This window comes from Astyanax mexicanus, chromosome 1 (assembly GCF_023375975.1).
Source record: "Astyanax mexicanus isolate ESR-SI-001 chromosome 1, AstMex3_surface, whole genome shotgun sequence".
Lineage (NCBI taxonomy): Eukaryota > Metazoa > Chordata > Actinopteri > Characiformes > Acestrorhamphidae > Astyanax > Astyanax mexicanus.
In genome coordinates this window covers 106,604,437-106,742,500 of record NC_064408.1, presented here as the reverse complement: position 1 = coordinate 106,742,500, position 138,064 = coordinate 106,604,437, and the positions used below count along the sequence as shown (strand labels likewise).

At 36.5% G+C, this 138,064-nt stretch overlaps 3 protein-coding genes across 3 annotated transcripts; 1 reads left to right on the top strand and 2 right to left on the bottom strand.

The window, feature by feature from the left end:
• The first annotated feature begins 20,238 nt into the window (after positions 1–20,238).
• On the top strand, positions 20,239–100,113 carry gnal (guanine nucleotide binding protein (G protein), alpha activating activity polypeptide, olfactory type). Its single transcript, XM_049463621.1, has 12 exons — positions 20,239–20,626; positions 20,877–20,949; positions 26,356–26,410; positions 26,599–26,718; positions 56,195–56,292; positions 87,905–87,959; positions 90,322–90,395; positions 90,834–90,892; positions 92,114–92,234; positions 92,516–92,646; positions 93,142–93,209; positions 95,125–100,113. The coding sequence occupies exons 1-12, from the start codon at positions 20,488–20,490 to the stop codon at positions 95,269–95,271; spliced, it is 1,140 nt and encodes a 379-aa protein (XP_049319578.1). The 5' UTR covers positions 20,239–20,487; the 3' UTR covers positions 95,272–100,113.
• A 70-nt stretch (positions 100,114–100,183) lies between these two features.
• On the bottom strand, positions 100,184–123,588 carry mppe1 (metallophosphoesterase 1). Its single transcript, XM_022680257.2, has 9 exons — positions 122,699–123,588; positions 117,295–117,403; positions 115,255–115,358; positions 114,283–114,363; positions 113,273–113,381; positions 109,957–110,034; positions 104,783–104,905; positions 103,341–103,481; positions 100,184–102,223 (listed from the first exon to the last, which is right to left on the bottom strand). The coding sequence occupies exons 1-9, from the start codon at positions 122,953–122,955 to the stop codon at positions 102,041–102,043; spliced, it is 1,185 nt and encodes a 394-aa protein (XP_022535978.1). The 5' UTR covers positions 122,956–123,588; the 3' UTR covers positions 100,184–102,040.
• A 1,636-nt stretch (positions 123,589–125,224) lies between these two features.
• Positions 125,225–135,750, bottom strand: LOC103028097 (TNFAIP3-interacting protein 1). Its single transcript, XM_007260076.4, has 9 exons — positions 135,554–135,750; positions 134,014–134,103; positions 132,901–132,985; positions 132,609–132,641; positions 130,460–130,573; positions 128,581–128,703; positions 126,727–126,795; positions 125,640–125,765; positions 125,225–125,486 (listed from the first exon to the last, which is right to left on the bottom strand). Exons 2-9 carry the CDS (start codon positions 134,034–134,036, stop codon positions 125,436–125,438), a joined length of 624 nt encoding a protein of 207 aa, XP_007260138.1. The 5' UTR covers positions 134,037–134,103; positions 135,554–135,750; the 3' UTR covers positions 125,225–125,435.
• Between the last annotated feature and the right edge of the window lie 2,314 nt (positions 135,751–138,064).

Genomic DNA, 138,064 nt, shown 5'->3' with positions numbered 1-138,064 from the left:
AAGAGACTGTCTCCTGTTAGAAGCAGTGCAACCAGGTCACTGTCCTAGACAAGCTCACATGGCATTTACATACAGTACCAGTCAAACGTTTGTACACACCATATATTCAGTGTTTTAAAATGTATTTTAATTTTGCATTGCATAGCATTGCAGATTAACTTTGCTTAAGTCATCCAAGCTATGAAGAAAAAAAATAATTATATATATATAATTATTTAGTTAAAATAAAACTAGGCACCTCTTGCTTAGATGACAGCTTTGGACACCCTGCCATTTTTTCAGTCAGCTTTATGGAATTGCTTTCAGTTAACAGCTGTGCTGAACTTGTCAAGAGTCTTAATGTGTTTGAGAGCATCAGTTTTGTTGTGAAGAGGTAGAGTTGATGCTCAACTAAGTAAAGAAAGAAAACTATAAAATATCCTCAAGTGCATCCCTAAAGACCATCAAAAACATTACAATGAAACTGGCTCTCATCAGGACCACCAAAACAAAAGACCAATAGTTACCTCTGTTGCACAGGATAAGTTCATCAGAGTTACCAGCCTCAGAAACCACACGTTATAGTTAACAGCACCCCAGATAAATACCCGCCTAAATGTCACATTTTGGTATTTTGGTTTGTTTAACACTTTTAAGTTACTGCATGATTCATTATGTATTACTTTGAAATCTGGATGACTTCAGTATTCATTTACAATGTAAAAAATAATCTATAAAATATTAAATGAGAAGGTGTGTCTAAACTTTTGACTGGTATTGTATTTTAACTGAATGGTAAATTATTAAATATCAAATTGTTAAATATCAGTGTGGATTAAGGGTCAGAGATGCACCAGTACTCACGTGGAGCGAGGATAGGTAAATGCCTGTGTGACTTCTGAAATTGAATGTGCATTAATTAATTATACAAATGTGGGCATTACCAAGACGAACTCTGAGTTAACAGTTCATGATAATTATACAAACATGCTATCCCATGAATATTTGCAAGTTCACTGTACATAAGTGAAATGTGACCACTTCCATATAGGCCAAACTTAGAAGAAACTTTTCCAGAAAAGGTACCTAAGCTGGAACTGCAAACAAGCCATTGCACATGTGCTTAGTGGAATATGAGCAATATGTTATTTAAGTGTGTAAGTACTGCAAAAGGTGCAAATACACAATGAGAAGAAGCTTTTCTTAACTGATTTGAGTTTTCCTGGCTGTACATATGCATGCCTGTGTATCCTGAACTCATACAGGTCTTGGATGGATTGCAGTCTATACCTGATGACCTTGGACGGGCTGAGAATAATTGTGTGCTGCCTACAAATCATAACCATAATCAAACCATTCAAAGTTCAGTTAATGCAACCATACGAAGTTCAACTGCTTATCAGTCATCTGGGTCATATTTTTGGCATCAGCAAGAATCAAAAAATAATATGCAGCCATTTTCCTTACCAGTGAGTCATGCAAAAACCCTGTATGTCCATTTAGCTGATCAAGCAGTTGTCATTTACACTGCACAAAAAGAACCAGTATGGCAATGGAAATGCATTTCTATGCAAATCTATTTTCATTGAAAATTGTAACTCCAGAAGTTTGGACGTTTTGTAGATTTGAGGTTTTGCATGACACTTTTTAAAATGAAAAAAGAATACTGACGTGATTGATTGTTGAAGAAGTCAAATGAGAAACACTTGAACAAGGATGGTCACAAAACCCTGAACACTTTTTAGAGAATCTCACTGTAGTTTTAACAATAATTGCTTCAGTAAATGCTGGATTTGCATAGGCAAACCTGCAGTGCCTAAAGTGGCTTCTAGTTTGTGCTTTTTGCATGGAGGCAAAAGACCATAGCCCTAGCTATTTAGTTCTAGCCTTAAAAGAAGACTTTGTCTCGACTTTGCATGAGGTCACACAAGTCAAGACTATTTTAACTTTGGGACATATTGTCCAAGGATCCTTAAAAAAGTATTGAAAGATCTTAAATTCGTTTAGCTAAAAAAACACTTAAATTTATCTCCCAAAGGTCTTAAAAACGCCAGTGGCTTTTTTCTCAAATTACATTTTGCAATTTTCATTTGTCATTGGTTCATTCAACTCAAACAAATACTTAATTGCATTAATGTAATTAATATGTACAGATATTAGCTAGCTAACATTTCTTGATAAACAAGCTAATTGTTGAGGTAGCCTAATAGTTAGCAACTTGTTTAGCAAGAAAAGTTAGCTTGACACTACAGCTTTGCTGTAGAAGACCTGTAAAGACACAGACACTGAATCACACTTCAAAGTTGGAAATATGTAATATATCTATGACTTCTTTTAAGTATAATAAAAAAGACTGATAACGTGACTGTTAGACGCATGTTTTTCAGCTAAAAACAAGACCTACAAACTATACACTAATAGCTAGTTCTGCTGGAGGTTTTCCAAGAAAAGTTAAAAACTGTTGTATGCAGTATATTGTATGTAAAATATAATTTTAACATTTTAATTCCAGCATATATTTATATACAGTCATATGAAAAAGTTTGGGCACCCCATTTTTAGTTCTAAATATTTGGGTGTTTGCAACAGCCATTTCAGTTTGATATATCTAATAACTGATGGACACAGTAATAATTCAGGATTGAAATGAGGTTTATTGTACTAACAAAAAATGTGCAATATGCATTAAACCAAAATTTGACCGGTGCAAATGTATGGGCACCCTTATCATTTTATTGATTTGAATACTCCTAACTACTTTTTACTGACTTACTGAAGCACAAAATTGGTTTAGTAACCTCATTGAGCTTTGAACTTCATAGCCAGGTGTATCCAATCATGAGAAAAGGTATTTAAGGTGGCCAATTGCAAGTTGTTCTCCTATTTGAATCTCCTCTGAAGAGTGGCATGACTGTGGATTGTCCTTGACTGTTCTCACCATTCTTCTTCTCTGCCTTTCTGATATTTTTCTTGGCCTGCCACTTCTGGGCTTAACAAGAACTGTCCCTGTGGTCTTCCATTTCCTTACTATGTTCCTCACAGTGGAAACTGACAGGTTAAATCTCTGAGACAACTTTTTGTATCCTTCCCCTGAACAACTATGTTGAACAATCTTTGTTTTGAGTTGTTCTGATGAGCCCATGATGCCACTCTTCAGAGGAGATTCAAATAGGAGAACAACTTGCAATTGACCACCTTTAATTCCTTTTCTCATGATTGGATACACCTGGCTATGAAGTTCGAAGCTGTCTTTTAATATTGTGTAATGGGCACAAAGGCACGTAATCTATGAAATTAACAATTTCCTTTTCAATTCAATTTAAATGTATTATTTATATAGCACTTTTTACACCAATTGTTGTCACAAAGAAGCTTTACAGAGAAACGGGTCCAAGCCTTTTATGAGCAAGCACCACAGTGATGCCAGTAATTGTGTTGACAACAGTGGCAAAGAGTATCATGTATAGGTGTATGATGATATTTTCAGTATATAAAACAACAAAGAACAATTCTATTGGATGTTATTTTGTATGTTTTATTTTAAATAACTTTTTATATAATGTCTGAGCACAAGAGGGTCCCCACCATTTATTCTATACTTTTTACTCAGTTGTTTCTAGACTAGAATGCCAGCTTTGTACAGAGCAGAGTGTGGAAATTGGGAACTATTTTAGTTGCTTTTAGTTCAGGAATGCACTTTTCTGGTTTTGATCTACTATTTCAAGCAAACATCCTCTGTGTTTTGTCATCCAATCGTGCACATTACTCATCCCACTTGAGTTTTCAGTTTCATTGATATTCTATTTTAACCATTTGTTTTAGCTATCTCTCAATACCTGCATCATAAGGTAAGACATATTCTCATAGGCTCTAGTGTTTATAGACAATATAATTCTATAAATATTCCTCTCACCAGTTGTTTAACCACACATCAGACAGCAGTGTGGCAGTTATCATTTTTATATGGAAAATTCCAACATATTTTATACACAAGCAAACTATTTACATTCTTGAGAAAAGTCAAAAAATCACTGCTTTTGGAGGAAGTGACTCCTTTAGCCCCATGGCTAGCCTCCAGCAGTCACTCGGTACTGCAGACTTCAGTTACAGCCTGGGAACTGTCGGGCTGCAGAGTTACACAGGCCATGGAAAAAGTGCTGTCCCTGCTGTTCTATCCAGAAGCTGATTTTGGGTAGTGTACCTCCTGGTGAGAGCCTGATCACTACTAGACATGCCTCTATGATGCACTCAAAAACACTATGCTCTTTTGACAAACTTTCAGAAGGTGCGCATCATCTGGCATCAGAAGTCTTTAACAATGACAAATGAATCCTGATACTGTTTAGGATCTGATGCCGGTAAGGTTTGAGTATGGGGCCCTCAAGATGAGTTCTTTAATCCTGCCTTTTCTGTAAAGCCACACACTGCCCCAACTGCTGGTGTGATAATATGGGGAGCCATTAGCCCATAGCAACCCTTAGTAATAAGAGGATACTTTCCTTTGATGGCAAAGCTTCCAATGGGACATTGGAATGTTTTAATAAAATTAATTCCACACTGTTCCTGTTTTGTTCTCCATTTCTTTAGGATTATGATAGGTCCTTGTATTCCACTAGAAGAAGGCAGATACAGCAAAACTATTATTCCTTTTGGTGTCCAGGTAAGTACACATATAATTCAAATATACACATACATAATGGTTCAAATGCAGTACTCAAACTGAAACCTATATACGATTAAGTCAAGTTCAGGATGCTAAATGAGTGTGTGCTGGGGGCAGGATTGGGATGGGGGGTAGAGCAGAAAGAGAGTTCAGCATCCTCACAGCTTGGTGAATGGAGCTGTCCCTCAGTCTGCTGGTCCTAGCACTGAGACTCTGCAGTCTCCTCCCTGATGCCTTGTAAGGTGTGCTGTAACAATGGGACCTAAATTACAACACATTTACAAACCCACTCAGAGACCATGCCCACCTGGAACCCACCTAGTCCAAGTTCCACTATAATAGTCAGGATTATACTAGGAATTTAAATCAGTCTGTATGCCTGTCTGCTTCAGACTTGAGTAAATGCCAGTACATTTACTCAACATTTGTACATTTGGATGAGAATGTCTCCCTCTAGTGTTTTTGTAGTGTGATAGCAAACCTAAGCAAAAACTATGGTGTAAAGAATATTGGTGCTAAACCTTTTTTTGACCTTTTGCATATTTTGAGGGACTTGGTATTATTATTACTTTTTTTGTTAACATCTTTTTTTTCACTTAGAAATCTCTGCATTATAATATGATATTACAATTGAAACACAGGATAATCACACATAAAAGAGAAAACAGAGAGCATACAAAAATTATAAACAAACATATACATCAGCAATACAAAGTCTTAACATAATTTATGACATCAGTCTAAAAATAAATAGCTGTCGTCTTAGCGCCATGAAATCTAGGTGTTGCCCGCTTCAAAATGAGACACCACAGGTGTAATAAAGATAGATTGGGTTTAACCCATCCTTTCAAGATTGATATCTCGGCTGCTGGTGTTGCGGCTATCATAACTTTTCTTTGTTGTTCACTCAGCATTAAGTAAGAATCATCAAGTAAAAAGAAAAGGAATTAATTTTTTAAATATATATAAAGTTTCACGGAAAGTTAAAAAAGGTTGTGTTATTTTTTTCTTAATAGATCTTGAGATCTACTTACACTTCATAACTTTCCAAATAGGTTTTTCTAGCCTCAATATTGCTCAATATTTTTTACTTGAAGTAAAGCGCATTAAAGTGAATATGCCTGTATATTGACTTTATTTACAAACAGTCTTTTTTATTTTTATCAATTTTATTTATTCTGGATATTTAAGCATTTTAATATATTTAAATATTCTTAATAAACAAAAGTCAGTTGCTCATTACTAGGGTGTAATTGAATTATAATGTTATATTATATTACATTGTAATGTTACATTATACTATCATTATAAGTGGCATAAAATTCTAGTAAATAACAATAATATAATTTATAGCAAATGTTTCTGGAACAATATAAAATATGTTTTTGTTACAGGCCTAGTCTATTAGAAAGTCCACAAGATGGTGACAAAAGCAGTCTATTAATAACACAGTGCTTTCAGGGATAGGGTGAACTTTGAAATCATCATAGCTGTGCTTTATTAAGATTGTAGCATAGACTTTACACCTCTGACCATTTATCTTTCCTGCAGTCCAATTCTAAGTTGCATAATTTCCGTTAAGACTCAGAAGCCACAGCAGCCTGCTGTCTTATCTACACATGATTTGAGTAAAGTTCACCCACGTTTCATCTTAATATATATCAATGTAGTTACCCTGGATTATTACCCCTGGGTGTGCTACTTTCCCATACATGCTATCAAGGACAAAATCAAAATTATATTGATGTACAAGTTCCTTGATAAAACAATGTGCTAAGCTGGCAGTTTATATTACTTAAACCAAAACAACTAGACACAATTACACCTTACTCGAATTGACATTCTGAGAAGAAAAAAACAAAGTAAAAACTGTCTGAAAGAATGTAGCCTACTAATACTGCCTAAGTTTGAACTTTGAGTATGAACTATACAGTCTAGATAGTATATAATAGATATTCAGAACTTTGAATGCGGTTACAATGAACACTATACATACAGCTCTGAAAAAAATAAGAGACCATTTAAAATGACAAGTTTTTTGGATTTTACCAAATTAAAAACATCTGGAATATAATCAAGAGGAAGATATATAATATAATATAATATTATAATATAATCACGTATTATAATATAATCAAGAGGAAGATGGATGATCACAATCCATCAAACCAAGCTGAACTGCTGGAATTCTTGCACCAGGAGTGGCATAAAGTTATCCAAAAGCAGTGTGTAAGACTGGTGGAGGAGAACATACCAAGATGCATGAAAACTGTGATTACAAAACCATGGTTATTCCACCAAATATTGAACTGAACTTTATAAATACTAACTTGTTTTTTGTTTTCTTTGCATTATTTGAGGTCTGAAAGCTCTGCATCTTTTTTTGTTATTTCAGCCATTTCTCATTTTTTGCAAATAAATGCTCTAAATGACCATATTTTTATTTGGAATTTAGGAGAAATGTAGTTTATAGAATAAAACAACAATGTTCATTTAAATATACACTTTAATATAGCAAAATTAGAGAAAACTGATTCAGAAACTGAAATGGTCTCTTAATTTGTTCCAGAGCTGTATATGTTATTTCAGCACTGCAGTGTCACTGCCATGGTGGTAGTGTGTTATTGCGTGTTGTGCTGGTGCGAGTGAATCAGACACAGCAGTGCTGCTGGAGTTTTTAAACACTGTGTCTATTCATTGTCCACTTTGTTAGACACTCCATACCTAACTGCTCCATCTTATAGATGTAATAAAGTCAGAGACAGAAGCTCTAAATCTGTTACTATACAGAATATGATGGTCATCCTGTAGTTCTTCATAAGTGTCACAAGACGCTGTTTAAAAACTCCAGCAGCACTGCTGTGTCTGATCCACTGGTACCAGAACACACCACCAGTGCGCAGTGTCACTGCAGTGCTGAGAATGAACCCCGCCCAAATAATACCTGCTCTGTGGTGGCACTGTGGGGTGAAAGGGTGAAAGGAGGATAATAAAGTAAAGCAGAAAAGCCTGTAATTGTGGAACTAATAAGTGCTCCTATAAATAGGTAAATAGAGCTTTTGCATGAGAATGTCTTACTAACTTTTGGCTAATAATAATTTCAATGTTTATTTATAACAGTTTGTAATATTTGTTGTGAATGAAGTTAAGTTTGACGAGCAGCCCTGATTCTTTATTCCAAAACATGATGAAGTCATGTTTAGTGTAAAATAAAAGTTTTGATTTTTTTTTTATTCACGGAAACATCTGGTGATAAGTGCAGGAGTAAATGTGTGTGTGTGTGTGTGAGCTTCTATAGTTGCATGCCAGCAGCAGGAGAGGAAGGATACAGAACACCCAGAAATGTTTTTGGAGTGAGTGCTTTGGAAAGAGAACTCTGAGTGTCTGTGTGTGTATATGTATGCATCTGTTCATCCGTGTGTGTGTGTGTGTTTGTGTGTGTGTGAGCGGGTGTGTTTGTGTGTGTGTATGGGGGTTTGGTCTTGGATTTAAAAGATGCATTTTTACATGGGCTATATATATATATATATATATATATATATATATATATATATATCTTTATGGGTAGTATTCCAGTCGCTTCCACTTTATTGTAATAACACTGACAGTTGACTGTGGAATATTTAGTCGTGAGGAAATTTCACGACTAGACTTGTTGCACAGGTGCTGAATTCTTTCATGGTACTACACTGGAATTCACTGAGCTACTGAGAGCAACCCATTCTTTTATTAGTGTTTGTGCTTGGTTTTATACACATGTGGATATGAAAGTAATTTGTACCTAAGTTCATTGATTTGGATGGATAAGCAAATTTGTTCGGCAATTTTATTACAAAAAATAAGAGACCACTTCAGTTTCTGAACCAGTTTATTTGATTTTACAATTTATAGGTATATGTTTGTGTAAAAGTGATATTTCTCCCAAATTCCCAATAAAAATATTGTCATTTAGAACTGAAATAATGCAAAGATGTAAAATAAAGCAAGTTCATATTCTTAAAGTTTTAAGAGTTCAGACATCAATATTTGGTGGAATAACCGTGGTTTTTATTCATAGTTTTCATGCATCTTGGCATGTTCTCCTCCACCAGTCTTACACACTGCTTTTGGATAACTTTATGCCTCTGGTGCAAATCAAGCAGTTCAGCTTGGTTTGATGGCTTGTGATCATCCATCTTCCTTTTGATTATATTCCAGAGGTTTTCAATTTAGTAAAATCAAAGAAACTCATCATTTTAAGTGGTCTCTTATTTTAGCTTTAGATTTAGCTTTGATTGCAGCACACATTTACTGTGGCATTGTTTCAATAAGCTTCTTCAATCAAGTGTTGCATTAATTAAAAGTTCTTGCAGCATTGATGATGGTAGAGTCTGACCACTGCACAAAGTCTTCTCCAGCACATCCCAAAGATTCTCAATGAGGTTAAGGTCTGGACTCTGTGGTGAACAATCCATGTCTGAAAATGATGAACTCATGCTCCCTAAATCACTCTTTCACAATTCAGGCCCCATAAATCCTGACATTATAATCTTCCCCATGCCATCAGGGGAAAAAATCCATTGATGGAATAACCTGGTCTATATTTAGTATATTCAGGTAGTCAGCTGATCTCATTCTTTCAGCACATACTGTTGCTGAACCTAGACCTGACCAACTGCAGAAACACCAGATCATTTACTTACTTAAAACCAGGTGGATACTTTGTTTTTGGCCAAGCCGTAAATCATTATTGTTATAGTCAATTCTAGTCTATTCTATTTGTTTCTATTTTGTCATATTATTCTCTACTCCACCTTCTAACACACCACAAAACATTGACCCATCATATAAACACAGAATATCTTTGGAGAAGTGGAACCCCAAATAACAGCTTGACTGAAATGGGTTTCCCATTGCTGGCATTATTCTTAGAAATGCTTTTAAACACAGCTGCTCCCACATCCTGCTGGAGGCTTAATTTAGCTTCCTTCACCATTCTTTCTCATTGTTTGTCAACACGCTTGTTTTGACTCTGAGAATGAGCTCTTCACAGCCGCTTTTGTTGGGACGTTCCTGCTCTCCCTGAGCTCTGAGCAGCTAATGTGCTTACAGAAGCTGCAGAGCTGGGGGAGCTGGCGGGATAGTGTGCAGCCTCATGCAGGATCAACTTTCCTGTCGGCAACAGTGAAATGGAAATCATTCCATCATAGGTTTTACAAGGAATTAAGCAAATTATTATTTACAATTATACTAATTAACAACTAGCAGTTCACACATATTTAGAGCCCCTTCAGAAAGTCCACCCTTTTGCTCAACACACTGGGATAGAGCAGATATGTGGAAAAACTTGAGGGTCATGTAGCTCGTTTTGAGAACTGATTTAAACAATTAATAAAAAAAATGGCAATACACAGTGAACAAACATTATGCACCATCAAAGGTACAGTATGTGATAGATATCTATCCATCTATGAATCAACCAACCAACCAACCAACTGACATTTTCTCTTTGTGAAGTAAAGTTTAAATTGTGATGATTTTTTTTTCTCTCCGAGATTTTATGCTTTTGTTTATGGAGGTTGTTGCTGATGCACTCACATTGTTTCGGTCATCAACTGCTGTGGTTTTGCTTGGTCTACCTGTTCATCAACTGTTATTTAGTACACCAGTGACGACTTTCCTCTTTAGGATAGACCAGGGGTGTCCAATCTACGGCCCGCGGGCCACTCCAAATGGAGGAATTTTAGAAATAGAATGAAAGTTGTCCCGCTGTTAAGCAGGTTTTTATAATGTGAGATTCAAAGTTTGAATGCTAGGTGTCAGAAATGGGCTAAAGAGTCTAAAAGCGGAGAGGGTGCGCATTTCTAGCGCAGAAAAACTGAGTAAAAGAGTCTAAAAGCGGAAAGGGTGCGCATTTCTAGCGCAGAAAAACGGGGTAAAAGAGTCTAAAAGCGGAGAGGGTGTGCATTTCTAGCGCAGAAAAACGGGGTAAAAGAGTCTAAAAGCGGAGAGGGTGCGCATTTCTAGCTCAGAAAAACGGGCCAAAGAGTCTAAAAGCGGAGAGGGTGCGCATTTCTAGCGCAGAAAAACTGGGTAAAAGAGTCTAAAAGCGGAGAGGGTGCACATTTCTAGCGCAGAAAAACGGGGTAAAAGAGTCTAAAAGCGGAGAGGGTGCACATTTCTAGCGCAGAAAAACGGGCCAAAGAGTCTAAAAGCAGAGAGAGTGCGCATTTCTATCACAGAAAAACGCGGCAAAAGGGTCTAAAAGCGGAGAGAGTGCGCATTTTTAGCACAGAAAAACAGGGCAAAAGAGTCTAAAAGCGGAGAGAGTGCGCATTTCTATCACAGAAAAATGGGGCAAAAGGGTCTAAAAGCGGAGAGAGTGCGCATTTCTAGCTCAGAAAAACGGGGTAAAAGAGTCTAAAAGCGGAGAGGGTGCGCATTTCTAGCGCAGAAAAACGGCGTAAAAGAGTCTAAAAGCGTAGAGGGTGCGCATTTCTAGCTCAGAAAAACGGGCCAAAGAGTCTAAAAGCAGAGAGAGTGTGCATTTCTATCACAGAAAAATGGGGCAAAAGGGTCTAAAAGCGGAGAGAGTGCACATTTTTAGCACAGAAAAACAGGGCAAAAGAGTCTAAAAGCGGAGAGAGTGCGCATTTCTATCACAGAAAAACGGGGCAAAAGGGTCTAAAAGCGGAGAGAGTGCGCATTTCTAGCTTAGAAAATCGGGCCAAAGAGTCTAAAAGCGGAGAGGGTGCGCATTTCTAGCGCAGAAAAACGGGGCAAAGAGTCTAAAAGCGGAGAGGGTGCGCATTTCTAGCGCAGAAAAACGGGGCAAAAGAGTCTAAAAGCGGAGAGAGTGCGCATTTCTAACGCAGAAAAACAGGGCAAAGAGTCTAAAAGTTGCCGTAATTAAGGAGTTTAATATTAAGAGACATCATGAAATTAAACATCAATTTGAAAAATCTTAGTTTACACAACACTGTCAAAGATAAAGATAGTAGGTCAAGTAAAATGGTGTGTAAATGAAATCAGGAAAAAAGTATTATTTAAAGTGGTATATTTCATTATTTGTTTTATTACAGAGTGTGGCCTGTGACTTCAAATATATTTCTCCTTCTGGCCCCCAACAAAAAAAGTTTGGACACCCCTGGGATAGACCAAACCATTGTATTTGTGGCTCTGATTAATTTTCCATCTTCTCTCAGCTTCACAGTTGCAACAGCAGAGGTTTGTCATTTTCACATTTTTTTTTTTGTTTAAAAATAATTTACGCATTATCTGTTGAGATGTTAGGACTGTATGCCAGCCAGTCCAGTATGCATGTGATATTTTGTTGCTGCAATGTGTTTTAACATCATGTGCAGCATATGGTTTTGCATTGCCTTGTTGAAAAATGCATCCCTGGAAAACAAAAAGTTGCATTGAAGGCAGCATACAGTATGTTGCTCTAAGATGTCAATTTTCTTTATAAATCCTGGCTTTTGGACTGGTACTGCTGAATGCCAATCACTAACACATTGATTACCACAGAGCCATTGCAGTATTTAGTCTATTTTCTTTTAGTCTAAATTAAAATTATAAATCAATAATATTAAAAATACACACAATCTTCTTTGTCAATAGTGTTTAAAGTTGACTCTCAGTTACTCTGTGTGACCTCTGTTTGACTTGATACATCTCGTATTACTCACGCGGTCTCATAGAACAACATCCAGCACTGAAAATCCCCGTACAGTCAACAGTCAAGGTCAGTTACATTCTGCCAAAATACAGCGGTCTTATCAGTGAACTGATTTTTATATGACTAGTACAGGTCTCGCTCAAAGAGGTGAGAGGTGAACGTCTGAGTTTCTTTTTTAGGAAACTGATGCAGAGCATATGCTGTACATTCAGATGTGATTCAAGCCTTCTACACACCTGTTTCCTGTTTTTGGTTCCCGGCTCTCACTCTTGTTTTCTAAATCGGTCTCTCGTCATCATCACCGTCCTGTAGATACTAGCCTCACATGTGTGGAGAGAAAAAAAATTCACCAGAACCAAAACAATCCTCCCCCGTACTCACACATACACACACACACACACACACACAAACGCATACACACCTTAGAAGCATATTTTTTTGTTTAAGTCATTCATTCAACAGTACCTGCAGGAGTTCACCCACTTTTTTTCTCACACTGAACAAAAATATAGAAAGAATATTGAATATTAAAAGTTTTAAAGTCAGATTAAGGCCTAGAAATTTGATATATAATACATACACATACATATACATACAGTACAGGCCAAAAGTTTGGACACACCTTCTCTTTTTCAATGCGTTTTCTTTATTTTCATGAAGGCATCAAAACTATGAATGAACACATGTGAAGTTATGTACTTAACAAAAAAATGTGAAATAACTAAAAAACATAACTATGAATATATATATATATATATATATATATATATATATATATATATATATATATATATATATATATATTCTAGTTTCTTCAAAATAGTCAACCTTTGCTCTGATTACTGCTTTTCACACTCTTGGCATCATTCTCTCAATGAGCTTCAAGAGGTGGTCGCCTGAAATGGTTTTCCAACAGTCTTGAAGGAGTTCCCAGATGTGTTTAGCACTTGTTGGCCCCTTTGCCTTCACTCTGCGGTCCAGCTCACCTCAAACCATCTGGATTGGGTTCAGGTCCGGTGACTGTGGAGGCCAGGTCATTTTTTGTACATAAAACTCCACATGTGTTCATTCATAGTTTTGATGCCTTCAGTGAGAATCTACAATGTAAATAAAGATAATGCATTGAATGAGAAGGTGTGTCCAAACTTTTGGCCTGTACTGTATACATACTAAATCAAAGATTTAAATTTGCTGTTAAAGCAGGTCCAGAATTACAAAAAAGCAGCAGGAAGTTTAAATATGCATCACATTTTTTCTACGACATTATTGGCTGGTTGCAAAGTAGACTCATGTAAACCTGGACTTTCCCCATTATCTGATTGCTCGTAAACACCTTGATCGGATTACTGACAAAATCCCATTTTCTGCCATTGTCACATTAAAGGCTTAATTTGACCATGTAAAACAAAACACAAGATTAATTAAAATAAATAAAATAAAATAAATTTTATGCATCTTGGATTATTAGATAGACAGGTACAACATGGTAGAATTTAATTAAATCCATTGTTCCCTATACTAGTAAAATATTCTGTATTACCCTACACCCTGTTACTCTAATAAAACAGTTGATGCAGAGTTCTTTTCATCTAATTCTCCTTTTTTTACTCCAAACATGCTGTTGCTCAATTTAGCAATTAAAAAAACAGAGAGCTCTAGATTTCAGATTTTAACATATGAATAAATGTAATTACTGTTCTATGACAAAATTATAATTCTCTTTTAAATTTGTTTAAATTTTTAATCTGGGTTTTTAAACTTATATATGGATATGTGTAAGATCATTTTTTTGCCTATGGGTGCCTAAAGGTTTGCATGAAACTGCAGATGTATTAATTATGAAATAAATATAGATAGATAGATGCTAGCCTACTAACTTCTGGAGATAGAAAAAATAATTACTGTATAATATATATGTTATGTATACACTTAATTAAACATCATTGTTGTCTAACTAGGTTGAGTGATGTACCAATTTTGTTCATTTCCTCTTTTGAACAGCTTTTATGATCATTAGTAACTAGCAACACATTTTCTAAAAATAATAAATAAATAAATAAATAAATAAAAATAGCATTAATTTAGTTAATGGTGCAGACCTGATTGCATGCACTGCCTGTGACCGTCCACAAGGGGGAACTCAAAGCTTCCTGTCCACAATGAGGGCAAGCCACTCATTCCCTTTATGTGAATCCTTTTTTTTTTTTTTTTTTTGGTCTTGTGTGTCTCCATGCTACAGTACAGTGTGGTGATTTGCATGATCTGGAGCCAGTCCATGGCCTTAAACTCCTTTAAGATCAACTTTGCATCTCATTTCCATTTTTCGCACTGGAAAATCTTTCCACTGTTCATGCGACACCGCTGTCCTTTTCTGTGTGCCCCTATCATGCTTAGATAAGACCCATCTAAAAGTCCAAACATCCACATCGTGTTTGTAGGAGCCCTGTTTGTGTTTGACAAGCTAATGGCACTTCCAGCCATGACGAATAACAGCTAACTCAGCTAGCTCGGCTAGACATGATGGCACAGAACTTCAGGCCTGAGTTGCTGAAGTCTTTCACAGTGTACAGGCCATCCCACATTCTTCAGTCTTCAGTTAGCTTGTTATGCTGCTTCCAAACAACCCCCCTGAGCCAAAACTAGTCATGGCACATCAAAGGCCATGTGAATGAACCTGCAGACTAAACATCACTTGAAGCTAACATTGAAATCAAGCCCATTAAGCTAACGTTCACTTCAATAAGTACTGATTCACAGTATTTAAATATATGAGTAAGGGAAATGCACTTTAAAAGCCACTTAAGAGGCTGTTTGGTTATCATTTGGTCAACCTGCCAGCTGTGTTGACCAGCTATTTTTAAAAATAGCTTAGCGAAAAACACTGAGACAATGCCTTGCGATTGTATATTACATGCTAATAAGGTGACACCCTTTACTTTGGAATACAGGGGTAGGGTGAAATGTTAGGGCTAAACTGTCACATTATAAACAGAGGGTTATAAGAAATCACTGGCAAGATGGCTGTACAAACTACAAATGTACTATTTTCTTGGTTAAAGATTACAATAACCATCACATTACATTACTTTAATGTAGTTTCTGTGTATTATGGCACTTCATGACTAGCCTAAAAATAGCCAATAGCTGACATCGAGGCATAATAAGTTTCCTATTATGATATGAGCATTTATTTGTAGAAAATGAAAAATGGCTGAAATATCAAAAAAGATACAGAGCTTTCAGACCTCAAATAATGCAAAGAAAACAAATTAATATTCATAGAGTTCAGAAATCATCAACATTTATTGGAACACCCCTGTTTTTTAATCACAGTTTTCATGCATCATAGCATGTTCTCCTCCACCAGTCTTACACACTGCTTTTGGATAACTTTATGCCTGCACTCCTGGAGCAAAAACTCAAGCAGTTCAGTTTGGTTTGATGGCTTGTGATCATCCATCTTCCTCTTGATTAAATTCCAGAAGTTTTCAATTTGATCAACTCAAAGAAACTCATCATTTTTAAATGGACTCTTATCCTCCCTTTCCATTTCACATTGCATTGTGGAATAATGGTTTGGTTATAACCACACCCAAAAACCGCCTGGTTCTGAATATTTATATTTATATTTGAGTATACTCAACTTTCACACTTTTACCTATATTTTATACGTCATAGGGTGCATAGGGTGCATCCCAATTGTGTATTTATTACTGATATTGACTATTTTTAAGGATGAAATATGTGATATATTATAAACACTAAAAGTTGAGTGCACTTAAATATCCACTATACATAATTAATACAAACCATTTTGTTTTTAAAAAGAGTGTTTACGATGGACACTATTATTCTAGAAATATGGCAGATAAAGATGCACATGCAACAGTGACAGTATCAGAAGGACCTGAAGAAAAGTATGTTAGCATAGTAATGCTTCATCAATTCCAGGTAGTACAATGCGGGTTAGTGTATACTTTACAAAGTGCACTATTAATAACAGTGTATACATAGTCTATTCCTCATAGTATTAGTGTGTAATACAGAACTGGAACGCAGCCATAGACCTCCATTACTTGTTAGCAACATGAGCTTCACATCTTAAGTGCAAAATTATACAAGCAAACTTTAGATTCCAAACATGCCTTGACTGGTTGACAAAGAAAAGATAAGGTAAAGAGTATGTAAATGTTATTTTCATGAGAAACACTGATTTTAAGGTTTGCATATCAGAGCGAATAAAATGCATTTCATGACAGTTTTAGATGTAAAAATGTATAAATTGAAAGTAAATGAATACCATTAATTAATATTAAAGTTGGATGTATTTATCTAAACTTCCATATACACTTTAGTGTGCTCAATGCAGCACTTTTGGGATGAGCTAGGAAGTTGGGATGAGGTGAGTGGTTATAATCCAACATTTCAACCTCATGCCTTGTAAAGAAATCTATATTTCATTAATTAACAATGTAACTTTCCTCAGCTAGTGTTATTTCAAGGCTAAAACATTCATTTTTGCTTTTTTTGCATTTGAACAACACGCACAAAACACATTTAAACCTCCCTTTAACAGGATCAGTTACACCTGATATGGTTTGCCTGCAAAGAAGGATGAAAGGATGACCCATGGCATAAAACAAGTAGAAACAGGCCTGGCCCAGGTAAATCTAACAGGTTTCATCCACTCCAACCTTGTGCACGGCTATGCAAACGTAGCTCCACATTTGCATAACATCTGCTGTATTTGCAACCAGTCCGTTTTTTATTAGAGGTAAAGTTGGGCAGACCTGCTGTCCGCGCCACAAACATCCTTCTGTTCTCTTTCAGCACGGTGCAAACGGGGTTAAGATTGCTTTCCAGTGCTATACTCTATATATATATATATTGTTTGTTTATTTGTTTGTTTATGGACTTTCATGGCATGAGAAAAGGCTTCATTAGAATACAATATAAAAGAAAGGTAACCTGTAGAACTGTATAGTGCTCCTGGCCTACTGAGGTGCATTTGCATTTAGCAGTGTTCACAACATATTGTATTGGTCAGCATGCAGTGCCTCGTATATTTACAGTGCGGAATTTTTCAGGTAAAAAAAGTAGGGCAATGTATCATTAAAATGGACGGATTTGTTTTCTTTAACCTGCATCCTTGTAATTTACAGCTACAGAACTTTAGGAAAATTAATAGATAATTAAGATTTTGCCTCAGTAACATGATCCTGATGATCCTGTAGGCCCAGCATTGCTTTAACTACTGATTTACACTCCCCTGTGTGTAGATATGGGACTGAGAACAATGTGGTGAGCTGATCTCCCAGACTGACCTGCTGACTGTTTATGCAGTTGAAATCACTGAACTCTGCATATTACATATAAATAATATTTTTAACATGTAATAATAACTAAATATAAAACAGCTTAGTAATACAATAATGATTTAATATTGGCTCAACCTTTTGCATTATTGATATGTAGTTACTGAATAATAATATTCATAATTTGATACTGGAACTACCCCAACCCATTCAATATTTTTCTTTTTTATCATGAAAGTGGCCACTTTGAAGAAAACCTATTCTGGTATAATACATATTCAAAGGTTTTATGTCTTTAATATAAATCTACAGTGTATAAAATAATCAAAATAGAGAAAAAACATTGAATGAAAAGAGTTGGTTCCAAACTTCTGACTGGTACTGTATATATTTAAGAAATTATTAATAAAACATAGCACAAAAAGTAAGGAAATGTGTGTTTGGTAGATATATACTCATCTCTGCTGCGCATTCCTTAAATGTATGTTCCTTACAATTGTAGGACCATTTGATAAAATAATAATAATAACAAAAAGGCACCAGCATATTTCAAGATAACAATGCCAGGATTCATCGGGCTGGAACTGTGAGAGTGGTTCAGGGAGCAACAAAGCTACAAATTATTAGTGTGTGACCTTTTTTTTGGCCAAGCAGTGTAATTTGTATTTTTTTTTATCCCATCTTCTCCCCAATTTACAAGGCAAATTTTCCAACCCACTCATTAGGACTCCCCCTTTCACTAGTGATGCCCCAACACACCAGGCGGGTCAAGACTAGCACATGCCTCCTCCGATACATGTGAAGTTAGCCACCACCTCTTTTTAAACTACTGCCGATGCAGCATTGCCGAGTAGCATCAAGGCGCACTAGGAGAAAAGCGCAGCGACTCGGTTCAGATACATCAGCTCACAGACGCAGCCTTGTGCTGATCAACATCACCCTAGTAGTGATGTGGGGAAAGAGTGCCATCTACCCACCTAGAGAGAGCAAGACCAATTGTGCTCTCTCAGGGCTTTGGTAACAGATTGCAAGCTACATGAACAGGATTCGAACTGACAATCTCCTGATCATAGTGCCAATGCTCAGCCCGCTGGACCACTCGGAGCCCGTAATTTGTACTTTTTCACTTAAACTTTAAACCACAAAATGATGACATGTTTTTATTATATTATACAATTAATATGCTATAACTGTATTTTGGGTCAAGTTTGTCTGTTGTATGTTGTACATGTTTGAGGAGCATCTTCATCAAGGTCATGAGAGTTAAAGAAGAAAGAAGAAACTATCATCCAAGCATCTCCACACACACACACACACACACACACTCGCACACGCTGAGGTAGCTAGCGGACCTGTCTCTGCGCTACTCGGGGCTGGGCTGGGCTGGGCGGACTGGATTGGACAGGGTGGCTGTACTGTATGGGCCAGTGCGGCTCCTGGTAGCTAACCTAACCTATCTAACTTAACTTCTTCCTCTAACCACTGCGAGCAGCACTGAGTTATTATCTATCCAGCGAGCCACCCATCATCCACCCACAGCACTGCACACACTCACACAGAGAAATACACATATACATGCACACAGAGACGGAGAGCGCCCGATCCGCTCACTGCACTGCCGGGGGTGTTCTGTCGAGTTATGCTACCCAGGGATATGTGCTTCTTTACGGCACTGCGCATGCGTCGACCAACATTTTTTATTTGTAGGGTTTTCTTGTTTTTCATAATTCCTTGAGTTTTCTTTGGGAACATTAAACAACCAGTTTGAATGTTAAAAATAACTGTAAATTGCAGTTAAAAAAGTTAAATAATAATAATAATAAAAAACTATATTACTATAAAAAATAATACTAATACTAATAAGTATATGTATATGACCATATCTTTTTAACTTTACCTGATACAGTGATTTAATCTATCCACATATACTATAGCTACTATTTTTTTAAATATGGTTTCTAATATGGTGATTTTTTTGGTATTTTTAGTTTAAAAAAATACTACCCAGCTGGCACACAACCAACCTTCAACGTTAAAATGTGGTTGAAATATGATTGAAGTAATATCTGTTGTTGTTACAACATTGAAACAACATTTAATGTCAAATGGTTGTGCTTACGTTAAAATAATAACGTTGAATCAACATAATGTCCTCAACCTTCTGCCTTGTGAATTAGCACTTGACATTTCATAACCATACAATTTCAAAAACTGGTTGAGTGGAGAGATGAAAATGCCAGCTGGGTAGGATTTTCTAGTTTTAGTGAGCTATGGATTTTTAAAGGTTTATTAACATACGTTGAAATAATGTTGCCATATCATCAAAAATATAATTCAAAATCAACACCAAATTCAACGTTAATTCAACCATAACATCAACGTTGATTCAACGTTGAAATGCCAGCTGGGATAGTAGGGTAGCACGGTTTGACAGGGTAGCACAATTCGACAGAACACTGGCCAGCCAGCCATCCAGTCCTGCCCGCCCTGCTGCTCCTTCCACACTTCCTAGCTTATAGCTACTATTGCTGCCTCTCTCTCTCTCTCTCTCTCTCTCTCTCTCTCTCTCTCTCTCTCTCTCTCTCTCTCTCTCTCTCACACTCTGTGTGTGTGTGTGTGTGTGTGATGATGCTGAACACACTCGCAGGGGTTCACTGACACACTCTCTCTCTCTCTCCTCTCCTCTCTCCCTTTTCCTCTCTCTCTCTCTCTATCTGCTCTGGCGACGGATAGACAGATAAGCGGCGCACGGATTGGTTTTTCTACGCCGCCGTTCCTGCGCTAGACTCCCCCGTGTTTCCAGGAGAATCCCCGCTGCCTCTGTTTTTTTTTATTTCTGGCTCCGCGTTTGCGAGAGAACAGGGCGGAAAATGGGCTGTTTGGGCAACAGCAAGACCGAGGACCAGCGCATCGACGAGAAGGCTCAGCGAGAGGCCAACAAAAAGATAGAGAAGCAGCTCCAGAAGGAGAGGCAGGCGTACAAAGCCACACACCGGCTGCTGCTGCTAGGTAAGGCCGCCGGAGGTGCGCGCCGAGGCGGATTGGAGCCTCGTCCAGGGCCGGGCGTGTGTTTTGACAGCTCGGGATATATATATGTGTGGCTATATGGCCGGTGGACGGATGGGACGGACGGGCGGTCGCCACGGCTTTTCTGCCTCGTTTTAAAAGTCCTGGGACTGCCCTGCCTTTTTCTAAACACCTGTTTTTTTTCTCCTCTTTCTGCTTCTTTCCCTCTTTCTGTGTTTGTTTTCGCGTCAAGGGGCTGGAGAATCCGGAAAGAGCACCATTGTCAAGCAGATGAGGATCTTGCACGTCAATGGCTTTAACGCAGAGTGAGTCCTCCTCGCTCGTTTTCACACCGTTTATACACGCGATTTTACTCTTTTACGCCTTCATTCTGCCTTATGTAAGCTAGCCCAGGTCCTGGCCCGGCTCGTATGGGAGTGTTAGCTGTCTGTGTCGCTTTATTTGTGCTATTTTAACCAGCTAGTGCTGCTAACTATGTTACTAACCTACAGGGCCCACGGTTACAGCAGCTAAGGCCAGCATGGCGACAAGCCTGCTGTCTCTCTCTCTCTCTGTCCAGCTGATTTCTAGCTAATAGCTGTCAGAAAGAGAAAGAGAGACAGAGAGAGCGATAACCCAGCAAGCTAAAGATCAAGCCGTCATGTTGGAACATATAGCTAGTAGTAGCTTGGTTAGCCGTGGATAGACAGACTCAGAGATGTGCTTCAGGCTGTGCTGGTTTTTAGCTAACCTAACCTACCTAGCTAATGAAGCTGTAGGAGCTGCTGTGTGGAGAAATGGCTGTGCTGTGCTGTGTGTGTGTACTGTGGATAGATACATAGTGGCATGTGAAACATAAGCAGAAGCCTTTACAGTTGTCGCAGCAGCAGCAGCAGCTCACTGTGTTCTCTCACTGCTGCTGTCCTGGCTGGGTTTGTGGGTTTGTGTACACAGCAGCCTTATGCGGTTGTTTCGACTAACTAACTGTGTTCAGCATAACAGAGAGAGGTAGCTAGTAAGGTTTGGGTGTTTGGCCTTGTAGGTGTGTTCAGTAGTTGTTTCAACTGTGTTGAGTCCCACCTAGCTCGGTTTGTGGTCATACAGCATGTTTTTGTAGTTATATCAGGTAGGTAGGTTTATGAGTAAACCCTAGTCTTAGCCCATTTTAGTTGTATAAAGTAACTGTGTTCATTATAACACAGCTACATTTGGATATATTGCATTGTCAGTTGTTTCAGCGGTGTTGAGTACCACCTAGTTCGGTTTGTGGACATACAGTATGTTTTTGTAGTTATATCAGTTGTAGATGTTTATCTAGTAGTATTCATTACTAGATAGGTAGGTTTATGAGTAAAGCCTAGTCTTAGCCAATTTTAGTTGTATAAGGTAACTGTGTTCATTGTAACTCAGCTACATTTGGATATATTGCATTGTCAGTTGTTTCAGCTGTGTTGAGTACCACCTAGTTCGGTTTGTGGACATACAGTATGTTTTTGTAGTTATACCAGTTGCAGTTGTTTTAGTTAGCAATATCAATTACTACATAGCTAGGTTTTTGAGTAAACCCTAGTCTTACCTCATTTTAGTTGTATAAAGTAACTGTGTTATTATAACATCACTACATTTGGATATATTGCATTGTCAGTTGTTTCAGCGGTGTTGAGCACCACCTAGTTCGGTTTGTGGACATACTATGAGTAAAGCCTAGTCTTAGTCAATTTTAGTTGTATAAGGTAACTGTGTTCATTGTAACACAGCTACATTTGGATATATTGCATTGTCAGTTGTTTCAGCTGTGTTGAGTACCACCTAGTTCGGTTTGTGGACATACAGTATGTTTTTGTAGTTGTACCAGTTACAGTTGTTTTAGCTAACAGTATCCATTACTACATAGCTAGGTTTATGAGTAAACCTTAGTCTTACCCCATTTTAGTTGTATAAAGTAACTGTGTTATTATAACACTACTACATTTGGATATATTGTATTGTCAGTTGTTTCAGCTGTGTTGAGCACCACCTAGCTCGGTTTGTAGTCATACAGTAAGTGTTTGTAGTTATATCAGTTGTAGATGTTTATCTAACAGTATTCATTACTAGATAGGTAGGTTTATGAGTAAATCCTAGTCTTAGCCAATTTCAGCTGTATAAAGTAACTGTGTTCATTATAACACAGCTACATTTGGATATATTGCATTGTCAGTTGTTTCAACTGTGTTGAGTACCACCTGATTCGGTTTGTGGACATACAGTATGTTTATGTAGTTATGTCAGGTAACTGTGTTTAATATAACACAGCTAAGTTTGGATATATGGACTTTTTCAGGTGTTTTAACTAACTGTTTATCATAACAAAAGAGCTGGTAAGGTTTGGGTGTTTGGCCTTTTTTATGACAGTTGATGCAGATGTACTGTATTCAGTACTAGCTGTGTTCAGTAGATGTTTTTAAACTGTGTTGAGTACCACCTAGTTCGGTTTGTGGTCATACAGTATGTTTTTGTAGTTAAATCAGTTGCAGTTGTTTTAGCTAGCAGTATTTAAGAGTAAACCCTAGTCTTAGCTAATTTTAGTTATATAAGGTAACTGTGCTCATAATAACACAGCTAAATTTGAATATATTGCATTGTCAATCGTTTCAGCTGTGTTGAGTACCACCTAGTTCAGTTTGTGGACGCACAGAGCTATAGTTTAATATAACACAGCTAGGTTTGCATATATGGACTTTTTCAGGTGTTTTAACTAACTTTGTTAAGAAAAAAAACAGCTAGGTTTGGATATATGGCCTTTTGCAGTTGAATAGCTAACAGTATTCATTACTGCATAGATAGTCTTAGGCCATTTTAGTTGTATATATGGTAACTGTATTCCTTATAACACAGCCATATGTGGATATATTCCATTGTCAGTTGTTTTAGCTGTGTTCTCTACCACCTAGCTCAGTTTGTGGACATATCTTTTTGTATTTTTACCAGGTAACCAATCAGGGTTAAATATATGGTATTTTACAGTTGTTTCAGCTAAGAGTATATAGTACAAGGTAGGTGTGTTATCTAGTATATCTAGATAACTATACAGCCTTTTGCAGTTGTTTTAGCTGTATTGAGTGCCATTGAGCTTAATTTGTGGACATTTGTAGCTAGGCCTTTTGTGTTCAGCATAACACCGCTACATTTGGATATGTTGCTTTTTGCAACTGTATTTATTACTATGTGTGTTCAGTATCTAGGTTTACGAATAACTGTACAGAATGTTTGCTGTTTGAACTGTGTTGAGTATTGCAGAGGTTAGTTTGCGAACATAGCCTTAGCCCTTTTTTAGTTGTGTAACACAACTTTGTTTATTATAACACAGGTAAATGTAGATATATTGCATTGTCAGTTGTTTCAACTGTGTTGAGTACCACAGAGCTTGGTTTGTGGACAGTTGTAGTTAGGCCTTTATTTAGATGTATCAGGTGTTTAGTATAGCACATCTAGGTTTCCAGTTGTGTCAGGTAACTGTGTTCAATTGTAGGTGTGTTTAGCAGCTAGGTTTATGAATAACTCTAAAGCCTAGCTTGGTTTGTGGACATATGCTTTTGTAGTTATATCAGGTAACTAACTAGGTAACTAACGTTCAGATAATTACAGAAAGGTTTGGATTTATGGACTACTCATTACTAGATATACAGATATACTATACAGCCTTTTTGCAGTTTGAACTGTGTTGAGTCCATTATAAATCTGTTTGTGGACATTTGTTAGTGATGTCAGGATGCCTTTATTAGATACATCAAGTGTTTAGTATAGTTATATCATGTAACTGTGTTTAATACAGCTAGATTTTGATATATGGTCTTTTGCAGTTGTTTTAACAAAATATGTTCATGCTTATGAATAACTGTACAGCTTTTTTACATTTGAATGCAATATATCCAAAATATAACAATGCAATATATGAACACAGCTAAGTTTGAATATATTACATTGTCAGTTGTTTCAGCTATGTTGAGTACCACAGAGCTTGATTTGTGGACATTTTAGTTAGGTCTTTTTTAAGATGTATCAGGTAACAATGTTCAGTATAGCACATCTAGGTTTGCACCTGTGTCAGGTAACTGTGTTTAATTCTAGGTGTGTTCAGTAGTTAGGTTTATGATAACCTCTGAATAACCAAAGAGCTCTGTTTGTAGACAGACTTTTTTATTTATATCAGGTAATTGTTACAGTGGAACACAGTTAGGTTTGACACAGCTTTATATATTCAAAGGTATTTGTAGCTAACTGCATTTGTAATACAGCTTGGTTTGTGTGTATGACCTTTAGCAGTTGTTTCAGATAACAGTAGTAAGTACTAGGCGTGTTCAGTATAAGTGGACTAGGTTTGGATGTTCTTTTGCTGTTGTATCGACAAATGAATTTAGTAGGTGTGTTCAGTAGCTAGGTTTATGAATGACTATACAGCCTGTGCTTTCAACTGTGCTGTGCTGTGGTTTCAACTCACACAGTTGATTGCCACAGAGCTTGGTTTGTCTATGTAGTGTTATGCAGTTGTATTGTACTGCACTCTGTTCATGCTTGTGTGTACAGCCTTTTGCAGTTATTTTCCTAACTGTATTCAGCACTACAGATCTAGGTTGGAATATATGGCCTTTTTGCAGTTGGTTTTCTAACTGTGTTCAGCACAACAGAGCTAGGTTGGAATATATGGCCTTTAGAAGTTGTTTTTGCTAACTGTGTTCAGCACTACAGATCTAGGTTGGCTTTTTTTGGAATATATGGTGACTATGACAACAGTTCCTTCAGTTGTTTTAACTGTGTTGAGTAGCACAGAGCTTGGTGCAGTTATGTAGATATTTCAGCTAACAATGTTCACAACTTTTGGAAATATAGCTTTTTTGGTTGTTTCAGTGAGCTGTGTTTGTAATTATCTATACAGTCTTCTGCAGTTGGTGGCTATCACAGAGCTTTAGCTGTACATTTAGTTAGCTGGGTTTTTAGTTAGCTGTGCTTTCAGTTAGCTGTGTCCAGTATTCAGTGTCACACAGTTAGTTTCTTTATCCACTGTATGTGTAAATAGTTTTGTTTGTATAACCAGCCATTTTTAGTTCATTCAAATTGCTATCTTCAGTATCTTACAGCTTATTTCTGCTAACTGTGTTAGCCTAGCCTATCACACAGATGGTTTCTCAATAGCTGTGTGTAGCTAAATGTGTCCAGTTCAACCCCATTAGATTTCTGTGCAAACCTTTACAGTTGTTCTGGTTGGCTGTGTTCGGTATCACCCAGCTGGGTTTGTCTGTGCAACTTTTTTGGACACAGAACTTTTGCAATTGCTACAGTAACCATGGTCAGCTTTGTGGGCAGATTCTTTTCAGTTTTTCTTTTGCTACACACTTACTTAAGTAAAATATCTATAATATAGGCTTATATTTATGTTATTATGCCACATTATCATAGTAAGGCTACAGACAGTAAGGCCTATGTAAGTTTGACACCTCTTGACTGAGAACAATTGTAATGTTACTAATGTTATGTTGGTTTATTGTCGGCAGCCTAGGAGAGAGATACAGACTGACCTCATTTAGATGCTTGGTAAAGAAGCGATGCAGTTTGATTAGATCTGATGTTCTCTTCACTTGGGCCTACTGTATCTTAAGTCTTAAGTAACTCTTTTACATGTGCTATATGTAATATGCTGTATTATTTTGTTTTGTAATTTGTTGATTAATTCACTGTTTTCCTGTCATACTCAGAGAAAAAAAGCAGAAAATCTTGGATATCCGAAAAAATGTGAAGGACGCCATCGTGGTAAGTTGTTCTCTGGAATTGAAACTTGCCAAATTAAAAACCTAATGTTTATATATTTGCACCCCACGATGCTGTTGTATCCAGCAATCCCATTTGGATGATTAGTGGGGCTTAGCCTGTGATTTATCCCACTTTTATCCTGCTTAGCGCTGTGTGTGTGTGTGTTTTTTGTCTCATCCGCTTTCTAGACGATAGTATCGGCCATGAGCACCTTAATACCCCCAGTGCCGCTCGGCAACCCGGCCAACCAGTTCCGAGTCGACTACATAAAGAGTATAGCCCCGCTCTCAGACTTCGACTACACAGAGGTAAGGCGTCTCTGATCTCTCAGGCTGATAGCAGTCAGCATTTCTTTGCCCGGCTTGTGGCCTGTGTGGTTGAAAACGGATGGAGTTCTTACTGTAATTTCTGACTGCAGGTGCTGTAGAGCAGAAAATTGCACACGGTGTCAGTTCACTTTCTGTTCAGACTGTAAAAATGGAACAAAAAAAATCATTTGGCAGTTGTGCTAGGAGTGCTTAATTTGGTTTCAGCTGGACTTTTTTGTATTGTTGGCCAAATCTGATACAGTTACATTAACAGTTATATATACAGTATATGGTGATTGGCAGCTTGGTTTGTCTTAATAGGCGATTCACAGGTTTTAATTGGTGGCTTACAAATTATTTCCGTTGTGACATCATCAAGTGAAACTTGGCAAGCTCACAAGAACTGACAAGGCTTCGCCCGTAGGCATAGTCAGATCATGAATAAATCTTAACGATTGTGATTTATGAGTGTTGTTGATAATTCGGTTCCATGTTTTTACCTCTCTATGCTCCTGCCTCTATGACTGTTCAGAGATGTTTAAATATCTAGTTGAGCAACGTTCAGACCTCTTGCTGCTGCTGCTGCAGTTCTTATCTTCTCCCAATCTCTCTATCTTCTACCAATCGTCAGGTCACACAGGGCCTCCTGTTCCTGTCGCGTTGAAGCATAAAAATACACGCATGTATTTTGCTTTAGCTGGTCAGGACCGGATGTTGTGGTGCTAAAGCTAGCTACCTCTTTGGCTTTGTGCTGCTAATTGAGGTGAGACCAGGGGAAATTTCAACTCTTGCTCTTCCACCAGCAGGCAGCCTTGGGTGATTTGTTTACAGTTACAGGGTGAGACAGTGCACACATACCCTGTATATCTAACTGTCTATCTGCATAATCAAATACATGACCTCACTTACTGAAGCTTCAGTACTCTTCAAAGTTTCCATATTAACACTAGCCCCACCAACTCTTTCACTTTTTAAGCTTAATCACCATTTATTTCAACTTTTCAATTTTGGGAGGTATAAAGAGTATACAATATAGATTATAAAATTGCTTTTTGCGTTCATTTAGGGCCTGACTGGGTGGTTGGCTTATATAGTGTGAGGCAAACCAACCTCTTATATCAAAATATTAAATAAAAAATAAAGGGGGGAAAAGAGAGAAAGAGGGATTCACCACTGTTCTGTCATCATCAAATCAAATCAAATCAAATCAAATTTATTTGTATAGCGCTTTTTACAACTGGTGTTGGACAAAGCAGCTTTACAGAAACATGATTACAGGCAATAGCAAAACAGTCATAGCAAAACAAAAACAAAAATATGGTCTACAAATACAAAATCTAACCTTTTACATGATAAAAACATGTTATAACACAATAAATTAAAAACCCTGATAAGACCTGAAAAAATACAATTATATGTAGCCTAAAGAAACATAACCAGTACTGTAAACAGTAATACAGTATTTTAAACAAATATACAGTACTCTGCAAACATTTTAGGCATATAAACAGATTTTTCAAACAATAATATCATTATTATCATTAATATCAAACTAACATACATTTCTCATTCTGAAAAAAGTAGTTGAGAGCTTATCTAGATTTTTTTGGGATTTCCCCAGTGTGGAGGGTACAAAATACCCTAAAAATGTTTTTTGTTTGCATATATCAGATAAACTGATTCAGAAACTGAAGTGGTTTCTTCATTTTTTCCAGAGCTGTATCTTACACTTCCTGGATTCAACAAAATCACCTATTGTCTTTAAATTAGAGTTTCAGAAAGACAACAGGAAAACAGTCATGACAATTCGTTGAAAAAATCAGTTGGAAAAGCACTGTTTAACTGAAACTATTGGAGTGTGACATCGTATCAGCCGATCATTGCTCCAGTTTTGATATTAGACACAAAATGTTCGTACCGAATGAGCACTACCAGATACAGCAACGATTTTGTTGCATCAAGTTTTACTGGCCACATCCCATCAGTGAAGCAGTAACCGAATCTGGACGAGACTGCCTCGCTGTCTTAATGTCTTAACTCGATGTCTCTGTATGTGACGTGCTGCAGCCGTGTGTTAGAGCTCTCGTCCAGTCGGGCCAGGACCAACTTATGCAACGTGTAGTAATTTGGTATTTGGATGTTTGAGTGAATGTTTGAGTCACCCGTTTAGCCGTTTGATGGTTGGATCCAGTTAAGGTTCGATAGGGCAGATACAGCAAGACAAGGCTGGAGCTGTTGCTTATGGGATGTTACGAAAGATTTCCAAACAGTTGCTCCTTTTGGAGCTAAAATAGTTTGTATTTGGTAACTGCTGCTTCAGGGTAGATGTTCTGGATGAAGGGGTAGAGTCTGTGTGTGTGTGTGTGTATGTGTGTGTGTATGTGTGTGTGTGTGTGTGTTGGTGGTGGGAAGGGGGGGTGTTGTTATCTAATTAAAAACCCTTTCAATTGAGTCTTAGAAAGAAGTGGGGATGTCATGGGTTTTAATATGGCTCATTCGAATGTCAAAGACTGTTATAAAAAGGTCTCTCCTTTTCTCTCATACACACTTGTAGGCCTAAACCTCCTACTGTCTTTTTTCTTTTTGGCCTTTTTTTTAGCTTTTGTGCTGGTTTTCATGGTTTCTATTGTCATTCTAGCTGTAAGTTTTTGTAAAGTTGGCCTAAAATGGAAGTTTAACAGAAAGCAGAAGGTTACTTAAAAAATGTTTTTTGGGAGACTGTCAGAAATTGTATGAGGTTAGTGCAATGATGACAACACTAAAAGAACCAACAGAAAACGTAAGGTGTCTTAGCAAATGTTAAATATAATGTGGATAGTGGTAAAATCGAGGTAAATTATTTTAAAATAAAGCAGTTTAGCAATTTTGGGTCACTTTGCGATCAAAGCAGATTCTTTAGGGAGGTTATGGGTTAGTATGATGGCAGCAAAAAACACAGTTTGATTTAGAAGCTGAGAAACTAGTTAATACTAGTATTTTTTATTATGGGTTTAAAATGAAATTTCACAGATTTTTAATGTTTATACAAATATATTTTTGAATCAAACATATTAAGGTCAATTAAAGTTTGGTGAAATGGGCAGTTATCCATAAATCACACGTAGATTCCAATACAGCAATGGTAATTAGTGAAGTCACTTTAAGAAAATAGTTTAGCAAAGTATTGAGAAATGTTGAGTATGCTTTTTTAATTTGTCAAATTATGTAATAGTTACTTAAAATATGGGATGATGTTGACCCAAATAAATTGAGTATTTTAATAAGTATTTATTTATTGAGAAGATTCTATTTTCTTTTTTGTTTTGATGCACCCTACACACATCTTTTCACCGTGAATCATTTAAAAAGGCTAAAATGTTCTCAACACTGTATCTCAGGCAATGTATATTCAGATTATATTCTGTTTATAAAGTTTCTGTGAGGCAGTTTTATGTGAGGAGGCATTAAACACTTCATACGATCTGGTTCCTATCACCACTGACTCTAGGATGTTACTCTAGGGTGGTGCATTCCACACTAACCTACTCTAAACCACCATATCTTTGTTTACACCTTACAGCTGAGGGTGAACTGATGTAGGAATTGTGCGTGAATCCCAGTTTTTTTAAATATATTTCCACAAAATATACAACAAGATTCCATTATAAATATAAAGTTAGATTATTTCATCTGAATTTGCATCTCAAAACAACATAACATTTATTTCCTCAGTTTAAGAAATACAATAACTCAAAAAGCACGACAACTCAAAATCAAATGGATTTGTGTAGCGCTTTTTACAACTTATTTTATCCCAAAGCAGCTTAACAGAAATCTGGATCAAATGACACACAAAACATTAAAGAACTAATAAAACAAAAGGTTTAATAGGTGTGCAAATAAGATATGACTATTTTTTTGTAATTTTATTCCTTACAACTGAGCATAGCCATATCAAAACCACATAAAGACACAATAGATTACACATGGGGATGCCACCGATGCTGGAAATATCCTAGCAGAAAGACCGTATTTAGTAAATGACTTTAAGCAAGTTGATCTGGCAGATTATGTTGGGATAAATGTCTACTTTTTTGAATATTGGATTTCATATTGGAATTCAAATAAATTTGTTTCACAGCCCAGATGTTTTCAGTTTTAAATGTTGATCAAATCTAAACAGTTTTCTGGTTTCTGTTGTTTTTATGAGCAGTTATCATTTGTTTCTGATATTATATTTCATCACTTAAATATCTTAAATATCGAATTATTCAGAAAGAAATTGTTTAATTTGTTTGAAAATATATATTTTTGTTATATTGGGTTGGAGGTGTGACCCTAAATTAATATCACAATGTTTCACAGAATTTTGCAGTAACAGTATCCTTGAATTAATTCAAATATATATATATATATATATATTTGTATAAATATAAATATGGCCTACATTCAGTAGAAACAAAAGTTTCAAAAACAATAACAAAACCCTTATTTTTAACAAATATAATGTAACAACACATTAAATATATATTTATCTACCACATAAATTAAGTGCAGCATATTTAGCGCATGTAAACTGCAAACAAACTATTACAAGTAAGTACAGTAAATAGTAAAACAAATACAAAATGGACTACTTTCAATAATTTCAAAATCAATGGAATTTTTAAATGGAGAATTCCGAATTTTTGGCGATATTATTGCGTATATGGCACAATGCTAATACAAATACAAATATAGGGATAAGGACATTATTATTTCTATGCTCATCTCATAGTATGCAGATTTATTTTGACATTCTTGATTTTTTAGGCAGAGAAAATATTAGAAAAAATATTTGAAAATGTTGTAGTTGTACAGACATGTTTTTTTCGTGCTTAAGTTAAGTTCAGCTTTAGATATGATGGCCGACATCCTATGGTCAGAAGAGTTTCTAGCAAATGCCATCTCTGTTGTGTGTGTGTGTGTGTGTGTGTGTGTGTGTTTACATGACTGCTGATACTGTACACCGTGTGGTAAAACATGGTCAGTGGAAGTGAGATGTTTTTAGCTGTGGCTCCATTAATTAGGTCTATTATGTAATGGCATATTGATCTTTGTTGGTCAACATGTTAGCTGAGGGCTGGGCCGTGGACAGAGAGAGCACCAGCAGCCGAGTCCTGCTCTGATGTGTCTGTTTAGAGCCTCACAGTGGACCCGACATGCTCTCAGTTCTGTATGAACAGGAACGTTCTCCATTCACTCGCAGTTTGAGTCATAATATTTCAAATATGTATTAGATTATTATATAAATGTGGTTATATTTTTTGCAGAGATTCTTACAGCTAAACTGAGACATGTGCTACAAAGTGTTTATTACATGCAATGAGTAAAATACTGACAACCCTGCTGCAGAGGTTTAAAAATATGTTTGTAATTATGTGTAATATGATTCAGTGTTGTCTCAATTCGAATTTTTTTCATGCAGTAAAAATAATGGCGTGCCTTAAAATTTACTTTAATATGTTCATGTTTCTCTTTCCAGTTTTTAGAGCATTCAGCATTATTGAAGTACTATATTTTACAATATAGACCTAGCCAAAAGCTAATATGTTAGCCCAAAGTTTATATACACTTGTGGATGGAAGTTCACATTAGGGCTAGAGGTTATGACTAAAAAAATGATATACAGCTCTGGAAAAAAATAAGAGATCACTTAAAAATGTTGAGTTTCTTTAATTTTACCAAATTAAAATGATGGATGGAAGATTGATGATCGCAAACAGTTTGAATTCTTGCATCAGGACTGGCATAAAGTTATCCAAAAGCAGTGTGTAAGACTGGTGAAGGAGAACATGCCAAAAAATTTTATTAAAAAAACACGGTTATTCCGTTTATTATTATAGATTTCTGAACTTGTTTTCTTTGTATTACTTGAGGTTATTTCAGCCTTTTCTCATTTTCTGCAATTAAATGCCATAAATGACAATATTTGTATTTGGAATTTGGGAGCAACGTTGTCTGTAGTTTATAGAATAAAACAACAATGTTCATTTTCCTCAAACATATACCTATAAATAGAAAAATCTGAGAAACTGATTCAGAAACTGAAGTGGTCTCTTATTTTTTTTTACAAAGCTGCATATGATAAAATATAAAGGAAATCTTTATATATTACAACTGTAGACTTTTTGGTATTTCACTCTCAAAAAACTGTACTGGACTTTTGCAGTTTGATATAGGGAAAAATTCTAATGTGTCCTCTACTTTGTACCAGGAGCATGATGCTACCACCCCCATGCTTAATCTTAATCTTTTAACCCCCCTAAAAAAATATCAGCTAACTGTAAAACTTTCAGTTGCAAACTTAAGTCTAGTTTCAAGGTATAAACTTTAGAGCAGGGTCTTCTTTTTTGTACTTTGCCTACACTTCACATTGTAATACATATGTGTGCTACAATATAATATAATGTACTGTAGTGTTAAACTCCTGGCCTTCATGCATTAGTCTTTGTGTCTCTACTGTTTGTCCATCTGTAATGTTAAACCACTAGATCTCCTTTCTTAAAGCATTGAGAACAGATCAAATGTAACTTGTAGCCAATTTGGGGACACAATAAACTGTTAAACTGTTGAGTCAAAGATAAGCCATGTGCCGTACAGCCTGCTGGTTGTGAAAGGCTCTTGGTTTGCATGAAGGAGACAAGCTTGCAGGTATTCCCTCACGGCAGAACTTTGGTCTGAGCGTGACTGGCTAAGTTTAGCAAGACTGGGATGTCCCGATCCAGGGTATTTTTTGGCCCCTGATCTGATAATTACTGAGTGTGCTACTGCTGATTATCGGCTGTTACTGATCTGATATATTAATGTTTTTCATGTTTTAGTAACACATCATATAAATTGACATTCTAGATTGATTAATTTTGTTTGGTAGTTTTTACTTTTAAAATAAACATTAAAAAAAAAATCATATTACTATTATTTGACTCCCAGTTTTGTTAAAACACAGCAGTGCAATTGCCTTATATTTTATATGTGTATGTATAGTGGATTTAAATTGATATATTAATTGTTTTGTTGACTATTGATGTTAAATAGCTCTTTTATAATATTATCCATATATTTGGGCTGTATATTGTTTGCGTTGTTTATTAAATTAAATATTAAATCAAAATTGTCATTGTTTTTATTGCATGAAAAAGAAAATTGCATACCCTTTTTACATATCTTCTCTAATATAGGCAGATATCTGCCCATTATAAATTATTTTACTCCAATACAACACAGTGTGTTAGAAGTTTTTCAACAAGTTACTGTTATTATCTGTAATAACAAAAGCAGGGTATAGTTTACTATTAATTAATACAATTAATAGTAATAATTAATATTTGAAAGTGTATTTTATTTGTTATATACGTTAGTAAACTGAAATTCATGAGTGTGCTGTGGTTATGTCGGCTTGTAGCTATTCTTGGTAAGCAGCCCATATCCAACAGGCCATATCTAAGTGTGTGTCTCTCTCTCTCCCCCATCTATTTTCTCTCTCTTTTTTCTTTCTCCCTCTCTCTCTCTCTCTCTCTCTCTCTCTCGTTCAGTCTCCTTCTTTGTCCTGCTCTTTCTCTCTCTTCAGTGTGTTGAAGGCAGTAAAACGCACACTGCTCTCATTCACACTGTATCACGAGCCTCACTGAGCCTGAGCCCTCAGGAGTTTCTTCCCATCTCTCTCCTCCTTTCTCTCTCTCTTTCTGTGCCTCTTGCTCCCTCTCTATCAGTCCCTATCTCTCCAGATCGCTCTTTCTTATGCGCAAGCACATGTACACCGATCAGCCATTACATTAAAACCACAGACAGGTGAAGTAGATAAGGCTGATTACGTTGTCATATTGACACCTGTCAGTTTCTGGGATGTGTGTTAAATGGCAGCTGAACTGTTGATTGCCAGAGTTGGCTGTTTGGATGATTGAAAAAAGGAAAAGTGGCGCAGAACTACTTTAACTTTAACAGGGGACACTGTTATGGCCAGATGACTGGGTACCTGGGTACTGGATCCAACCACAAATCGTTGACAGGCATATCGATATTACATTACATTACATTTGGCAGACGCTTTTGTCCAAAGCGACTTACAATAATGAAGTGCAAATAATAGAAGAGGTTAAGTACAAAAATAATAGAAGTTAAAAATAAAGCATCATAGACAGGGCCTTAAGGAGGTCAGAGGGAAATAATGGGATAGAGGAGTAGAGAAGAGGAAGAAGGAGATGAGGTTAGAATTAGTTAGTTTGTTAGAGGTGTTAGGAGAGTAAGTGCTCTTTGAAGAGCTCTGTCTTCAGGAGTTTCTTAAAGATAGCGAGAGATTCTCCTGATCTGGTAGTGGAAGGTAGTTTGTTCCACCATTGGGACATCACATACCTATCCCATTCTAGGCCAGGCTAACTGAAAAAAAGGGATCATGTGACGCAAGTTACATGCTAACCCCTGTCCACCGACAGAACTGCCTACAGCATGGATACAAGCATTTGGACTGGACTTTGGGACTATGGCTGTAAAAAAAGAGCTGCAGTAACATGATAAATAACAGCAAACTCAAAGAAGTGGATCATGCTGCAGACTGTGATCATGTGACATATCTAGGCTACAGATAGCTACTGAGGTAGAGCGAGGCACAGTGAGGTAGAGAGAGGTAGAGTAAGGTAAAATGAGATAGAGTGAGGTAGAGCGAGGCACAGTGAGGTAGAGAGAGGTAGAGTAAGGTTAAGCAAGATAGAGTGAGGTTGAGCATGGCACAGTGAGGTAGAGAGAGGTAGAGTGAGGTAAAACAAGATAGAGTGAGGTGGAGCGTGGCAGAGTGAGGTAGAGGAAAGTAAAGGAAGGTAGAGTAAGGTAAAACAAGATAAAGTGAGGTAGAACGTGGCAGAGTGAGGTAGAGGGAGGTAGAGGAAGGTAGAGGAAGGTTAAGCAAGATAGAGTAAGGTGGAGCGTGGCAGAATTAGATAGAGGGAAGTAAAGGAAGGTAGAATAAGGTTAAGCAAAAAAGAGTGAGGTGGAGCGTGGCAGAGTGAGGTAGAGTGAGGTAGAGGGAAGTAGAGGAAGGTAGAGTAAGGTTAAGCAAGATAGAGTGAGGTGGAGCATGGCAGAGTGAGGTAGAGGGAAGTAGAGGAAGGTAGAGTAAGGTTAAGCAAGATAGAGTGAGGTGGAGCATGGCAGAGTGAGGTAGAGGGAAGTAGAGGAAGGTAGAGTATGGTTAAGCAAGATGAGGTGGTGCGTGGCAGAGAAAGCTGAAGTGGCAGAGTGAGGTAGAGCTAGATAAAGTGAGGTGTGGCAAGGTACAGTGAGGTAGAGTGAGGTAAAACAAGATGAAGTGAGGTAGAGTGTGCAGAGCGAGGTAGAGCAAGGTAGAGTAAAGTAAAGTGATGTAGAGCATGATAAAGTAGAGCAACATAGAGTAAGATGGAGCAAGATGAAGTGAGATGAAGCAAGCTGGAGTGAGATGGAGCAAGATGGAGTGAGGTGGAGCAAGCTGGAGTGAGGTGAAGCATGGCAGAGTGAGGTAGAGTAAGTTAATTGCACCTAAGCCGAACACAGAAAAACCTTTGATCTTACACTTGTTTAGGATCTTAAATCAATATCAAAATATTTAAAACTATATTGAAGCAAGTGCAGGACTAACATCACATGCAGGCAGGTGGTCTTAAAGTTTTGGCTCATCTGTGTATGCACAGAAAGAAGAGAGAGTGAGAGACAGCAACAACAACAAAGGAAACACAGAGCACGAGCGCATCCTAATTATGTAAAGGGCCATGGATCACATCGCAGCAGTGTCATGTGGTCCGCCCTTGCCCTAACACCAGCATCACGAACGCCGCCAGCCCCCGTTATCAACCTGCTTAGGAGTGCTCTGAACCCACTCGCACTTTCGCAGAATCGGAATTCCTAGAACGGGCTTTTGTCAATGAGGAAGTGGTGTTTGGACTGGGGATTTCGTGGACAGGCTAGTCTTCTGATTAGCTAGGTTACGTATTTGATCACTCTGGGCAGCAGCACATAATGCCTAGAGTCGCTTTCTGGAACTGGTTTTGGTCAGCTGTGGTGCAGGCTGCACAGTATACACAGTTAAAAGCTTATTGTGAGGTTGTGTTAATGTTTAACCTTATTTTTAGATTCCAAAGCTACGACGTTAATAATATTGTAATTAATATATTTTTAGTACTATATAAATAAAAAAATGAATTAAATGAAGTTTTACTTTATATTTGACTTACCAAAGTTACTGTTTCATTACTTCATGTGGTGGCGCTAATCACATGAATAGGGTAAACCTGTGGTGAAGAACTTGCACCAATAAATCCATAATTCCTGGTATTTAGGCTTATTTAGGATTATTATATCCTCTTCAGAGAAGGCGTGAAGCATCATAGAAAATTCTCTTGTGAGATATTGCTTTATTGTGGGCAACGTATTATGATTATATTGATCGGGAGATGCCCTGTGATCCACACCACTTAATAAAATATCATCTGTATTTAAATGCAGTTTGATAATTAAGAGTTTGAAATATCTATTTTATTTACTTGATTTAATGAGCTAATAGTGAGAAACATACTGAACATGCCAGATATCATGGGACTGGAAATTATTGTAGTATCATGTGCTGTGACACTGCCATATCCCATGAAAGCTATAGAAGGCAGACCTGAACTTTAGGAGATGCCAGAATCACCTCAGGACAGTTCTGGACAGACACCACTCATCACAATCATTACCACCCACTGCACTGTCCACTGTGGTTGGTAATGTATTTTATGCACATACTACAAACTATACATTAGGGATTAGTCCATATAATTGACATTGTTGATTATAAAAAATCGTCGACTCCAACTGTTCATTGGCGTCTAATCGTTAATTTGTAGCACTACACAAAGTACTAGGGACAGAAACACGATGAAAGAAGAGTAATGTGATCAATTATTTCACACAGTTTACACTCAAATCAGCCTGCAACACCAAAAGTGCCCAAACACAACAGATTACATATTTCTTCAATGTGCTGGACATTTGAACAGCATTTAATTCACATGTTCAGCTGTTCCTTTTGTTTGAAAGCGATAGAGAAAGCTAGGATCAGGAGCCATACCCACAACAAACAGAGACGGAGAGCATAATGGCAGAAATAATCTTTTATTAAACTAATCAGAAAAATAATCATTCATGGTGCCTTGGCTTGTTCATCCTTCTTCACAAGATAACAGCTCACATCAAATGTATACATTCCCCTGATGTAACCCTTGTAAGTGATCAAGTTTCACGCTGCTATCCCATGATTTTTGGAATGTCAGAATAGTTCGCACAAAATTTGTACTTGTTTTTGTTGTTAACAAAATAACAAAAACTAACATAATGGGGATAAAAAAAACGTAACGACACATTTTGTATTTAATATTTCATTTTTATCCAGTTTGATAAAGTTAGCAAATAAATCGAAACTGTGCTCCAAAATATTTCTAATTTGATTGTCTTTCTTGTAGAGGATCTAATTTGAACGAACATTTGCATACCACAGTACAAATATAGCTTCATTTATGGTTCCTCTCATGTTACCAGTTGAAAACCCCTATTTGTTTAGAGTTAACCTTGCAGGTTAACCTTAACCAGCGCACAGCTGGATAAATGCGAGGTCCATTAACAATGCTGGCGTCCATCCCTGTGTTAGAAGCAATGAAGTTCTAAGTAATTCACAGGTCCTTCACTGCCGGTAAAGGAAACGGCTGCTCTCGGGACTCTGCTCACTTTCCCCCCTCGTACTTTCCTGCTGATCCTGTTTCCTGTGCTCTTTTGCTTTGGTCTGGATCTCCATTTCCTGATGCTTCCAATCCAGCAGTGCAGGCCCTAGCTCAGAGCTGGTTAATGCAGTGGATCAGACCCAAATCTGGGGGGATTCCTCATCCCAGATCAGGAAAGGGATGGCTAGAGAGGAAACACCATGGACAGTCTTGGATAGTATACAAATATACGCACTCTTCCTCTCATCCCAAAATGTAGCCAGTTGGCTAAGATATTGCTCAGTGTCTGAAGTTGTGCATGTCACTGGAGCTGTGAAGATATGTTTAGCTTAGTCAGCAAAAACAGACAGCATGAGGTCTAAATGAGCAGTTTTGTCCATACTTTTGACTCTTCTTATGAATACAAGTAGACATCCCATTCCACAGAACCTAGGCTGTTCAGGCTGAACACATTTTGATGGCACTTGTGTGATGATTTAGATTTAGATGATGTATGTAAATTGCAGTGTTGGTGGTATTGTGGCACAAAGTATTAGAATAATGTAAAGCATTAAAATTACTGAATAAATGCCTCAAAATATGTGTTTATTGCATATTTTAAATTGTTCATTATTGCATAAATAATACATATGTGACTTTGGTTGGGATACAACCTCAAACATACTGATGATGAGCTCTGATCTGATTGGCTGATTTACGTCACTATGATAGTTCACAGAAACCATGTATTACAGCATTGCTTAGCATAGCTTTGTTATTAATAAGTGTGTTTCATTGGATCGGGCAAAAAATGCTCAGCTTCAGTACAATCATGTTAATGTACCTTAAACACGCTGATGAGAATTCATTCAAAAGCAGCCCCCAATTACTTTCCCAGTTACTTCCAAACTGGCACGTTTGAGGTCCTCATTCTGATGTGTGTTTAGCATTAGTTTGGCAGGCAGCAAAAGTAGTCGTATGTAGTTGTTTTGAAGGGAGCAGATGTTGGAGAGAAAGGATGATGAAAGCTGATTGCCTAGCTTTAGCTTTTAGCCTAACCGGATACCTTTCTGCAACCCTGGCTTTCGCTTCCCTGGCTTTTCACACTGTCTTTAAGATTTTTTTTTTGCTTTTATAAGTAATAACTACATAGGTTAATTTTGTGAAATTTGTATTGGATCCCAAAGCTGGTGATTTACTTGATGCTAATGCTGTGTTCCATTTATCTAAGAAGTTGGATGTTGGTTTTGGAAATGGCATTAAACCAGAGTTAACAGTGTTGAAGTTAAGCATTCCAGTAATTTGTACAATAATTCAAAAGCATTAGTTTGCATTTGTCCTGGGTTAGTACTGTTAGCAGTAACACTTAATAACAATGCATTAGGCCTATTTGGTATTTTGCACATCTAAACATTATGAAAACATGTCCACAGATAGAAAATGCAAAATAAATTGGATATTAAATTGTAAAATATTACTGTTTACTAATGTTGAGGTGAAGTGCAGCCATATTTGCCATATTTTAAGCTTGTGGTTGGTGAAGGCTTTCCTATTAAATTCTTATGTCCATGTTATAATGCAATTCAGCAGGATACTGCTTTCATTACTGGCAGTTTTAAAACAAAAGGATGAGACCCAAACCAAAGCTAACCACTCGAAAACTCAAAGCCGACGGTGGAGATTCCTCAGCCCACATCAGTAAAGGAGCTGTCTTGATTGCAGATTGATAACTCAGTTTAGAGATGAGTTAGCATTCTGATTTAGCTGTCTGCTCAAACTCTTTCTCTCTGTCTCTTTCGCTACAACCCCTCCCTCTTTTTTGCTTCCTCCTGCACATAATATTTACATCCTTTTTTCAGCCCCATCAAACTACCAATTGCTATAAATAGGTCGTTCATTTAGTTGATGACTCACTGTGGCCTTATGTGTGGCAGGTGTAGCTAAACATGAAGAAGAAGGTAAACTTCCTGTCTGCTAAACTGCCGCCAACACATCACTATCAACTCAGAGGGGCCCTTCCACACCTGTCACACAAACACGAACAAACCCAAATGTTGAGCAGAACCGGTGTGTGTGTGTGTGTGTGTGTGTGTGTGTTTGTGACTGGTGGAACGTGAGAGTCGTTTGGTTGGTCAGTTCTCTTCTAAACAGTTAAAGAGTTACTGATGTTTTTCCCTTGATATAATTATCTAGCAAACAGAAAATTGTCTTGCTTGCGTTCCAGTGCTGATTTCCACCACATAAAAAGTCTCAGAGAGAGAGTCTCAAGAACATAATTTTGAATATTAAAGAATCAGTAAAAGAGACATGGCATATAATGAATGGTCTGAATTGCAGCCTATTTTATAACAGACATATAATGTTGGGCCGTCATAAGGATATGTGGAATAATGATAAAATAAGCTTGTACAGCCTATTGTATTGTTTATTTCATTTCAAATATTAATTAATATCGACATGCAGATGAATAAACAACTGAGAGAGACTGTTAAAATGAATTCACAGTGCTGCCCACTATAAAAAAAATCTCTTCTTCTGTATCTCCTTTTGAATATGAAACACATTTTAGCTGTAAACGAATAAATAATATTGGAGATGATAAATATTGGAGCGAACGCTTGTCTTCTTTTTTTCTGCACCAATTACAACACATAGGACAAGTTTAACAGGTTTTTACGGCCTATTTAGGTCAATTAACTCAGTTAAAGTGTTTTTTGTGTTCAATGTTATGAAATTATAAGCCAGATTTGCAACTTAGTTTGGATTCCCCTCTAATAATTGCCTACAAACATTTTTTTCTAAGATATCGTTATTGCTAGCTAAACATAGCACCCTCTAGCATAGCAAGTGTGCTAGTTAGCTCCACTATAACAAACATTCATCCATATGCATTTTTGTATTTGTTTCATAAATAAAGGCATAAAGGCATTTGTATGGAATTTTTTTTCTGAGGGTGTTATGAAAAATCGTTCCATGATGCTAACCTGTTCCTTTCTGTTCTATAAAAATAAAGTGAAAATTGAGAAATCAAGCAAACATTTTCCACCATGTTGTTGTATTTGCAACCAGATTCTGCTCAGTAGAGACCAGATGTAAAGCCTTTGGAGATTATTGTAAGTGTGGGACCTGTCTTACACACTGAGGCGCGTTGCTATGCACCTGCATTGTTCAAATAGCAAAGACCCTTACGGATATTTTCACGCTGATGCGTTCTGATTGTCTGGAAATGAGGTGTTTTAAGGTAAATTTCTGGTGAAAACACATTGTTTTCAGAATACAAAATACTAAATTAAATAAAGTAACATTGCTGTTTCCGTAAGCGAGAAGCTGAGAAGCGCAGAAGCACTGTATCGTTCAAATAGCAATCCACCAAAGTCAGAGAACACCTGGCTCTTAAAGGGAATGGCAAGTGACATGCTGATTGGTTCATTTTATGTTACGCCTCAAAATACATCAATGATTAATTAAGAGAATTAGTGCATGCCTTTCACGGTTTCGAGGCGTGCAAAGTGTACGTTTTACTTTTTTTCCACTGTTACAATAGCAAAGACACAGACTCACACTAAATTAAGCTCCACGGTTGACAGCTAGTCTATAGATTGCTACAATATGGCCCTGTGTCTTTTTTAACAGGTCTGTTACCAGAGTTGTTGGAGTTTATGCATATGCACATTGGGTGTGGTAGGAGGTTTTAGCATGTAGATTGGAGATTAGCTGACATAGAATTAAGAGCCACCATTTAAAGGCAGTTCTTATTTAAAGCATCTTCTTCTTTCAAACCAGTGACAGCTTTTCTAGTTCAGTTCATATATTTGTGCATAAAAGCTTTATGTATATTGTGATATTATGTAACATGCATGTTGAGCTTAGTATCTAGCAATCAGTAAGTGACTGTTCAAATGTACTATAGACTAATACTCTAAAATGTATTGAGCTGCGTTCACACAGCAGGAAAATGCATGGCCCAAATCTAATTTCCTACCAAATCTGAACACTTTTTAACATGGCCTATATCTAACACATGCACGGCTGATATTAGGGCTTATCTCTGAGCTTGCGGTGAAAAGGGCACGCTATTCGACCACGCCCACTTCTTTGGTTTTTACACTCTCTAGACTGTACCACAACCACCTGTTGAAGCTGTTTTATTGGTTCTGTGAGTTTACAAGCTTTACAAGCATGCAATAAGTTTACTTGACTGTGAAGCAGTTAATAGGTGATAGTATGTATTTTTATACTTATTTAAGGGAAACCTAAAGTGAAGCGTCAGTGTAATGTAATCCATTATTATGACATGATAAATGTAGGGTAATGTAATACAATGTAGTGTAACTTGGAATGTAATTTGAAATAGAAGAGTATAATATACATTATATCAATATCAATAAATTAATCAAATATTCTTTATTTTGATTCAATTTTACTGTAGCTGAGCATTTTCACTAAACAGGGATTGAAAGTAGTACTAGACGATAAGGTTCAAATATTGTATTGCAATTATAAATAATAAAATATAATAATATGTATTATTATATTAAGTATTTAAATGCATTTTTGGGAACACAATATTTAATGTCTTTTTGACACACAGACAAGAAGCATCAGCAGTGGCAGATTCTTAAAAAAAGGCTATTTTAATACTCTCTCGTGGAAAGTACAGTGATTTTATTCAGCCTTTGTTGCACATCATCCAATCAAACAGGACTAACTACTCTACTCTTTATTAAGAAAGTTACATTTGGATTGGTGATCTTTACGCACAGATGATATCGGTCATATGCTTTAAAAAGTATATTGTCGGTATGATGGAAAAGTGTATCACCATACGATAAAATATCGTCATATTGCCCTTTAAATTAGATTTATTTAAATCTTTTTTTTATCTCATTTTCTCCACAATTTACAAGGCCAATTACCCAACCCACTCATTACGTCTCCCCCTATCACTAGTGATGCCCCAACACCAGGAAGGTGAAGACTTGCACATGCCTCCTCTGATACATGTAAAGTCAGCCACCGCCTCTTTTTGAACATTGCTGAGTATCACAGCGCCTCGGAGTAAAGTGCAGCGACTCAGTTCCGATAAATCAGCTCACAGACGCCTTGTGCTGATTGACATCACCCTTTGGAGTGATGTGCGGAGAGAGCACCATCTACCCACCCAGAGAGAGCAAGGCCAATTGTGCTCTCTCAGGGCTCTGGCAGCTGATGGCAAGCTACATGACTGGGACTGGAACCAGCAATATCCTGATCATAGTGGCAGCGCTTAGCCCGCAGGAACGCTTGGAGCCCTTTTCTTCTCTTATTTACAGAGAAAAATTAAACAATGTTTAATCACCTTAGATAAGAATAAACAAAGGAAAATACGCAAACTAAAGGGAACTATAAGGAACTTTTTAAAAACTGGATCAAATTAAGAGGTTAAATAAAAATGAACATGAACAGGTTTTAAGAAAATTTTAACACCAGAAAACAGTGGGAAAAAAGAGAAATGTTAAAAGAAAAAATTTAAATAACAAAAAATAATAATAAAAATGATGTTTAAGCTAAATATTCTTTAGGCTATTAGTGGGATTCATAGCATAAACCCTGCCTCCAGCCCCTCATGGGCATTGTGTTTTTTTTTGTGAAGTTTGTTAATATTATGACTTGCAATAGAATATCAACTTGCTTCTATAAATAACTAAAAAGTTTTAGAGATGTATTATGTTTTTTTACAGAACCTTTACTTTATGCAGATGATCTTTCTGTTGAAAGCTCACTTTGTATAGCAGCTTTATTTGTAAGATTGTAAGTCATAAGGAGGTCATGTTTGGGGCGAGATGTTGAGGTCTTTGCCTCACGGGTGGTGAATTAGTCGCTGTCACTGACATGTGCTTGATTGAGCTGTGTGTTTTTCAGAGAGGGGTTAGTACAGGATGTGTGCGCCTGAAGACCGGATGTTGTTTCAGCATATGTTACCAACATCAAAGATGAAAGAAAACACAAGGATCATTTTGCTTTTCTTCGAACACACACAAACACACACACACACACACACACACACACACATTTACATAAGCCACTAGCAGCCACTCTGAAGGATGTGTGAGCATTTAAGCGGTTAATTGAGCTCATAAGGATTGGTGCGTTTCTCTTCTTTTCTTTTCCTTTTTTTCTCCCCTTTTTTTTTTAGAAAGATCCTCAACTCGATATGGAAACTGACAAGCATGTTACACAAAGGACCAGAGCAGAGGGTGTAGTTTTTAGCACGGATGATAGCAGTGATGGACGGGTGAACATGAAGTAGTGGGTGTGTGTGTGTTGAATATGTACAGTACTGTGCTCAGGCAAGACTTAGTCGATCACATTATTTTAATTATCAATATTACTTTTTCATCTGAACTGTAAATGTGTTTTGCATTAAAAGTACACAGAAAAAAATATGAGTTTAGTTAAAACACATATTACACTGTCTCAACACATGGATGGCATTACAATATTTTTTTTCTTTCTTTGAGATTATGTAGATATTTGAATGTGTGTTTTACCAAAAATATTTAAATTTAAGGAAATATAATATATTATATATCATACATTATTTGAGTAATATTGTATACATTAAATAATTGTAATTAGGTAATATTGTATGCTGAATTAAGTAAAGTTTACTAAAAGAAAGGATTAATTCAGCAAAAATAAATTAGGTAAAGTTACTAAAAGAAAAGTTTGACTGAAGTTCAGTTCACTTATTTACTCTTAACACACTTATGTAATATTTAAGTCTTGAAACCGAGATGAGGTTACTTAAATTTATTTGAAATTAAATTTACTCAAAAAAAGCTAATTCAAAAAGTTGAGAAACTTTTTTAAAGTAAATTTTACTCATTTAATTTTTTTTTTCAGTGTAGGACTATTCACATTGCAGCAGAGATACTAAGGTGTTTAAAAACTACAGCAGCATTGCTGTGTCTGATCCACTGTTACTAGCAAAAAACACACTGACACATAATCATCACCATGTCAGTGTCACTGCAGTGCTGAAAATGACCCACAACCTAATAAATACCTGCTCTGTGGTCATCATGTGGAGTATTAAACACTAAAGAACAGGGTGAAAAGAGAATATAGGAAAATAGAAGAACTATGGTTGGTAATTAAATAACTATAAATTGTTCCTAATATGCCAATGAAGCAAGAAAAAGTGGGTAATGGATGTAGAAACAAGGAGTGTGTGTGTGCTGTCATATCTCAAACGTCAGCACGTTGCAATGTTCTCTCTTGAACTGAAACCTGAGCCCATTCTCATCAAATGTCTGAGAATAGGGATGCTGGACTAGAGGCCGAGCTCATGCTTTTACACAGTGCTGACTCTAATAGCTCAGTGGTCAGTTCAGGAGCCTGCAGTTTGCTTCAAAATAAACGTTAAAAAAATTGACATTGTGGTGTAAGTTTGTATGATGTCCTGTGCACCGGCTGCTAAACAGAACTACGGTACAAATGATTGCTGTGTCATTTGTTTTGGGACCACCTGCTTATTGTGATTAGTCCTGCTGAACATGTCAATTGTTCTGTTAAACTGGACTAACATATATTTTGTGTTAGTGTCTGTTATTTTGACACAGTGTGTAAAATAGTCTAAATGTTTGTTTGTATGAGTGACTTTTATTTTGAAACGGTTAGGGCTATGTTTCAGGATTGAACTCAGGTTTTGGAATTGTAGATTTTCTATTGAAAGAGTTAATTAGTCTAGGAGTAGATTTAATCCCTGTCCAGCAAACCAACCTAACAACTACACTCCTCAACTTTCAGGGTTGAACACTTTCAGTTTTAGTTTTCTGTTTTAACCTTAAGATTCAGGATAAACTCTTCAAGATTCAGGATAAACTCTTCAAGATTCAGGATAAACTCCCCAAGATTCAGGATAAACTCTACAAGATTCTGCATTAATTTCAAGTTTCAGGATAAACTTCTCAAGTTTCAGATAAACTTCTCAAGTTTCAGGATAAACTCCTTAAAATTCTCAACTTTTAGAATAAACTCTTCAAGTGTCAGCATTGATCTTAAGTTTCAGAATAAACTCCTCAAGTTTTAGCATTGACCTCACGAACAGAATGAACTTCTCAAGTTTCAGCATTGGTCTCACATTTCAGGATTAAATCCATAATATTCAGCATTGACCTCAAGTTTCAGAGTTAAAACTCCTCAAGTTTCAGCATTGATCTCAAGTTTCAGAGTTTAAACTCCTCAAGTTTCAGCATTGATCTCAAGTTTCAGAGTTTAAACTCCTCAAGTTTCAGCATTGACCTCACGTTTCAGAGTTTAAACTCCTCAAGTTTCAGCATTGACCTCAAGTTTCAGTGTTTAAACTCCTCATGTATCAGCATCGATCTCAATTTTCAGGATAAACTCTTCAAGTTTCAGCATTGATCTCAAGTTTCAGTGTTTAAACTCCTCATGTATCAGCATCGATCTCAATTTTCAGGATAAACTCTTCAAGTTTCAGCATTGACCTCACGTTTCAGAGTTTAAACTCCTCAAGTTTCAGCATTGACCTCAAGTTTCAGTGTTTAAACTCCTCATGTATCAGCATCGATCTCAATTTTCAGGATAAACTCTTCAAGTTTCAGCATTGATCTCAAGTTTCAGTGTTTAAACTCCTCAATTTTCAGGGTCGAAATCCTCACGTTGAACTCCTAAGGCTTCAGGTTTGACCTCTAGTTTACAGGATTAAACTCACAATTGAAGTTTATGAATTGAACTGCTCATATTTCATTTTTGAACTTTTCAGTTATCAGGATTGAACTCTTCAAGTTTTAGCATTGATCTCAACTTTGATTCAAGATTTGCCTGAAGTAGTTTTGCTGAGTTTGACTTCACCTTTCAATTTAATATAAACCTCTAATCTACAGGTTTATACTCATTCAGTCATATTTCAGGACTGAACTCCTTAAGTTTCAGCATTGACCTCAGGTTTCAGCATTGACTGCAGGTTTTAGGGCTGAAGTCCTTGACTTTCAAGGTTGTTTCATTGCAGATTGATTAATTAATTGATTTTTATGGCACCAATTAAGTCTTTCTAAACTACTGATCACTTTTAAACTGAACTACAGTACATGCACTCTGGGCAGCAGTGATTGTTGGTGTACCTCAGCTGTAGTTACCTAACCTGCTGTAAGAATTAGACTGGGCTTACGTGAATGTTTGTAAGCAGATCTAATAGAGTTCACAGTAAACAAGTTAGACTAATGTGGTTAGCCATAGCTTTGCTTAGAATTAGCAATGCTAGCACAGAGTGGTTTCAGGCTTGTGTCTGAGGCTGGAGGCACTGAAGGCTTACTAGTTTCCTTAAGGGGAATGGGTTTTAGTTTTTTTATAATGTAGAGGGACTTTTTCTTTTACAGATTGGGCATGTGTATGAAGATGTGTTATTGTTATTGATATAGTTATTGTTTTGATGCAGATACAACTTTATGAATGCATTGTGGATATTGTCGCCCCTCCTTAAGCAGGGAATAACTATGTCTGATAAAAATTGCAACTAAAACTTTTCCACCTTTTTTTTTTGCACAATTGCAGCAATGTTATTTGGCACGTGTTTCATCTTTTTTTAACTTGTTTAAAAAGCGTATAAGCTGTTTCAATTATCTTAAAGTTTTATTTTTACTTTTGCCAACCATTATGCTGGTTTTAGATGATGACGATTTCAGGTAGTCAGAATGGCGGGTCTTTTTCTTGACTTGAAATTCTGATTCTGTTTAATATTAGCGTAAGTTTTTAGCCTTGGCTCATGCAAACTGTCATGTGGACAGTGGGAATAATCAATAACTAGGTGATCTCTCTCTAGCTATAAACAGAAAGTAGCTGTTCATGTTAATTTAGCCAGGGTCCTGCACACTATTGGAAATAACAGACAGTACATTATAGTTTTTTTCTGCAATATATGTTGTTTCAGTGATCCAGTGTCATGATAATGCATTATGAGCATCCAATGTTGGAGTTAAATAAATTATATTGTTCAGATGTAATATGCTGCTGGTAGAAATGACATTGACAATGCATGTCCAGTTATGTGACAGTTTTGCATATGCACGTTGAGATAATGATGCTGAATCTTTGTATTGTGCAGCACTAGGGCAATGCACAATCTATTGGCTATTGGATATATATATATATATATATATATATATATATATATATATATATATATATATATATATATATATATTTTTTTTTTTTTTTTTTTTTTTTTTTTTTTTTTTTTTTGCTTTTTCCTAACAAAACTTCTGAACACACAAATGGCAGCTTTGGCCAAAACTTGCTATTAGTGACACTGTAAGATTCTTAGTCTTTGTATTGACTGATTGTTTTTTTATTGACAGAAATGCTTTTAGTGAATGGTTGACATATATACAGTTTAGACATTTAAATGTGTGAACTCCTTCCTCCCTAATAACTTAATGGGCCAATAAGGTCTTAACGTCTTTATATTGCACCACATGTGTACATGTGTAAGTATCTCTGTATCTATATGTGTGTTTAGGTGTGTCACACTGTGTGTTGGACCCCAGGGTTCCAGTGGAGTTCATAGTGGAGACAGTACAGTGGGGCACCTGGGAGGCCCAAAGCAACACCGGCTGTCATTAGGCCCGTCTCTGGAGCGCCCTGGTGGCCCTACTTACCTCTCTCCTAATGACTCTTTTGCCTTCTCCACTTGCTAATGAAGGCCTCAGGTAGAGAGCGGCCCTGTCGAATGAAAGGCCACTAATCGTTAAGGTTTGTTTTCATGTTTTCCTTTCATTCGGCCTCCCCGGACACCTCGACTTGTCACGCTGAGTTTTCCGACGGGATTGCCTCATCTCTCGCTTGTACCAGAGAGTGTCGAGAGTGTGAGAGGATCAGGGAGCACCGGTCTCAGCCACCCCGGCGTTACTAGCAAACGAAAACCACCCTTGCTGCCCCAACTGTTTGTTTTCACACTGAGCCGGCTGCTCATGCTGTAGGTCTGGGCTACTTTCTGTAAAGGAAGTTTTGGCAAAAACTTTGAAAAACACAATCTTTGTCTTCATAAAACTTGGTTTAATATAAGGCTAACGGAAAGCTTTATTTTAGAGGTGTCAGACCTATCCACATTGGCTGGTTTGGCTGCAGGTTTTCATCCCAGCTATGCAGCAGAAGTACATCTCAAAGTACAACTCAAAATCAAATAAAATTTATTTATATAGCTTTTTTTTTTTTTTACAACTAATGTCGCAAAGCATTTTTAAAGAAATGTGGTAGTAGGCTACTTTGAACATTCAACACATTGAATTTACAACACTGCACTCCCAGTGTGCAATAGAGACACCCTTAGAGCAGTTGCTGCAGTAAAGTAAAAGTTTCTATACACAAAAAATGTTTCTTTGTGGAACAAAACTGGCCCTTCTGTGGTATCACTCTAAGAACTCTTTAAGCGTGTTTACACTGTATTACTTCATGTGCCTAGTATTTGGACTGTATCCTGATCCTAGATTTTAGTTTCTATGATTTTGCTATTTATAGGTATGTGTTTGAGTAAAAATGAAATGGCTTAAATAACAAAAAAGATGCAGAGCTTTCAAAAATGCAAACAAAACAAGTTCATATTTATAAAGTTTTAAAAGTTCAGAAATTATTATTTTTGTAAATCACAGTTTTCCTGCATCTTAGCATGTTCTCCTCCACCAGTTTTACACACTGCTTTTGGATAACGTTATGCCACTCCTGGTGCAAAAATTCAAGCAGTTCAGCTTGGTGGTTTGATGGCTTGTGATCATCCATCTTCCTCTTGATTATATTCCAGAGGTTTTCAATTTGGTAAAATCAAAGAAACTCATCATTTTCAAGTGGTCTCTTATTTTTTTTCCAGAGCTGTATAACAACATATTACAGTATAGCACTAAACAGCTGTACTGTACTCAATTAAACTGGTCTGATGGAATGGTAATGCCAATTGAACATTGATCACTGTTATCTGGTAACAATGGTCACATTGGTCACTAGTAAATGGAAAATGACTTGTAGCCGCATTGCTCTGATACAAAATGAAGAAGCTAACACAATCTGTAAATCATTTTTTACATTTTTTGTTATTCTAGTTTTTCTTAGCATTGTTTTATACGGGATCTGAGTCAGAGAGGGTTTGATGCCAAGCGGGGTAGATTATAGCAGACCTGGTTGTTGAACCCACAGCCACATGAGAAACACCCCAGTGCTTAAACCACTGAATCACCCCTGCCCTGCTATCAGTGGTTAAATTGCTTGTTAAAGTAAATTGCTTGTTAACACATGTAGTAATTTAGTTGGGTTAACCAACAAACCAAAGTTTTCTTAGTCATTCATTGTGTTCAAGCTACATTTAAATGAAATGGAACGTAAGCCTTTTATTTTGCCTGAAGAATTTATTTTCAGTTGGACAAAAACATAGCATTTTTAGAAATGCAAATGGAAACTTTAAACAACTGTAAATGGTAGTCATTGTATAAGCATGTTATTCCAAGTCATTTTGGTGCATTTACTTTGGATCATTCATAAGGACTACTGCTAGATTCACATTATGTCAAATAAATTTAGTAAAAAAGGAGGTACAAGGTTTTGTCAGACTGCAATAGTGAAAGACGATGGTCTGCACTGTTCACACAGTTGAACAGAGAGTCGTTTAGTTTGCATGGCCATGGCACATGTTGATTGCCACCCTCTGACAAGGAAGTTGGACAAAGTGTGATTTGAATATGGAGAAATTCTAGTCAGTCAATGGAGTTCACCTATAGTCACTGGCAGAAAAGGGAAGTGAGGGCTGTGCAGGAAACACGAGAGTTTAGCACAAGGTGTGAAGTGGCCGATCCCTGTTGATACTTCTTATTGGAAAGTATAAAAGTGATAACCCTTTACTGGACTTTTGCTGTACAACTTTTGCTGTAACTACAATTTTAAAAACAAAGATGTTACAAATAGTTATTTGAACAATAATATAATAAAATATACTATAATTGTATAAAAGAGATGAAGATATAATGTTGTAAAGAGCTTTTAGGTTCTTCACACTTTTATAGTGTGTTTACACACATGGTTCTTTCCTGAATCCAAAAGGGGTTCTTTTATGATGTCTAAACCTGTTGCAACAATTACATTATTGACATATTGCCCAGTATATGGCAATAACATCATTTACTATTTTCAATCATTTTTGCTTATTAATCTTTGTCTAATATATAGGTTTAAAGGGTTATGTATAGGTTTTATAGAAAATCCAGTTACATGAATTTGCCAGTTGTTCAGATGTGTGTAAAAATACTTTATTTTATTTATTTTATTTATTTAGAATATATATATATATATATATATATATATATATATATATATATATATTTTTTTTTTGTTGTTTTTTTATTTAACAAATTCAATGTTAGAATATTTTAATTAGAAATATTTTTAATATTTAGTAATTAAAACAAAGTTTATAGCTTTTTAAAAGGGCATAGTTGCGTTTTTGTGCTATTATATTATCATTACATGAGTCACATAAAATTGCCTTAAAAAGACAATAATATTGTTTATTTACAGTTTATAATCCAAACAAAATAGTTATTACGATTATGCCTAATATGCCTAATGTCATCCTTTTTTCAAAGTGTTCCTGAAGTTTGTCATTCCATGGTTTGCATAGTTAACACTAGGAATACACTTAATATTTGGATTAAATCTATGAAGTGTTTTTTTCTTTTTGCTGTTTTTGTCTGAGAAAGTAAATCTAGATTTAATCATTTTTGCTGAACAGTGGATAAAGTCTTGTTGTGCTTTGTTGGTATGTCTGTTAAAATGTATTTAAAATGTTAAAATAATTTAGCATTCAATAAATATTTTAATTAAAATAAAAACTGTAGTTTTGCAAGTTGCCTTTTTTGTGAAAAGCTGGACCAAATACATAAAGGGTATTTAATTTATTCAGTGGTTTAAAAGTGGCAAAATGAAAGAAAAAATAAATAAATTGTGGTATATCTGTAGTTGACATAGTTTAATCTTTAAGTTTGCTTACTTTTGGCAACTGTTATTTTGTGTATTGGAAAGGGAGAGTTTTCATTAATCAGCAGGAAATAACTGTTAATAATTAATAGTTAGCGGTAATGCTAATTTTCATTTGTAGTCCATGGCAAAAAAAAAAAAAAAAAAAATTCTCAAAAAGGCTATACAAATAGATACAAACACTCAAACAACTATACAAGTAATACAACACCACCATAGGTAGTAACAACACAGCCAAACAAAGTTTTTACTGGAAATGTGAAATGAAATGGATGGGTGGTTATTCATGTTCATCTATTTGATTGTTAACAAGCAACTTCAGCTGATCAGTAAGAGAAAGAAAAGTATTGATTTCTACGTTAAGTTATTAGTTATAAGATGTTCTTTAGGTGCTGTTCTCAATGTAGATACAATATTATTTTAAGACTAGTAATTTAAGTACCTCAATTTATATTCTAGTTCATTTATATAATTCTACAGGTGCTGAAATTTATCAGATCAGTTCACTCTTCCTATCCTAATAATTAATCATATATTGATCCATATGGGCTTCGATTTCTTATGCCATCTTTTTAGAGATGGTAATAGATAGTAGAGGCTGCATTTTTGAGCATGAAGTATGGTGATGTGATGTTTTTTTTTTTTTTTTCACGGGCCATGGTGCGTTCTCTCGTTGGTTTGTTTTGCGTCTCTGTAGCCATTTGTTTTGCTGTATTGTGGTGATTATATGATGGGACCTCACTGGGGGCCTAATTACCGTATAGCTGTCTCTACTCTCCAAGGAAGAGGTAGGGGAAAAACAAGTCTCTTTCTGAGAAAGACCCCCTCCTCCCTCCTCTCCTCCCTCATTCCCTCTCTTCCCACTTACTTGCCTCCCTTGTCGTTGCTGTGTTGGTGGGGGTGGGGTTGGGGGGTATGAGTTTAAGGATGAGTTTTGTTTAAATGATGAGTAAAAAGCTAACAGCCCCGGAAGTGGACGTGCACCTCAGTGGATAATTCTGAGAAGCTTTTTGTCAACAATTCTTAAGATCTATTCAGCGTTATTTAGAGTAGCTGATTAAGGGCCTTTTTTTACTAGCCTATTTTAGGTATAATATCAGTCCACACTCTGGGTTGAGTTATGAAGTTTATTTAACCATGCAACACATTTTTTTAAAAGCAGAATCAGCACATTTACACCTCTGTTTCCAAAAATCACACTATATATAATTGAAAAACCTGTTATAGTAAATACATTAAAAATATACAATATGTTACTATTAAACTTTTTTACATAATGAGGAGTTCCTATTAACATGAATGAACTGATACAAGTATATATTGTTTATATTGTTAATTTATATTTCATTTATTTTTAGACATTTTACTGTGACATGTAGGGGTGGGTGATATGGCTCTTAAATATTATAACGATATTTCAATATTAACAATACCCTTTGCAATATCTTTTATCAGATTTGTAACAGAAGTCAATGATCCAGAATGTCATGATACTAATAATACACTCCAAATATCTCCATATATCCAGGATTAAAGAAAAATAAATGATACTGGACAAATATAAATATAGTAGATATATAATGGGAAATGGAACAGTGTAATTTTTGTTTTGGCTAAAAAAAGTAGTACCCTGATGTGATAGTTAGGGGTGGGTGATATGGCAAGATATTTCAGGCTGTAATATCATTCAGATATTCGAAAATGTTGGCGATATTATTGCACGTGATACGATATGGCACACCACACATGCCTTTATTTGGACATCCAGTAACTGCTTTAAAGGATTAATATGGAAAATTTAGATTTGATGCTTTTGGCCTCGTCCTACAGCCAGGAAGTGTACTACTTTACTACACACTTTTTGGACAAGCTGAAAGATACAGACCCAACAGTATGTAAACTAAGGCAGTAGAGTAATATTACAAGATTTTACACAGTATGACTGGCCACTTCACCAGAGTTACTCCCAGAGTAGAGGTGTGCCATGTTGTATTGAACACAATATATTGCGAGCATGAGTAATATTGTAAATAAAAAAAAAATCCATTGTAGTAATAGGGATATTTTGTGTTATTTTTTGTGTAATTGTTATGTTTGCCTTTACTATTCTTCCTAAAGGTCAAAAAGGTTCACATATTTTTGGACAGTATATTTAATTTTTTTTTTTTTTTTTTTTTTTAAATCACCTCAGTGGATCTGAAATACTTCGGTTTTGTCTTCAGTGAAAAGCAATTTCAGCTGTGTTGAAGTGAAACGACTGACTTGACCATAATAGTATTTAATAGTATTTTATTTCTATGAGCTTTAGAAGCTCTTTAGTTGTTTTGATGGTATGTTTTGGATCATTATTTCCTTTCCTCCTGCTAATTTTGCAGAATTTGACAAATCTAAGCTGTCAGTATGGCTCAGAATTCATTCTGCTACTTATATAAACTGCCATATCATCAGTAAACACTAGTAAATCAGTTCATGCTCATTTTAATCAGGTTAAAAACAGGATGTTTTAGTCGTGTTCTAGCCTAATCTAGGCGTGTTATCAGTGTTATTAAAAATAAATCTAGTTTAAATATCTTCAGGTCTTCTTAGTTTTTGTTGTCTACAGTATGAGCTTGCTAGTGACCACCACTAAAGTTTCTGCTATATTTTTGTGGGGTTTTTTTTCAGCTTACTGATTACATATTTTACCTGCTTTGATACCTTTGATACCGAGTATATTGAAAGTTCCAGTGTTCCAATACCATATGCAAATTCAACAGTTCCTGTTATCTTCTTCATTTGTAATTAAGTATTTTAAATATTATACTTTATAGCCTGTGATAATGAAGGAGTGTATGTAAAAATGGTTAAATCATGGTTAATTCAAAGTTTGAATTAAATTAAATAAAAAAAAATTAAATCCGGAAGTCTGCAATTAATCACAGTTTGACTGACGACACAGAAAGAAAATGACAAAAAGTGTGCCAATATCCAAATACGTATAAATGTGGCTGTGTAAGCAGACACAGACGCGAACATATCAACTTTTGCCATCAGTTCAAAATGTTCCTATGGCATCACATCCGTAGCCTGACCGCATTTTCATCCATCCTGATTTGTGCGGGAGCAGTTCCTCTCTTCCTCTCTCTCTCTCTCTCTCTCTCTTCCTCTCTCTCTCTCTCTCTCTCTCTCTCTCTCAGAGCCCTTGGTGGTACTTTCACTCGCTAAATGAATCAGATGCAGAGAAAGGAGACCTCATGCTAATTCACGAGTCTGATGAATAATCATAAACATGCTGTATTTTACATGTGAATCAGGTGGAGTCCTGCTAATTGAAAGCAGTGAAACAGTGCCTCAGTAATCAGCGCTAAAGTCCCTGTGTCCAGAGCCTTAACCTCTCTGTCCTCCATCTTACCAACCACAGACACTGTACAGTACAGACGGAGGCAGACAAATTAATGTGTTTTAATAATATTGTAATTTATAGATGTATTAATAGTAGTAGTATAGTAGTATTCAAATATAGTAGTTTGCAAATATATTTACTGTACATACTGTATATGTATTGTGTTGTAAGATCTAAAAAAAAACAAGAACTAGAAAAAGACAGTGTTAAACATCATAAAGTTTTTAAAGATTTAATTGAAAGATGTATAACTGTCTTTTTAAATGTCTTATCATCTACAATAATAAGGTTTAAGGTTTTTTTAAAGGTCGTAATTGTTTTCTAATTTTTCTGTGTTTTGTGTTCTTTTTAACAGGAATTTTTTGAGCACGCCAAACATCTCTGGGATGATGAGGGAGTGAAGGCCTGCTTCGAACGCTCCAACGAGTACCAGCTCATTGACTGTGCACAATAGTGAGTGCTTCTTCCTCTACTCTGACCCACCTTCATTTGTAGAAAAGTTGCACACGCTGCAGATTACTGCAGTTTTTCCACATTCTGCATGAGTGATACGATCTACCACCAGTTCTGCAGTAAATTGTGAAGTAGGCAACACACAATAATTAACAGTAGGTGTGTGTATATATATACACAAAAAAAACTCTACTCTAAAAAAAAATACTTTTACATGAAATTCAGTGTAAATGGTTTATCCTAAAATAAAGCAAATGTTAGGGAGCATTTCTATATTTTTATTTAATTATTCCAGAATAACCTTCAGATTCACATTATGTCAAAAAGTCAAAAACATCACAAGTGTCTCCCATACCTTTCATAGGTTATATGTAGATTTGGAACCAAGATTAAGCTAATTCATAAGATATTTGTTTTCTTTAAAATGAGAAATTCATATATCTTTTTCTTATTTATGTTTTTACCAGTAAAAAGCTTTTAGTAACTCTAATTGCTGAGGAAATATTTATTTGAATTTATTTGAATTTTTATTTGAATTGTATGCGTGTTAATCCAGTGTTTCATCAGTTGCATTAGTGTATTCTAAAGGTGGAATCAAGTGGAATTGTGGAAATTGAGGATTTATGTTGCACTAGTAGTGAGGGTACTCCCTTCAGTCTCCAGTTTTAAAGCTTAAAAACAGTGGGGTCAGTTTGGACTGTTACCCCGACAGTAAGAATATTTGAATCAGTGGCTATGTTTACATGCAGCCTAATAATCCGGTAATAATTTCACTAATAGCTCAATCGGAATAGAGGAAGTCCATGTAAACACCTCAATCCGAATAGAGTAGTCTAATTGAGGCCATTCCGAATACAATTTTTATCTGATCGAACGAAGTGAATAATCCTTTAAATGATCTGTTAAATAGAAGAATAAAAAGCCCTATGAATATCTGTACTCGATTAGATCCCCAATCGGAATGTTTAAGTACGTAACAGGCATATACTGCATGTGCAGCACGGCAGGTAAACGGAAGTTTACCAAGCTGAAGATTATTCCTCAGTTTTATACACTGCTTCCTAGTCATGGCCGGTGGGCCTCCAGCTCACTTGCCTCGGAATGTTTAAAGCACATATGGACATAAACGCTTCGTTTTGCCCCTTCTTTAACAAGAAAATGTGAATTAGGTTGTCGTGAGTCAGCCATAATTTTAACTCTAAAAAAGAAACAAACATACCAACTGTAAACTCTGGAAACAGAGCTAGTTAGCCAGTTGCTCCTCTCACGCTGGCTGGCATCACTGGGATATATTTTTGACTACCTTGAACGATATTATACCCTGAAATATCATGCCAAATCTGATAAAATTCTTATTTTTAAAATTTCTCAGTTAGGGGTGTGCCATATTTTGTTGCAGTAGTGTATTCCTGAAATATATATATTTTTAATTCAGTGTTTTGTCATATTGCCAATAATATCGTCATCGTGAAAATACCATGGACAGGGTTCATACAGTTTGAAAAATGGAATTTGAAATGAGCAATTTCCAGGCCTGGATACGTATTTTTTGGTCAAATAAAAATACCCAGAAAGTTTTTGAGAAATCATGCAAATTTAGTGTACAAATCTTTGTGTTTCCATTTATCGACAGAGAACATCTATTTTGAACTAACAAATATATCAGCTCAAAGTTAATTCAGTAATTTAGGCAGTACACAATGGAGCTCTCAGGATCTGACACACATTTTATTATTAAAGATTGTGTATCAGACTCATTTTAGGCCTACTATAAATAATTCTGATTATAGTTTTAGTTGATTTTTGGTTTTATTGTGCCTGTCTGTGCTGTTTTAAAAATCATATGGTCATGAAAATTTGCCTTGAAGGCATGAAAAAGTCATAAAGAAAATGTATTCCTGCATGGAATATCACTATATTATTTAGGGGCGAAATCGCCCAGCCCTATTACACATGCGCATCATGTTTGATCGGATTACTTGTAGCATACATATAAACGGAGAATTAACTTAGATTATTGGAGAAAGTGTATGAATTCATTTGGATTGGAGGAAAGCTTTGCATGTAAACATACTTATTGTCTATAGACTGTAGTAACAGGGAAGCCCTGGCCTGCATGCTTTAGTGTGTTTTTTTTTTCTGCTAGCTGGAGCACACTCGATGATTAGCTTAATGATTAGCAGGTGTGATGAATGAGGGGAGAGTGAAAAGTTGCTTCTTGGACATTCTTCAGTGCCTCGGCATGGAGAACCCTTTAGCCCTCTGTGTAAAGTGCTCTCTGAGTGGCCTTTTGTGCTTCTCCTCTCTGCCATTCTGCCCCTCTTGTGTTTGACCACTTCTTTCTTTCTCAATTAGCCGCACTCCCTCTTTTTTGTGTCGGTCAGTTTGTCCTTCCGGTTTCGAGCCCTTCCTCTCGTGCCCTCCCCTACTCCACTCTATCACTTCCTCTGACTTTCTCTCTGCTTTTCCTTTCTCCTGTGTTTGGTCTGGTGGTGTTGAGCGTGCGGTTTTGGTTTTCCTCTGCACGTGTTCCTTCATGCTGTGTCGCCGGTGGATTGTGCTGTAGGGTTGAGGAGGAGATTAGTGTGATTTAGTTGAGGTGTGGTGTGACTCTGGGTGCGTTTACCGAGCAGGGGGTGAGGTAATTGTTGTATCATAAGCTGCTCTCCCTGAGGATCAGTTACCTGTGTGCTCTCTGGAGGGTCGCAATATCACACCTACTAATACACCTCCAGCTCATTAGGATCAGGTTGCATATTGTGTCACACACACACACATACATGTGTTTTTGAATGTCAGCTTATTGTCAATAAATCCCTCTTTTTTCTCACTTCCCCTGACACAATTTTAAAATGTCAATCTCTTTTAGCACTTTTGTGCTTATTGTATCTGTGCTGTTCTAATCATAGATTTACTTTAGCTGTGCTATTCTAATTATAAATTTACTGTATCTGTGCTATTATAATCATACGTTTACTTTAGCTTTGCTATTATAATCATACATTTACTGCAGCTGCGCTTTAAGCACTTTTGTGCTTACTTTTTTATTTCAAAAATTATTTTTATATATAAACTCTGTATAACTCTGATTTTGAAACTCACAGTTTGTACTTGTTATGCACAAACAGTTGCATTTTTACATGTATTTATTAAATTTGCATTTAAATAAATTACTTTACATTTGCATTTTAAACATAAAGCAAGTAACAATACAAATAAATAGAAATAAAAAAAATATTCATTCTAGTCATAAATTTACCTCATTAGTTATATTCTAATCAGTAGTTTAACTATCTCTGCTATTATAGGCACACATTTATATAGCTAGCTACATTAGCAGTGCTATTATAGTCATGAATTTAACTCAGTAGTACTGTTCTAATCATATCTTTACTTTAAGTGCTATTCTAATCATACATTTACTGTAGCTGTGCTATTCTAATCATACATTTACTGTAGCTGTGCTATTCTAATCATATTGTTACTTTAGCTGTGCTGTCCTAATTGTACATTTACAGTAGCTGTGCTATTCCAATCGTACATTTACTTTACCTGTGCTATTCTAATCATACATTTACTTAAGGTGTTATTCTAATCATACATTTAGTGTAGTTGTGCTATTCTAATCATACATTGACTGCAGCTGTTCTATTCTAATTATACATTTACTGTAGCTGTGCTATTCTATTCATGCATTTACTTTTGCTGTGCTATTCTAACCATACATTTACTGTAGTTGTGCTATTCCAATCATAAATGTATCTCATCAGTGCTATTTTATTCATAAATATCTCATCAGTGGTACTTAATTCAAAGGTTAGTTCAGCTAATGCTACTATTCTAGTCCTGTAGAGTGTAAAAATCATTTAAAGTGCTTTCTTAAAAATAATTTCCAGGTAAATAATTTTAGTTGCCAAATATTTAAGAAATCTTGCTTTGTGCAAATGTATGTAATTTATTTGTTAAAGCAACAAAAAATAATTTAGAACATTTAAAAAGAACAAACAAACTGCATGTGTCACATCAAAACCACAGACTACGTGTTTACCATTAGCAGAACTGCTAAGGTGAAAAAACAAACCAAAAATAGTTAAGTGAGTTTAAATATTAGGTATTCACCCTGGAAGCTAATAATAGAAAACACTAAATGCTAAAAATAGAGTAAAATATATAAATCAGGAATATAATCCAAATACAGCGGCGCAGTGTTTGGGTGTCATTGAGTCCTTTTGGTTAAATAATCCAGCAAAGGAATTCACAGTTTATGAGTGAAATTGTTCCTAAAAAAGACAGCAGCTAAAGAAGAAGTTGAGGAATGTGTGAGAGAAGTCACTTTAAGGTCAGCTTTAGAGTTCTGCGGCTACTTCTGTGGGGAACACCACATTTATCACTGCTTAACACATCCAGCTGTGTTGCTCTTTACATCTCTTTGCTTAAATTTAACCACAGTTTTCTGCAAGATCATATGTTTAGAAAAGTAGCAGGAGGACATTTTTGTTGCTGTAGAGAGCAGGAAACCAGAACATAAGATGTAGCAGCCATCTTATTATGACAATAGTAGCTAAACCTAATATCTCACAATTGGAAACTTATGGGGGACAAAATCTTTAGCAATCTTACTGCAAGTTTGCGTTTCTGCTTTCATCATGAATCATGCACTCGGAGAAGTATCATTATACAGAAGACAGCTGCAATTTAAGTACCGGTACTAATTCTTGTGGTCATGTTCACACAGCATGTAAATTGGCCAAATTTTTTTGTATATTTTTACAATCAAATCAGTTCACAATTGTTTTTATTCGTATCTTATTTTATGTCACTTATATTTGAAATTTATCATATTTCTATATATTTCTATCAATGAGTTTAAACTCGGCCACTGACAGTTTTTTTTTTTTTGCTGTTCACATTGCCACATAGAAAACACAGCTAATTTGTCCACTTACTGCTGCGTTGTTTGAATTATATGTACAAGTTTTGCTATAAATGAACTAAATTAACTAATTTTAAATCAAGCAAATTAATTCCTGAATTAAATGATTTTAATCTTATGTAATTTAATTTCATTCTGAATATTTGAATGAAACATTTTCTTCATGTATAGTTATACATCTTTTTTGAAAAGCTAATTTTATGTAAATCATCTAAAATAAACATCAAAAATAAGCAGATGAGAAAAAGGTTTGCCTAAAACTTTGCTATTTTAACTTTTTTAATATTTTTTGCTCCTACATTACTACATTATGTCTAAATTAGTGCTGCCTCTAATGGCTTCAATAATAACATATTGCAAATTAATATTAAACTTGTGTATTACTTGTGCAATAGAATATTTGAGAAATATATTTTCTGAATGCTTACATTTTAAGTATTTCAGGTCAATTTAAAGTGTTTATGAAACTATTAAAAATATTTAGTTTTAAAATTAGTTTCTCTTTTTTAGGTCTATTGTTTACATTCTTTAGCTGTTTGTTTCTGCTAATCAAGTCTGATTCCTTCATATATTGTGTAATTTTGTGGGACAATATAAAACCAATAGTAGGGGTGGGCGATATGGCTCTAAAATAATATCACGATATTTCATGTTATTTTCACAATAACGATACTTCTGGTGATATGACAAAACACTGAATTAGAAAAAAATATTTAGAATTTTATTATTGTATGGAATATGATATGGCTAACTGAGATATATATATATATATAATTTTTTTTTTTTATCAGATTTGTAACAGAAGTCAATGATCCATATTGGCATGATACTAGTAATGAACTCCATATATCTCCATATATCCAGGATTAAAGTAAAATAAGTGATACTGGACAGATATAATCTGTCTCTAGTAGATATATAATGGGAAATGAGAACAGTGTGTATTTTTCTTTTGCCAAAAAAGACAAAAAGAAGTACTCTAATGAGATACTTAGGGGTGGGTGATCTATGGCATGAATATCGTTAATTTTTGGCGATATTATTGTGTACAATAAGATATGGCACACCCCTAACCAATAGTAATCAAAGCCTTAATTAAAAGCCTTAATATTTTATTATATATACTGTAAAAACATTAGAATCTTGAAAAATACTGTGATATACATTTTTGGTCATACTGCCCAGCTCTAGTCTGAATTTCATGATCAGTGGACCAATAGAAATAAAATCTGCTTATACTGACTTCCATTGAAAGTTAAGCAGGTTTATTTCTTCTCCTGTAAAGTTGACTTTTCAGCTTGACAGTGATGTATGATGATACGAGAATGTTTACAGTGCAGCTTTAGCACAGACTTCTCGTCACATTATCAAGCAAATAGCATTACACAAGAGCAGCACAGGAGGAAATACAAGTGGAAAACTTATTTCTGTATGCAAAAAAGATACCATTTAGTAGGAGGCCGACAGTAGGTGCATAGCGGAGGCATTTGTTTCAGCACTTTCTCTACTGACATCCACATATACGTCAAATGTTATCCAAGCAGAAGTGAAGTAGGAACATTGATGAAGTCAACTGAATGCCTCTGTGTTTTCATCGCATGTCACTGGAGAGGCTCAACCACTAATGACTGTTAACTGTTTTGGAAAATCTGGATTTGAAGGAAGTACAACATGTACAGTGTAGCGTTTACAACCAATCAGGTTTAGTGTGCTGCTCGCGTTTGCTGTAAGTGATCAGGTACTAATAGTTATGGAGGGAACAGCAGCAGATTAATTTATGAAGCACAAGAACATAAAAGAGAGAAACAGCGGAGAACAAAACAAAAGCTGACACACTTAGGTGTGTATTTGATCTCGGCGAGTTTGTGCAATGTCGATTACTTCCTTATCTGTAACTCAGTTACTGTCACTTTGCCTACAGCACTGACCCACACACACACACACACATACACACGCTGACCATGAGACGTGCACAGGCTGTCCTCTCCTAATCTACGGCATGGTGTTGGAAGAGTGCAGATTGTGTTTTTTTGTGACGTGTGACGTCAGTTAAACGTCATACCCTGTTTCTCTCAGGAAGCTTCCTATTACTAGACTATTCCTCAGAACACACACACAGTATACAAGAGTGTGGATGTACACATCTGTATGTTATACACTTACACACATAGACACATGGCCTACATGCGCTCCCTTTGCAGATTGTGCAGTGTCGCTGGTTTGGTGCTGTAGTTACTCTACATGGACAAAAGTATTGGGACACCTATTCATTCATTGAGTCATTCATTCCTTTCCTGAAATCAAAGGTATTAAATAAGAGTTTGTCTTGCTTTAGTTGGAATAACCAATTCTACTTTCTAGTAAATACTTAAAATCATTGCTACAAGATTTAGGAGCATTGTTAGGAGCATTGTTATAAAGGTTTGATTGCGTTCAATGACAAGAGCTAAGTATTAGAAAGTGTAAGTAAGGTCAGGATATTGGATGGTCAGCACTAAACCTTACCCCCACACTCCAAATCATCCCAAAAGTAGACAAGTGTTGGATGGAGCACCATCATTTTAGAGCACATGCTTTACACGTGCATTTCTGGAAAAGCTGAGACATGCAGAACCATCGCTGAAAGTTAAGGAAGCATACGGACTGATACACTCTAAAAAACAGAGGTACGATATGAGTACTTTTTTGTACTCGAAGGTACATTCTTTATAATTGTACCCTCAAAGGTACAATATTGGTCTTTACAGGGTCAGATTTGTTCCCTCTGAAGTACAAAGTCATTTCTAACAGCAATAAGTACAAATTTGTACCATTTAACCAGCCAAAAGGTACATTCAGAATTCTACATCACTGTACTAATGAACAGAATATATTTAAATTGCACATTTTTTATTTGAAAGCCAGACAATTTTGTATCATCAAGTTTTTGAGCCATTTTTAGTTGATGACAATGTTTATAATCTTTATAATCTATACTGGCACAAAAACCATGGGTACAAAAAAGGACTTTCACTGAAAGGTACTTTTTTGAACCTTAATATAAGGTACAGCCCCAGCGACAAGCTTTGTACTCTTTTAAGTACAAATCTGTACTTATATTTCTTAGAGTGTATACAGCGCTGAAAAAAAAGATCACTTAAGAGACCTAGGTATATGTTTGAGTAAAGTGAACATTGTTGTTTTATTCTATAAACTACGTACAATATTTCTCCCAAATTCCAAATAAAAATATTGTCATTTAGAGCATTTATTTGTAGAAAATGAGAAATTGCTGAAATAACAAAAAAGATGCAGAGATGCTTTCACACCTTAAATAATCAAAAAAAAAAAAAATACAGTCATATTCACAAAGTTCAGAAATCAAAATTAAGTGGAATAACCCTGTTTTTTAATCACAGTATTATGCATCTTGGCATGTTCTCCTCCACCGGTCTTACACACTGCTTTTGGATAACTTTATGCCACTCCTGGTGCAAAATGTCAAGCAGTTCAGCTTGGTTTGATGACTTGTAGGTATAATCAAAGAAACTCATAATTTTAAGTGCTCTCTTATTTTTTACAGAGTTGTATATGGATATAGGTTTTTACACAAATAGGACTTAGTTTAGTCAGCTTCACCAGAGTTACACAGTATGGTAAGCAGTGTGCCAAATGAAGATTATAGCAGCAATAAAGATTACACAATTATTATTTGATTTTTAACTGTTTATTTACTTTAAGTGAGAAGAAATACCAGGTTAGTCCATGATTTTAGCACCACATAGGGCTACAACTTTAAAATAACATTTATATAACTTGTGACTCACCATTATCATCTGCTCAGTGTCTAAAACTAATTTACAATGTATTGTTTTGTTTGTAATTTGGATTGTTTGTCTGCATCATTGTCACTGTGTTTTATTCTAATTCTCATTTTATCCGTGAAAGCAGTATTAATATCTAATGCATATCTCAGCTCAGATCTTGTGTGTGACCTTTTGCATTCTGCTCTTTGTAAAGATACCAATGCGAAAACATCTGTGATCCAAACCAGACAGTGATAGAGGATGTGGTGATCATTTTAGCAATGGCCTTGTAGATCTTTTTTCCAGAAATGGCAGGGTGATTTAGAGCCAGACTTTGCCAGTGCTGCTACTAGACAGTTTAGCGTTCTGCTAACACACCTGCTGATGATCAGCCAGTCAGCTGAAAGTAGTTTTCACTTTATTGTAGACAGTTCTTTGCTGGATCTGAACTGTATACCAACAGTATAAGTATAGTTTTTGAGTATATAGTATGTAGCACTATATATGAAGGCAGTATACTGTATGTCTGTCATTTAGTGAGACCAAACCATACAAAGACACAAGTGTCAATAAACCCAAGACATATTTAAAACAGATTCAACATCAGATAGAAGAATTGTCCCATCTATCTGGCACCCACTGTCAGGCCTTACTCAAACTCCGGGAATTCAGCTTACCTTGACATGAGCACAGTAGCCAGTGTTCATCCTCTCTCACAAGATAACACCTCGCAACATATGCAGTTGTTGGCGTTCCCAAACCAATCACTCAGGTAACTCTTTATGACCATTTGTCATGTAGTTTATATGTTCTCCGTTGTTTATAGAATAAAACAACAATGTTCATGTTACTCAACCATATTCCCTATAAATAGCAAAATCAGAGAAACTGATTGAGAAACTAAAGTGGTCTCTTAATTTTTTCCAGAGCTGTAGATAGATGTGATAAACTGTATATTATTACTGCTTTTTGTACAATTGATGTGCTGAAGTTGAGGTTGGAAGTGTTCCTTTGAATAGAAAAGTAGAAAAGTTGAAATAGAAAATCTGACTTTGGAGGTGCTCCACTTGAACTTTGATCAGAGGTGGGAATCACTGGGTATATCGTCTCATATTATTACAATATTTTGCCCATTATAGCGATGACATCACATACTGTGAGTCTCTACGATACTTACTTACTGAAGAGAATACAATACTCCTAAATAAGCAATTACTGAGAATTATGGACTTTGAAAAATGTTATATTCTTCAGCTCAAGTTTACCTTATTTATGTGATAAGCACCACCACATGGAGTAATGAAGCAGTAACTCTAGTAAGTCAAAATGGGGGTTGAGTCTTGGGAGAGACTTAGAGTGCCTATTTTTTTTTATAAAAATACTGATATTTGACACCACGTATTGATAATGTATTGCAAATTAAAACGATGCAATAAATTGCAATATTTTGTCCAACCCTTAACTTAGATTTTGGAATTTCTTACATCTAAGATAATAAGAAACACAGAATATTGTAACAAAAAATGCAATTGAAAAATGCCTGTGTGTGTACTTTACATGCTGGGTTTTCGAACTCATACTGTAAAAATAGTGCAGATAAAAAGATATTTTTTTCAGGTAATTTTACCTGATTTACCAAATTAATATTTATGTGATACTAATAGTGTTTATATTTACATGGGACTCAGTGAATTTGCTGCTCTACTTTCAGTTTGATGGAGTTTTGATTAATAGGTTTATCTACATCCTGTCTGACCGTTCTGGACATTCCCCAGGAATGTGAAGGAGTCACCCGCTCTGATTTCTGTGGTATTTGGTTTATAGGCTGGTTGACGTTGGTAGGCAGAGATGTTTCAGAACCTGCGTGAGATTATCAGACTGTACTGGCCAACGGAATTTCCCATGGTGGCTAACAAATCAAAACCATTGCGATTTAAAAATCCACTGACGTTTTTACGCAGTTGTGTGCACCTTGTTGATAAAACACTCGGTTCTTTGTACTTTAACACTGTTAGGAACTAATTAGCTGGCTCATGAGGGTGTTCAGCGATGATGGTGTTCGTAACCAGGTTGTTGTTTGTTCAGATCTCTTCCCAGGAGAGCCTGGTTACATCAGGTCCGGTGTGCTCCAGTAGTACCTACTAAATCTCGCTTGCTCCTGGGAGCACTTTGGGATGTGAGGGGAAGGGGAAAAAAGAAGGCTTGTTAATAGTGGTAGAGAACATTTTGCATCAGCCAGAGCTTTAGCGTTTGGTTTGCAGATGTGACATTGTCGGTTCAGTCACAGAATGTGCTGCGTTGATAAGATTGCTTCTTAATTCATGGATATAACATTGCTGATAAATGAGTTTTAATTCAATAAATAAACATTCAGCAGTGTTGTTGTGTTCAGTGCATTCAACTGCTGTAAAATTAACTTTTACCTGCCTATGAGTCAAGTATTAGTTTTGTGTATACATCTATAAGCACCCCTTAAATGCAGGTCATTTGCAAAAAAGTTTGTTTAAAAGGGCTAACTATAGTTTATATAATATTTTAATAATGTATTAAGTTGTGATTATGATACCAATTAATTATTAATATTTAATAAAGCAGTCTAAAGATATTGGCAAAGATATTAAAGACTATTGGCATGTTCTTGGCATTTTCTGCAGTGCACTATTAATACAATTATTATTAATTAAATTACAAAATACACAAAAAAAGAGACCACTTAAAAATAATAAGTTTCAGAACTCTTAAAACTTTATGAATATGAACTTGTTTTCTTTGTGTTATTTGAGGTCTGAAAGCTCTGCATCTTTTTTTGTAATTTCAACCATTTCTCATTTTCTGCAAAAAAAAATGCTCTAAATGACAATATTTATATTTGGGAGAATTTGGGAGAAATGTTGTTTGTAGTTTATAGAATAAAACAACAATGTTCATTTTATTTAAACACATACCTTATAAATAGCAAAATCAGAGAAACTGATTCAGAAACTGGAGTGGTCTCTTATTTTTTTCCAGAGCTGTACAAATAATGATCTGTAAAGCCAAAAAATTGTATCATATTGAATGGATTAGTCTGTGATTTTTTTTTACTAATATGTAAGTAATTAAAATATAATTATTATGGCATAAATATATATCTTTTTTTATGAATATTGACTAAATCAAGTCCTATAAATTTGCATTGTCTTCTGACAAATAGACATAAGGCATTTCCAACTCACATGAAATGTGCCTGATGTGTTATACTATTATTAAAAGTGCATCTGAAAAAAAATAGCTTCTTTTGTTCATTTCTTAATACATTTGTACTGATAATATATTTGATTGATTATTTGAACATTATATTTAAGCTGTTTAATATTATTGATAATTATTAAGGCATTTTTAAAAATATATTTTTTAGCTTTTTTTTAGCATTTTAATAAATATAATTGATCATAATAAAATAATGAAACAATAATTAATAAAACTCTTTTTCAGTTTTCATAAGAATAAAAAAAAAACAATAAAAAATTATTCCATTAATTCATTCATAATTGGCAATATATGTAATGCTGGGTAAATAATAAATAACTTCAGACAAAGAGAATTGCAATTCTTCATGTACAGTAAACCAACATTTTTTACACTCCCAATTTTTATTGTTTGCTTTAAAAAGTAATGTTTTCCATACTTTGCGTGAGGAAGACACTTTGAAGTTGAGAGCGTGTTTCAGAAATACCCTCCCGTTCAATCGCAGCCCAGCCGTCTACAATTCTCTACTCCATATACGAGTCATAAGAGCAGGAATTCAGTTAAAACACAGCCTAAAAATACTGTGTTGGCTTTACCACTCCAAGTTTCCTTCATCTCTCAGCCAAGACTGGACTTCACTGAAAAGCCCCGTTGTTATGATATCTCAGTGTTTACTGATTCACAGAGCTCTGTCCTTGTTTGTAGGTGCATATCCGCAAAAAGCTGATGAGCCCAAATCTGTCTGTGTTTCCAATCAGGCCTGGTTTGGTCATTAGTGGCTAAATGGCCAGGCCTGGAAAGAGCTTTAATTATCTTAGCTTGATTATCATTGAGACCTGGAAATAAACACTGCCGGATTATTCCAAGTTGCTGTGTCAAAGAGGATGTCCATATCAATATTGAACCGGCCCATACGCGCTCAATAGCCACCAAGTACAGGATATTTATGCACTCTCTCCCTCTCTCTATCTCTATTTATCTATCTATATCCCTCTTTTGTCTGTCTCTCTCTCTCTTTGTCTGTCTTTCTTTGACTCTATCTTTCTCTCGATGTATTTTTTGTTCTGGATTCTTTTCCTTTTGTTTTTCTCTTTCTCTTTCCTGTGCAACTTTGTTTCTCTCTCTCTATATCCATTCTCTTGCTGTATGTATCTGTATCTCTCTCTCTCTCTCTCTCTCTCTCTCTCTCTCTCTCTCTCTCTCTCTCTCTCTCTCAGGGCTAGGAATATGTGTCTGTGTTTGAATTGATTGAGGGCTATATTTGGCAGCACATTCCAGGCCATTGGAACATGCCGAGTACAAAGTCAAATGTGCCGTAATGCAATAGAAAAAGCACAGGAGCCTGGAGAATGCTTGACCAAGGGCTACATTTGTACTCACCACACTCATCATTCACGTTTGATATCGTCTCCAGCGCTCAGCGCTTCTTATGGCCCCTCGGCTGCTTTATATAGACTTCCTGACTCACTAGTTTGACTGCTCACATGAGCTCCGTTCATTAGCGTGACTAGCATTAAACGGCTGCATATTCATTGGGAACTGTTGTCGTCTTCAGTGTGGCTCTTACAGTGCTTCACTTCATAGTGCCTTAAAAATTACAGTTATTGCTATGATTGATTCTAAACTTTTAATTATACCACATTTATGCACTTAAAAATAGCTGGGCAGTTTTGTTACATGCCTTTTTTACATGTTTTTTTTCTATAATTTTTGGATGATAATTACAATTTATCCTGTATTTTTTAAGTAATTGAATAATTTATAATTGAAGTAATATTTTTAACATGTGAATCAAAATAACATGATTAAACTGAAATAAATGAGATTTTGTGACTATATATTTTGATCAATTGGTCATAAGGTGCGTACAATACAAAGGGCAGCTAGCATTTTTAGGTAGTGTCAATAGATAATAAACATTTTATTAATAAACAATAAAATAAACAATGAAATAAAAAAAATGAATATGATGACAATATAGTTTAACATTTTTTGCAGATTTTGTAATTAGTTAAAAATAATAAATTTTTTTAAACACAAAATGTAATAGTCAAAACGACAACACAGATGGTAAAATTACTTTTTCTACTGTATTGTATTGACTGGATAAATAAATAAATACATACATAAAAGGTAAACTTTAATTCTAGTATTTGAATAGCATAATTTTAATGCAAGAAAGTGTTAAATTGTGGACTATTTCTGTTGATCCACTGATCATAAAGTTCATACAATACAAAGGGTAGCTGGCATTTTCAAGTAATGTAAAAATACATAAAATAATAATAAAAATACAAAATACAAATAATAAATATCTGTAACAAATATTTTTTATATATGACTGCAAAAACACATTGCATATTATAACTGATTGCAACTCTGAATGTTATGATTCTCAATTGTTTTATTTTTCTGAGCTTTTAAAAAGACTTTAAGACTTTTTGTTTAAAAAAAGGCTCAGCAGCAGCCGTGTGTTTCTGTTTTAATATGATCTTATGAGTGTTTTATTTCTGTCGTCCTGAATGGTAGCTCGGCACAAAGGCTGTGTTTCCCCCTGTGCTTCTCTTCAATAGGAAGTATTGTAGATGCTGCAGGCCGATAAGCGGCCGGTTCTGCTCACCGTGACTACAGAGGGCTCACTGTTCTTCAGATGGAGCTTGGAGGCATAGAATAAACACATAGCTAGCTGCCATAGATACCTACAAACTAGAGGTGTACTAGATGGCAAACAACCATCTAAATAGGTGAGTTTAGAGGTGTGAGGAGCTGAGATTTATGAAGGAAAAAAATTAAGAGTAAATAATTTTGTATTTTTTTGTATTTTTATTAGTTTTTATGTAAGCAACAAGTATTGTTAGCTTATTTAAGGAACAGAAAAAAACAATTAATTAATTTCACATTTCTGTGCTAAAAAATAATATAAAGAGGTATTTTATTACAACTGTAAATAGCACTTTTGTTTATGTAGGAAGATAAGTACGATTTCTTTGCTTTTATTATTTTTGAATGTTCTAAAATTCCTAAACCTGTCAAAACTAATTGTAAATTAAAATTTATTTATAAATACATTATTTTATTTGTCTATTGGTAAAATGCAAAAATACAAATGCAAAATATTTTCAAGTTATTTAAGAATACATAATAAAATAAGAATAAAGTTGTAGCATTAAATATTTAGTGCAAATAAACCAAAAGAAAAAAAAACATGCTTTATAGTGGGTGATTTCTGAACTATTTGTATTGCTCCATTTATCCTATAATGTTTATACAATTCATATTGTAACTAAATTTTAAAGAAACAAAAGCAGTAAAAAATAGCCATAAGTATTTTGCTATAATAATTATATAATTTGTGTATTAGTAATCTACACATCTAAGCGCCAAAATGGCTTCAACCGCATTAGAATAATTAATGGCAGGGGCTAAAAATATCGGGTCAGTTTACACAAGCCCAGTTTTCCAACAACTTTCTAAAAATAAACACATAAAAATGTCTGCTTCAGAATAAATATGATTAGTGAAAAAAGGCCCAGTATGCAAAAAAAAAGAGTGCCTGCTTCAAATGTGGCAAATTGTTTTGACCACAAAAAAATTCCAGCACAGTAAATCTGAATTTAATTTTATTTATTAGTTGTTAATATTCTGAATGATTTTTTTTTTGTACCATGTTACTGTCTAACTCTGCATTATAGAGGCTGTATTGTAGCCTGGCTAGCTCTCGAGGCGAGTTGTTTACATGCTTCAGAAGTTGTGCAATATTACAGCCAATTAAAAGTGATTCAGATTTTATATAAATAATTGACATAAAAAATGATAATTCAGGGTAAATCTTGAGAAATGTCTGACTGAGTGCAACTCTTTTTCTGATGAGTTTTGTCTTAGAAAGCTAGGGGTTTGCCATCATGCCAACTACTATGAGAATCATGTGACTTATGGCTTGATACGTCCTCATTTATTTATTTACTCTTTTTTGCATTTCAACATTTCCACCTTGTGCTAGTGTAAAAATCTTTTTGGGGATATTTTGGTGTTTGTGGAAGTTTTGCCTTTTTCTATTCAGTTTTTGTGTTTTGGATGGCTGATACAGTTGCATTACTTTACTCTGTTAGCTTGCTAGCTCGTACTTAGCACACGGTTTACACTTAATTTTACACTCAAGTTCCCAAACACAACACATTACATATTTAATCACTAAATATCAATACTTCTCATGTTTAAAAAACATGGACGTTTAAATGGATTTTAAACCTCATGTTGCGAAGGACATGGCGTAAATAATGGTTGAAAAAAATTTTATTTGTTGAAAATTAAGAGACATTTTCAGTTTCTGAATCAGTTTCTCTGATTTTGCTGTTTATAGGTATATATTTGAGTAAAATGAACATTGTTGTTATATTCTATAAACTACGGACAACATATCTGACAAATTCCAAATAAAAATATTGTCATTTAGAGCATTTATTTGCAGAAAATTAGGAACGTCTGAAATAAAAAAATGATGCAGAGCTTTCAGACCTTAAATAATGCAAAGAAAACAAGTTCATATTCATATTCAAGTTTTAAAAGTTCAGAATACAATATTTGGTGGAATAACCCTGGTTTTTAATCACAGTTTTTTATGCATCTTGACATAATCTCCTCCACCAGTCTTACGCACTGCTTTTGGATAAATTCATGACACTTTTGGTGCAAAAAATCAAGCAGTTCAGTTTGGTTTGATGGCTTGTGATCATTTATCTTCCTCTTATATATTCCAGAGGTTTACAATTTAGTAAAATCAAAGAAACTCATCATTTTTAAGTAGTTTCTTTTTTTTTCTAGAGCTGTATCAGTACTGCTGTGGCCAGTTTTACAACTGCGATTAGCACGCCGCGGTACATTGTGCAGAGCTGGTTGGTGGTTGTTGGTTTCTCCCTCTTTGCTCTGGCATCGAGAACATTTCGAGGTGTCGAGCTTTTCATGGAAAGGCGCACAAGGCCTGCTTTGAGTCGGCCATTACTGAGATGCAGTCACGCATGCAGTCTCGCACAGGCTAAAACAGCAAGCAGCAAACAGCTAAGTCTATTTTTGTTTGTCAGCTACTGGTTTGTGGGTTGTGTAGTGGAGGAAGAAATGGGGGTAACACAAGCGCGGAGAGAGAGAGAGGGGTGAAAAAAGAGAGAGTGCTGGAAAGGATTGAGACTCGCTGAGCTTGTGTCACTGTAACGTTTCAGGCAGTGGAAAAAACTTAGCATTGTCATGTCTGCTTGTGTATTTGTGGCTACAGGGAAGCACTCTTCAGCTTGAATTTAAGATCTCTCTCTCTCTATGTAGCTTTTTTTCTCTCTCATGCTCTCTTCCTTTTTTCTCTCTTGCTCTTTATCTCATTCTCCCTCTCTCTCTCTCTATTTCCATCTCTCTCTCTTTCTCTCTCTCTCTCTGTCTCCCTTCCTCCTCCTGTAAGCATATGTAAACTAGCTGTGGAGCTGGGCTAGGCCGTTACTAAATTTAGCTCCTCTTTGTGGAGCTCTACCCAGGCTTCGATCACATGGTCTCGGTCCAATCAAAGGGAGAATCCGGCCAATGGCCAGTAAACAAAGGAAGGTCAGCAGCAGAAGGTGAGGGAAAGAGAGAGAGAGACAGAGACACAGAGAAAGAGAGAAAAAGAGAGAGAGAGAGAGAGAGAGAGAGAGAGAGAGAGATGCTCGGCTGTTCTGTCCCAGTCAGCTCCCTGCTACTGGTTTGTGTCCAAACATAATCATGCACATGTGGCTCTCTTGTGTACACACACATACACACAAACACACACACATACACACGCGCGCATACGCATTACGGTCTGCGGCCGCCACCGAAAAGGGTATCCGAGACTGGAGATTGCAGGGCTCCGATGGGATGATGGGAGTGTTACTATCAGAGATGCTTAATAATATCACAATCATCATGAGATCATTCAGAAAAAAATTAATCAGCCTTACATTTGGATGAGACTGTAAAATGGCTGATATTTGATAAATCAAATTTAATCATTTGAACTTTTTAAATACCACAATACAGACAAATTGGATTCAAATTCACAGTGCATTGCAAGCAATTGACACAGCATAAAATAATGAACACATTTTATTCACTAAAATAAAAGTATTATGCAGATTTAAAAAGGTCTAATGTTAATAAAAAATACAATTCCGATTATGTATTTAAAATAAATAAATTCAAGACAATACAATTGTTTATAAAACAATAAGTAAAGTAATCAAAATATTAAAACAGTGATAATGGATTGTGAACAAGAAATAAAAGTAAAAATATAGAATAAAAATGAATTCAAGCCAATACAATTGTTCATTAAAACAATAAATACAAATACACAAATGTAAAATTATTAGTCAAAATTAGACAAATAACTATTTGTCAACATATGAAAATGAGATTAAAACTAAAATTGTTCAGAAATAAAATAAAAAAGAAACAAAAATAGAATATAAATAAATCCAAGACAATAAAATAGTTCGTAAAACAATAAATGACAATGACAATAAATACATGATATTTGCTTTTTTAAGCTCCTTTCACCTTTACTGGGAGGCTTTTCCAGCTGTTTGAGCTTTCTAGTTCATAAGCATTGAGAATATACAAAAGCATTGAGTTATGGAATAGCAGTATGTAAACTGATCATAAAGGGTTTCTATAGAGGGAGAGGCCTGGGAACGCCCACACCTGTATAAGTTATAAGGAGTTATCTTGTGATTGAGATTGTGAGATTCTAATACAGGCAATTGTTATAGTAATATTGACAATATTCTGGACATAACGACATAATTTATCCCATTAACAATGAGACATAGTAATACTGCCCTTCCCTTACATCTCTCTGCACTTAGCACAGGCAGGGGCGAGGTGACATGAGAGTTGCGGTAACGTATTGCAATGTTAGCAACATAATGCATATAGGAAACAGTAAAATGAGTTAATTTTTTACTAGCTTGCAGCGTGTGTATGTGCACGCTAACTGTACTTTGAAATTGTCTGCCTTACACGCGCTCACACACACATGCATACATACATACATACATACATTCCTGAGATATCTTCACCCCCTTCACCTTGTGTGCTGGTAAGGCCTAGTGCAGGGTTCGGCATTAGGCGGCCCAGGGGCCAGATGTGACCCACAAGCATAAACAGCTTGCCTGTGAGGTTGTTTGAACTATAAACGAGAATAAAAAATATGTAATGCTTCTCTGGAGAGCTCTTGTCTACATTCCTCCCCTGTCTCTCTGTCGCGCTCGGTGTGACTTTAGTTCCCATGGTTCTAGTTTTTCTAATCATTCTCGGACTCCCTATCTCCTTATAAGGCCGCTTTTTTTCCCAGTCGCTTTCCATTTTACTAGCCGAGGCTGCGGTAGTATATTGGACCGCGACCCTGACGACACGGGTTTGATCCCATGTGAGGAGAGGTGTGTTTATTTAATTATTAAATACTATTTTTTCACTTTTCCTTGGGTTTACCTGCTTTGAGATCAACTGTTCTGCAATTGGGTTCACTACTGGAGAGCTACTAGTCTGTAGCACTTCATCCCATTACACTTAATTTCCCAAAACAGAATTTTGAACGTGAACCTATTGGCATCACACATAATCCCCGGTGTGGGATAGAAGGTGTAGTAGAAAGCTAAAATAATCAAGAACAGTTGCAGCTGCGCCCTGTCTGCATTCTTAGTCATGTCTTTAACAGAACTCTGTAAATTAGTATCATCAAGTCACCTCATACTGGAAACGATCGGCCCTATGGATTTCCGATCATGACACATAAATGACACATACATCGTAAAACTAGTATTAGGTCCCATGACTTTTGATGATGTTACAGCTATAGAATACTCCACTGACCTGTAGAATGTGTGTGTTGGGTCTCTATTCCAGTTACACTGATAACACAGTAGTTTGAGGAATTTAATATGCCTGTACGACTTTAAATGTACCAGAATTTTTTGTGGCACACTTAAAACGTTGCTCAAACTCCAATAATTGTCACCTTGTCACCTTGTCCTTACAGCAATGATGGGTACTTTAAAGCATGTTAAAGTCATGTGCAGTACTTTGCTGTGTTTATCCTTGCTGCGTTTAGGCGAGTTTGTAACATTTTTTATTTAAAAGGAAGTAACAGGTGTAGTCAATTATAAGTTTAAGATTTTAGATTTTTAAACAATCTCACAGTAATCTATAGTTCTGTAAATCTATATTCTGCCATTTTCAGCTTCTTTTCCGCATTTTAAAGGCACCTATTCTGTGGGTTTGAGGTTCGTCTGTGTGTGAAGTTTGAGCCTGTTGTTCCCTGATTGGCTGGACACAGTGCGGCGGCCAAATTCAGTTGAATAAAGTTGAGCTCTGCTGAACTTTTTCACCAGAGGGGGGGGCTGTGTTCAACGCAGCGCCTCTCTCTATTGAAATGAATTGTGGTAAGTGGTAGTGGACATATATCGTCAGTGCAAAGACTGCTTTTTACTGTCTGTAATTCATAAATATCACAGGGTGCTTAATATCTTCTTTGGGCCTTGTTTTTATTCTCTATTGCAGTGGTTCTGAAACTTTTAAACCAATGTACCACCCACGATCAAACCAAAACGTTTAAGTACCATCTACTGGGGCTACTGTGTGGGCCTTACCCACTTTGCAATTTGCAAAATATTGATTATTGTTTCTTGTAAATGCAGTAGGCCTACTGAAACATGCCGGAAAGCTTGAGACAGGAGTATGAGAGAATGTAGTGGACTATAGAGTCTACATGGCACCCCTTTGTAACCTAGGGTAATTATTTTGCTAATTGCAACGTCACATGCAGTGTCAGATTCTTTTAAATCCATCATGCTTCAACTTTTTTGGCAGCTTCACACAGAAGGAAAGTGTTTGTAAACAATCTTTAAACAATTGCTATTATCGAAGTTGGGTGTGAAAATGAAGTGATCCAGTATAATATACATGTTTTCTTCTGAAAGAGTAGAAGATAAGAGATAGTAGATGAGAGATGTGTCTGTGTCTGTGGTGAGGTACTGGTGTAGTTTATCCTCACCACAGAACAGAGCATATTACACATCACATCCTCTCTAAAGCTCTGAATTAGTCACAAGAGTTTATGTAGTGCATTTATAAGGGTTTCACCGACCGGATGCTGTGTGTGTGTGTGTGTGTGTGTATGTGTGTGTGTGTGTGTGTGTGTATGTGTGTGTGCGTGTGTGTGAGAAGCGAGTGCTCTCTCTCTGCCCGGTTAAAGAGAGGAAGGGGAGGAGCTTTTACTATCGACCTGCCAGTTAGAGTTACCATGGTGATCCAGCTGCAGGCCCTAGCCAGCATGGTCGTTCTCTCTCTCTCTCTCTCTCTCTCTCTCTGTCTATCTCTCTCTGTCTCTATCTGTACCTCTATTTTTCTGTCTTTTCCTCACTTTTTACTCCCTCTGTTGTTACTCTCTCTATCTGTAACTTCTACATGCTCTCTGTGTCATTCTCTCCTTTATGTTTCTATCACTGTATACAATCTCTCTCTCTCTATTTCTCTTTCTTTCTCTATCTCTGTCTATACCTCTATTTGTCTCTTTTCCTCACTTTGTTACTCTTGCTATCCTTAACTCCTATATGCTCTCTGTCATTCTCTCTTTCTCTTTTTATTTTTCTCACTCTATACATTCTCTCTCTCTTTTTTCTCTCTCTCTGTATCTCTCTCTATCTGTACCTCTTTTTATGTGTTTTTCCTCACTTTGTCACTCTCTCTATCTTTAACTCATAGATGCTCTGTGTCATTCTCACTTTCTCTCTTTTATGTTTTTTTATCACTGTATATATTCTCTCTTTCTCTTGCTCTCTCTCTCTCTCTCTCTCTCTCTCTCTCTCTCTTTCTGTCTCTGTGTTCAACAGCTGCACATGTAGTTCATCCTGTGAGATTTGGCTCAGTCAGTGTAGATTCAGTCAGATACAGTGTCTAATATCCCAGGCCCAGCACAGGAAGAGCCATTTATAGCTTATGGAGTCCATGAGCAGTCTATGGGCCTGCATGCATCCTGTCTCTCTTTCTCCTTCTTTCTCTCTCTCTCTCTCTCTCTCTCTCTCTCTCTCTCTCTCTTTTAAACATCAAACATTTTTGCTCAAATTTAGATTCATAAATTCATGTCACCCAGCCTCGATAGCAATGATGGGTACATTAAAGAAGGCGTATTTAGTGCCTTGTTGCATATATCTTTAATGCATTAAAGACTGCTTTAGGTCTGTAATTTATAGATATCACTATGTATCTCCTCTGGTTAAGATGTCTTTATGGAATTGCTCAGAGATCCCTTTGAAGCATCTTTGGGAGTGCAGTTTAATTCAGTTCCGCATTTGCTTTTTGTGAAATGAGAAAATTAAAAACATTGTGAAAGCTTTTGCTCTTTCTCTGTCTCTTGCACTATGTCTCTTTTTTCTTTAACTGATGTCTGCTCATTCTTTACATTGTAGATACCTTTGCAGCTGTTGTATATTTTAAACAAAAAAAGTCGTAATTAATAGCTGATCTCGTTGATGTTCAGACAAGATCGTGAAGGCCAGCAGTCAAGCCGACGTGTGTAGTCTGCTGCGATAGCTTGGGTTTACATTCGCACTTCTGAGTTGGATTCCCTCACGGCTGCATCAGTGGGTATCTCCCTACATCGAGCTCCAGCCAAGCCAAAAACTCTCAGCGCCATTTTTAGCACTGGCGTGTATACACTGAGGATCAAGGGCTGGCCAGAAATATCGCCTTGAAAAAAAAACGTTCCCAACTAAAAGCGAGCATCTGTTCCTCGAAGCTCTGCACTTGTAAACATAGGGCTGTTTCAGCAGCGCCGGTTTAGGACAAGGCCGGCGGCCATCTTGGGCAGGTACTTCACTAGTGCCTGTGTGTTTATGTCCTCAGGACTGGTGTGAGCGACTCCATTCCCAGGACTATTTTTAGCTCCCGCAGCTGTGTGTGTGTGTGTGAGTGTGTGTGTGTGTGTGTGTGTGTGTGTGTGTGTGTCAGAGAGAGCAAGAGGGAGAGAGAGAGAGAGAGAGAGTCTCAGATGAACAGATGAACAAGCAGGACGAGAAATGGATAGGAAAACAGAGCAAGAGAGAGGGAGAGAGAGAGAGGGAGGCTGTACTTTTCAGAGGTGCTTTGGCTTTGTCTGTTTATTGTAGCTGTCAGGATGTGAAATGGTCTTGTCTCCTCTCACATAAACCTTCCTCACACGGCCAGGAGAGAGAGGCAGAGTTCAAAAAGGAGAAAAGGAGCGAGAGAGAGGGGAGCGAAGAGGGGGGATTTGTGAGAAAGAGGAGGAAATAAAGAGACAGAGACTGAACGAGAGAAAGAGTTGAGGAAAAAGGGGAGGAAAGAGGCAGGGAGAGAAGATAACAGAGTGAAAAGAAGGAGAAACAAACGAGCATGGAGAACAAAAGCAAAGCAGATTGAGATTGCATTGCGATATGGTGGCTCACTGCTGACTAAGCACTAGTGACAGGAAATTGTTGCTGTGTGTGAGTGTGTGTGTGTGTGTGTGTGTCTGTCTAAACTTAAAGTTTGAATTGGGTTTCTTTTATGGACTGCCACCTTAAAGTTGCTTGTTGACAATTTTTGTTTTCTTTATTGAATGACAATTAATATCTGTGGCATTTTTTTCCACAGTTAAACTTACTCTCATCAGCCATAACAATAAAATCAGTGAAGTAAATTTCATTGATTATAATAACATTGGTAGGCTACACAAATTCTGGAAAACAATGAGTTGGAACAGTAAATATGGGTGTAATCTATCTGAGCCACTTTTACAAGGCCCAGATGATGATGGGTAGAGCGGTATTAAAAATAAATAAATAAATATTTTTATTCAATTGTTGTGGGTAGTTAGGCCGATTCACTCACTGAACCCAATGTCCACACTCTAGGCAGCTACATGTTGGTATTCTAGATATTATGACTCAAACAACCAAGCTTAATTTTAATTTTAACCTGTTTAATCAGCAGTGGTCCTCGCCTATCATCAACCTTCAGTGTGTAATCCAGCTCAGAAAAACAACTTATATCTACCAGTTAAAATTATATCGCAGCCAACCAGTGTACGTGTTCAGGTCTGTATTTCGTCCATATTTGTGCACGTGACAGTGGCATCATTTGAAACGGATATAATCATTTTCATACGTAAAGGAGCATAATTGAGCCATTAGTCTTCTGACTGCTTCATTAAACCAGTGGTTTCCACCCTTACGCCTGGAGTACTGTTCATGTTAATGTTTTCTTTTTGTCTGCTGCTCTCACTTGTTAATGGTCTGGGTTGGGTTTCCCAAAGCATCTTACCACATTAATTTAAGAAGATTCTTAAATAGGAAAGTCAGCATGCCATTAAACACTCCCTCTTTTTGTCTTTCCACCATAAAAGATGATCTGAATACTTAGATGGCTTTAAGAAGCTAGGCCCTGAAAAGTAGAATCATGCTGAGAAAGCATCAGAAGAGCAGAGCAAGAGCTAGGTCTGACATGATAAAACATTTTTTGGACGATATACTGGCCCAATAATAATTGCGATAAAGCAGTTAACAGGTTATAGGTAATTAAAAATATTCTGCAATTGCAATTAGAATGTATATAATGTTTAAATATCTTAAACGCAGTGAATATTTAGCAAACTTAATTGTGAAAAGACATCATAATTGATACAGAACAATGACATTTTTGTTAATGTGATGCTGTGGTGGAAAAAAATTTATTATTGCAATATTGAAAGTAATTAGTTTAATTGAAGTTCAGTTATATTTAGGACTTAGTATTTGACCTTGGGACAAATGTATTACTGTGTTTGGCTTCAGCTTTTTAATTTGGTGCATTAGATTAACACAATGAGCAAAATTAAGGAATGAGAAAATGATTGAGGTAAATCGATAACGTAGTTATTACGACAGGCCTATTAGGAACCGCTAGTGATTGACAAAAAGTGTGTACACACTGTGGGAATCCTGCAGGGAAGCACACTAACCCAGCCTTATGTTTCACCCACTTAAGCTGCATTTACATGCCGTCCTCCTTAAGGTTTATTTGAAACTGAATCTCTAACCCTCAGGGCAGAGTTTGGCTGCTGACGCTCGTGACCTTAACCTGCCTTCACTGTCTACAACTAATGACTCTCCACAAACAGGCTCTCTACTCACTGCTCACAACTTCAAAGTCAGATTAGAATAAAACATCATTTTCTCATTGTCTTCTTATGTTCACTGTGAGCGACCATCATCGAAGTGATATGTTGCAATGGGTTTCTTTGGATATTCCTGGAAAGGGCGGCCCCAGGAAGGCAAGAGTATTGATTTTTGATAAGATATGACAAGCATGTCGAAGATGGTCATAGACCATTATTATTAGTTTCATAAAGTCTTACAAAGAAATGATAGTATAGGTCTGAAGTTTTTAGAGAGCACCTCGACATTTCTGAATGGTCATGCTTAGACTATGGCTGTGTATTCGCAAGAACCTAGTGGTATGATATACAGCTCTGGAAAAAATTAAGAGACCACTTCAGTTTCTGAATCAGTTTCTCTGATTTTGCTATTTATAGGCTGTTGTTTTATTCTATAAACTATGGACAACATTTCTCCCAAATTCCAAATAAAAATATTGTCATTTAGAGCATTTTTCAAATAATGCAAACAAAACAAGTTCATAATTATATTCAAGTTTTAAGAGGTCAGAAATCAATGTTTGGTGGAATTGGCTGGTTTTTAATCACAGTTATCAAGCATCTTGTCATGTTCTCCTCCACCAGCCTTACACACTGCTTTTGAAAAACTTTATGCCACTCCTGGTGCAAAAATTTAAGCAGTCCAGCTTCGTTTGATGGCTTGTGATCATCCATCTTCCTCTTGATTATATTCCATAGGTATTTCAATTTGGTAAAATCAAAGAAACTCATAATTTTTAAGTGGTCTCTTATTTTTTTCCAGAGCTATATGTCACACCACGGTGTATTGCAATATATTCTGATACTTTAGGCAAGATGATACAACATACTTAAAAAAAAAAACTAAAATAGTACAACACACCAACATATTCATATTGGAGTAAAATGCTGCTAACTTTTAAAAACTCAATACAATGTTGCAAAACATGGTATCCCAGTACTTCAGTATTAAATATCCATGTTTTCTTACACCTCTTGCTCAAATAAAGATTACAGGTTATCTTTGTATGTGATATTTATTACATTTTATATGGGGATTACTGTATAATAGATTATGCGGTGCAAGTGTAAGGATTTAATTGGTGGTCGTAAGCTCATGTACAGCATGGCCTTAGCATCAGGCCATGATGGTGTGTGTTAGTAAGGATGTGACCTGTTAAATTTTAACTTTTAGAATAATACTGTCTATTAAAAGTATCTATTATATCCAGGGATTTGGTGAAAAATCAGCACTCTGTTGGGTATGTATTTGGGTTTTACACAGTGCGGGTGCAAACCGACACTCAGGGTTTAAGACATCATCTCTGTTTACCGTAGTCCCATTCCAATTTCTGAACTTTCCAGCATGGCTAAACACACACACACACACACACACACACACACACACACAGAAATACGACATGGTTACATACCAAAAGCTTCACATCACAGACAAATACAGTGTCTAAGAGACTTAATACTGAACAAGCCTATTGTGTATCCAAAGCAATAAACCAACGTTCACATAAAAAGTACATTACGTAATAGTTAAGCGACTTGATTAATGGTAGATTGTGCTATATATATAGAACAGGTCTATCTCTAGGGTTGGGATCTAAAAGAGGGCAAGGTTCAGAGATAAAGGGCAGGACCAGGGTCAAGGGTTCCAAAATGACAATGTAAGCATTATCTAAAACTGCAGCGAATGTAAGAATCTTTACGGAAGAGATTTTGCTGGTTTCAAAATTTTAATACAGCCCAGCGTCAAAAAAGAGGCGAAATCTGCACCTGTGTGGATTTTTCGCCGCATGTGTCAGCGAGCATCTAGGCCACTCTGATGATAACAGGCATTCAGAAGTTGGAAAGTATTGATCGGCACTTTCCCCTCAGCCAATTAAAAGGCACCACTCTTTTAATAAAGGTTGCACTGGCTCGGGGAACCAGGTCAGCTGTACCAAAGTCTGCGCTACTGTCTGTCCCACAGCAAACTGACACGAGTTTAAAAGGGGGACACTGTGTCAGAGTTATAGGGCTAAAAGTGGATACTGTGAGGTACAGATTTGAATATATTTATCTCTATTTCATATGGGACATCAAACCAGGATTCGGGAACAACTGAACCATTCTGACTGCTAGAGATTGGATGGTTATCATTGGTAGTAATAATAATTTTATATTGTTTCAGTTAGAAACTGTTAGAAATCTTACCCTGAAAACACAGTGGAGGTGCGTATCATAGTCATACCCAGCAAAAGAACCCATCAGAACATCGCATGTTTACAGAATTCCAGTAGAACAGGATAGATAGAGTGGTGCTGTAAGTGTTAATGTACTGTTTCTTTCAGCTGTAATTATTTCTTTTTTTTCTTTCTTTTCTTTTTCTACAAGAGGTTTCATTATTTTATTTGATTAATTTGATTAAGGAAAGGAAGGGATGTTAATGTAGGGTAGTGATGAGTATAAACAATGTAAAATCCTGGGGATTCACAAAAGTGTTTTAAGGAAGAAATTTCTTGTTTGTTTATTTTACAAAAACTTCTTAAAGCTACAGGTATCTTAACATAAGAAGAAAATTCTTTACATAAGAAGAGTAATGAAACAGAAATAATGGTAATTTGAATTAAACACATTCCTTAAGATAAGAGGTAAAATGCAGAATAAAATGTTTTAAGTTTTAAAGCCACAAATAATATTTTATATACATTTTTAGTGATAAAAAGACTTTCTCAAAAGAGTATATACAGCCCTGGCAAAAAACTATGAGTTTTTTTAATTGTACCAAATTAAAAACCTCTGGAATATAATCAAGAGTATGATAGATGATCACAAGCCATCAAACCAAGCTGATCTGCTTGATTTTTTGCTGCAGGAGTGGCATAAAGTTATCCAAAAGCAGTGTGTAAGACTGGTGGAGGAGAACATGCCAAGATGCATAAAAACTACTACTATTTCACCAAATATTGATTTCTGAACTGCTAAAACTTTTTCTTTGCATTATTTGAGGTCTGAAAGATCTTCATCTTTTTTATGTCAGTCATTTCTCATAAAAAAAGCTCTAAATTACAATATTTTTATTTGGAATTTGGAAGAAATGTTGTCTGTAGTTTATAGAATAAAACGACAATGTTCATTTTACTCAAACATATACCTATAAATAGCAAAATCAGAGAAACTAATTTAGAAACTGAAGTGTTTTGTTTGTAAGAATATTAAGCCTTATTCCCCAATTATTCTCCAATTATAAGAAACTTCTTCTTAAAATCAACTTTAACAGTTTTCAACAAATATCTGGCCTTCACCAGTGTTTTTTTTTGTTGTTGTTATTGTTTTTTTGGGATTTGTCCAGTTTATGACCACAGTGGGATTCATCATTGTTTATAGAACGTTTCTCAAGAACAAAGTTAAGACAGTTCTTAGAAAGATGTTGGTGAATAAAGCCCTTCCTAAGAAGTTGTTAATGTTTTTCTTAGGAAGGTTTTTTTGTAAGTCTGCCTCCTTCGAAAAAAAATTGAATACCTACATCTAATCCGATTCTATAACAGATCTAGCCTGAAATAGCACACACTCACTGTTTGATGTAATGTTAGCTGTGTGTGTTTGAGTAGTTTGAGTATGATAGCCTACCTTTATCTGCTTCTCTGAAGAGCTTAAAACAGCTCAGTATCAAATGGTACTCAAGAATTTCCAAATTTTCAAGCCAGCTCTGCTGCTTTTAAAATATTATCTTAAAACAGTGTTGTTTAAGACTGTGATAATTCAAAAACAGATCATATTTTGATTCTTGTGTTATCATGACAGGAAAAATCTTATATGGTACTGTACTTTTCTATTTTAAATTAAGAGAACATAGTCGTAGATATATATATATATATATATATATATATATATATATATATTTTTTTTTTTTTTTTCTAGTCGCATCCTGACTGCAGCTGTTATTAAGGCCATGCCTAACGTGTCTGAGATCAGCAGGGCAGGCTGGAGCTCGGGGAGGACAAAGCTCTCTGTTGTATCCTCACATGGTCGCTAAAAGCCACCGCTAGCCAAACTCTAACCTTTATTTTTACAAACCACATGCAAATCTGGCTGCAGAGCTGCAACTAGGGCCTTCTGTTACCGCCAGAGAGCACTGCTGCTGGGTTTTTGTGTGTGCACCCCCTCTGCTGGGCGGAAGTGGCACAGTCCTGTATTCGACTAGGCTAAGATTAATGCAGTATTAATGCTGTGTTCATGTGATAGTTGGAAGATCCTACTTCCTAATTACTAGGACGTCATGTTCAAGTGCTTCTGTTGCTTCTGTTTATGTCAGAATACTGAGCGTCATTGAAAACAATGGATGCAAGGTATATTCTCACCTGCTTCTTGAGGAAACCTATACTAGCAGTACAACAAATTTATGTACAATCTATGCATAGAACAGTAAATAGCATTCTTAGTGGAGTTTAATAATGCAATTTTGGGAGTTTGATCCACGCCCTTACTCGTCCCACTCTCCAACCTATATACACTTCCTCTCTACCTGAGTGTCGAACAACCTGGCACCCACCTCCTCCCCATCTTCCTCCTTCATTTATTTTCTCTCTTTTTCTTCCATATCTCTTTGTGTGGGGGGGCTTCAGCTTCACGCTTTTCCAGCAAAGCTGCCCCGAACCCCTGCCCAATCATCAGTTTTCCCCCACTTCTCTTTACCTTCTCTTTCAGTTAAGGGCGTGGGGAAATACTAGCAAATATACCGGTAAAAATTTAAATGCACATAAATTACAGATTTACAACTGTAACCCTACAGTACAAACTAGGGGTGGGTGATATGACCCTAAAATAATGTCTCAATGTTTCATGGTATTTTTGTGGTAACTATACTCTTGGCGTACTGCAACAAAATGAAAATTAAATGTTATTATTGCATACAAAATGATATTGCACACCCCTAACTAAGATATTAAAAAATACAAGAATTGTATCAGATTTGTAACAGAAGATAATGATCCAGAATGTCATGACACTAATAATGCACTCCATATAAGTACATTACATGTACTTATTGTATATTACATGTACTTATTGTACAATATATGCAGTAAAAAGTATATATTTCCCAAACTATGATTAATTATAATTGTGTTGTTTTTAAAAGGGTATAATGGGTTTGTTTGCTATTATATTATCTGTATGTCATACAATACTGTTCATTGCTATATCACACACATAAATTGTTATTGTGACTGGCCTAGTACAAACAGATGGCAGCTGCACTGTTAAAATTAAATAATAATTGATTATATGTATTATTTATAGACTTTTCGTTCACTTTGTTCAAATTTGAGTGGTCAGCTCAACTTTGGAACTCAACTTATCCTTCTTTCACCCAGTTTTTCAACGGTCAGGACCTCACAGGACTACTGCAGAGCAGCTGTTATTTGGGTGGTGGGTCATTTTCAGCACTGCAGTGACATTGTCTGACATGGTAGCGGTGTGATAGTAGTGTGTGTTGTGCTGGTTTGACTGGTGGATCGGGTACTGCAGCAGTGCTGCTGGAGTTTTTAAACCACCAACACCATCCCATAGGCTTTGCAGCAAAAGAGTCAGAGCTTCTATCTCTGACCTTACTTTATCTACAAGGTGGAGCAGCTGTAGGTAGGAGTGTCTTATAGAGTGGACCATGAGTGAACACCGTGTTTAAAAACTCCAGCAGCACTGCTGCAGTGTCTGATCCACTTGTACCAGCACAACAAACACATGCTAATTACCACCATTAATTAAAACCTGCTTTGAGTGGTGGTCCTGTTGTGTCCTGTCCACTGAAGAACAGGGTAAAATGAAGATAATAATGTATGTAAAGAAAATGATGGGTGTAGAAACAAAAACATACTTGATTGGTGTATAATGTACTGCATGTGTTTTTTAAATCTAAACAGACATAATGAAACCGAGTACAGTTTTGTATGTCTTTGTGTGATTGTGTGGGATTTGTGTGATTTACCACACTTCCCTACACTCTATGAAATCGTTCTACTCTAAAACAGAGTCGTACAGCATGCCTGGGTGGTCTCTCGCACATATATATACACACTCATACACATTATATCAACAGTGCGCACAGCTATGGCAACGCGGCAGGGGTTTGTGTGTGTACGAGGTGTATGTGCCTGTGAGGAGGGGTCCGAAGGTCAATGTGTAGGTCAGTTAGCTATGCCACGACCCTCGGTTCCAGGGAATTCCCACCTTAGGGCCGTTCGACCAGGCCGTTTAAACGTCACCCTGCAGCAGTAAACATTGTTGGAATTCCCCGGCAGGAAGAAGCTAAACAGCTGATCTAGGAATTATTCCTTAAGTACAAACACACGAGCCTGTAGGTTACGTCAATTACAGATCTGGGCTTTATAAAGCATTAAATAGAATTAGATAGAGTTAGAATGTTTTATGTACATGTGTATGTATGTGTTTTAAATGTGTGTATTGGTCATTAATTAATACACTTTCTGCTCTTTTTGTGTCTTTCAGCTTCCTGGACAGAATCGACTCAGTACGACAGAACGACTACACACCAACAGACCAGGTGGGGGTGCTGTAATAATAAGTGGCGTGTTTACCTGTGATGGTTTATATCTCAGCTCACTGACGTTAACAGCCCTCTGTTGCCATATTGACACAGAGTGTATGTTTGACTCAGTGATGCAAAAACCTTGTTATCTCCAAGATGGAAATTTGATAAAAGGATGTTCAGAGGAAGTCAGGGTAATAAGATTTTAGTCCAAATCCTTTTGGATCATTTCTATTGGTCCATTCATTATAAAATTCTGGTCAAATGTAACTAACAACTGTCTATGCATGTCTATGCAATCTAAATTTGCAGGACAGATGAGCACACTTAGACCTCGAGAGTTCCTTAGGTCACACTTTCCTGCAATTTTTTACTGCTTTTCATGTTTTAACGCACTCACATTAAATACTATTGGGCTGTTAATCAGCTGATTAGTTAAATGATGTGGGTTAGGAAAAGAAAAAAAAAAAACAACACTAAAACATGCAGGGCAGTGGGCCGCCAGGACCAGAGTAAAAAACAGCTTTAGATATGATTCCAAAGTATTTTAAGACTTAGAATGTTTAGTATTTAGTAACTAAGACTTTAGGCCAGTGCCAACCCAGCTGCCCAAAAAATTTTTTAAATTTTCTCACTAAAAGGCACACTTAAAATACTTTAGTTTTTCCCAAAAATCGTCAGTGCGCCTTATAATCTGGTGCGTTTTATGTATGAATTCTTCCAGTCAGGTTGTAAAGAGCAGTAAAACCACACATAAGGCTGGAGCAGTATTAGCATTAGCTGCTAACCACAGCACTAGCTCTTTTGACATTCAGAGGTGAGTATTATTGGACAGTAGTCTGCAAATGTCCTGTGTTAAAACAAGCTGCGTGGGAGTAACCAATAGCTTATATTGCCTTGGCTCACAGGAACACTAAGGGTTTCTCAGTGTAGCGCTGTCGGGCGGCATTTACTAGCGCTAAGCACTAATAGCTGTTAAAAATGTTGAAAATCTAAGCTTACTGTAAATAAACGAAAGCGCTTTACTCACATAACTAAACATTTTTATGAGAAAAATCTGTTTAGATTACCATCCAGTGCTTGTTTGACTTTGAAATATATATATTTTTTAAGAATTACAGTTTTGTTTACTTAGGCGCTTACCCCAGTTTCCTAATTAGAAGGGAAACACGGCGACAACGTTGTTCCTTACTATTTTCACTTAAAATGCGCCTTATAATCTGGTACAAAAGATAATAAGACATCCCTAAAGAAATGTTTATTTTTGTAAAATTACATTGTGTAAGCTTAAATAGGTTAAAAACAGGCTGGTTGGTCAGTGGTTCACTGGAAACAGCCCTCTTCCTGCCTACATCTTTGTCCCTTAACTAGCTGCAGTGCCCCCTACTGCACCCGATCACAGTCCTCCACTGATTCTAGGCAAAAAGGGGTTAAGAAGAGTATATCCTCACTATAATGCGAAATGTCTTTCTCCAAAAGGCCGACTTTACAAGAGAAGGAAAAACTTTAATACCTTACAGTGGAAATTTTAATGTGTTAATTATTTTTAAGTCAATTTTCAACATTTCTATTGGCCCATTAATCACAAAATGTTGGCTTAATGTAAAGAACAACTGCCAGATTAAGATGATTGTATGTAATTACACATACAAGGTTTTGTGTGACATTGATTACACATGTCAAAATAACATATATAGGGTCATTTTCCCAAACAGGGATTAAACCTAACCTTGGACGACAAAGCATTTTGAATAGAGATTCACATTTTCAGGAAAATCAACCCATAGAATAGACAATATCTAAATATAATTTTCTGTATTGGTATGTGCTGTACAAAGCATGATAATCACTGGAACATAAAGTCAGTTAGATTAAAAAAAACACCTTTATCTAGGGTAAAAACAAGGTCACTCTGTTTGGTTACATTAACAAAATGACTCTCAGGTATTTATACCTGTTTCATTCTCATACTGCCATGATTTATCTGCTTAATCCCAATATTTTAGTTGATTTAATCCAGCTCGATTACATTTACATAACAGGACAATATAAATATTGACTAATATGAAAGTAGCCTTGTGTTAAAGAATCAAAAGCATTTCCTACTGATACATTAATAATGATAATTTTAGTGGGAGGTACAACTTTTTTTAACTCTCAATTTGGACATGGACATACAAGGTTTTTGTCTCACTCTGGTGGTGTTAGTATTAACATTAATGTTATCTTGTATTGAATTAGTCCCAGTACAGTATTAGTATCAGTTGACCTGTAGTATTAGTGAAAACACACTGCTGCCCCGGATTCTGAAGAATTGAACTTCCTCATCTAAAAGCACTGGATCTGATTTTTTTTTCTTTTCTTCTCTCCTTTTCAGGACTTGCTTAGGTGCCGAGTTTTGACTTCAGGGATTTTTGAAACGCGATTTCAAGTAGACAAAGTCAACTTTCAGTAAGTGGTTGCATGATGTCATATTTTAATGTCATTTTACTTCGTTTAATGTATTTGCATTGCTCAGAACTAATGGAATTTAAAATGTATGTTGCATTTTAAATCTATATTATTTGATTTAGAGCCTAGTTACTTAGATACTTTAGTAGCTTGCATTAATTTCAAAGCATGATGGAGAGTGAATCCTTACTTAGACAAATTCATGAAAATGAGTGAAGAATGCAATTTCAGTTCACCAGCTTCTCCACATGGGGTCGCTGTTGTATATAATATATATATATATAAACATTCTGATGGGTCCTGTTATCAGTACTTGACTGAATACAGAGTTGACAACTTATTTATTTATTTAAATAAATATAAATCAGTTTAAAATAGTATGTTTTGATCAGTCAGAGCAGTTCCTTTAATCTGTGTCTGTCTGTCTGTCTCTCTCAGCATGTTTGATGTGGGTGGTCAGAGAGATGAGAGGAGAAAGTGGATTCAGTGCTTTAATGGTGAGTATTATGTATAGATTTATAGATTTACAGTTCGTTATTAAATTGCAGGTAACAGGTAAACTCTATGTCCTGAAGTTTGCAGACACGCCTTCATATTTAATGATTTAGCTGCACCCATTAAAGTGTACTCACTACTGCCACACAGTGGTCAAATGCAGATATGCACCCAAACTACAGCAGCTATTTACAGTATATTTATAAACTCTTTTTAGAAAGCTTTGAATAGAACGGGACACTCTAGATTTTAAAATGTGTTCTTTATACAGATAGTTCTTCATCTGGTACTTTTAGACGACCTGAAGCAGCTTCTCTGATACAGAACATCATCAGTACCTGATCTTACTAAAGTTCTCTCAGCTTTAGTGCAATCAAATCCTGACAGCAATGTTCCAACATTCAATAGGAAGCCTTCCAAGAGGATTAGAGAGATTTGCAATGAAGGAAAGACAACCTCAACTTTAATAAAAACCTTAATTTTAGAAGAAATATGGGGTGTCCCCAAACGTGTAATGTCCAATGTATATAACTAAACAGTCTACATATAGAGTAGATTTTGTATGTATTTAAAAAAAGCAAAGCATGATAATCAGTGGAACATAAAAATAAATGAGATGCAAAAAAATGACACTGCATTGTTTTTATCTAGGGAGAACATGGGGTCACTCAGAAATGATATTTCAGCAAATATTTATACCAATCAAATCTTAATTCTGGAACTATTTTTTTATTGAAAACAAATATTTTTGTGTACTTAATCCATGATTATATTTACATAACAGGTCAATATAAATGATAACCAAGACAAGAGTTGCCTGAGTTGCAGAATTGCGGATAATACATAAAATTGTGCCTATTGTGTCACATTGTGTTTGAATGTCAGAGGCATTAAGTAAAACAGTTAATTGCAATCACAAGCCTTTAATTAAGTGATAACTACAGCCATACTCTTAAAATAGGCTTGAAAGACAGTTAGCGACTCTCATGTTTCTAGATAAAATTGAAATTGAGACAATAAATAAAGATGAAATCAAACAATAATCATGAGGAACCAAAATGATGTATTATATTCATAATTATTAACATCATTTTATATTATTGGCAAAAGAAACAGTACAATCTGTACAACTTTTCTTAATTAATGAAACCCTGCTATAATCAATAATCAAATCCTAAATCACACTCTAAAATGATGTGTTTTTTCACTGTGTGTGCTCCCAGATGTGACGGCCATCATCTTCGTGGCAGCCAGCAGCAGCTACAACATGGTGATCAGAGAAGATAACAGCACTAACCGCCTGCGCGAGTCTCTAGACCTGTTCCGCAGTATCTGGAATAACAGGTTCTGCTCATCTTCACTTTCTTTACTCTCTGTTCATTCTCCAAATTTTTACAATACAAGAAACTACATTTTAAAAACATAAATATGGAAAATACTGGCCAATGAATGCATGTTACAAATGCAATAGAATAGTAATTGCTATACTAATAATATTAACAGATATGCTACTATATACTGCATTAATACATTTGACTATTATTAAAAAAGAGACATTTGTGTGGTGCTGGAGGGAGCATCACTAGATCCTGACCATCTTGCCTGTCACTGTTTGATTCCTCCAGGTTTTTACGGACCATCTCGGTGATTCTCTTCCTGAACAAACAGGACATGCTGGCAGAGAAGATCCTTGCTGGCAAATCCAAACTTGAAGATTACTTCCCTGAGTACCTTCAGTACACAGTCCCGGCCGAAGGTACAGCATAAATCAATGTTTAACCAATTCTGTGTTAACTGTTTTCTTGTGTTGTGTTGTAAAATTAGGTCTTTAATTACATTGCTTTAGGGTTGGTCCAAAAATATGTCCAAGCATAGATACTGTTAAATGCAAAAGTTAGTATGTATGCCTATTTACTAAATATACACAATACTAATCAGGTACGTGCATAAAATACATTGTGCCTAAATGCCAGAGGCAGAAAGACATTTAAGTGCATCACAAGCCTTTAATAAGTGTGGTCATACTATTAAAAGAGACTTGAAAGACTTTGAGGTTAGTGACTCGTGGTTATAGCAAAACTGAAATAGTGTAGACATTTAGCATCAGTAAATTTTAATTATCAGACAAAAGGCTGAATATCACTCTTGTGTAAAAGTCCTGTACTTTGATTTGTGATTTGATCTTAATGGCAATCCCTACACATGATCCCTACATACACATAATAAAATGTTACTGCTCTGTTATCCTCAGCAACCGGTGACCCTGGAGAGGATGCGAGAGTGACCAGGGCCAAGTTCTTCATCCGGGATGAATTTCTGGTATGATCAGTATATATTCCAGATTTGTAGAACTTTATTTTTACATCAAGGACTTTAAAACTTCTATTTTCTATTGTAAAAGTGTTTATTTAAGGGCATTTCTCACTTAACTCTTTGGAGCACATTTATTTTTAAAATTATATCATGGTATGGCATTTTGAATTAAGACAAAATATCCAGTATTTCCTATGAGATTGACGTTAGAATATTACAAGATTATTTAACTTATTAAATAATCTGTTAAGTTTTAATAATAGGAACTTTTGCAATGTATATCATATTTTTGTTAATTTAGTTTTTAAGTCCTGTTAGTTGTGAGGTCAGGCCTCCGTGGATCACATCAGTGGGTTTCGACTACCCATTGTCAGTTTAGCTTTGCTAGGTACAGATCAGCACAGGTACTGACCACTGCAAAACCTCAAAAACACACCACAAGACCTGTGAAGATGTTATGACCTCCAGTTGTCTTACTATTACAATTTGGATAGTTCTTGTGAACGTTGCTCGGACCCTTACTTTTGCCCATTTTTTTCTCCTTCCAACTCATGATCTTTAAGAATGAAAGACATTAAGACACTCACTGCCTACTATGCTGTTACTATGATTGGGTGATTGCAGGTTTGAAAACTGGTCATGCAGCTTACTATCAGCTGCCGGAGCCCTGAGAGAGCACAACTGGCCCTGCTCTCTCTGGGTGGGTAGATGGCGCTCTCTCCTCACATCACTACTAGAGTGATGTTGATCAGCACAAGGCGTCTGTGAGCTGATGTATCAGATCCGACAATGCTATATCAGCAGCAGTTAAAAAAGAGGCGGTGGCTGACTTCACATGTATCAGAGGGGGCATTTGCTAGTCTTTACCTTCTTGGCGTTGGGACAGCACTAGTGCTGGGGATAAACAGCTGAGTAGCAGCTGAAAGGGTGGGACAATTGACCTAGCTAAATTGGAAGGAAATAGGGAAAAATATTGAAAAAATAAATGATAATAATAATAATAATGCTAGAGTGGGCTAGAAGGGCATACAACTCCTCCCCCCATTGAACTGTAGAGCAGTGGATCTGTGTCAGCTTTAACTGTTTTAGTTGTCTTTTTCTTTAACCAATACCGTATATTTATCTCATTTATTTTTAATGTTTTACTTTTTTGGCATTTTACTTTTTTTTATTTTATTCTCTTTTTCCTTTTATTTATTTTATTCCCTGATTTACTTTGATTTAAGGTTTTTACCTTTTTATGTATTTAATTAGTTTTGTCCTTTTATTAATTATTTTTTCTGTTATATGCTTTTGATTTTATTTCTATCATTTACTTTCTTTATAATCTTAAGTGTTTTTTTTGTTTTTATATTATGCTTTTATTATTCTAATTATTTATCTCTTTATTTTACTGCTTTACATTTTAGCCTATCTACGAATCCATTTATTTTTTCTTCTTGATTAAATCTTACATTGTTTGGTTTTCTAATGCATTTACCATATCACTTGTATTGTTTTGTTTATGAAGTTTATTTTAGCTTACCTGATTAAATACTTTTTAGTGCCTTTAAGTTAAGTTAAATGCTTGGCTGTATTGAAAATGTGTTACCTCCAATTAAAGATAAAGATTGATTGATTGGTTGGTTGATTGATTGATTAATACCCTTAATTTTGAAAGAAAACATGCATGAGCAGGTGTTCCAATACTTTTGTTCATGTAGTGTACTGTTTTAGGAAGATAAGTGAGTCTGTGATGGGAGGAGTCTGTGAAAGAAAGAGGTAACTGAGTAGAAAGTTCTGAGGAGGATTCTGTCCATCTTCATGAAGAGATGTATGATTGACAGATTGAATAAGGAGCTTGTTGTGTTCATGCTAATGTTAAATTAACCTGGGCTGTGTGTGTTTGTGTGTGTGTGTGTGTGTGTGTGTGTTCCTGCAGAGGATCAGCACAGCGAGTGGTTCGGACAAACACTACTGCTACCCGCACTTCACCTGCGCTGTGGACACGGAGAACATCCGTCGCGTCTTCAACGACTGTCGTGACATCATCCAGAGGATGCACCTCCGGCAGTACGAGCTCTTGTGATTGGCCGCCACCGGATCCGAATGCATCGGATCGCTTCTTTTCCACTCCCAGATCGCAGCGGGACTATGTGAACTACTGACAAGTGACAATGTTGTCATGAGATTTTCTTTTTTTTTTTCTTTTTTTTTTCCCTCCTTTGATGCTTTTTCCTCTCCTTACTTATAGCCTGTACTTCTGAGACGAGAGTGAGGTGCACGAGAGAGTGTGAAAGTTTGTATGCATGTGTGTGTGACAGAGAGCGTGTGTATGTGTGCTTGTGTGTAAGTGTGATTGTGTGTGTGTGTCTGTGTGAAGCACCTGAAGACGCTGTTCGGATTGCTTTTTTTTTTTGATCACTCCAAGGTCATTCCTGTTTTCATTCTTTGACTCTTTTTGTTTCTTTTTTTGTTCCAGTTTCTCCGTCTTTTGAGGACTTTTTCTTTTACTTTCTGCTAGCTGTGGTTGGACGTGGACCAGCTAACCTAACGGAAACCTGTGGTAACTTCAGGCACGTTAGTCTGAACGTTTGACCTCTCCTCCGCAAAGATTTGCGAGAAGGTTGTTTCTTTTTTTTTTCGTAGAATACTTGACGTAGGGGGTGGACAATGCACTTTGCATCAGGTTCCTTATAAAACAAGAAGGCCAGGAAGCATACTTCACTATGTAGCACCGCCATATTTATTACTCGCCACTTTTTTCCTCTTTAGTATGTAATTTTTGTTTTTGCTTTTTTTTTGTTTAGTTTTTTGGAATGTGTTTTGCTTTGTTCTTATTCTGTTTTATTTTCTGATAAGAGTGCAGGGTTGTCGGGACAGCCGAGGGTGGGTAGGTTTTGGGGGTGGGTTGGGTTTGTTGGAATCGTCCAATGAGCACAGACTAGGCGTAAGAGTGGTGGCTTATGGGACTCGTCGTAGTCCTTTGCACCTCTTGGCCAATAGGCAGGCAGTAGTAGGCGCTTTTTTTCTGCCTAGAGAGAACCACCGCACTTGATTGGCCAACCTCTCTTAGAACAAGGGGGAAGGTGTCTTGATATGGTGGGCGCTAGTCCTATATAAATATATATAAATAAATACATAATATATTTTTTGGGGGGTGGGGTTGTTTTATTATTATTATTATAATTATTATTATTATCCTGAGGAGGAACGTGCAAGGTTTGCTTTATCTTGTACAGGCCTGCAAAATGTAATGTTATTTTGTACAACTTCATTGAAAAAGAGACAAAAATGAAAAAAAAAGACAAAAAAAAAACTTAACTTTGACTTGTAGAAGCTCCTCGTGCCTTTGATTACGGCTGTACCTGTAAATGGGGATTTAGATGTAAGTACATTTTTGACGGCGTTGTACAGCTTGATGTCAAATCTTAACCGCAGCACAGCCTGCTGATGGGGATCTCTTTCTCTCTCTGTAGAAACGCATTTTTTCCTCTGGTTTATAAAGAATAACGATGATATGGTCTTTAGTATAAAAAGAAAATTAGGCAAAAAAATCTTGTATACAATATGCAAATTTAACCACTTGCTGATGTTGAGAAGTTGCAGATATTAGAGTACATGCCTTTTTATTTCTCCTTCTTCGTGTTTCGTTTTTTTTCTTCTTCTTCTTTTTCGTTTGTTTGTTCGTTTTTTATTATTATTTGTTTGTTTGTTTTATTCCTCTCTCTCCCTTTGTAGGACTCGTTGACAGCTTTAAAAATCCATTGGAAGTGTCCAAACTTGCAGCCTGCTGACGTTTCGAGTAGGAAGCATCTTTTTAGAAGACATGAACTGTGTGCGCGTGCGTGCGCGCGAGTGAGTGTGTGTGTGCGTGCGTGTGCGTGCGAGGCGTGTGCACAGGGTTACAGCGGGGATATACGTGTGTACGCGTACGTGCGTGCGAGCGCCTGCGTGTGCCTGCATGCATGTTGTGCATGTGTACGCCCACATCCCCGCACATTTGTTTTATGCCCAAAAGTTGTACATCTGCATTTTTATATTTATATATGTGTACATATACATTTATAAAAGTCACAAGAAGAAGCTATATTCTATAAATATATATGTACAATTATACATAGAATGTGTGTGCCTACGCGTATACATATTTATGAATGTCTAGCGAGGTCGTTATGCATAGCCATGCATATACATAGGCGTACTTTAGGACGAAGGAGGAAGGCGAGAGAGATTAGCGGTTCCTCGACCCGTCCCTTCAACCTTCAGGACAGCGCGGGGTGTCCCGGAACATGTAGGCACTGACCGTCCCGCCCCGCAGCCGCTGAGTGCAGCACAGCCTCTCCTCCAGCCCTGATCCTTATGGGACACTTTGTCTGCGTGACGTGACGAGGTACCACCAGCAGGTGGCGCTGTCAGTCTGACTGGAGCTTTGGAATAAGCTTCAGTTAAAAGTTATAGACCATGACCTGATTTTCACCTCTTCACACCTAAATTAAATATAAAGCTCTGGAAAAAAAATTAGACACCACTTAAAATTGATGAAAAACCTCTAGAATATAACCAACGGGAAGACAGATAATCACAAGCCTTCAAAACAAGCACCAGGAGTGGCATAAAGTTATCCAAAAGCAGTGTGTAAGACTGGTGGAGGAGAACATGCCAAGATACATGAAAACTGTGATTAAAAACCAGGGTTATTCCACCCAATATTGAAAATTACATTTCTAAACTCTTAAAACTTCATGAATATGAACTTGTTTTCTTTGCATTATTTGAGGTCTGAAAGTTCTGCATCTTTTTTTTGTTATTTCAGCCATTTCTCATTTTCTGTATATAAATGCTCTAAATGAGAATATTTTCCTTTAGAATTTATGAGAAATGTTGTCCGTAGTAAAACAACAATGTTTATTTTATTCAAACATAAACCTATAAATAGCAAAATCAGAGAATTCAGATTCAGAAACTGAAGTGGTCTCAATTTTTTCCAGAGCTTTTAATAGATATATATATGTGTATGTATATGGGCAGTTTTATTGACTTATTTATTCAATGATCATAAACAACTCTCATGAGTGTTTTTTTACTTCCGTGTGCATTAACCTTTCTTTTAAATAATAATAATAAAAAAATAATAATTTAATACTATTTTAAACACCAAACTAGAGCATTAGTACCCATTGGGAGAGACCTCTTCTTCATATATTTTTGCATTAATCTATGCTTAAAAATTCTTAATAATAGAAAATAAATGTGCTGCAGAAGTCTTTGTTTAATTAGCATTTTTTTTTGAGCAGTGACATACAACTGCCTGGCCAAAAAAAAAGTCACCACCTGGATTTGAGTAAGTAAATGATGTGGGGTTGATGCTGCAGTTGGTCAGGTCTAGGTTGAGCAACAGTATATGCTGAAAGAATGAGGTCAGCTGAATATACTGAATATATATTTTGCAAAATTAAAGCAACACTGTTTTGAAAGGAATCTTGTGACATTGCAGAAGATTATTGAAACAATGCCACAGCGAATGCGTGCTGCAGTCGAAGCTAAAGATGGTTCAATTAAATATTAGTGTGATGCTTTTTTTGGCCAGGCAGTGTAGAAGAAACACTTCTGCTTTTCAAGACTTAGAAAATGTTCTTTATGGAACCAAAAGGCCTTTCTTCTGTGGCATCAATCAAAAAATGAATCTGTAGTGCCTTTAGACCCTGTTTACATCTGGTCACTCTTTCTGTTATGAGTAACAGGACTATATCTGGATGAATCTAAACCAAATAAAAATGCAAGTGAATGCCAGATTCAAATCCCATCACTTAAACCACTTTAGGAGATGGTCTGAAGCCACATTGTATCCAGGATTTGTTTAATAACTAAACGAAACTCCTCCCAATGCGACTGAAACACTAGTAATAATTGCTGTGTGATGAGGAAATTTGGCCTGACTAACCTAAGCCACATTTGACTACCAAGTGTAAATAGGGATTTGAAATCTTGTCAGAATATAATTCAGATAAAGGTCACATAAAGGTGTGATCAGGTGTAAACAGATCAGATATAAAAAGATTGTTTTGTAGCTTGTTTAGATCCAGTTTACCCCTAGTCACTTTGTGTGCTTTGAGTGTAAACACATTTTTTTTATCAGAACAAGATCCAGATACTAGTCACAATGTGACCAGGTGTAAACAGTCCCTTCCTTTTCTCCATCAAACTACAAAAAAGAGTTACTTAGACCTTTAAACAAAGCTAAATCATACTGTTTTTATTTAATGTATTTATTGTTATTACGTCCTTCATTGTCAGAGCATTACAGTCCTGACAGGAATTTGACACTTTGGACTAATCTGTTCTTCACCTGCTACCCTCAGATTTTCTTTTCTTTTATATTTAGCCAGATATGTTGTTGCATTTCACTTTTCTTCAGGCAGTGGTCTGAACTTTTCATTCATTTCACCACAGCAAAGGCAAACCAACAGATCAAACAGCCAGAAGACTATTCTGAACGACCCACGGCTCGCTCACACAGAAGCCAGGTCCAGATAGATTGGCTCGTCCATTAGAAGCGGTTTGTCTCTGCCTGGTGCCCTAAATAGCTCCAGATAACGTCCCAGACTGGTCCCGCTGTCCGTGTGCTGGAACGGGCTGTGTGCTGACTCGGCTGCTGTACGGTGAGGCTACAGCACTGCTAGTTAGGCTAGATTTCTCTTTCCTCTGAGGCTTCTACATGTTCAAATGAGTGATGATGACTGAGTGAAGAAAAAGAAATAGAAAAAAAGAAAAAAAAAAAACTCTGTGTCTGGCCTTCAAGGACTTTTTCGGTTGTTGTTTCTTAATTTTTATTTTAATAAAAGAGGCACATTAGAAGACCTTTGTCTTTGTTTAGAATGAGAATGTCGGGAGAAATGTAATTTTGCAAATAAAATACCTCTAAAAGAAAGTGTGTGTGTGTTTTTTATTTTTTACTCAACCAGAGTGAGGAGAGAATAACCAACCATTCACATTGGTGATCCGATTAATCTTGTTCCTTTTATTGTTTTAATTTTAACTGTTCTTAAATAGTTCCATGGGAATCAAAAATAATAATAATACATTATTTGGCATATCAGAAAAAAAGGTGGGAATGACTGAAGGATAAAGTGCACCTGTTCAATCAGTCTTACACAAAATAAAAGCTGCACAAGTTTCCAAAGCTCATTTAAATAAGGCTAAGTTAATGTACACATTCTTAAAAATACAGGTTTTTAATCAGTTCTTATTCATTTGGATGTGCGGTTGTAGAAACACTACAATAGGGCACCTTCAATAAGGCTACACACTCCCTACAAAACCCAGTTTAAGAAGAAAAAAAGGACATATGTGGACAAAATGTGTTTGAGAGCATCAGTTCAGGAGTTGTGGGGAGGTAGAGTTGGTATACAGTGAATAGCCCTATTTGAGTAATGTTACATATTATAATCCATAAAAAAAAATGACTTTAACGAAGGTCAGTCAATCCAAAACATTTAAAGAACTTTGGAAGTATGCTGAAGTGCAGTCGTAAAGACTGTGAAAAGCGTTATGATGAAACTGGCTCTCATCAGGACCACCCCAGGAAAGGAAGGCAAGAGTTTCCTATTTTGCTTAGGATAAATTCATCAGAGTTACCAGGCTCAGACATTTTAAGTGAACACCACTCCAGATATTTTGGTTTAACACTTTTAAGTTTACTGTATGATTTCTCATGTGTTTCTTCATAATTAAAAAAATATAATAAAATAAAAACATTGATTGTTAAAAACATATTTGCTCTCAGGCTTAAAACTATTTCCCATGTAGCCTCATGAATGGAACCCTACACACTACTTGTCTGTGGCATCAAGACAAAGAACCCTCTTTGGCACCTCTATTTTTAAGAATGTAGGGGAAAAAAGCAGGTCAGAGTAAAAGAGATCAAGTCCATTCTTACTCTTCAGCTTCAGCAGGAGTTAAATGTATCTTACGGCTCTTCACAGTAATAAGTATCTACAGGTTCAGGATTCCTGAGCATTCAAACCTTTAGCTTAAGCTCTATCTGGGCGGGATTCATTTCACAGGGGGTTCTGGGGTCATTTTTTGTCTTTTATGGGGGTACTCTGTGATTTTATTCCCATCCGAAACAACCATGTATGTGTAATTTTCTCAGAGATTCTCTGAGAAAATTACAGGCAGAATTACCTCCTGAACTCCGTGGTCGTAAGGTAATTTTAGTCTTGTCTGGACGCACATCTCTTGAGTTTTGTCACCTCCTGTTCAATAAAACGGCTATTTTTCCACTGCTATGCACCATAATTACACTTTACACGAAGATCCACATAAACCAAACAGCGAGTGGAAATGGAGGAGCTACTGAACGCGATGTCATGTGACTGAAAAAGCCTAAAAACTCACTGGTCCTCCTGTATTTTCAATTGCAGTGCTAAAGCAAGAGTTTTATTCCAAAATAGAAGTGTTAACTACTTTTCACAGACGTTCCCCTGAGAAACTAATCCCCTCCCGACAGGGCTTTAGCAGTAGTATGTTTGTCAACAGTGCTTAGCTACCGCTTGGCTTAGTGTCCTCGAAACACTGCCATGTTCAGTTCAAATGTCTTCTAAAACAATTCTAAGTAATTCTAGCCCACCACTTTGGAACTGGCATTGTGCTGTAATCCTTCTGAGAACTTCTTCCAGTTTCATACCTCACGTAACCCTGTATTCACACACGGTTGGTTGTGCAGTGCCAGCACGTGCACCAGCATGGAGAACTCCAGCCCTGAAGGGATGAATTCCTGTTCAGTCTAAAGATTATATATATACATAACAGGTCCAATTCACCTCAGCAGGTAATCACCAGGTTCCATTTTAGACTCATAAAGACTTCTGCTTTCCCAGGAGGATGTTGGTTACATGCAGAGCTCCCCGAAACAGACTGAGATGGCCCAGGGTGATCAGAGCTAATAACATGGCGCTGCCACAGTACACTGCAATAACGCTGCTCTCCTCTGGCAGGAAACACTTAGACAGTGCGTAGTCTGACTGTGAGAATGAACCCTGCACACAGAGAAACACAGAAAACAGAAACAAATTCGTTTTTTAAATACAAATAAAATAAAATATAAATAAAATTCAAGAAGAGCTTGAATCTTTCCATAGAAATGTAGGTATTGATAATGGTCAAGCTGGTCAAAACATATTATCCATATTTCGTGAGTTGCTGCAGCGTTTTGTGAAGTCTCAGGATCCTATAGTTTATTAATTAACGACTATAGATGCATTACAGGATTCACTGACAGCTGCAGAGCCCCATTAAAGCCACTGTTAAATATTTGTAGAATGTTTAAAACTAACAGGCCTCGCCATTATGGCAGAGTTTTAACAAGACTTTTAACACCCCTAACCGAATACCCCTCTTAAGAGTACAGCACTCAAAATAGTACAGAGAGTATGGGACACTACAGAACTAGCAGACACCAATAATGACTTGGCTTTGAGCTTTCCACTGCAAAAATCAAAACGGCACCTGAGGAAGGAATGGTGTTCCATTCCTCCTCTACAGATTCAAACCCTTGTAGAACTTATTTAATTGCACACTGAAGCTTTTCTAATGGCTTAATATACACCATATTTTTTAAAAAGTATCTGTACGCCTGCATTGTGCTTGGTGATGTAAGGCTTGGATGGAAATGCTCAAACTTAGAAACCCATTCCATAAAGATCTTTACGCTCTACTGTTCTTGAGCTAATCTAAAGGCCATGTGAGATTTGGAAGACTGTAGTGATAGACTCTGCAGAAAGTTGGTGATCTCTGCACACTAATTTCTTTAATTCCCAGTCGCTGTTATAATATTACTGACAGTTGACTATGGAATATTTAGTAGTGAGGAGTTTACACGACTGGACTTGTTGCAAAGGTGCAGCATCCTATCACAGTGCCACGCTGGAGTTCACTGAGCTTCTGAGAGTGATCCATTCTTTCACTAATGTTGGTAAAAGCCTACTGTAGGTGGTTTGGTTTTATACACCAGTGGGGAGGGAACTGATTGGAAGCCGAGTTTATTTATTTGGGTAAGGGAATACTTTTGGAAATACAGTGATTATATGCTAGAATTTCCAATAGTTTGTCACCTGTCTCTATGTTCTAAACTGATTGGACAGTTGCTGTAATTACCAGGATAAAGCTGGGGTTGTTGCGGTTCCGCCAGTTGAAAGACGGAACGCTGATCTCAGGGATGCGGTTCTCATGAAAAACCTCACAGGCACTGTGGGTGTGGCCACTCAGAATAAGGCGGGGCTGGAACCACCACAGCAACTGTGGAAAGAAAGAGAGAGCTAGTTGAACATAATCAGTACAAATAAATGCATATCAATTCTGCCCAGGTTTATATGTTTATATTGTAGGGCAGCAACGATTAGTCGATATAATCGACAATGTCAAGTATTTTCATTTATTGACTACAGATTTCATGGTCGACTGCATTACACAAAGTGCTGGGGACAGAAACACAGTAGGAGATGGGTAACAGGCTCACTCACACAGTGTACAATCAACTTAGTCTGTATCTCCAAAAGTGCCCAAACACAACAAATTACATATTTAATCATTAAATATCAGTACTTTCCAAGTATAAACAGCATCTGAATTTTAATTTAAATGCCTTTTAAACCTCATGTTCAGCTGTTTTTCTGTTGTTTTTTTACATTACATTTGGCAGACGCATTACTTTTGTCCAAAGCAACTTACAATAGTAAAGTACAAACGTAATAGAAGTTAAAGGTAAAAACATATTTAGATAGGCATGGAGAACATGGCAAAAATAATTGTTGACTAATTGATAAACTAAAAAATATCAGATTAGTTGACTAGCAAACTAATTATTAGTTGCAGCCCTAATATGTATTTATGCAAAGGTTGAAATAGTATTGAATACCACAGAGTCAACTGATGCTTAAAGGAGAAATTCAAAGTGAAATGTACTTGGGGTGCAGAGAAACATGATAATGAGTACAAACTTTTGTTGAATAGGTCACCTCCGTTCACCTCCAGCATAGCAAAATACAGAGCGTATAATGCTAGTGACAGGGGCACAGCATTGCGACATTTAAAAGAGACACTGAGAACTTTGAAAGTGCCTTTTCACAGAACTATTTTTTGCATCCTGTTCTTCTATCCTACCTATTCGTTTGTGCTTATCAGTAAACATATCATAACTTAATTTTTAAGATGGTGGTGTCTGGAGGTACTGTGTGTATAAACAATGTTTTTAATAAAGTTTTTAAGTGTCTCAGTGCCTTGTTTTAAATGTAAGGGCCCTTAGAATTCTACCAATGAAGTGTGGAGCTGCTTAAGCTACTTAAGCTTGTTAATGGCGTAAAAATCTCTTTGCATGAGAAATGCTATGCCCCCATCACTAGCACTGTAAGCCTGTTGGGAGCATCGACTGAAAATGTTGCATTTCAGAATACAGTGGGTGAAAGGAGGTGTGCTATTTGACAATAGTTTGTATCATTTTCATGTTTCACTACACCACAAGGTTCACTCCATTTTAACCTGGATTTCTCCTTTAAGTAAATGAGCTTATAGTGTGTGAGCTGATTCCATAAAGGTCTCACCATCTTTGAGGCATCCTGAGAAAGCACATCGTAGCGCTCGTGAAACAGCTGGTAGCGTTCATTAGGTGGAGCTGCGTCTTCACCTGTGCACTCAGCATCACTGACCCGATATAGAGGATAATGCTGGAAAGCAACAAGCAAAATGAGATCATATTATCAATTATCAACTATTTTCATTTTTTAAATGTAGTTTCATACATATGGCGCACTCTGCAACACTAGTAAGGAATAGGGCAGCCACCCTGTTTTCCTTCTAATTCAGCAGGTCTCGCCGCTTGGTGGAGGTGGCCGGGTATCTAAGTTAAGTAAAGCTAAGCTAAGTAAACAAAACTGTAATTCTTAAAAAAAATGACCATGGGATGTTAATCTACACAGATTTCTCTCCTGAAAACTTGGGTGGGTAAAGCATTTCCATTTATTTATTGTAAGCTTAGATTTCCAGATTTTCACTAAGGCTGGGTGCAGCAGCTTTAGCATTAGTGGCTAACTGCTAGTGCTAGCTAAATGTTGCTAGTAAAACGCTAGTAAATGCCGCACGACAGTGCTATACTGAGAAATCAAGATTTGTGTTTTGGTAAGCCAGGGCGATGTTAGCTTGCGGTTCATCCCATATAGCTTGTTTTAACACGGTAAACACAAGGGCTACTTGCAAGTAATACTCACCTCTGAACAGCAAAAGAGCTAGTTCTTAGTGCTGTTAGCGGCTAATGCTAATACTGCTTCAGTCTAAGTGCTGGAGGACTAAACTGAACCTCCTGTAGAACGCTGTACTTCAGCGCAGTGGCTTTACTGCTCCTTTCAACCTCACTGGTAAAAGTCATACAAGAGGAGCACCGGATTATAAGGCGCACTGACGATTTTTGGGAAAAACTAAAGGATTTTAATGCGCCTTGTAGTGCAAAAAATACGGTAGATTATTTTTTTGGACAAAAGAATTGGGACAGCTGCTTATTTATTGTTTATTCTATAATCAAGAGAATTAAAATGTGTATTCTGCTTTTGTTAAAGTACCTCTCTTTCTAACAAGGTAATGATTGATTTGGATGATGCACAGTCATTCCACAGAACACAGTTCCACTGCTCCACAGATCCCATTACAGAGAGCCATATTCTATTGGCAATACCTCTTTACAGAGCCTAGACAAGCTGTGTGTTTGCATTTGAACATCTACAATGAGCCGCCAGCAGTGGATACAACTTAAAATAATCTCATATAGTGTGTGTGTGTGTGTGTGTGTGCTGTATATTGTCACATTTTCCTTGCACTAACAACATGAGCTCATCACTAAACTGCATTACTTTCAACATCATTTACTGCCCTCTACAGGAGCATAGAGATATAGCACACACACACACACACAGTTCTGCCAATTCAAAATGACACAGTTTTTGGGTGTGGTCTTGGCATTGCTCTACTGAGGCTTTAAATAACACATACAACCAGTTTCTGTAACTAATTTAGGACACTGAACCTATTACGCACATCACATTCCAGATCTCTTCTACAACCTGTCCATCAACATACCTTCCAACATAGTCCAATCCAAAAGTATTACACCACACCTGATACAAGTAATGAAAATGTAACAGTAATTAAAGTGCTACATAGACAGGTGCTGTGGGAATTCCCTCAGGCAGGAAGTTGAGTAAGAAATCATGCAGTGTAATCATGCCCTCACGCTACAATAATCTAGAGCAGGCGAACTGGATACGATGTAAAATCATCTGCAGTTCACTGTGGATGTGAACTGTGAACACAGAAGGGCAGACTCTCCCTGAAGGTGATATTTCACACCTGAACATAAAGGTGTGTTAAAAAAGCAGCTGGTCTGACAAACTGACACCTCAACAAGTGGAAAAACAGCTTAATGGTCAGGTTTTGGAAATATGATACTACACTGTTCTCCGAGGTTCGGTGACCGCTGAGGTCACCTGACCACGGACATCTTTAGGATTGAGCCTCAGGTCAACGGCATGTCAAATTTGATGTTTCTTAATTAAGTTATTAATATTATGGTGTAATATAGTGCCATTGCAAAACTTGTTTTCTAAAGCGCCTTTTGTGATTTGATTGTCACCTACGTTTTAATGTTAAAAAACAAAAAAATAATTAAAGATTTACTTTATTGGAAGGATCCATTAAAAGTCATTCCCAAGTAGGAATGCACAATGATTTCAGAATTAAATCTGTATTGGTTGGTATTTTATTATTTTTTTTTACATTCACACTGCAAAAAATCCATTGGCAAAAACTAGACAAAATTTATGCAAATTAAGACAAATATATGTATATTAAGCAAAAAAATCTGCCAATGGGGTAAGCAATGTTTTCTTACAAAAAGCAATGGCAAAGTCTCAAAATGAGTGAAGTAACACCTAAATTAAGCACAAAAGTCCCTGTTTTTGGACACAAATGATTGCTGCTTGATTGTGCTTATTTTGAGTTCAAATTACCTTACAATAAGGTACAGATTTTAAGTAAGAATGATTAAGATAATTATCCCTAAAATAAGCAAAATAATCTAACATTTACAATGCTTAGTAAGACTAAAAGTCTTATCAGAAAAGAACATAAGATTTATTGCCTTAAATTTAGAAAATTTCACTTGTTAAGATTACGCATAACTGCTCCTGGCTTCTTTTTCAGCCAACCTCACTACTGCTAAAGCTGAATTTTATCACAACAAATTCTGCTCTCTCACAGACTCCCGGAAACTATTTGCTACATTTAAATCACTACTCAACCCTCCGCCTCCTCCTCCGGCTACATGCCTTACGGCTGAAACACTTGCCTCATTCTTTACTGGCAAAGTGGCGGCCATCAGCAACCAGTTTACTGATGCACAATGTAGCAGTCCTACTACATGCTCTGCAGCCCGGTGTCCCTCCACCGAAGGCGTTGCTTTCTCCTCGTTCACTTCTCTCACTGAGAACGAGACACTGGCTCTCCTAACACGTAGCCGTCCTACTACGTGTCCGCTTGACCCAATTCCTTCAGACCTTCTGCAAACCATTGCACCTGCAATCATTCCAGCTATCACTCACACCATCAATGCCTAACTATACTCTCAAACATGGGGATCGCAGACAATGTGCTGTCATGGTTCAGATCGTACCTCACTGGGCGCTCGTTCAAGGTGTCGTGGCAAGGACAGCTGTCCTCAGCCCGCTCCTTATCCACTGGGGTTCCCCAAGGTTCGGTACTGGGACCCCTTCTCTTCTCCATATACACCACCTCTCTTGGTCAGGTTGTCCACTCACACGGATTTTCCTACCATTGCTTTGCTGATGACACCCAGCTATACCTGTCGTTCTCACCTGAAGATCACTCAATCTCTGCACGGATATCGCAGTGTCTCTCGGACATATCCGCATGGATGAAGGAGCATCACCTTCAATTAAATCTCTCAAAGACTGAACTTCTGGTTATACCAGCAAAACCATCTTTTCAACACAACTTCTCTATAAGTATCGACTCTCTCTCTCTCTCTCTCTCTCTCTCTCACCGACAAAGGTTGCTAGGAACCTGGGTGTTCTGGTTGATGACCAACTCTCCTTCACGCACCATGTGGCCTCAGTTGCTCAGTCCTGCCGCTTTGCGCTCTATAACATCCGAAAAATTAGACCGTTCCTGACGCAACAGGCCACCCAACTCCTGGTGCAAGCGGTCGTCATCTCACGCCTCGACTACTGCAATGCCCTGCTAACTGGCCTCCCGGCCTGTGTAGTAAAACCACTCCAGATGATCCAGAACGCAGCAGCACGTCTGGTCTTCAACCAGCCAAAACGGGCACATGTCACCCCGCTGCTCATTGAGCTCCATTGGCTACCAGTTGATGCTCGCATCAAATTCAAAGCTCTTACAATCGCCTACAAGGTGATGACAGTACAGGCTCCTTCCTACCTGCACTCGCTCCTGAAGGCTTACGCTACCTCCCAGCCGCTGCGCTCCTCCAATGAACGTCGCCTCGCTTTGCCAAACACTCACACAAAGCAATCCAGACTGTTCTCATACAGAGTTCCCCAATGGTGGAACAAACTACCCTCCACTACCAGATCAGGAGAATCTCTCGCTATCTTTAAGAAACTCCTGAAGACAGAGCTCTTCAAAGAGCACTTACTCTCTTAACACCTCTAACACACTAACTACTTCTAACCTCATTTCCTTCTTCCCCTCCTTCACTCCTCTATCCTATTATTCCCCTTGACCTCCTTTTATCCCTATCCAAAGATGTTTTACCTTTAAACTTATTTTACATTGTACTTGACTATTGTAAGTCGCTTTGGACAAAAGCGTCTGCCAAATGTAATGTAATGTAATGTAAAGAAAAGATTATGCAGTGCAATATTTCTAAACAATACTTGCTGATATTTTTTGTACGTTTTTTTTTTATTTAAAGGATCATGAGATGCTGGCCGCACTACTACAATTGGCCAACCTTAGCCGGGCTTCTTTAAAATGTAAAATATATTGATTTAAGCTCATTTTATTTACTTTTATTAGTTTTAGTTGAGTTGTGAAGTTAAACCAGGATGTCTAATCTCTCTGCAAGTCATAAATATGTGTATCAGTATTAAAATCGCAGATTTCTACATATGTAGTATTGCATATTATAAGCATCGGGCCAGAATTCCCACATTGGTGCATCCCTATTCACAATTACACAGAGGCTGTGAAACTAGAGCTTCAACTAATAATTATTTTGGTAGTTGACTAATCTTATGATTATTTTTTTGATTAGTCGATTAATCAACCATTATTTCTGCCATGTAATTCATCTCTAAAAATGATAGAAACAGCTGAATATGAGATTTAAAAGGCATTTAAATGAATGGATGGATGTTGTTTAAATGTGGAAATTACTAATATTTAGTGATAAAATATGTAATGTGTTGTGATTGAGCACTTTTGGAGTAATGCGGTACTGTAAGTAGACAATTAAATTTAGAGTCGGCAAATTTAAATAATCAATACTGTCAATTATATTGACTTATCGTTGTAGCCCTAGTGACAACTGCAGGGTTTTTTTATTTAAGTGTACTATTGAGTATGCTGTACTGAGTACAGTTTAATGTGATCTGAGGGGCTCAATAATGTCCCCCAAAGCACTGTTTAATATAATTTATAGTAAACAATGTGTGTTTACTGCATGTGTGTAGTATTTCACACTTACCTGCAATAAAATGGGAGGTGTTGATGCATATCTCTGCATGTCTCTGCAGCGATGCTTCTTACTCTCAGACTGAAAGCTCTGTAAAACACAGCAATGACAGAATTAGCCTGGCTCTACATTTTACACCAATATAAAGTTCATACAAATTTTATCAAAGCACCATTAAGGATTATATTCTCTGTAGTATCTCATAACATGATCAGGATGCATCATCAGAATGTAAGAAAACATGCTGAGTTAAAGCACCAACAGCTCTTGTCAGCAGAGCTTCAGCCAGTATCTTCTTATTTACACTTTGCAGAATGTCACAGTAATCAGTGAGGGTTCCCCTAGTCCCTTTTCACCCCCCGGTTTGTCAGGTATAAAACATAACAGCACACAAATAGTTTACAGCAACCATGGAAATGGGTGAGCTGGCTATTTGTTTTCCTAAACAGTTAATCACTGAGCAGTAAAGTTTTCTAACTATAGCTTGTAATTGTTTGACCCGTGTGAGTTATGCATCTAAGGGAGGGGCAGGCGGGGCAGAAAACTCTATCCAGTGTTGTAAACTGAACTTTTTTAGCCATTTCACACACACTCGCTTTTATTTTTTACTGATTGTTCCTTTAAGAAAATACACATAAGAAATCATGTAGTAAATGAAAAATGTTAAACAAACCAAAATACTATGTGAAGTATGTAGGTGGCTCTGATACACTGTTAACCTGCAGTTTCTGAGGCTGGTAACTTTGATGAACCCTGATGTAACTCTTGCACTTCCTATCATGGAGCGATCCTGATGAGAGCCATTTTCATCATACATTTTTGATAATATTGTGAATGCACTTAAGCACAACAGATGCTCATAAACACATTAACAGAGCAAAAAAATAAGTAATGAACTCTTGACAAGTTCAGCACAGATGTTAACTGAAAGTAAAAGCAGATCCCTATCTTAAAAAGCTTTATAGTTTGGACGATTTTAGTATATATCTACAATTTAGAAAATTTTAAAAACAAAAAAGAACCACTTAAAATGTTACGTGTATTCAAACATTTCACTGGTAGTGTATACTGTTTATTTTTGCTGATCTGATTAAAAATCATATAATCATATAATAATATAATTGAACTAAGATACAGCTCACTCAGTGATCACAACAATCTTACATACCCCCTAGTATTTACAGACTTTAGGAGCTGCTGGGGTTTTCAGTTATTCAACAAATTATCACTGGCTAGTTGAATTGAGTCTGTTGATACAACAAATTTTATTTTACAGTTTTATGGGGGGTTTTTTATCTATAATTTTTATAAATGTGCAATTTCTGACAATCACAAATGCGCAGAATATCTGAGCTACGTTTTATTTATTTTGCTGAACTGTGCGCTTAACTGCTTAGGCATGACCCCTGTCCAGCAGATAACCCATTACAGCACAGAGCAGACACTATAATGTATTCCAGGAATTAGGGTTTACTGGATCCAATCAGATCCTGTTCTAAAGCTGAAACTGGGCTGGGTCCAGATGTTAGTCAGCTGAGGACGTGGTGGCTGAAATTAAGACCATAATCCATAAAACCGCAAAGCCGTGAATGCACAAAGCTGTTACGATTAACGTGGCTGTCCCTTCTGTGTCCTGCTGAAGCTGCTCAATAACCTTCTCTACAACCAGGTCTGCTGATCATGAGCCAGAGGAGTCAGTAATAGTGAATATGGTCAGTGATAGGTCTTTATTTAAGAAGAGAGGACAGAGGCTCGTAAGCTGCAGGATTACGTGATCACTGACCATATGTCCTGCCCTCCCTGCACCACATCACACTCATTACTGCACACAGATGCTCATGAAGGACACTTTCACTAGGATGATCTTAATAAGAGTAATAAATATAGAAATGTTAAAAAAATGTAGAAGGTACAAAATAGAGGCAGACAGATATTTACATAACATTGGGGGTGTGCCATTGTATTGTACACAATATATTGTGACAATAGGCCAATCCCATTTCATTCCTTGATCCTACCACTTACCCCCTATCCCTCTGTTTTGCGTGTGTACACCAAGAAGTAGAAGCATACTGATTCTTTTTAGGCTGAAGGGGTAGGTTAGGGGAAGGGATAGGGCTTGTTAGTCCTTCATACAGAGATTTTTCAGATTCACATTTCAAACTGAGGGTTATGAGAATTACTGCAAAGATGGTGGAACAAGCGACCAAAGAAACACACAAATGCAAGTATTTTCCTTGTTAAAAGTGACAATTAGCACTATATTGCCATAGTTTAATGTGTAGTTTCAATGTTTTATTGCCAATTCTTTATATCAAGCATAAAAAAGATCGCTAGAATCTCGTCTCTGTAGCTTGTTAGCTTATCTAACTTTCCCGTTCCACCTTTAATGGTGCAACAGATGGCAGTGGCTCCACCATTTAAGGTGGAATGAAAAATTAGATAAAAGTTAATTAAAGCTAATTTCAGCTCTCCTTCACAGAGGAATTACAGAATGGATAATAGTTTTTGGGTGGAGGATTTCATCCTTTCCCCTTGTAATTCTGTTTCAAAGAGAAGGGTTACACTTGAAAACAAGGGGTATGGGTAAGTGATGGGGCCAAGCCGTGAAATGGGATTGGGCCAAAGTAATATTGCAGTTAAAAAAATCTGTAATCATATTTTTTTTAATAATAATTGTTTGTCCATTTATATGAATACTAAATATTCTGTACTTTAGTATTTTCCATTTATTAAAATTATAAGTCTGTTCAACACACTTAAACACTAATATATATAACTTGTTATATAAACAGCCTGTGTTTAGCCCTGATGATAATCATTATTGTAAGATTTTTTTTTCTTTAAAATATATAATGACCATAACACATAATAACATGTAATAAGCCCTGCATTATTTTAAGTATCAAATCAATACAACACTTTAAAATCCAAATAAAATTTAAATTCAAATCCTAAACTCAACATCAACATTAATTAATTCAGTGTTATTCAGATTTTTATTAGTGAGGACTGCTTGCAGCATGTGCTGGTAGTTTCATGTAGAAATACGACAATGTGTGACTGAGTGGAGAACATGATGCCTCTCCTCCAAAATAAATAAAGCATTATTAATATAATATTTATTGTCTGTTCATTCTGGGTTTAGGTATCAAATATTTATAAATATATTATATATAATAATACACAATATCTAATAACTAGGTAGATGTTTATGTATCACCGTCTGAAATAACTCTATTACAATACTATATTACAATGGCAGATATACAGTATATATAATATTGATGATGATGATGATGATGATAATGATGAGGATGTAAGTTACCTGTACAGAGCAGTTAAGAGCTTGTGAGAGACTGTGTAGCTCATTCTCTACACTCTGGCAAATGGGACAGTGATCTCCATGCAGCGCCACACTGTTCACCAGCAGAAAACTACAAACACAGAGATATGTTGAAACATGTTAAATGAAAACCACCAAACTGCTGGTTAATTGTGTTTCTTAGTTTACAAGAAAATGAATGGTGCTGTTTGTCCTTCCCATTTTTTCAGACCTCAAGAAAACTAAATACTGTAACATTCCTCAATGTTCAAGAATATGCCTTAAATATACAGCTCTGGGAAAAATTGAAGAGACCACTTCAGTTTCTGAATCAGTTTCTCTGATTTTGCTATTTATAGGTTTATGTTTGAATAATATGTACACTGTTGGTTTATTCTAAAACTACGGAAAACATTTCTCCCAAATTGCAAATAAAAATATTGCCATTTAGAGCATTTATTTGCAGAAAATGAGAAATGGCTGAAATAACAAAGATGATGCAGAGCTTTCAGACCTCAACATAGTTTTAAGAGTTCAGAAATCAATATTTGGTAAAATGACCCTTGTTTTTGATTCCAGTTTTCAGGCATCTTGGCATGTTCTCCTCCACCAGTCTTACACACTGCTTTTGGAGTTCAGCTTGGTTTAATGGCTTAAAAAAAACTCATTTTAAGTGGTCTCTAATTTTTTCAGAGCTGTATTTGCATTAAATCACCAATTTGCAATAAATTCAGTCTAATCTTTCTGGGTGAAGAATTATGCAAAACAGTGCAAAACAGTGACCAACTTAACATTCGATAGAGATTTAGAGCTCACTGTAAGACAGCGTCTAATACGGAGTACGTCACCATTGCCCAGCCTGGCAGAATAATAATAATAATAATAATAATAATAATAATAATAATAATAATAATAATAATAATAATAATAATAATAATGATAATAATAATAACAATATTTTTTTGTAAAAAAAAAAAAAAGACCAAAAGACAGTTCCATGTTAAATGACTTACTTCACTCCTCTCTTAGTAAGGATGCGCGCTGACGTCACATTGAACACTTTCTCAAAGCGCTCCAGTTTATAGCGAGTCATTCTGTATAGAAGAGAATAAAGAATTAAAGGCACTGCATTACAGCATAAACAAATACCAACAAAATACGGAAACATCATTAAAACGCCAATTTCTAGTTTAATCTTTAACCAACTTGTCACTCCTGACACTGTCAGTTTGCCTGCTCTGGACTCTGTTTCACACAACAAAGACTTCAATTCTCAGCATGCACCCACACCAGACTTTCCTGACACTGCTGATCATGTGAAGCTATTGCGTTCACGCTCTCCCAGCTTCTGATTGCTCACACCTGGTCTGTTTAGCATAATTACCCCTCTGTTTTTGTTAGCTCCTCGCAGAGCATGGGCGTGGTAGTGGGTGGGGGAAGTGGACCTGACTACGCATGGCCGGAGTATGCAGAAGGGCCCATGAAAATGATTGACTTTTTCGCTGACAATCCTTGTGTACTGGCATGGATAGGGGCCCACTGGCATTGAGAGTGTACAGGGCCCAGACTTTGCTGATACGCCCCTGTTGCAGAGTATTGAATCTAGTTTGCTAGCTCTTCTACAACCTGTTTCTTTTGATTGTTTTCCTTTGTTACCGTCCCACTTTGTGTTTTTTTTACTATTTTCTTGCTTTGCCCACTGTACGGTTTGTTGACCCCATTTTGCCTTCTACATTCAGGTACGTAGTTAACCATTGCTGCCTTTCTGATACTGACCATGCCTGTCTCTAACTACCTCTGTAAGCCTAGTCCCCTTGATAAAATACGGTATCTGCAAGTGTCTGTCCTTGTTTTGGCCCACGGGACACAACTGATAAGCAAAATAGGTCTGTAAACACTATAAATAACTGGTGTGAAACTTGTGAAGCACAAGTTCTAATAACTCTTTATGTCTGTTAAATATTTCAACAGCTCTACAAACTCACTCGTGGTGGAAGCCGATGTCATGGTTGCCAATAAGAACCACAAGTTCCGTATCGCTGGGGTGACGAAAGATCTGCTTAAAGCGCCGAACATCATCCTCCCAATTCTAAAGTAAAAGATCCAACAAACTGTGTTAACATAAACAACACCTATACATTTAACATCTAATTAGGTATTAAGCTACAGGATTTTAATGTTAATCATATTACAGAAACTGGAATTCTTGAGCAAATAATTAAACAACATTTGCGCAGTCACACAAAAAAAACAAAGCCACAATGAAGGAAACAAGCAGATGCATTTGCTCAGAATGACAATGACACTAAACTGACACAATTGAAATAAGACTGAATAATTTATGAGAAAACAAGAGCAGAGTGTCACAGACGGAGCCCTGCTCACGCTCAGCACCACTGGCACTCTGCCAGTCAATGGTCAGCTCTGCAATCTAGCTCAAGGGCAAAGATTAGTAGGTTTATCTATTTTAATTTTTAAGGGCAGTAAATACAAATAACTTGAGTTAATGTTTGCAAAAGAGTTAGCCTGTCTCCTCACGGCACATTGACCCTGGTTAATTGTTTACTTTTATTGGTTTGGAAAGGGAAACTGAAAGTTTTGCCTCTTCTGAGGCAAGAATGTAATAAGAAAGTAAAAAAACAAAGTGTCATGAGGATACGCAGAGACTTTAAGATATTAAAAATATTCTTTGACATATGAAGACTGTTCCCAGGGTAGACGTAGTGACATAAGATGAGAACTTTGTCATCTGAGCAGAACAGAGACATCTGAGCTGATGTTAGGTGCAGTTGACACAGCTTGCATTATAACCAGTGATAAACAATTAACCATTAAATGATGCATATCTCTATTTTAGATCTGTCTCTCTGTGGGTTGTTAAAGGTGTGACCTGTGGAAAGAATTTTACTCTGTTTTATTGTTTAAATTTACATGTATGTAATGGGTGGCATAATCTTTTAAAGTAAACTTTAATACGATTAAAATGTTGCCTTAGATTTTATTTTAGTCCTGCTACAATAAATGACCCAACAAAGAACACTACACAATGTATAATGATTAAAATGAGTTTATTACTTTATTTGTTTCAGTATGTTTAAAATATAAAACTATTACTTATCAGACTTCTGAAAAAATTTAACGTGATCTTCCAACATCCTTGAATGACCTTCATGCAATGAAATTATCACTGCAATGCTCCAAAAAAAAAAAACAGTTCCTGTAACAGTTTTCATGCATCTTGGCATGTTCTCCTCCACCAGTCTTACACACTGCTTTTGGATAACTTTATGCCACTCCTGGTGCAAAAATTCAAGCAGTTCAGCTTGGTTTGATGGCTTTAGACCATCCATCTTCCTCTTGATTATATTCAAGAGGTTTTCAATTTGGTAACTCTGTGGCAGAAAAAAGCTGAAAAAAATAATTGGCTTATAACTTAAAACAATAACTGAATTTTATCAGTCTATTAACATACACACTAAGAAAAGTAAGTACAGATTTGTACTTAAAAGAGTACAAAGCTTGTCTCTGGGGCTGTACCTTATATTGAGGTACAAAAAAAGTACCTTTCAGTAAAAGTCCTTTTTGTACCCATGGCCAGTAAATCTTATAAAGATTATAAACATTATCATCAACTAAATATGGCAAAAAAAAACTTGATGATGCAAAATTGTCTGGCTTTTAAATAAAAACGTGCAATTAAAGTATATATTGTTTATTAGTACAGTGATACAGAATACTGAATGTACCTTTTGGCTGGTTAAATGGTACAAATCTGTACTTATTGCTGTTAGAAATTACTTTGTACTTCAGAGGGAACAAATCTGACCCTGTAAAGACCAATATTGTACCTTTGAGGGTACAATTATGAAGAGTATACCTTTGAGTGCAAAAAAGTACTCATATCGTACCTCTGTTTTTTAGAGTGTATGTCAGGATAATTCTAATAGAGTAGATGCATGACTCAGCTGGAAATGTTTGCTGCATCTTGAAACCCTGCTGTCTGAAGCGTAAACCTTTAGTCTTACCTCAGGTGAACTCCATTTGCCTTCATCGAAAATGTCTCCCAAAATAAAAACCAGCTCTGGTCTGAGTAACCACATGGCTGTCTGGAAAGCTCTTTCCATCTGCCACTCCCTACAAGCACAAAAAGAACCAGAGTGTTTAAATTTCTACTATGGTGCATCATTAAAGAGCAAGGCAGGAAAACACTACATTATGCAGCAAAAAAGGCTAACAGGTCGGTGTGTAAAACCAGTGAGATGCTGTTGGGAATTCTCCAAAGCTCTAGAATGGCCAAGTTCAAATCTAAATAGTTGATCAGTGAGGACACTTTAGTTTTGCAGCAGAGATACAGGGCTGATTCAATAGCATGCCAAAAGTCACAGGACACTAAAGCTAAAGTACACTGCACTGGGAAAGAAGCCCTGAATCAACTGAATTTGTACACATTACCAGTAGTGGGGAAAATGTTCGATTCATAGATGCATCTCCATTCAGATGTGGACGGTTCTGAATCGATTCACAAATACCAATTTTTTTCAGTTACACTTTATTTAGTTCCTTTTCTCCATTAAAGCTCAGTAAAACTCACTTGTTTCTGTTTTCCTTTCAGCTGGTTTTACATTTGTATCTGAAGTCTGCCTAACCATTACCCTAACAATACTAATCTTAGATCTTGGTTTTAATTATTTGATTAATTAATCATTTGATTCATTTAATTAAGTTTTTTAAACAGAAAGAGTGCCTAAAAAAGCCTATTGAATAGTTGGATTTATTATGATTCATTACAGATACTTTAAAAGTGCCAACAAAGAAAAATAAATACTTTATAGAATAAATAATAGTATACTTGCTTTTTGGTAGACACAGAATTTTAAGATCTGCAAAGTGCATGAAGCTTTTTGGGTCTGAGGCTGTTTGCACCTGTCAAATTTTGGTTTAATGCATATTGCACATTTTCTGCTTAGTACAATAAACCTGATTTCAATCCTGAAATATTACTGTGTCCATCAGTTATTAGATATATCAAACTGAAATGGCTGTTGCAAACACCCAAATATTTAGAACTAAAAATGATTAAGATTAATAGGGGTGCCCAAACCTTTTCATATGACTGTAAGTGTACAGCCATAAAAGGACAACTCAGTAAGGAAGTACATATGCAAATTACAATCTGAGTTTATTAGGGAACAGGCATAGTCTTTTATCTGTGCAGTCAAAAAGAGGAAGTCCCTTCTTGCTTCTGCAGCAGAGGTGTGAACAACATTCGCTTGTTAATATTTGACTTAAGTGTTTCATAAAACAAGAGTAGAACACATACTGTTTTTTATACCTTAACAATTACCTACTGTATTTTTGATGAAATCTGTGATGCTTCAGTAATTTTAGTCCTGTCCAGACGAACATCTCTGAGTTTCATCACCTCGTGTTTAATAAAATAGCTATTTGTCCACTGCCGTGCACCGTAATTACACGTTGGGTGCACATTTCCACAGAGATCCACGTAAACACGAGTAGAAATGGAGGAGCTACTAAATGTGATGTCATGTGACCGAGAAAGCCACTATCAATGAGTAGAAGTGTCCCCCGGAGAAACTTATCCCATCCGGACTTAACAGCTCCTACACCACCACCATGTCAGTATATGTCACTGCAGTGCTGAGAATAATGACCCACCACCCAAATAATAATACCTACTCTGTGGTGGTCCTGAACATCAAAGAAAAAAGTGAAAGGAAAATAAGTACGTATGCAGAGAAACAGAAGGGCTGCTGTCTCTAATTATAGAACTATAAAGTGGTTCAACATATATCTATAAAGTAAAGCTGAGAAAAGGGATATGATGGTCATGATAACATTGTAAAAGAAGTGATGGTGGAGAAAAAAATTAATCAATAAACTAAATGTACTAATAAACAGTTTGACATGTTTATAAAACTTCTGCAACACAGACAATAGGGTTGGGATTTTGGGAGCTCTTATATTAAAGACTAAAAACTAAATAAAACAATAAAATCAGAGCAATCTCTAAGACAGTGGTCTGTAAAAAATCAACAGGGTTCATTTGTCTGAGTTAGATTTGTGATATTTATTAAAACACATTACCAAAAAAAACACTGGTAAAAAAAAATACAGCACACTAACACCAATGTTAAAAAAAATCTATTAAACTATTTTAGTCATAAACCCAGTTCTTATACTAGATTGTAACATGGCCAGGGTCCACACAAACACAAAGTCCAAACACAAAGCCACTGCCCTAATCACTGGCTCACTATGCTCGGGCTCTGCCAAAAACCCTCCTGTGCCAAAAACACTGAATAAGTGTCCTGAAGCATGTCAGCATGCTAAAACATGTTATAGCTGGAGGAGCACAACACTGGCTTAAGGAGGAAAGTGAACTGATAGGAGCAGATTTTGGCAAGCAGTCAGTAATGGATGACTAGAGAAGCTGGCACAGGAGGAAATGAGTGAGCAGTGAACATGATGGTCATTTTCCCAACAATAAAGTCTTTTATAACAGACATACACAAACAGTGTTCAGCCATGAGGAAAGTCGTGCTATTTATGAAATGAGCAGATATTGATTGAGATATTAAGCAGATTAATGTCCTTAATGCCCTGTATATGAGGAGCATAATCTGTAGCTCAGCAGATCTATTTCTGATACATTTTTGCCTTTAGTGTTTGGTTTCTGCTAGCCCCTTTTACAATACAATTCAAAAGGCAAAACCGAAATCTTAAAAAAGCAACTTTTAAATGACAGTAAATAAAGTAAAAAAGAAAAAAAAGATTTCATGTTTCATGACGTTTGGACACAACATAATAAGAAAGGTCAGTGTTTTATAGGTTGGTGCAGCATACAACAAGTCAGTTTTGCCTTCCCCATAAAGGCAGACATGGCCTAGGGGTTAGAAATGAACTTGATACAGGAGGGTCGGTAGGAAATAGGGATGGCGAGTGATAAGAACAGCGCCTTCTCCACGTCAACATTTACAACTGCGGCTGAGTAAGAAACCAACCCTCAACTGCTCCCAGGGCACTTTGGTTGCTGTTCACTGCTAAGGGCGTGTGCTTTCACTACCCAGTTCACTAGTGTGCGAGTGAATGTACATTCATGTGTGTGTGTGCGTGTATTCACTATCGCAGAAAGGTTGAATTTCAGAGTTTGAAATACACTGCACTGCTGTGCAATGGCTATTATTTTATTACAATTGTGTCTGGCACTTTGTAAAAGTAATCTGGTCCAAACATGACTGAACTCACTTCATCAAGATGATCAATGTTTTGCTCATCACTTTTTTATGACAGCTACTTTAAATATATGAAAATATGGTTGATTTGAATGTTGGTGAACTCAGTGCAGTTAATGCATCACCTTCAACATGCTAGACTGAGAATCAAATCTCTGATTGGACAAGCAAATCAACCACACCAATAAACATACTTGGGCAAGCCTTTCAATGGAAGAACTTTCAGTGTTGGTCAGTGTGAAAAGATTTTATTCCAAGTCATTTAAAACCATGTCTATTGGCCTATGAAAACAACAACTGCCAGATTATTTTAATATTATATTAGAAAATGAAAAAGGAAAATCCATAAATCCATGGTTTTTGCAAGGCTGGGTCAATATAACCAATTAATACTAGAAGCATGCTTTCTTCAAAAAGTGAGAACTACAGCAGAAGAGACTGCTATCTGTATTTATTCTTAGGAATGTAACAAATTCCTGGAACTGCGCAGGAACACAAAGAGCTGAAACACAAATACAATACAAAAGACTTATACATTTAACTTTACATTAACATGGGACTATTTACACTTATATTTTCATCATTTTGACACCTATTTTGAATCTATTTACATAGGTTTGGTTTGAAGCCTGCTGGTGGAAATCAGTGAACCTCAATATTGTGAGGTTCCCATATCCTTGTTTGGACATGCACAGATTTATACACAGATAAATCCTTAGGCAAAACTTCAGTGCACCCACCTGCTTGTGAATCATGATTTAAAATCTGGATTCTCACTGTTTTTAGCAAAACATTTTTAGTAAATCTTACACAACATAAACACTTGTTAACATGTTTACAACAAGTGAAGGTCACAAATCATCACACAAATACCAACAACGCTCAATCTGCAGTAGGTGAAGCTATTTAGTCCAACCTACTTACGTTACAAGATGCAAAATACCATTCAGTTTTTAATTTTCACCGAAATTCTGATTGTAAGGGGTGGAAATTAAAAACTAGAAAATTGAAAAAAATGAATGAAACTTTTTCCTTCACTACACTAAAAAATAAAATAGTCAAGTTCTGCGCCCAGTTTTCCATTTTAGGATACAAGAAAAAAATCTTACTGATAAACATTACACTGAACAAACCAGCCTGAGTTTAGAGCGACAACATGAAGATATGAATCCACAGGACCTGGGCTAAAGAACCTGGGCTCAAGGATCAGACCTGGACTTAAGGACATGGACTTCTGGACCAGACCTGGACTTAATGATGTGGATTTAAGAACCTGGACTTCAGGATCAGGACTTCAGGATTAGCACTTAAGGACCTGGACTTCAGGACCTGACCTGGACTTAAGAGCCTAAACTTAAGGGCCGGACCTGGACTGAAGGGCCAGGGCTTAAAGACCTAGACTTCAGTACCAGACCTGGACTTCAGGGACAGACCTGGACTTCTGGACCAGACCTGGACTTCAGGACCAGACCTGGACTTAAGGACCAGACCTGGACTTAAGGACCTGGACTTCGGGATCAGGACTTTGTGATCAGCACTTCAGGACCTGAACATCAGGACCTGACCTGGACTTAAGGGCCAGGGCTTAAAGACTTGGACTTCAGGGACCGACCTGGACTTCAGGACCAGACCTGGACTTAAGAGCCTAAACTTAAGGACCGGACCTGGACTGAAGGGCCAGTGCTTAAAGACCTATACTTTAGGACCAGACCTGGACTTTAGGACCTAGACTTCAGTACCAGACCTGGACTTCAGGGACAGACCTGGACTTCAGGACCAGACATGGACTTCAGGACCAGACATGGACTTCAGGACCAGACTTCAGGACCAGATCTGGACTAAAGGACCTGGACTTCAGGACCAGACCTGGACTTAAGGACCTGGACTTCAGGACCAGACCTGGACTTCAGAACCTAGACTTCAGGACCAGACCTGGACTTAAGGACCTGGACTTCAGGACCAGACCTGGACTTAATGACGTGAATTTAAGAACCTGGACTTCGGGATCAGGACTTCAGGACCTGAACATCAGGACCTGACCTGGACTTAAGGGCCAGACCTGGACTTAAGGACCAGACCTGGACTTAAGGACCAGAACTGGACTTCAGGACAGGATTAGGACTCTATCAGGGTCAGGGTCTTTCTCTGGTGTGTTGGAAGCTGTAGCTGGCCTTACCTCCTCAGCTTGTCGAACCAGTGTCCCCGGATGGCTCCGAGGAGGTGGGTGTCGGAGAGGAACAGAGCCCTCACAGCCGCGGGGGAACCGGAGCCCGTACCACGATCCCCGTCCTCCCTCATCTCCGGCCAGGAGCAGCGCAGGACCGCGGGGTAGTAGATGGCAAACTCGCAGAAGAGGAAGACGGAGCCGGCCGAGATCAGCAGCGCCAGAGCCAGGCTGCACCTACACCTCCCGCCGCCCAGACCCACCATCATCACCCCCACCACCACCTCCACCACAGCCGCTACTCCTGACTGCACCTCCCGCTCCTGTCCGGGGCCATTTCCCGAGAAAACAACAGCGCGTGTTTATCAGCAGCTCATCCTCAGAATCAGAGAAGCATCGAGGTCAGTCTGAAACACGAAACACGCAGCAAAAAACGCAGTTTAACGCCGTTTTTCACGCGTTTAACACCGTTTTGTTGGTGGCAGGTCTTCCCATCAGCCGCCAAATTCCCTAAAAAATCCCTCTCTCTCACTCACATACATACACACACTCAACCACACAGAGAGAGAGAGAGAGAGAGAGAGAGAGAGAGAGAGAGAGAGAGAGAGAGAGAGAGAGAGAGAGAGAGAGTCAGCAGCCACGTGAGAACAACACAGCACAGCCCCCACACCCTCCGCTGTTCCGCTGTTGACGTCCGGCTGAACCCCCAGAACCGGACGGGCAGGAACCATCCCTCACCCTGCAGCAGCTCCAGCAGCAGCTTCAGCTGCAGCACACAGAGCGGTTCCTCCACAGTGACTCATCACCACCGCTGTGTTCTCTGTGCTCTGCAGCTGTAACACGAAGCCAGAGCAGTGTCAGCACTGACTAAAGATCTGCACAGCAGCCCTGCACGCGCCGCCACGCGCTCCTCACCGGTACTGCACTCCAATCACTCCAATCACTGCTAGCTCAACTTTTAAAGGTGAAGTACCCCTTAAAATGCCTTGTACAGTATACGGGATACAGTTGTAGGTGATATAAAACCCTTCTTCTCTGCAGTAAAATAAGTTATTTACACTCTGAATCTTTGAGGGCTTCGGAATCTCCTACAGGACACTTGGAGAAGCTGCCTGTTCTCTCTTTACTCTGCTTAATAATTCCAGATCAACAGGATTCTTGCACAATTCAAATTCAATGCTTTTTAAGACATTTTTTACACCGCAATAAATATAATTTAAGACCCAAAAATGTAGTCATAATTTCGTTGTAAGAAAATAATTTGTTGTATTGAAAATTTAATATATATAATATATAAGTATTGAAAACTTAATATAGCTAACTCGCCGCTAATGTAACTGTTATCTAGCTTGCCGCTAATGTTAGCTAGCTTGCCGCTAAATTTAGTTCTCTCCCCAGTAATGTAGCTAGATAACTCGCTGCTAACGTGAGTATGTTAGCTAGCTCACTGCTAACGTTAGCTTTTGCTTTCCCACTGGCATTAAACACACCGTCTGAAAATATAATACCTACAGCAAATATACAGTAAATTTAGGACAATTTAAGACCTTAATTACCCAGTTTTTAATTTAAGACATTTTAAGACTTTTTAGGAACCCTGAATAAGAATCAACCCAAATTCTGCATGTTTGAAAATGGACATAAAACTTGACAAACATAACAAAACTAAAGGTTTGGAGGACATGGATTGTTTGATTAGAATTCAGGAAAATATTGATTTTAAAATGAAGTTCAGGAAAGAGACAAATTTATGATTTTTATTGATTATATTTTGACATTAGCAGATTTAAATTTAAAGAATGAATTTATTTAAATATTTTTTTATATTTTCTATTATAATTACAATTACACTTTTCAGTAATGTTCCTTATCAAACATGAAAGCTTTTATGTAATGCTTAAATAGAAATCCTCAAAATTTAGTGGCGTATTGTCAGGCAGACAAAAATACTGGCCTAGTAATTAACTAAGGCTACGTTCACATTACCAGGCTGAAGTGACTCAAATCTGATTAACTGCTCAATGAGGCTCAGATATGATTTTTTTCATGGCTGTGTGAATCACAACCTGTTTTTGTGGTGCCACATTGTTGCCTGTTTGAATACCAGAAGCATCCATTTCTATCTAAGTAACAAATATTTAATACAATTTTGGAAATGTAGTATTTTCTCTGCAATGAGCAGGAGTTTAACCATTTACAATTGACACAGTTAAAAGGATGATTATATATTTACTGACTGCTTGCAGCAGCTGTGATTGGATTAGCAGTGTTAGGAGAGCTGAAAAGGAGTGTTTTGATTGGCCCAGTTCATCAGTAGTCAACATCCTATTAAAAGAGATCAGCTATCCGATTTCTCCATTACAGCTCCTTCTCTTCACTCCTCCTGCTCCTCTCCTCCACTCTATTTGGAACTCTTTAACAACGTATGCTTCATTAGAACATGTTTATAAGCATGTGATCATATTTTTTCACAGTGAATGCTCAAAATACATGTTTTCATTCATATGTCATTCAGTAAGTAAAAAGCACAATCAGAAATGTTGTATATAATTAACTTTATTTACAGATAAATTATTCCATTTAAATAATAGAACACGCTTAATACACTAACAATAAGCATCACACAGTCAGACAAATAAAGGTATATATAAAGGGAGCAGCACAGCTTAGGGTAAGCTCTTAATAAGGTCAGCTTTGAGTCGTTTTTTATGCTGTAGCTGAATGGGACTCCGCTGATGCATCACATGGGTTATGTGTGTGCTGGGGGGCTTGTCGAGGGGCCTAACTGAGCCCACCGAGCCTGGAAAGTTCAGAATGGAAAAGCACATTGTAAACATATATATTTCAACCATGACTATGTATTACATACATATATGATAGATGAATAGATCTATACATAGATGAATGATCTCAGTAAAAATGTCCAACAAATGGAGGTAATCACCAAACTTACTTGTAATTTGTAAGCACGTAACTCATCATGGACTTTCTTGAACTTTTCCTCCAAGTCTGTGTATTTGGCCATTAGCATTTCTCTATCCTTCCTCTCTTTAAAGAAGTCCTCCTTATACACCTGAGCCTGTTGACCAACACAGCATCTGTCACAATTAGATTTAAACAAGCAAAAATACACACCCTAGAGTTAGAGATTCTACATTACAGGTCCTAGTAATATACTTCATAGTTTAGCAGATAACATGTACATCTATATTTGAGTAGCCTTATATTTGATCTTGTTGCAGCCTGATCTAGATCTCAGTTATGACCTGCCCTGACTGCTCTCAAGCAAAGTCAGTGAAGACTGGGCAGGTGCCACTGGTAGGAGAGGCTCACTGCCAATATTTACTCATGTTTTATTCTTTCTTTGGACACTGAGCTTTTTTAAGACATGGCAAGGTTTTTTGGCTGTGTAGTAGCTAAAGTTTAACTGAACCAGCCCTGCTTGCTAGCTTCCATGCTGCATCATCGCTCGCTCGATGTTGTGTACGTACTGGCCACCTCGGGGGTGGAGTTAGTGTTGGGGAACGAGCAGCAGGCGAAGTCAGAGGCCAAAACAAACACAGATACCATGACTCTGCACAGTCTAAATGGGAATGTACTGACTGAAGCGCTGCTGACAAAAAAATGATCATTTACTACTAAAAATATAATCCTTAATGGTCTCTGATCTACTCTGATCTAAGCCAAAAAACTGAATAAACAAGGCTACTGCCTATATGCATGTGGGACTAAATGTCTAAAATATGAAATAGTAATAGAACAAGACAAATAAAGCTACATAAACACAAGTAATTTGAACCATATTCTTTGAAATAATGAATCACTGCAACTATTATTATTATTATTATTATTATTATTATTATTATTATTATTATTACTAATATTCAGCATCCATCTCCATATTAGGAGGATGTTTCTTTTTTACTTCATTCTCTTTCAGTGATCTATAAGGTTTAAAATATAATTATAAACTTTAAAATAAGGTATCAAGTTACAAATCATGATGAGATTAGCCATAAAAGTAAATGCTGATTCAGTACCTGATGTTTCCAAACATTTTCCTCTCTCTGGTTTCTCTTGTGTTGAACTGCCAGGCTCTTCTGCAGGACCTAAACACAAACAGCAGTTTAGACAAGCTGTATTTACTGATGCAAAGATTCTGATTTGATCTAAAATCATCTTATGAAAGACTGCGGCAGTCATTATAAGCAAGTCTTATAGGTCAGTTAGTTTATATTTTTTAAAGTGGTACCCACTAAAAAATAAATATTGTTGTAAGGCTATTCCATGGGGTACCCTAATTGTCTTTGCACACCTCCGCTCTTCACCTTGAGCATCGTGTTAAAAGTACCATTGTTAATCTAATTAAGTCTGAAGCCTGACCAAAAGGCAGTTGACACCTCTTGCTTGAAGATGTCTACTGAGCTGAAGAACCTTTTAAATGCTGGATCTGAAATGTATCTTGTTAATATGAAATGTGAATGTCTTCGTGTTTGGTATCATTTTAATGGTCTCAGTGTGAGAAGTACAATGGTCTCAGTGAAGAAATGTTCAAGATAACCTTAATAAAACATCTCTGAACTTTGGGAGAAATGTCTCCATTCTGAAGAGACACTCCCCTTCCTGCTCCTGATGGGTTTAGGATTGCCCCGTGATGATCAAAGGCCATGATGAACAAATGGTCGTGATAGTCGGTAAATAGTGCCAAATTCTAATTTCCATGTGAATATGAAGTGTATTGTTCTGGTTGGATATTTAAGGAAAGCACAAAGACCTACTCTCGGAGTTTGTCTGGTAGTATGAGCCCTCCCATGCTCTGCATGTAACCACCACTTCAAATATACCAAATATTTCACATGTTATGTAGTTTTGTTGGCTATGCCATATTTTAAACCTCTGAGGGAAACAGATAAGATTGAGTGTTCTGTAACCGCTAGTATAGACTAAGTTCTGGACCGCTGAACATCTCAACCCAGGTATCAGGCTGTTCTCACGTGTTATGTAGTATTGTTGTCTAGCTTTTATGCCCATATCTCCTATCACTGAACTATTTAACCAGACCTGGTTTTATTAGACTGATTCTACTTCTCAAGCAAGTTTGTTACTGATAATAGTTAACTGGTAATTTACCTAGTTGGTAATTATAAATGGAGTCAGATTAGTTTAAATTAGTGTCTCACCTAAGTCTCATCTAAAAGTACCAGATAGACGGAATACGCATTAGGAGGACAAGGCATAGGCCTGTTGTCACCCTCCCCTACATTGTTTTTACATACAAATAAACATATTTTCTTTTGTCTGTTTGAACTGAATACTTTCGTACTGCATGCATACATTGCAGGGGGAAAAAGAATTGGGACCATTTTTATAAAGGCCAGTACATATGCGTCTTAAGCCCTATCCGGACGGGATTAGTTTCTCAGCGGGTCCTTGGGTAATTTTCTCATTTATGGGGGGGTCCTCTGTGATTTCATTAGCTATTTATCCACTGCTACGCACCGTAATTATACTTTGGGTGCGCATTTCCATGGAGATCCACGTAAACACAACAGCTAGTGGAAATGGAGGAGCTACTGAACACGATGTCATGTGACCAAGAAAGCCAAAAAACTGATCTTTTTCAATTGTAGTCTGGATGCAAGAGTTTTATCACTGAGTAGAAGTGTGAAATATTTTTCACAGACGTCCCCGAGAAACTAATCCCGTCCAGATAGGGCATTTGAGAGCATTTTTGTTGTGGCCAGCCGAAGTTCAGTTCAGCTCATGAAAAATGGGAGCAAAACCAAAAGTGCTGTGTTTATATTTTTGTTTTAAGTACTTAATCATCAAACACTTAGTTAGTATTAATAATTAGACCACAATTTGGACGCACCCTAAAAATATTTGTTTTGTACCGTATTCAGTCTCATGATTTCTTCATTTAGCTGTTGCCCTCCTCTGGTCAGAGTGTCACAGTGCATCCTCAGCCATGCTATCTCTCTGTCTGCATCCTGAAGGCGGGCCCTCAGCTCAGCCTCCTGTTCAACACAGTCAATTAGAAACTCTTAATGAATTAAAAATGAAACAAATGTAGATCACAATAGCCTTATTCTTCCTCCTCCCCCGTTTCACAAGGTTTTCTTTTCGTACATCAGTGACGATGATGTTATTGAAGGGGTGGGAGGATGGACTGGGGAAAAAAGTGCTGTCATCCTACTGTATTTTCAGCAATGAATTAGATTTTAAATTTGTATTTAATCAATCTTTACAGATACAACAGAGAAAATGCCACTTTTACTGGTGATTCTTACAAAACCTGTTTAAAGTGTCTGAAAGATGATAGATAATTAGACTGTCACTGCCAAAAGTGCCAAAAGTCACGGGATAGCAGTACGTAACTTGATCATAAAGTGTTACCTCAGGGGACAGCTTGGGAATGCCCACATCTGTATAAGTTGTGAAGAGTGGGGTTGAACACTGGCCAGTGTGCTCATGGCAAGGTTACGTAATTGATCGGAGAATGTACAAGTTGTCACAGTGGGCACCAGATGGATGGGACATTCCATTTCTGAAGTTGTGGGCTTTGTGTGGGCATTTATAATCCCTTAATGTATAGGCAGTGTCACGTGTGCACCAGAAGTACATAATTAAAGACATCACCACCCACAGTGGCCAGTGTATGCCTGAAACACAGACATAATACTAGGTTCTGTCCCATGACTTATGGCATGCCAGTGTATATTCTCAGTCATGTTTTAAAATATCTCAAGAAATGACCAAATATATATATATATATATATATATATATATATATTTATATGTATATATATATATATATATGTATGTATATATATATACATACATATATATATATATATATATATATATATATATATATGTATGTATATATATATATATACATATATATATATATATATATATATATATATATATATATATATATATATATATATATATTATATAATATATTATTTATCTTTAATGGCTAAACAACTTAACAACTTTCTAAACAACTTAAAATGTTAAATAAAGCATTTATCATTAACTATGTGATGGTAAATGTAGAGTAATTAAATGTAAATGTATTTTTATTCAACTCAATTAAAATTTTTAATTCAATTTAATTAATTCAATTTTTGATTCAATTTATTTAATGCTTCACTATGGTAGGATTATTTTGTCTAAAGTTTAAATAATAATTTAAGAATGGTCATAAAACATAACATCACAACATTTGTTTTTTGACATTTTGATACACTGTGATAAATACTTTTAAAGTATAAATGCTGAAAAAGTAAATTCTTTACTAAAAGCAGTTCTGTCTGGTTACATGCTTCTATATCCACACACACACACACACACACACACACACACACACATATATTTATATATATATATATCTCACCATTACCACTCAGCGCTGAGTCTTACATTTCAAACATCGACTTTCTAACAAGTCCAGATCGATCTGACATTTGCATCTCGCTTTTCAAAGAACTCAAAATGACAAGTGTGCCATTATTACATTACACAAGTGTGTAATGTAATAATGAGTCACATCCCGTGTCGTGTAATAAGGGTTATTCCTGCACACTCACTGTTCTGCATGTTCACATCACTCAGGCCTGTCAGTTTAATAATTTTCACACAGTTCTCTCTCACAGAATTTTAATATATGTCTCTCTGAGAGTCTTGTGGTGTTATTATTATACAGGATGCTGAGTGTATTAATCTTTAAAGTTTTTTCATCACAGATTAATCTCTTTACTGTACCTGTCCAGTCTGTTTAGTGTCTTTCTCCTTCTCTTCTTTCCTCAGCTCGTAGCTTTTGACATGCTGTCTCAGTGTTCTGTATCGTTCAGCCCATTTCTTATTGATGTCGAGAAGCTAATAACCCCAAAAAACAATAAGAGTTAGAAGAATATTCAATTCAAATGTGCAAGCAGAAACAGCTCACTCTACAAGACTCTAAAGATCCAGACTTCCGTAAAAGTACAAGAGCTCTATCAAAAAAGTGATTTTAGTAGTTTTTGGGGTGTTCTTTAAGCTCCACACTTACTAAAGTAATCAACATTTTTGTACTTAAGTATTGCAGGTAGTTTATTGTAAAATGTACTGCTCAAGTACTGAACGTAAAAGTACAGTACTGTGTTGTGTAGTTATAACAAAAAACTGTGGAACGTTTTTAGAGTGAAAGAAAGCACAGGAGGTCTTCTTTTATAAGATCAGATTGATTTCTTGATTCACTCAGTGATGAGCAGCTTCATCAAACCCAGTGACAGTGCAGAGCATCTATAGCTCTGGCTTTAGTGATATGTGGGTTTGGAATGATTAACGATGAGTAATGATGCAGCACATTAAAAAGAATGTATCGCAGTTAAAGGATTAAATTTATTGGAAAACAAATTAAAAATAATACTCCAGTAGATACAGCATTTTAGTACAGTAGTGAAGTAGTTCTATTTCGTTACTATACATTTCTGGGTGTAAGGCACCAATGCTAAAATATTAGCAGTAGATTAGTGGGCAGTTGCCATGCTGCCACGGTTTGGTCCTTGAGCAAGGCACTCAACAGCGATGGCTGTGCTCACTGTTTACTGTATTTGTGGTCGCTATAGTGTGAATTTGTGTGTTAACTGCATGCACAGGTTGAGGGGCGAGGCCAAATTACATCTGTATCCAACGCAATTGGTGAATGTGGTTTTCTGTAAGTTACAAGCCATAGCTGCTGTGCATTAGACTGGCAATTCAAGACATCATAGTTAATAGCTGCCCATGTCATGTTAAAGAAAACACTGTTCATGTGATGTTAAAAAAAACAGGACTAACTGGATCAGATGGCATCCTCTTAAATCATTGTATTTTACACGACACTAGTAAGGAACCGGGGTGTCGCCATGTTTTCCTTCTAATTCAGCAGGTCTCACCACTGGGTGACGAGACCTGTAAAGCTAAGCTAAGTGAACAAAACTGTAATTCCTTTAAAGTCAAATGAGCGCTGGATGTTAATCTACACAGATTTCTCTCCTTAAAACCATTTATTTGGGTGAGTAAAGCACTTCTGTTTATTTACAGTAAGCGTAGATTCCCAAATTTTCCCAAATTCTTCAAAATGCTGGGGTATTTATACTAGGGATACTGCACAATGTATCATTTAAGCATCATCATTACGATGTGCACAATAGTCAATAGTTGTGCAATGTCACTTAAGGCAATTAAATCAAACACATCATGTTGCAATGTTTTGATTCTTGATATAAGAAGGGGATACACAGCGTTGTCTCTGGGTCTGTGTAAGTGATAGGCTCCTGCTGCCTGCGTGAGAGGTGCTTGAGGGAAGGGAAGCTCGGGGGAGGGGGGCACAGATATTTCCAGTTACAGTGGAATTTACGCTTTTAATCCCAGACAAAAAGCTCTTAATTAACTTTTAAAAAGCCATTTTAATGCCTGATTAAAGGGTCGATTACTGCGCTGACTCAGCTCTTGATCGGTCTGGACGAAAGACAGCTGGTGACGTCATGGCCGCCGCATTGTTTAATATCGTGATATATATTGTCGAAAAAAGCAATTTGCAATTTGTGCAATTTGTGCAGTCCTAATTCAAGATATCTTGGTAAACCCATGTCCATTTCACACCAGATTTCTCTTTTAATTCTTAATTAATTAATTAATTGATTCATTGATTCATTCATTGATTCATTCATAAATTATCCCCAAAAGTAATAGATCGAGCACAATTATTAACTTTGTAATAAATGCAATCAAATCCTCACAGAAGTGCTCCAAAACCTAGTAGAAATCCTTCCCTGAACATTCCAACAAAACTCTTTTTTTTTTTAAATCTTGATTTCAGAAAAAAAAAAACATATAAACATGTGTCCCAATACTTTTGTTTATGCAGTTTAAGCTTTATAATACTGACCTCTTGATTCTTCTTCTCCAGGTTTTGAAGCACCTGCAGAACACACAGTTATTCATGTCTCAGTGTGAAATCTTATCAGTTGCGTCAGAATGAAGGTACCAGTCATATCAGAACTGCTGTCTCAGTGCCCGGCAGATCAAGACATACTGCTTTGAATTTCCAGTTATGAGCATCATAAAATTACCCGATTACACACTCTCATGCACACAGACGCAGATACATGCTGCTGCGTACAGTCACATATTCACACCAACGCTCAAAATGCCCACCTAATCTCATTTCTCCCCCTCACCTCTAAATTAGGTGTGTATGGTGGGCTTTGGCCAGGAGGACTGAGACAAAACCTTAGATTAGGATCAAGCTCCACACTGTCACACCTGCAGAGGACATCAAAATAACAGGGGTAAATTATTAAAATAAGGATATAATATATGACAGTTTTTGGATCATGTATCAGATACAAATGTGTATCGATTGCATTGTGACATATTAGATAGACATATAGACATGTATAGGAGGGGAGAAGGAAATAAGGTTAGAAGTAACTTGCTTAATAGGAAATGCCCTTGCTTTTTGAAATTGATTAATAATTACATGGTTGAAATGACCCTGGTTTTGTTCTTCTGATAATAGTGTAGATGGTACTTTTCGTCTTTGACCTGAAGCGCTTAGTGTCCATGTCTTGCAAAAAACAATTAAAATACTAGGTTTGTAAAGTAACCCAGACTTCTCTCATACAGAGTTCCCCAATGGTGGAACAAACTAGCTTCCACTACCAGATCAGGAGAATCTCTACTCTAAAGTCCTGAAGACAGAGCTCTTCAAAGAGCACTTACTCTCCTAACACCTCTAACTAGCTAACTACTTCTAACCTCATTTCCTTCTTCCCATCCTTCCCTTTGACCTCCTTTTTGACCTCCTTTAGACCCTCATCTAAAGATGTTTTTACCTTTAACTTCTATTACTTTTGTACTTCACTACTGTAAGTCGCTTTGGACAAAAGCATCTGCAAAATGTAATGTAATGTAACGTAATGTAATACGTGTATAAACGTCGCCTTCTTCACTAACAACACGACTTGTAGCTTTATAAAGGGAAATGGATGAGTTAGCAGCTCATATGTGGATCATCTTTTGCTGAAGTGGAGAGAAAACAGCTGGTCTGAAGTTCATGCTCATAGCCTTACACTCATTCTGATGCGTGATGCTGTGCAACACCGGGGGGAGTCACATTTACATTTCTTTACATTGTGTCACAATTTCCTGATCAATAGACAAATAGAAATAATGACTCCAAAATGTCTTGAAATAAAATCATGTTAGACTAGTTTTATCTAAATCTACAGTGTAAACAGTGTATATACAGTGTGTGGATAGTGTGGTTATGTTATGAAAGTATTGGCTACCTGTCTGAATGAAGCCTGTCCATGATGCTCTGCTCTCCTCTGCTCGTCTCCGCTCAGCTGTGATAGCAGCTCTACTGAAAGCAGCCGTTGCTGTAAAAGAGGTCAGTGTTACAGCAGCAGTCGTCACTCAAACTTCTCACACGCCCACACAAAACACACACTGCACGCTGTCAAAAATTCCCTCTCAGTTTCAGAAGAATGTAGGCTGTAGTTTTCTTTAAATGTGTCTTCTGAACACTGAACAATTACCCTTTACGGATAATACTACTTTTTCATATCTGATTTAATCATGATGTATAATTGATTTGTGATAATTTGATCATCTTATGGATTTTGATCTGCAGTACAATAATTACAGTAAGTTCTACAGCATTTCTGTAAAAAAAAAAAATGTAGTATGTAATGTAACTTAACACAGTTAACCACATATTATTATAGACTAAAGACTAGTTTAAGACAGTACCATATTCATATAGAGGTGATCATTATATCATTTAAATAATAAATATCCACTTCCATACAGTAGGGTATACCGTGGTTGAGATACATTTTGTTATGAAAATTGTTGGTTATCATGGCATGTACATTTGCTTAATTCTGGTTTTGGGAAAAAATGCACCCAAACCTCTATTCCACTGTTTTTGTTACTACCATAGTAACAAAGTGTGAAACTCAAACAAACATCCTATTAATTAATTAAATGAGCCAGAAGCATATTAATCTATAGTGAACATAGAAAGTAGAAAATACTTCTTTTATTATTTATAGCAAAACTTTAACTTTAGGGTTTGAATATAGACCAATAATAATAATAATTATAATAATAATAATAATAATAATAATAATAATAATAATAATAATAATAATAATAATAATACAATTTAAGAAAAATAAAAATTATTAAGTGAAACTACTCAATGTAGTGAAACTATACTGTGAAGAAGTCAAACTATAATTTTTTTGAGATGATCATCAAAATCTGAACAGTTAATCCCTCCAATATTTATTGAGAAATCATAAAAAATGATTAAAATTTGTGGGAAAAACGAAAAGGAGTTTCACCTTCTCACATCTTGCTTACTTGTTTGATTTTAGCTATTTTAAAAGGAAGATATTGTACACATTTCATTTTGATACATTTAAGCAAATCTCTAACTTCAGCAAAGCTTTTGTTCAAATACACTTTTTATATTAATTAATTATTAAAGGGTCAATGAATAAAAATATCAATTATAAAAAAGAATTGTGAACCATTTTATACTGTATTACAGTAAAACTGTCAAGAGTGTTTAAACTGTTATCACACAGTTTATTTAAATTAGGTGTTGTATAGAAGGCTAGCTTTGGACATTTAGTCAGTGGTATCTTAGAAAGGCAACTGTAGGCCAGCTATAGTATACTTATATATATATATATTAAGCTACATCATTAAGTGTGAAAATAAGCAATTTGGCTAAATCCTGTAAGTTTACATTATGAAATAATAGTGTTAAATGTGATTTGTCTCTCTTAAAAAAATTAAATAAAACTCGTATCTCACCGGTTTTTGGGGTCTGGAGGTACAGAGATCCGGTCTAGGTCTTGTGGTCTGAATCAGCCGCAGTCTGGCTTTATATAAGCCAGGAGGAACAGGTTTAGACATGTTACCCAACAGGGGAGTTTCTACCGCCCACGCCCGGCCGAGGATTCCCCAGCACAAATAAGTTTCCATTTACCTGGATTCATCTCTAATCATCAGGCGCTCTCTTTATCCCACCCGTATTCAGACAGATCCCGCCCACTGTGCTGTGATTGGTCGGCAGTTCATACTGATACTGACAGGTGCAGAGCCAAGTGTGTCTGTGTGCTTGAGCTTGTATTGATATTTTTTGGGGACGTTTATTTTAGGTACATAGATAGATCATAGATCACTTTTAATCACTATTAATCCCAGAGGGAAACACAACAGTTCAGCGACAAGACAGAAGAAATAGCGCTAACTCAAGATAAAAATATATATACACAATTAAAATATCACATATATACAGAGATACAAATAAGATAACATAATGAAAACAATATTATTATTTTTAAAGTACTAAATACTAAAAATACTAAAAAAAGGCAAAAAAGATATTAAATGAAATAAATAACAAATACAAAATAAATAATATAAATAAGATTGAAATAGGAAAGTCTATAAATATAAAAACCTACTAAGAAACAGATATAGAAATGATAAAAAAATAGAATAATAAATAAATACCAAATAAATAATTAGATATAATAAATAGATACAATAAGATAATAAGGTCAAATAAAAACATATAAAATACGATTTAACATAAACAAAATAATAAATAAATAAATAAATAGTATAAGCAATAAAGATGAAATAAGAATACAATAGAAATACTTACATATTGACAGAGATATGGTGGCCCTGAAGGGCAAAACCACATACAAAACACAAACAAAAAATAAAAGCATGAATAAAAAAACTTTAAAAAGACACACTTTCAGTAAAAGATGATCAATAAAATAAAAAAAAACTTACACCCTTTAATAAAAGATGAGCAATAAAATAAAATAAAAGCTGACACACTTTTACAAAAAGATGAGAAATAAAATAAAAAAAACTGACACTTATAAAAAGATAAGCAATAAAATAAAAAACTGACACACTTTTATAAAACGATAAGCAATAAAATAAAAAAGATAATATAAGATAAGATAATCCTTTATTAATCCCACAATGGGAAAAATTTACAATGTTACAGCAGTACAGAGGAAAGGACAGAGAAACAGGTCAGGAAAAAATAAAAACAAATAATAATAATAATAAAAACTATGTATACAAAAACAGTTACAGGAAATGTATAAGATACTTAAATATATATATATAGTAAAGGAAAAAATATATACATCTAGTGCATAGAGAAATGATTATGGTAGGGTGTGACCTGTATTATTGCACAAAAAGTAACAGTGAATAAATATCAAAGACAGTGAATAAATTTCAAAAAATGGACACACTTTCATAAAAAGATGAGTAATAAAATAAAAATAAATCTGACACACTTAATAAAAAGAACAGCAACAAAATAAAAAAACTAATACACTTAAAAAAAGAACAGCAATAAAAAAGACACACTTAAAAAAGGACAGCGCTAAAATAAAAAAGCTGACAGTTTAAAAAAAGAACAGCAATAAAATAAAAAAGAGCAGTGAATACAAATAAAAGGAAGCACACAAATAAATAGTAGCAATAACTGCACAGAGGGTGGTGCAGTTTCTTCCAGAGAACACTTCATCTCTTTGCACAGACGGTGGTGCTGTTTCTCCCAGAAAAACACCATCTAAGGCTGCGTCCAGAAACCCCAAGGCTGCGTCCAGAAACCCCAAAAGTGTCTCCTTTTTCCTACCGATCCTCCTCCTCTCCTCCGTGACCCGGAAACTGATTTCGTGACGCCATCTTGCCGTCTGTCCGAATACCGTAGGAGACGAAAGAAGCCGCTTAAAATCCACCTGTAGTAGGCTTCCAACGGAGGTTACATCAGTGTATCCTACTCCGGAAGACTTTTAAGGATTTTCCAATGACATCACTGCATCCACGCCCACAGAGCACGCGAAAATGGGGAAGGCAACGCCCAAATATACGTCATAAACATATTAATTAACTAGGTTCCTTATCTAATTAAACAGCCAGTAAAGCAGTTATATAATGTTTAGTTTAGATAAACTGTATGCTCAGTAAAACTATATTTATGACCCTATGTGTATCATGTTATACATATAAAAACATATATTATTTATAATATATATATATATATATATATATATATATATATATATATATATATATATATATATCATTTTAATTAATTCATTTATTTACTTATTTATTTTAACTTAGGGACTGATGAGGAACTGAATCCCTCATAAGGCTGAGGTCAGACAGGGCTGCCAGAGTCACTGGCCAGAGATGCGGCTGGGAGTAAACAGGATTTTTTTGGAATATCTGAATTTTTAGCTGTGTGTGATAGTAATGTTCTGAAACGTGCTGAAAGTG

Excerpts from the sequence above, each read along its gene's own strand:
- gnal (XM_049463621.1), top strand. The coding sequence starts at position 20,488 with ATGGGCTGTTTGGGCAACAGCAAGACCGAGGACCAGCGCATCGACGAG. Across the intron at positions 20,627-20,876 it reads ACACCGGCTGCTGCTGCTAG|GGGCTGGAGAATCCGGAAAG; the intron begins GTAAGGCCGCCG and ends TTTCGCGTCAAG. Across the intron at positions 93,210-95,124 it reads TCATCCGGGATGAATTTCTG|AGGATCAGCACAGCGAGTGG; the intron begins GTATGATCAGTA and ends GTGTTCCTGCAG.
- mppe1 (XM_022680257.2), bottom strand. The coding sequence starts at position 122,955 with ATGATGGTGGGTCTGGGCGGCGGGAGGTGTAGGTGCAGCCTGGCTCTG. Across the intron at positions 110,035-113,272 it reads CTCTTAACTGCTCTGTACAG|AGCTTTCAGTCTGAGAGTAA; the intron begins GTAACTTACATC and ends TGTGTTTTACAG. Across the intron at positions 102,224-103,340 it reads ACAACCCCAGCTTTATCCTG|GGTTCATTCTCACAGTCAGA; the intron begins GTAATTACAGCA and ends CTCTGTGTGCAG.
- LOC103028097 (XM_007260076.4), bottom strand. The coding sequence starts at position 134,036 with ATGGACAGGCTTCATTCAGACAG. Across the intron at positions 128,704-130,459 it reads ACACTAAACAGACTGGACAG|GAGGCTGAGCTGAGGGCCCG; the intron begins GTACAGTAAAGA and ends TGTGTTGAACAG. Across the intron at positions 125,487-125,639 it reads TACGTGCTTACAAATTACAA|GCTCGGTGGGCTCAGTTAGG; the intron begins GTAAGTTTGGTG and ends TGAACTTTCCAG.